Raw genomic sequence first — 144,179 nt, forward strand, 5'->3', positions numbered from 1 at the left:
GAAAATAAATAACTTCACGTGGGAAAGTTGCAGAAGAGAGTGCCAGGGGGCTGCAAATTAGGTCAGAGTTGGGGCGGGAAGGGTGGACAAAGCAGAGATTTCAGGCTCTTGTCCCTGAGATTGGAGTCTTCAAAGTGGGAAAGGAAGGGTAGACACTTTGCTCCTTTTGTCACAAGCTGAAAATCTATTCTGAAGGGATATAGGAGCATTTTCCTGTTGTATCTTGGGCTCGCTAAGATGCAGGATAATAGGACAATATTTCAAAAGGGTAGGAATGATTATGACAGCCAGAAGAACTGCTCCCCCAAACACCTGCAATGACTTTTTCAGAGACTCCTCCATCCACATCAATGGATGATTATTTTCCTGGAGCACAGCCTGTCCCCAAGGTGGGCAACTTGTGAGAAAGGGAAATAGGAAAGTAGATGGTCTTAATTTTCAACAGATTCTCAGAGAACTTTTTCCTTTTTCTATCCAGTCTCCCTAATCTCAAACTAAACTCTGTGACTCCTTTTATTTTATTTCACAATTTCTGCTACTTAAGGATGAATAGCTTCAATGCTGGAGTAGGGAAGCTTGTAAAATCCATGGTAACTAACAGGTCCATGGTGATCATTTCGAAGTACTTTCTAATTCCATTTGTGCTTAGTAATGACATGAACGTCTATTGACGACATATTAAGTGCCATGCTACTATAAATTTTATGTTTTATACATGTACTTTTTAGAAAAGTTTTAGTGCAAATGTTTATTGAATGAGTGATTGAACAATAATGGGTTGTCACCATTAGGTAACCGGAAACTGACAAACTATATGAATGGATCAGCTAGGGGATGAGTGAAAGAGGGTCCTACTAAGTTAAAAAACAACACAAAACCCTGATTGTGCACGTGTATCAGAGAATAAATCTGGCTGGAAAAAAAAGGGCAATAATCTTCTAATTAACTGTATTGAGAGATCTCTAAATTGGCTTGAACCCCTGAAAACTCAAGCATATTCTGGCTTGAGCCAGTTACTAATATATTTGATGGGATTGTCAATGAAAAGTTAAACAAACTAGCAGAGACTCCTGCATAAGCTCAGATCTCCTGTGAAAGAGATTGGTTTGAATGCATTTAATGGGAACTACCAGTTAAGAATCCTTTAATTGAATATGACCAGAGTTAGAAATGCTGAATAAACTATGGAAATCATGACCACAATGCGTAAGAAAGGACATGTATATGTATATGAATATTGTTGGAAATTGAAAATTCCATATCTAGCAGTACTTCAACCTAAGTCTTCCACTCTAATGTCTGATTTGGTATTTAAGATTCTTCATCACTGCCCCTTCTTAACTCCTTTTTTTTCCATTCATTGAACCCAAGGCTAGAAATTAAAGGAGAAAAAGCTGAGAAGCTGTAGAATGGTAATGAGATCAAAGCATATAGTAATCACCAGCATTTGGGATCTTTATTGTTCTATCAACCTGGGTCCCTGAGCAAAGACCCTCTGTTGAGGGTCATTTTCTTGCTTTAAAAAAATTAATCCATTTTATCATACATATATAGACCTAGGCAGTATATTGTTTTGGCTTTCGAACTTTATAAAAAGTATATCAAAAAAAAAAAGAAAAAGAAAGGGCTTCCCTTGTGGCACAGTGGTTAAGAATCCACCTGCCAATGCAGGGGACACGGGTTCGAGCCCTGGCCCGGGAAGATCCCACACGCCGTGGAGCAACTAGATCCGTGCGCTACAACTACTGAGCCTGTGCTCTAGAGCCCATGAGCCATAACTACTGAGCCCGCGTGCCTCGTGCCCGTGCTCCACAACAAGAGAAGCCACTGCAACAAGAAAGAGTAGCCCCAGCTAGCAGCAACTAGAGAAAGCCCGCGCACAGCAAGGAAGACCCAACGCAGCCAAAAATAAATACATTTTAAAAAAAAAAAGGTATATCATACTGTATACATTCTCCTGGAACTTGCTTTTTTTCAATCTAGTTCACCTATGTTCTTATTTATAGCAGTGATTATTTAATTACTGTATAATATTGTACTGTATAAACATCTCAATATTTTATCCATTCTACTGTCTGACATTTGAGTTGAGTTCAGGTTTTTTGCTGCTATGAATTATGCTGCTATAGTCATTCTTGCACAGGTCTACTAGCATACATTTGCAAGAATGATGAGAGAAATAAAAATGAAAACAATAAGATATCATTAGGTATGAAATTATTTGAAATGTCAAAAATGAAAAGGTCTATCAAGATCAAGGTTTGGAGTGATGAGCAGCAATTAAGATCTTGTTTACATTGCTGATAGGAGTATAAGTACCAACACCATTTAAAATAACTCCGCATTATTGTTAAAGCGGAACATTGGCATACCCTGTAGCACATCTCAATAAATGTTGAATGAATACCTGAATGGGTAAGTCATCACTCAGAGAGTTAAGATACTTTCAACCTCTTTTTTCATGTTTGTCCCTTTTCAGTCTCCTAGTGACTTTTCCATCATCATGGATTTTGATCCCTGGCCCACCATTTTCCTCTCTGCCTCATGTCCTGCACCATTTAGGTTACTTCAATTCCCAAATGGATGACCCATCCAACACGCTAGCCTTCTCTTTACATGACATCAGTTATGAGGACTAAACAAGCTAATAAGTCCAAAGTACTTAGAACAGTGCCTAGCACAGAGTGTTACATAAATGTTCATTATTGTTGTATTTCCTTCAGTGCTCTTCCAGAAAAATATGACAATGGTATATAATTCAGGTGTTCTTGGTTCCTTGGCCAAATATATTTGTATACCCATTTCCATTTCATTTTTTTCTGGGGCCAAGATATTTGTTTTCCTAGCATACTTTTCCAGATTTTCCAGTGGAAGTCCCCCAGAGTGAAAGATCAAATGTCCATGAGTTCTGGGTCTGCCCAAATCATCCATTATTCAAGTAAGTCACACCTCCTTTTCCATTCCTTTGGAGGGATGGTTCCACTCTGATGTTACCTGCTCATGGTCATTACAACACCTAATGAAATCTGGACTTCACCCCTTGGAGCCATGCCTGTACCTCCTTTAGTGAACTTCATCTCCCCTTAGAGTTCTGACTTTATAAATTGTCCAGGTGTTATCAGTCATTTCTACATTCTCCCCTTCAATCACACTGCCACCTTGAAACTTACTGACCAATGCTCAGAACAGCTTACTCTGATCTTGTTCTTTTCTTCCTCCAACCATCCAAAATTTCTCTACCGGCTTGTATAGCTGTCCCAGTCATCAAAGGCAAGTTCCACTATTGAATTTACTATTGATTCCCTTTCTATAGCTTTAAGAGAACCGCTGGAAACTTTCCTCCTTTGTCAGGATCAAACATGTGTTAGGCGTTGCTATTTTGGGATTGAAAGCATGTGTAATTGGCCCTGGAGTTTACCAACTAGATTCTCTCTAAACCAGGAAGGACTTGGAGAGCATAGCGAAGATTTAGATGAAGTGGCTTCCATACTGATTATGTGAGCCATCAAGCACAGTCTTTCATTGTTATCTCCACCAGGCAGAGGTCATCAAAACAAGTCAACTTCCAGGGTCTGTGAGAGGACTGTGCCCCAAGCAGCCTGGATATATTGTTTACAGGCTTCTGGGAAAAGGTTTGGAATGGGATACGGGGGGGGGTCTCATAACATTGCCAGGAGACAGCTTGCTCAGTCAGGAACTATAGCATAAACTGGTAAAAAGAGAACAGAAAGAAAGGTGGATGAGTAAGAAGAGTGGAAAAGAAGAATCAGATAACAAGGGTTGGAAAGGGGTCACACACTAGACCATGCACGCCTTAGAATTATTGAATTTCAGAACTGAAAGTGACCTTAGAACTTGTCTACTTTAACCAGCTCACTTTACAGTTAGGAAAATTTAGCTCATAGGGGTGAATGGATTTGTCCAAGGTCTTAGAGCTGTCAGCTGGATGGAAAATCCAGTTGTGGGAAATCAAATTTTTTGTTTATATCAAGAAGTTTATCATAAGATGCAAAAATGCTTCCTATATTGAAAGTTAAAATAATATGATAATGTACTATGATAAGATCATAATAAAATTAAATTAAATTAACCAAGAGTTAATGTCGTTCCCCTGATCGAGATCCCATGATTATTATACGTAGGTTTTAATCATTAGTGGCAGTTTTCTCTGGTACAAGGAATTAAAGGTATTTTTTTCCTTCTACTCTTCTGTATTTTCATTTTAATCACATATTCCTTTCACAGTCATTAAAAAAATGTTTTACCCATTTGATTTAGAGTTATTGGTCTCCATCGGGTTGTTCAGAAGGGAACAGTAAATTAGATAGTCTAACATCTCATTTTACGATATGGGAAACTTGGCAAATTTCTTTTGGTTGCTATTCTTAGGAAGGTACCATTTTAACATTTTGTTTCACAAAGATTCTCAGATACCTGTTCTGCTTTCCAGTTTCCAAAGCACTAATACACAGTAATCTAGGAGACAGAACAAATTCCCATGGGAAAAAATTCCTCTATATGTCAGTCATGTCAAAAACACAGACCTGGAGGGGAGGGATATATTGGGAATTTGGGATTAACAGATACACACTACTGTATGTAAAATAGATAAACAAGGATAGTACGGGGAACTATATTCAATATCTTGTAATAACCTATAATGGAAGAGAATCTGAAAAAGAGTTTTTATATGCATATGTATAACTGAATCACTTTGCTATACACCTGAAACTAACACAACATTGTAAATCAACTATACTTCAATTTAAAAAAATTTTTAAAAGACACAAACCTAGGAGGATTCTAGAAAGATGGTGTGTTCAGTTCCAGACCACCCCAACAGAGTGAGTTACATGAATGTTTTGGTCTCCCAGAGCATATAAAAAAGTTATGTTTATACTATGCTGTAGTCTATTAAGTGTACAATAGCATTATGTCTAAACAAAGTACATAGCTTAATTCAAAAATACTTTATTGATAAAAAACACTAACCATCATGTGAGCCTTCAGCAAGTCATAATCTTTTTGCAATAGTAACATCAGCGATCACTGATCTCAGATCACCATCGCAAGTATAATAATAATGAAAGAGTCTGAAATATTGAACGAATTACCAAAATGTGACACAGAGACATGAAGTGAGCAAATGCTTTTGGAAAAACAACACCAGTAGAGTTGCTTGAGGCAGGGTTGCCACAAATGTCCAATTTGTGTAAAACATGATATCTGTGAAGCACAATAAGAAAACGAGGTGCACCTGTAACAAAATATATATAGTCTATATAATATAGTACATAATACATAGAATTATATATAATACATTTTTCTAGTTTAATTGTGATATTGACACGTAACAACTTTCAAGTATGCCGTACAGTATTGTCAACTGTACACACTATGCTGTACATAACATCTCCAGGACTTACTTACCTTGTAACGAAGTTTGTAACTTCTGGCCACCTTCACTGATTTCCCCCACCACTCACCCCCCAACTCTGGCAACCACCAACCTGTCCTCTGTTTCCATGAGTTCGTTTTTTTTAGATTCCACATACAAGTGAGATCATATGGTATTGGTCCTCCTCTGTCCGACTTATTTCATTTAGCACGATGCTCTCAAGGGCAACAGCCATCACGATGCCCTTCCTCTCCCTTCCCTCTACCTGTTGCTAGAATTCCCATGGTCCTTTTGATCCATCCAGCTGAAGGGGAGCTCTAACCCCAGCTTTCAAGACAGCCATGAAGCCTGTGAATGGAGACTGTCTCCACACACTGACCCCAGGTTGCCCTCCTTACTCAGGTGTTGTCATGGTGATCCACCCTCTATTCCCCGCTAGAACCTTCCTTCTGTTCTGTGTTACCCGTCAACTCCTCCAGCATCAGGGTTAGACTCTCTTAACTTTCCGCAAACCCAAGTATTTCATACATCTTTCCCAGCGGGAAACCTCAGTACACCATTTTGCACCTCTCCACTCCAACCCGTGAGCATTTCCGTGACAACTTCCTGATAACAGTATTTTTGCTGTTGTTGTCCTTTCATCATTTGTTACACTGAGGCTCATGTTAACATGTCAGACAAAAACAGCCGTGATAAGTCACTAGAGACATTTAGGGGCAAATTACTCTGTTTAGCAGAGTAACCCTGGATGTCAGACCAGGGCATGGGCGAGGGGGCATGAGGGCAGCAGGACTTAATTTTCTGTTTTCCTCCATGTTCTTGCCGGAGGAGTGGGATGGCTCACTCCATGTGGCTCTTGGTTACACCTGCTTGGTAGGGAAGAAAGAGTTGAATCTGGAGGGAGACCTGAATTCATTGCTAACTCACTCTGTGGCCCTGGACTCAGTTCTTAATGCATCTACCTGGGCCTCGGTTTCCACATCTGCAAAATGGGGAAGTGAATATCTACTCCATGAGATTGTTGTCTAAAGCACCTGGCATACAATAGAGGCTCAGAAAATGGTTACTCACGACCAGCCTCCTTGTTCTAAGACTCCATCCTTGCTGCCCCCTTCTGAAGCGCGGGGGAGACGTGAGCACACATGTTTGGGAGGGCCTTGGACAGACTGGGCGCCGTGTCCACATTCAGAGAGACACCCTGGGGTGTGGCGAGCCTCTTGCTTTCCTTTCCCCAAGTTACTACCCCCACCGGCTTCCTACAGCTCACATGACTCTGGGGCCACCGCAAAGCTTCCTGCCAGCGTCCTCGCCCCTCCCTGAGTCCTCCCAGGGCAAACATGTCAGCACTTGGTGTTCAGAAACAAAGCTTTGAGGCCCATCCAGGTGCAGCCAATGGCCATAAAACTCACTTGGCCTGGATCCACATTTGGCAATCAGGGAGCATCAGAGGGTACGCTGCAGAGACATGCGATTCAGGGAAAGAAATCCCCTTTCTCCTTTTCCTTTTTAATTTGTTCTATTTGCAGAATGCCATCCATAATTGCTTAATAATTATATTCATGGACCAATCTCTTCCTGCCCCAGACCTCTCCACACTCATGCTTTCAACTTTTGATATTCCTGAGCAACAAAGATTTATGTCCCCACCGCATACATCAAAGTTAAGAAGACAAGCCCTCCGGGTTCCATCATGCCTCTGGGGTTATTCAAGCTGTTCATCTGGTTATATTCATGGACACAGGAAACCAGCCTCCCTACTGTTGTGAGGCCCAACACTGTGTCCAACTGAGTCTCCCTTGGCCTCCCTCATTCAATCCCCTTGTGTCCCTCGTCTGTTGTGGTCAGCCCAGCCTGCGTGGTACTCAGCTGACCCCTCAGGCTGACCGTGGGCCTCTACCACGCGGGTCAGCGAAGCTTTTCTGTAAAGGGCCAGATAGTGAATATTTTAGGCTTTAGGAACCAAGAGACAAAATCAAAGAAATCATGTAGGTACTTATGCAACCCTTTCAAACGTAATAATTTTTTACTTTTATTAATTTCAATTTTTGTTCCTGAAGGTTCTATTTGATTGTCCAGTTGACCCAGTCATTTTCAATAATCTCTTATTCTGTTTTTTTAATTTTTTTTAAATTTATTTATTTATTTATGGCTGTGTTAGGTCTTCATTTCTGTGTGAGGGCTTTCTCTGGTTGTGGCAAGTGGGGGCCACTCTTCATCGCGGTGCGCGGGCCTCTCACTATCGCGGCCTCTCTTGTTGCGGAGCACAGGCTCCAGACGCGCAGGCTCAGTAATTGCGGCTCACGGGCCCAGCTGCTCCGTGGCATGTGGGATCTTCCCAGACCAGGGCTCGAACCCGTGTCCCCTGCATTGGCAGGCAGACTCTCAACCACTGCGCCACCAGGGAAGCCCAATCTCTTATTCTTTACTCATCCATTTGATAGCATCTTTTCTTTGATAAGCATATTAAATATACTTCAATTTATTCCATAATCAATAACCGAATAGCTGAAGTGTCTGGCAGGCCGTACCTGTTGTCTGTTCTTTTTGCTGGTTCTCTCTCACGAGGCCTTGTTTCCTCAAGTGCCCTGTGATCCTTTTTTCAGTTGTGAACTCCAGTTCTGTGGAATTTTACATCTGGGCATCGGTAAGGTCTATGATAAAGGTGATTCCTTCAGTGTGGATTTGATTTGTTTCTAGACTGAGAAACTTGGCCCCATTAAAACAAACTATCAAGTAGGGTTTTTCAAACTACAGGGAAAGTGTGAAGTTGGCTGCAAGCCTGCAAAAGGTTAACCGGTAATCATAAATTCTCAGCTTGTTCCTCCTATTATCCAGAGCCTGTTAAGGCAGGCAAGTTTCCTTTCTATCCTCTTCAGTGGGGAAATGGAGTTGCAGGAATTCCTGGTTTCAACTGTCACCGAGGAGATATCCTTTGGGGTTAAAGTACTTTATAAGAGGGTCTCTGATCTGACTTCTCATGTTCTCTGGACTTTGTCTCACGTAGGCTGTGCAGATATTAAAACCAAGTCTCTGGGGGTCACTTGAGGGTAGAAAGATACCCACAGGGGAGCCGTCAGCTTCAACATTCACTTATGTCTCTGCTTCCTCATCTGTTCATTTATTTTGCCTCTTACTTTGCAATCAGCATAGTGATACATTTTGAAGGATTTAAAAAAAAATTTTTTTTTAAATTTTTTATTGAAGTATAAGATTTTTAAAAATATTTTAATTCAGAAATTGTAGGTATTTTAAAGAAGAAAACTTTTAGGATATCCAGCTCCCCCTATGACCTCTTGTATATTTTTGGAAAGCTCTAATCTCCCCAGAATATGAATTCAGTGGTACCAGCATTCCAGCTGCTCCGCAGCAATCCCACCTTCTGGTGTAATTCCCTTCCACGTTGCATCAAGGATGGTCTGTGTGACTGATAAAATACTGCAGAAGTGATGCTTTCGGCGACTCATAAAAGGCCACAAAAGGCACCGAGCTTCCTGTTCACGCCTTCTTTCTTCCATCACTTATTCTGAGGAAAGCCAGCTGCTGTGTTGTGAGAACACCCATGCGTGGAGAGACTCGTGAAGCTGAGGCCTCCTGCCAACAACCACGGCCCCAGTCAAGGCTTCAGAGGACACCACCCTGGCCAATATCTTGATGGCAACCTCATGAGAGACCTCCAGCCAGACCTACCCAGCTAAAGCAGCCCCTGAATTCCTGACCCTGAGGAACTCTGTGAGTTACATGTTTATTGTTTAAAGCTGCTAAGTTTGGGGAGAATTTACTGCCTAGTAATAGATACCAAACTTAAGCTCTGTCCTACCTGTGATTCCAAAAGTGTAGAAATGTTTTATAGCAATAGGTCCAGAAACGCTTCATTACAATGTAGCTCAGTTCTGTGGGTGGGTTTATACATTAATACCTAACCACAGCTTCTCTTACGTAACTACCGCTCTTCAGACGTGACATGCGTGAGATGTGGGATGGGGCGGTTCTGTAGAAGGGACCCTTGTGCTCTGGAGTGAAGACTGCGCTTCAGAGGGGCCTGCTGTGTTTGGGGAAGGAGCGTGGGTGATGCCACGGAGTGACTGGGGTCACTGAGGTGCAGCCTTTCCCCACAGCACCGCTCAAACTGTGTTCTCTGCTTGCAATCCTGCCTGGGCTTCTCTGGTTTTCCAAGCCCTGCCCATTCTTCACTCAACTCAAGTCTCACCTCGTGTAACCTTCTGTCACTGTACCAAAATAGAGTGATGGTCCATTCTCTAGGGAGCTCCTGTCGCTTCCGTGGTCCACAGCGCTCAGGCAGCACAGAGCCTGCACTGCCTACCTTCAAAGCTAGATTTGAAACATCTAGGCATCTATGTACCCCATACCCTAGAACCTGGCAGAGTACTTTGCATGTAGTAGGTGCTCTATACAATGATGAAGGCTGATGAAGGCCACTCTGGGAATGGTTTACCTCCCAAGAAAAGTCTATGATCATTTAGTTGGTAGCCTTCAATAAGATGTTTTATTCTCCTAGCTTCCTCACTGGTGAAAGAGGGATACAATTAGAGAGAAGTAGTTAAGAAGTTCCCATGGCCACTATGAACAGTTACAGAGTGTGTACCTCTACAAAGCTGAGGGGGAGCTGGAGGTTGAAATCCAGCAGCTACTCTCCCCCGCTCAAATCTTGTGTCAGCCCAGAGGAAGGGGCACATTTTTGTAATTCATCCACTCTGAAGGTGCCTTTTGTAACATACACAGGATGTTCACTGGCTAACAGGGCCCTGAGCACTTCACAGTATAGAGCGGCGTGGTCTTGCCAACTACAACCTACCCTAAAGCACAAGCCCATGGGCTCTACCCTTAGAAGTCCTGGATGGTCAAGGAGGCATCAAAGAACCCAGGCAGGAAGCTGGTTCTGTGTCTTGCCCAAATGGTAAAGAAGTGAGTGGTATTTTCTCTCTTCCCTATGTGACTGACTGTATCTGGCTATGACCTTGACTTGGGTACTTTTTTCCTGGCTAGGATTCCTGTAAGTTGTCACATTTCTCTCTCGACTCCTGTTCACTCTCTCTTTTTTCTGTTTTTAAATGCTCATCTGTTTCCCGGTTAAACCAGTTTTCAGTGTTGATATTTAATACATCTGCTCATAATAAACCCTTCAGGGTGTTTCTATCTGTGCAAACAGAAGGAAGTCAAATAAATGGGCCTCACAACTGCCACTTGAACGAGCTGCCTATGATCCCAGGGCCCTTTGCTTCCATAGCACGCGTGCTCCTTTCCACCTTCTTTTTAACGTCTTCCGGCACACCATCAGCAGCCTCCTATGGCCAAGAGAAGATACTCATATTCCCTTAAATTATCAGAGTAAGCTCTTGGTTATTTACATGTAAATGAATTGAATCAACTTTTTTGTTTTCTTCTTCTTGAGTAGAAACCCATTACAGGATGAAAACATATAGGGAGAGGCAAGTGGACAAACTTCTACTTCATTTATTTGCCTCACTGGAGCTGAATAGCTATTATTTTTTGAAGTTAGTAGCTCTTACATTTTGGAATATATTTCTGTCCCCCAATAATATTATCATGAAAATCACTATGTCTAAGTAACATCATCATCTTCATTAGCACTTACAAGGATATTCTGTGCCAGGCACTGAACTGATTTTCTTTATATGCACAGATCATTTAAACTTTACAACCACCATATGAGGTTTATCACTACTACTACTATTTTTATTATTTTACAAATGTAGAAATGAAGGTTCAGAGAAGTTAACTTGCTCAAGGTCACAAACATACAGCTTGTAAGTGGTGCAGCAGAAACTCAGAACCCAGCATGTCAGACTCCCAAGCCCACTCAATAGTCAACATTCCAGCAATATTTACAGAGCACCTGCTAAACCCCGCCATGATTCTAGGCACCAGGTACACAGTGGTAATCAAAACAGACTCGGTGCCTAGAAGAGCTTACAGTTGAGCAGAGGAGACATAGTAAACAAATAAACAGGCCAATTTTTTTTTTTAATAAATGTATTTATTTATTTTTGGCTGAGGTGGGTCTTCGTTGCTGCGCACGGGCTTTCTCTAGTTGCGGCGAGCAGGGGCTACTCTTTATTGCGGTGCACGGGCTTCTCATTGCGGTGGCTTCTCCTGTTGTGGAGCACGGGCTCTAGGCGCACAAGCTTCAGTAGTTGTGGCACACAGGCTCAGTAGTTGTGGCTTGTGGGCTCTAGAGCGCAGGCTCAGTAATTGTGGCGCACGGGCTTTGTTGCTCCGTGGCACGTGGGATCTTCCCCGACCAGGGCTCAAACCCCTGTCCCCTGCATTGGCAGGCGGATTCTTAACCACTGTGCCACCACTCTGCCAATTTTGTTTAGTGAATGCATTTTTCATGGAAATCATGAGTGCTAGATTTTGTTACGCCTCATTCAGCAATAAAAAAAAAAACCCCTGAAATTCCCCAAAATGAAATTGGTCAAAGGTCACAGTCCAAAGAAGTAGGCCAATGGTATTGAAACAAAGATCAACTTCAAATGTAGATCATTAATGGCACATGACAACTTTCTTGGCGGGGAAGACTTTCTAAGGTATCCTGAAGATGAGAGAATAGGGAAAAGGGAATACAATCAGCAAAATCCTTAAAAAGAAATGGAAACAAAAAAGAAGACAAAGTCAATTGAGCACATAAAATGAATTGCACAGCCTCAGCCTGCTCCCATCCTGGCCTGGAGAAAGATGACGCAGAGTGAAGATCAACAGAGAAGAAACAAGTCTCTGAAAACTGGGTAACTTGCTGCAAAAGATTTCCAAAGGAAGCAGTGTAAAATAAACTTGGGAGGGAAAAGTCACCGAAATACCTTCTTAAGAACTCTTTTCACACAGCAGAAGAGCAGAACATGCTGTTGCTTCCACCTCAGCACTTCTGAGCAGTTGTGTCCATATTTCCACAGTTACACAGAACGTGTTTATATCTAGGATTAATCCCAGCAACTGAGACAAATAATCCTTGACTACAAATCATAGGAAAGTTTTAGGGCCCAAGTTCCACAAGTGGGGACTATGGGGGATCAAAGTAGACTGTGTTTGATCTTTTTGTCTTATATCCTAGTAAACTGGACAAGAGGACAGCAATATAATTGCGATGATTGTCAAAAATAACTAAATCAGAATCCCTGACGACGGGGTCCGGACGTCAATACGTTGGATGTACTGGGTTGATTTTAAACGTGCAGCCAGGGTGAAGACCTCTTGGCTTCGGCGAAAGAGCCGGAGGGTTGGAGTCAAGAAACTGGGTTTGAATCGCAGCTAGAAGGTACCAGCCTTGAGGCCTTAGAGCGAGTTCCTCACCTCGCTCATTCTGTTTCCTCATCCACAAAATTGAGCACATCTACCTTATGAGCTCTTGTGAGTATTCGATGGGACTTTGTAAGCCAAGTATCTCATGGTGCCTGGTGGAGGGGTCATTAAATTCGGGGAGAGTGGGTTTTGCACATAGCCCAGTAACAATAAATACATGTCAGATTTGAGTGATTTTGCTAATGGCCACCCATTCAACTGTGCCTGGATAATTAGGAGATGCCAGAATGACTTATTTCTTCTCCCATCACACACACACACACACACACACACACACACACACACACACTCAACACATTACACACACACACACAAGGCAAAAGTATCTAAAGGAAGCTGCAAATAATTTCTAGTTGGGGAACAAAGCACCCAGGACCAGGGGAAAGGGAGAAGAGGGAAGTAAACTATGGTCGTGAAGGGCTGGATGAGGCGCTACAACATCTCAAGGTGCTGACAAGACAGGCTTAGAACAAGAGATGAAGAACTGACATCTTAGAAAGCCAGACAATACTTTAGCCTGAGAGTAGGACATACCTTTGGCTTGGGACACTGGAAAGAAAAACCAAATGAGTTAAGACATTTCTCCAAAGGAAGACGGGGATCCATCCTGCATTTTTATGTTTCCAAATGATATATAGCTGATTCCTTTATAGAGTCCTTATTGTCTGTAGCAAAGTGGTTGCTGCTAAACTCAAGCTATCTAGTCTGAATGTATTTCAGTGTTTCCAGTAGTAACAGCTAACAATTACTGAACATTTTCTATGGAGCAGACACTCTGCTAAGCCCTTAATGTGCGTTCAGAGGACAGAAGGTAGATAGTGACTACAGAATAGATACCCGTGTCTTCTTACCATTTTACAGATAAGCATGATTTGAGAGTGGGTGGTTTGCTAAGGCACACGTGGTTAAGCTAGTGACGGGAACACAACACGGTCTGGTCCTCTGATTCCAAAGCTACGGCTCTTAGGATCTGTGCTCATACCTGCTGGTGCGACAGTCCCTTTACTAATCAACAAGAATTTACCAAGCAACTTCTTTGAGGAAGAAACACTGGGGGATGCAAATGTGACAAGCTTGCTATCGTCACATCTTGTACCTTTCAGTGAAGGATCCAGAAAAGTGCACAGCTATCTGTTAAAAAGTTAAAACACACACACGCACACGCACACACACAATACAGGGTGCTCAGTTAAATTTTAATTTCAGATAACCGACAGAAAAATTTTACCATAAGTATTCCCCCTATTATATCTGGGCCATAATTATACTAAACCAATGTACTCATTGTTCATCTGAAATTCAAACTTCACTGAGTGTCCTGTATTTTATCTGGCAACCCTGCTGTGTGATAGGTTTCATGTCAGAGATTCAAAGTAGAAATTCAGAAGAGAGAGAGCTCTGGGAACAATGAAAGCCAAGATATAAAAAATGGTGAAGAGATAGAACACTGAGGTAACTCCAAAGAAAGATCACACCTAGTTGTGCAGTTAAGGAAGAATTGGGAATTCCCTGGCAGTCCAGTGGTTAGGACTCCACACTCTCGCTGCCGAGGGCCCGGGTTCAATCCCTGGTCAGGGAACTAAGATCCCACAAGTCGCGTGGAACGGCCAAAAAAAAAAATAGGAAGGGCTCACAGGTGGTATTTGCACTTGACCTTAGACGTGAATAAAGTTTGCCTTTATATGAAGGAGCAGAGATGGCATTTCAGGCCAAGGTAATGGTGTGAGCAAGGGCACGGAAGTGGGGAAAAGTCAAGTTATAGCTCCATCTAGTTAAGAACAGTGAATTGAGCTGGATTAGGAGCCAAGTTTTTCTGTTTCCAGAGCCCATGCCTAAAACATTCTACCACTGAGAGGAGACCCAGGTCACACAAGGTAGAAGCCAGGGACAACGGTTGGCTGGGAACAGACTGCCCAGGGATTAGAACGCCAGGCTGAATCCTGTGGGCTTAATTAAGAATAACTCAGTATGAGGAAAGATGCAACCATTCAAGGCCACTACGTGCCCAAGCCATAGCTAACAGAGGGATTCCAGGACCTTTGGGACTGAGGATCAGGAGAGAGGCAGGGTCACAAAGCTGTCTGTCCCCACCACCCCAAGCTCATACACTGCATGGACATCCTCAGGACCTGTAACTTGGTGTGACTGAAGACCAAGCAGTCCCATGGCATTTTATTGGCCAAAGATGCATTTGGCTTCAACTAAATATCAGTATTCCAGGCACCGCCTCCATTTTGCACTCATTTTTACCAGAAAAGCTACAACAGTGGGCTCTCCGTTGTAAGTCAGAGAAAAAGAAAAAAGCAGTTTAACAAGCTCGTCCATGATTGTGCTGACTCTGAAAATGCTTTTCTGATGAGTAGCTCGGTCATGACAACAGTCATTCTAACCTTATCTTGGCTACAGAAAAATGCATCTTTTCACCCAGTTGCTCTAGGGATTGAGATGCAGACATTATCCTGCTTCCCATACCCCTTTTAGAGATGAGGAAGCCAACCCTGAAAGATAATAGTTCTGCTCAAGTTCATGAAGCTGTCGTTGCGGAGGACGAACGTGAGCTAAGGCCAGGGCTCTGTCCACTGTGCTGCTTCTCGTTATAAACGTTTGTCCAACAGCTGGCCCAGGAGAGGGCACACTCTGGGACTTAGGTACAGCACATCTAAGGACAGAGCCTCTGGGGACTGAATTTAGGATTCTTAGAGCCCTCCCAGGCCCAATCTTCTGCGAACCAAACATTCTTAATTCTCCTTCCCAGCATCCCTGGGAGACTCGGGAGGTTGAGGTACAGTGACCTAAAGTCCCTGAGAGCTGGATTTTCTAAGTGTGGGTTGAGATATTACAGAGGATGTGTCAAGACACATGGAGACATTTCTTCCACCCACTCTTTAGCAATTCATCAGTCTGATTAACCCCTTTCCTTTCTGGGGTTTAGCCTCCAGCCTCATGACTCATCCATTAACCTCAACTCTCTCCTCTATGGAAACCATCACCTCCCTTAGTTATGAAATAGTGAGTAAATAAGGAAAACAACTAAGATATCAGAACACCATAGGGACATCTGTACCACTCAAACCGATTAGAAAGTGATGGCCTGGGAAATCCAAATTGAAGGAAAGCGTGGAGCCCTTGCCTGCTCCTAGCGCTCTATGGCAAGAGAAGGCAGATGCTGAATTAGGAAGCCTGTGTCCTCATTCACACTCCTCTTCCAATTCATTGTGTGATCTTGGGTGAGTCACTTCCGGTGAGCCTTTGTCTCCTCATCTGGACCAATGTACGAGGCAGCTCACTCTGTGAAGTTCTATAACATCAGGTGAGAGTGCCGGATCTGGCATCATACAGCCTGAATGCATAACGCTGGTTCCACCAATTGTTAGAGAGATGAATCTGGGCAAAATACTTAGCTTGTCTGGGTCTCATTTTTCTTATAAATAAAATAAGGATGCTAATAATGTCATCATCCTTAGATTTATTGTAAGGATTAAATGACATAATATGACTTATGCCCTTAGCACAGTGCCCGTCACATAATTAGCACTTAATTAATGTTAGTTATTGTTGTTACAGGTTAGTGATTCTCAAAGTGTGGTCCCTAAACAAGCAACATCAGTCTCAGCTGGGAACTTGTTAGAAATGCCAATGCTCAAACCCATCCTAGACATTGTGTACCAGAAACTCTAGGGGTCTGGAACACAGCAGTCTGTGTTTTAACAAACCTTCCAGAGGATTCTGATGCCACATGTTAACGTTTGAAGAACCACGGGTGTAGATGGTTCTAAGATCCCTTCCAGTTCTAGAATTCTATTATTTCCTTCAATTGTATCCATTTATCCAAGGCCCAAGGAAATCATTATTATTCACCCATGTTGTTCCACAAACATTTATTAAATCTCTCTTTATACTGGGACCTGGGGATAAAAAGAAAAACAAGACATAGCCTAAGGCCCGAAGTAGTTTACAGTTCATCTCATGACAATTTCTACATTTAAAATCGTTATATGTACAGTTTTCTGTATTTGTCCATGGATACTTGAGGTTCACTATAAGAAAATAATATCTTTCTTTTAAAAAGTAGTTTCTTGTAGTTACAATTTGAGGAAGATGTTAGCTAAGTGACCTTGAATCTCAGTTTCTTCAATTCTAGAACAGGATTAATAATATCTCACTAATTTGTTGTGAAGATTAATCTGATAAAATGTGATGACATGTATGAAATGACATAGTTGGTTACAGATGCCCAGTAATAATCAGTTAGATCTCAATTTGAATGTAGTTTATAACTAAGTATCGTTGATGAGCATTGACTTGGCTTTATGGTGTATATTATTGATACACAAAGTAGAGGAAAAATAGATCAATTCATGATATGTTGAAATCTAGCTCCTGAAAGTTATAAACAGTGTCATCACTTTCACTTTCTTTTTTCTAGAATTCAGGCAATTAAGACCCTCAGAAGAAACTTTGTACTTCAGAGATGTCAGAGAACTAGCTGGTGTTTATCCAAAAGGACTTCTGATTAACCAGACAGATGGCAGATTCCAGAAGAGTTTCACCCCTTTTGTTTAAAATCCAGAACCTACCCAGAGCTTGAACTGGAAATGAGGTTCCCTGCAGTTTCCAAAATTCAATTTGACAAATATCAAAGACCTGGATGGACTGCCTTTGAAGTCCACAGCTTCTTCGATGAAGAGGGCTCATTCAGAGCCTGAAAACTTTCTACCCATGGGGAGAAAGATAGCAACAATCAATCTGTTGATATGAAGCATTGTGCCTGCTTTTTGTTTATCCGCCAGAGCTACTAAAGAGTGTTTGTCTTGAAACGCTTCAGGTAGAGATTTGAAATGTGAACCAAGATTTCACTGCGCCAATAAGTCCCAGGCAGGGAGGAAAGGTCTGCTAAAAGACTAGTCTGTCACCTTATCTACAGATGGGGACATTCCTGCTATTTACTGAATCATCATTTCTCTGGGCACTAGAACTTCTGTCCTGTTCCTCACCCTTCCCCAGCCCAAATCTAAGTGGCTTCTCACTTGTCTCTGAATCAGGTAAGCCTTGGAGTTCTAACAAGGCAGTATAGTCCCAGGTCCTATGAGTGAGATAGCAAATCAAAATAAGAATGTCATGAGCACTTCGATGTTGAAAACTTCAGCTAAAGAAAAACGCACAACCTAAAAGTTGTGAGTTAAGTTTTATTCGGAGACCTTACTGAGCACTCAGCCCAGACTTCAACCTCTCAGTGACTGGCACATAGTAAGTGCTCAGTAATTTTCCTGGAATGAAAAAGAGTGAGGGTAGTATATGACAGGTGACAAGTAGGTTGTACAGAAAACAAGATAAGAAGAGTGACTGAAGAGTTTGAGAGAAGGAGGAGATCATAGTGGGCCGGAGCATCCAACAACATCCTCATTTTACGTAAGAGAAAACTGAGAAACAGGGAGGTTAAGTATGTTGCCCAAGGTCACACAGCTAGTAAGTAGTAGAGGTAAGATTTGAATCAAGTTGTCAGACCCCAGGCTCTACCTGTATAAACCTTTTGTATTTTAACTGTTATGTATTTAATTTACAGAATATAAAAATACAAATATGAGCCAGTGATTTCATGGATATTCTTGTTTAGAATGAGGATAAGAAAGCAATGAGTCCATTTAAAGAAAATAACAGAAGAAGAGTGGTTGTCTGAAAGGACAAAAATCAGGAAGGTGGAATGCTAATGACTTATTAATGATTATTTTTATAAAACACCTAATTAACTATGATAAAAGGTAACAGACCTGTAGTTTACATACCTGCACAGATAGCTGATGAGGTGTGCTCTATCTTCAGGTTGACTTGACTCAGTGAAAATGTATTGACTGGTTAAACCTTGTTACTGTAACCTTAGGACCTCTCATTCCACTGTCAGTAAATTCCTTTACACTTTGGACCTTGGCCTTAAACACTTTCACCTTTTCCTCTCCTTTCATTTCTCTGCACTACTGAACACCTACCTTTCTCTTTAACCTAGCTTTTCACACTCTCAAGTAAAGTTTGCTTCCTAATTTCTCCTATATCTCAGTCAAGGAAGGGCACATTCTCATTACCCTCTACTCCACTGTTGCTTCTGGATCACCTCTGCATAACTTTCTACCTTTTAAACTCAACAATCTCTCCTCTCTTGAAACTCATGTCAGATTATCACTTTCTCTCCATCTTTGCCCTGCTGTCCACCAACTTTCAAGTTACTTTTCCACACTCTGAAGACTCTGACCCCAACAATATTTGAGTGTGACTACCCTTCTTGAAAAATCTCTTCATCTTTTCTTTGCTGACTTTGTGTTTCTCCACTGAAAAGGAGAGATTTCTTCAAGGTCCCCCTCTTTTTCCTTTCTCCTCTCTCCCTGGTGACCTTCATGTCTTCAACCATTACTTCTTGTCAAATGGCTCTCAAATCCACATCTCTTGCTCAAACTTCCTCTGAGCTACAGTCTGGAATTTCCAAATGTCTCTTGGCAATATCTCCAAAATATCCTGGCAGCTCAAACCGTATATGAAAAAAAAAAAAGAATGAGTTCACTCTCTTCCTTCTAATCCTGGCTTTCCCTCTGTGCCCCTTGTCCCAGTGAATGGTAGTGGTATAGAAGAGAATAAATCCTCTCTTTCATCATCCCTCAACGTACCTTTGGTCACTATGCCTCTTCAGTGGATCATCGTCTTTCTCTTCTTACAGTTGCTCAACCAGGCTATCCTGTGTGCCTTACTTCTCAGGTCATACTGCACCAGTTAACAGAACAGACTACTAGACTAACGCTAGAACACGACATACTCTCTCTTAGGTCTCTTTCAAGTGTCTATTTTGTCTATAGCATGGAGTTAAAATTTTTTGATTTGAAAGCCAACAATCTCTCCCAACCTATTTGTCCCCTCCTCTCTTTCTGTATGCACCCTATTGTAACCAACCCAGAGTTCCTGATGTCACCTGAAGAAACCATTCATTCTTTCAAGAAGTATTTATTAAGTACTTGGTATTAGCCCACCTCTGTCCTAAGTGTTGGCAATATAATGGTGAACATGACCTCTGCGTTTAGATTTAGATGATACAAGCAATGAAAATACAGTGTTGTAAGCACCAATCTAGGAAGATAGCTGGGTACTATGGGCATTCATCTAGAGGCTCCTGACCACACAGGGGCAAGATCTGGGGAGCAGGAAGATACGGAAGACTTCCTGAGCTGAGACCTGAAACGTAAATAAGAATTATTCAGATATAATATGGGAAGGGAGTGTCTATTACAAGAGAAGAAAATGTATGCATAAAGAATTGGGGCAAGAAGGGATGGCCAGAGAAAGGGAACTGAGAATAGAGATTAGAGAAGAAGAAGGAAACACAAGATGTTGTAGAAACCAAAGGAGGAGTGAGAAGACAGGAGCAGACCACAGCATCCATGTTGCCAAGAGGTCAAATAAGATGAGGATTAAAGAGTGTCCATTGGATCTGGAACGGAGAAATCATTGATGACCTGACCAGAAGCCCTCTGAGCAAGTGATGTAGACAAAGGCTAGATCACAGTGGAGAGAGGAATGAATTAAAAGTGAGGCATTGGAATTACAGACAAATCTGAGGAAATTCAAAAACCACTACATCTTTATGCTGTATCCTCATTTACACCACTTTCCTCCTCTCCTGCTTCTTTCCCTATTTTACCTATACTGTCATCCCCAATTCTCTTCCTATTGAAAACCTAGTCATTCTTTTAAAGATCAAATCAAATACAATCTTTTTTGAAATTTTTTTCCATCTATTGTCTTATTTTATTTTATTTATTTATTTTTTAAATAACAGAACATACTTTATTTTTTTAAATTAATTAATTAATTTATTTATTTTTGGCTGCTTTGGGTTTTCGTCGCTGCACGTGGGCTTTCTCTAGTTGCCGTGAGCGGGGGCTACTCTCTGCTGCGGTGCGCGGGCTTCTCTTGTTGAGGAGCACAGGCTCTAGGTGTGCGGGCTTCAGTAGTTGTGGCTCGAGGGCTCAGTAGTTGTGGCTCATGGGCTCTAGAGAGCAGGCTCAGTAGTTGTGGCGCACGGGCTTAGTTGCTCCACGGCATGTGGGATCTTCCCAGACCAGGGCTCGAACCCGTGTCCCCTGCACTGGCAGGCGGATTCTTAACTGTGCCACCAGGGAAGTCCCCGGATACAATCTTATTTTGAGCTTCCCTGCACTCCTGGCAGTTAAAATGGATTACTCAGTACTGGCTACATAAATCTTTGCTGAATTAGCAAACTGTTCTCATCGCACTGATCATATGGAATTTCCTTTGTATGTCAGTTATAGCACTGACTTCTTATTACCTTGTAATCTATTTAGTCATACACACCTGTCTCCCTGACTGTACAACTTGATGATGAACTAGCTATGTATTAGTCACCTTTAAACCTCTCATAGTTTCTAAGTGTGTTGGGCAGTGGCATCATCCAAATTGAACTCTACCGACTGTTCTCTAGCTTGCATTGATGTAAGCACATGCTATGTATGCCATGATCTTTGTCCTTGGAGACAATGGTTTTTAATGGTATCTATAATCCTAGGATTTGCTAGAGTCATCTTTAACCTCTCAAAATCTTTCCATTATTATTCACATGCTTTACATATTCTAAATTCTATAAAATGTTATCAGATTGGATCTCTGTATGAATGAATACTCTACAAGCCAACTTTCTGATTGAAGGAAAACAACCCACTCAACTTTTAAGCTCAGAAGACTCAAGTAGCAACTCATTAATGAAATTAAGTTAATATTCACACATATCTCTCTTTCCAAAGAACAACCTAGGAAATGTTAAGCCAAGCCAAAATAGAAAAATGACATTGAACTTTTGGGTTTCTAAGGACTAAAACCAAAAGAATAAGTCATATTCTTAAATTCTAAGTACCTGATGATTATTTGGATTTGATTGATTTGAAGAGGGCAAGGACCATACAATGTTCGATGGATTTATTATGTTGTAGACTGAAAGACTTCCAAAAACTTTCAAAAATTTAGTAGTTGGGGAAATTAAGAGCAACTTAAACTCTGTTAAATTCATACAATTGATAAACTCCAGTTTTAAAATATTTTAGAATTTCTATTAGCATGTTACATAATTCTTCTGCAATGGAATCTGGAACTTTTGTCACCTCCCCCCTTTCAAAGCCCCACCTTTCACCGCATTTTAAACAAAAAGCACAGAAGTAGCCAACTCATCTCTGGGTCACTCAATAGAATTGGGATTAAAGTCCAAAACTCCATTTCTTTAGAAAACAAAATTCGGAAGCAACTATGGTTAAGTGTTAATATCTGACAAAACTGGGTAGTGGGGACCCAGGCAATAGTGATATTACTCTCTGTTCTTTTCTCTTGGTGGGAAATGTTTCATACCTTTAAAATGAGAGGGAAAATATTCATGTCATCCAAAATTACTGGAGAACTCAATAACTGAAAGAATTTCTTGTACTGATTCTTAGTTACCCAATTTCTGTACTTGCCCCATGAGCACTTAGGGCAGAGCTATTTCTTCAGTTTCCAGAGGAAGAAACAAAAGTAGTTAAGAGAAACCAAATGATTCTGGAGTAAGGGTAGGTGCAAGTTCAAGTCAGAGTTAAAATTCCTGGAGTATCAAAGGACAAGAGGCTGCCTCCAAATACTGAAAGGATAATAGACATTCAGTTAGCAGTGATTTGATTAATTGGTTGCTTGTTTAACAGGAGCAAGAGCTCAGCGCTTTGAGAAAGATGGCAGATGTCACCTTTCATTCATCACTGACCATGGCAGTGCTGGACCAGACTCAGGCGACCTTTGTGTGACTTCAGGAGCGGTGAGAGTTTAATGTGGAAGCAATCACACTCTCAAGGGGCCGTGAATTTATAAGGTGACTTACCTGGGGTTATGGGTACTGTTAATAGCCTCCGTGTGGAGCAAAGTTAATAAATCCAGTGATAGGAAGAACTACAGAACCTAAGGACAAGAAAGAGCAAAAATATCCGCAAGGAGATTAACATCCAATCTTCCTCATTTTGCAGCATTTCTGTTGCCGAAGAGGTGACTAGATGGTGCTGATTTTGTTGGTGGAAGAGTCCACCAAACAAGAGAGAGAATGCCTGGTGGTCCCAGTCCAGCTCTTTAAATCTTCTCTGTCCTTCAGTTTAATACAGCAGCATTTATTAAGCACGAGCTTTTACTGAGTGCCAACAGTAAGATACTACACCGTCTTTTCTCCCTCACCTTCTCAATGTGTTATCTCTCTATCAGTCCTTCTCAATCAGTCCCAATCTCTCTCTCTCTCTTTCTCTCTCCCTCTCTCTCTCTCTCCCTCTCACACACACACAGACTCACACACACACACACACACACACACACACATTCCCAATATTGCTAGCAATTTGTTCTGCCTACAAGAAACCCATGTTCAAAGTCTATGAGGCATCACTTTAAGCAGCTGTAGGGAGTTGAATGAGCCAAGGAAGGCCAACCTCAACTCTAAGGAAAGATATTGGCTGAAAAAACTAACTGAGCTCTTGTCAGTGCTCATTTCCTCGAGGCTGTCTTAGGACTCCTTAGCAGTGCTAACTCATAACTAAGTCGCTACAGTCAGCTGACCTTCCTCAGCAGCGACAAACACAACCTGGGCCCACCTTTCTAGGTGCCAGCTGTTCAGCTCATCCCCAGCGTCCTTGACTGATGCCTCCTTCTTCTCTCCAACATCGTCTCCCACTGCCCATGAAACCCTGCCTCAAACAGGCAAGTCCAGGCTCATCTTGGACCTCTTCTTTCTCGCATGCATCTCGGTTCATGTTCTCCTGGGAAATCTCCCTGTATCCACCCCACACAACAAATCCTCCCAGCCCTCACATCTCCACTGCAGGCATAACCTCTAGAAAACTTCCCTGGACCTATCAGCTCCTCAGCTGAAAGGAGGACCCTTGTGGCATTGACATCCTCTCCCCTCTCTGGGTAGTTACTACATAAGCCTCTCTGCAGGACTGCTCACCTGTCTCCCTTAACCAGACTGAAATCTTCCTTCAAGCTGAAACCCTGGCTTGCCCTGGTCTGGAACAGCACGGTGGGCCATGCCAGAGTCACCAGTACTCGACTTACCCATCCCCTGTTGACTATTGCTGCTGTGGGATGAGGATAGCAGGAAAGAGGGTCTGGCAATTCAAGGATGTGGGGCAGATCCGAGGATCCAGAGATGCTATGACTTAGGGACCACATGAGTCCATGAAACATATAGAATTTCCCTTAGCTTTGTCTTAACCAAGGGCCATTACACGGTGCAGGAGGATTCTAGTGACAAGGGCACAGTTGGTATGTTCACTGAAGCTTCTTGGGAGAAGTGTAGTTCAAATGCATCCTCTTAGAGAGCGGTCAGAGTCACAAGAAGCAAAGATGTGCGTGTGTCTATGTGCGTGAGCACGTGTGTGACTGCTGTTTGCAGGAGTGGTTCCTACATGGAGGTGGCATTCATGTGCCCTCCCTGGGCAGCCACAGCCCTGGTTGGAGCCAGGATTCCACCCCAGCCAGAGCTGAGGATGGGAAGGTCCTCAGGAAATCCTGAGGGCTGCAGCTGGAAAGGACTTAGCAAGAAGCCCAGGCCCCCCCCATTGCACAATGGAGAGGTAGGACCGGGAGATGATGCTGAGCTTGGACCAGACTCTGGGTGAGCGAGAATGTCAGCTCAGACTCTGTTCCTGACCTGACTGGGGTGGGGCACAAATGCCCGCCGGGAGCCTTCTTTGTCACCTATAAAACACCACCAATGACCGAGAGGAGGAATCATGGGCTCATGCTCTCATTAAGTCACCCTCCCAGGCTGGGCCATATACAGTGTCTTTCCAAACCTTGCCCCTGGGACTGGCAGTGGAATTTTTCCTCCACAGCTCCATGAGAAGGAGCCAGAGAAAGTTAGAGAAAGTTTCAAGAAGGGCAATGAATGAACAGGTGGGAGAAAGGGCTGCACAGAGGAGAGCGGGTATAAGACGAGCCAAAGGGAAACCAAGGTCAGCCCTGGACACGTGACGGCAAAGACCAAGTTGAGCAATGCTTTTCTCCTCTCTGCAAGGGAGGAGAGCCAGACTAGGCAAGTTCTGGGAGTTGCCTCTGAACACTCCAGTCTGCGGAGTCGTTTGGTTTCCGTGACCTGGAAATGGTGGGTGAGGGAATGGCATGGAGGCAAAGCTGGTAGTGGGATGAGTCCCAGACGCACACAGTCAGTGCCCCCGAGTGAGTCCATCCTTCCTAAGCAGGCTGCCATCACTGCACCTGGGGGACAAACGCTGGGCCAGACCTCAGAATAGGATACCTCCTTCAGGACTTCTCGTCAACCTTTGGTCTGAACTTGCCTAAGACCAAGACGTCCTATGCCTCAGCCAGCCTAATCCTCCTAAAAAATGCTTTCATCTCACCCCTCCCCGGATTAGATCACTCTCCTGGCTCCAGAGTGCCTCCTGCTTCAAGTCTCAACTTCTCTGCCCCCTTCCAGGCGCCCCTAGTTCAGCCCTGCCTCCTTCCCCATCCTCAGATCCCTCCCCTCGCTGCACACTCACTCTGTCTGCTCATTCATTGCCTTTCTCTCACTTCTCTTACCCAGGAAATCCTGTCTTCTCCCTCTGCCTAAAAATAATCGGCTTATCCATTCAAGCGTGGCTTGGGCTGACTTCTCCCATGAATCCTGCTTCTTTTCGAATTCACATGGATCTCTCCCTTCTCAAAATGTCATTGTAACAATCCAGAGCACACCCGGGAATGTAGACTCTGAGCTCCGGGGAAAGAGAGCTCCCGGGCAGCAAGATGAAGAAGAGTCAATGGTCTGACTCGCAAGTCTGCTGGGCAGGTTCACACAGGGCCTCTGATAGTCCGTATGACATCTTTGTGCCCATTAGAAAGAGGTGCCCCACCTGCACAGCGGTACACAGCAGCCCTGGTGCCAATCCCTTGTCTGCTGCCCACTAGCTGTGTGCCCTGAGGCAAGTCCTTAATTTCTATTAGCCTCAGTTCCTCATCTGTAAAATGGAGGTAATAGTGCCTACCCCACTGGGTTATTCTAAGAGTTAAGTATGAAAGCTGATATAAAGTGCTCAGCGTTTGAATCCATGGAGCAGTCACTAAATGTTAGCTGTTACTGTCATGAGCCTTCACTATCTCTTTGATGAGATGTCTCTAGAAAAAGGAAAGGTCTTCAGTAATTTTTTAAGACAGCCACTGATGCCTCTGCCTCCTTCTATTCTTTTTTCTTTGCCATCGTATCACCACATCCCATAATTGGCAATTTCAAAGACCCTGGAACCAAAAATAATATAGCTGTGGGGAAAAATTACATCTGAGGAGTAAGAGGAATCAGATTTAGCCTAAGACAATCCAGGCATCAGGAATACAAGAGAGAGAAGAAATTAACCTCTAAAATGGGAGAAAGGGAGTGAGAACATTGTCCCTGAAGCCAGTATTCGAGAGTGGGGAGGTATGAGCACAAATGAAATGGATGTGGAAGCCGAAGCATTATAGGGCTGACTTGGGCAGTTCTTAACGATTAAATGAATTGACTTTGGAGTTTGACACCATAGGGTTCAAATCTTCAGTTTGCTCCTTACTAGCAGTGTGATATTGGACAAGTTGCTTGACCCCTCTGTGCCTTAAATTTCCTTTCTAGGGATAGTAGGTGAGTGGAACCAATTAAGGGAGATAGCATGCTAAGTGTCCCCATATTTGATAGATATTTAATATGTAAGAGGCCCTCTGTGGCATCCACGGAGAGGAGAAAGCTCTGCCCATTTTTCAGCCATGGGACCATTAATAACCCTTACCATCTCCTCCAGAATAAATCATCCCTGAACTGAGTCAGGGTTCAGGACAACCAGGATTCACGTTGAGGAGGAAGCAGGAAACATAGGGACAGTTGCATTTATCACAGTAAATATGTGATGCCTTGTCAAGTATCCGACACATTAACTTTTGTTGAAGGCATGCATAAACAAGCAGTTAGTATATAATTTAGCCTGGAATATTACTTAACCAGAGCAGAATTCATAATCCTGATGAGGATTTATTTTGTATTTTTTATTATGAATAATTTATACAAAAGTAGAAAAGTTTCATAAACCTCAGCGTATTCATCACCCAGACGCAACAACAGTCAACTCATGGCCAGGCTTGTTCCACAGACATCCCACTCTCTCCCTGCCCAAAGCCAAATTATTTTGAGGCAAATCCAAAAGACCATAGTATTTCATGATGAGGATATATTTTTTGTAAAGGAAAGGGAGAAGGGACACATACCTTTTACATAAGTTTTACTTTTCCTAAAACAAGGCATGCACGGCAAAGAGGAGGCAGGATGAGCAGAAAGTGACTAATTTTAGTCCTTTTTAATTGCTTCTTCACTTTATATTTACACCATTTATTCTTTATCATTGCTGTTATGTATGTTGCCCTGTAATGTGTAGCTTTAGTCGTCTCACTTGGATTTGTTTCATCAACTCCAATGGAATCGAAAACACATGGCTAGCAAGAACCATGTTTTCCTCTCACTGAATTTAATGTACGGGCTAATGTTCTGTGTGACATCTGGTCTACCTTTCCACGTCCCTTTCCTCTTAACATCCTGCCTTCCACCATCACTAATCTCCTAACCTCTTAATAGCTTCCTAACTTCCTTCTATTAATCCCATCAACATTGACTGGGAGCAGATCCTGGCGTACAGTAGACAAAATGAAAATGAGATGGGAACACCTAGCAGACCACTGGAGGTTGAAAGCTGGCAGGAAGGTGGTGCATGCAGCTGAGTCTTAAAGGATAAGAAAGAATTAGCCAATAAAGGAGGAGGTGGAAGGCAGTGAGGGTGCAGGAAGATCATTTTAGGCAGAGGAAGCAGCCCTGACAAGGGTCTAGGAAGAAAATTTGGGGTCTCTTTGGGGAACTGCAAAATGTACCATGTAGCTGGACCAATAAATTTGAGTGGCTAAAGGGGGGAGAATAATAAGGGTTGAAAAGGTAGAATTAAACATAGTCCAGTCGTTGGAGAACAGTAGTGGTTGGTTAGGGTGGGGGCTTGTTGGAGTAGGGCTGGTGGGAGTGAGGACCCCTGATATGATGGAGACACAGCTAGGAGGCACTCTCCAAGTACCTGGAAGTCTTTTCAAGTCCTACAGCATCTCCTGGGAAAGCATAACCTCCCAAGACTAGCATATCTGTTTGCTAGTTTACTAAAAACTGGTTCCTCCCCCAGATATTTTTTTTCTTGATATAGAACCTACATGTCAAAGTAGGCATAATATCCAAAGCAGATACATTTATTTTGTTTGCAAACATTTGTTTTCCCTGAAAATATTCTCAAAACAGAAACTAGACCAGACCTTATTATTATTAAATACATTTTTAAAATTTATTTATTTATTTTTGGTTGAGTTGGGCCTTCACTGCTGCACATGGACTTTCTCCAGTTGCGGTGAGAGGCGACTACTTTTCGTTGCGGTGCACGGGCTTCTCATTGCGGTGGCTTCTCTTGTTGCGCAACATGGGCTCTAGGCACGCGGGCTTCAGTAGTTGTGGCTTGTGGGCTCTAGAGCACAGGCTCAGTAGTTGTGGTGCACGGGCTTAGTTTCTCCACGGCATGTGGGATCTTCCCAGACCAGGGCTCGAACCTGTGTCCCCTGCATTGGCAGGCGGATTCTTAGCCACTGCGCCACCAGGGAAGTCCCAGACCTTATTATTTTTATCTATTTCTTTTACTTGGTGCAGCAAAATGCTAATTAGGGTGGAAAGTTGGTGATGTAGACAAATCATTTTTATGGTGGTGGTTGTTTTTATTAGGTTGACTGTATCTGTAATGCACCTGTGGAAATATATTTGGAAATGTTCACTTCATAGCCCTTGAGCTGTTTAATCATGTAGCTGAGGCTCTGAGTTAGATTTGTAAAACTCAAAATGAAATCAATTGACCACTGAATTGGAGTGCGTAGATAATCATTGCCATGGAATTATCTATTCTTTTGTCACTTCCCCAGTTTGCTCGGCAGTTGAAAATTCCACACTTTGCACTTGAGTTGTTGCACTTGACTACTTTTAGAGCTCAAGGGCTGGAGGGTTGTTTTTAAGTTTCATGGGTCATGAATTTGAATTGCAGTGAAGTATGCAATAGAGCACCTTGGAGTGAGAAGTGTGATTAAATGACCTCTAAGCTTCCTTCCATTTACATAATATTCTAGTTCCTGGACCACAGAGATCTGGAGCTACAAAATTTAACTATCTATATCTATATATTAGTATTATCACTTTTAATGTTCTGTAAAAAGGGAAAGGCTATTTTCTACCTGAGCCCTAGTGTGATCAGGAAGAGACCGTGTACCATGGGATAGGCTCCTTTCTGATGGACCCCTCCCCTCCAGGGATGGGGGGCAGAGCCAGAAGTGGGCTGGAGTTAGAATTAAACTAAATTTCAGGAGCATGACTCAACAACAAGTTTGGATGGTGGAGGTAAGAGTTTGACCATGTTGAGATCTAGTTTCATATTTTATGATATTTACATTCAGGGACCACAAAGAATCTTGTTCCAGGACGATTCCAGTTCCCCTGCATCCAGAAGTGACTTGGTTTCCACTCACTTGCTCCCCCTTTGAATCAGGGGCACACTCACCTGTCTCCCTCAATTCCCATGGTTTTTTATGCCCCGATTGTATTGTCTTGCTTGATTGCCATCCGCCCACCTCTCATCCTCATCTATAACGGCAATTGTGCCCCCAACTCCAGGGATAGATCTGATCTTAGGGGAGGAAGGGCTCTTTGGGGAGAACTTGGAGCCTAAAATCCCTGTCTTTAAATCCCCCACTCTCAAACCATCATGAGTGGGTTTCCACCCCTATTTCCATCTTTGAGGGGCTGCTTGCCGAACCCATGCTGCTGGCCTTCTAAGTATTAACATCTCTGGGCTTTGGCTCATCTCCTACCCTACTCCTGCTTGGGGCCACCACTGATTTTAAACTGGGAGGCCTTGAAAATTGTCCTTGTGACCTACGAGTTCTAGATCCCTGGGACACACACCCTCTGGAACCCTCCTCCACCTGTCTCCCAGCTGGGCTCCCATGTGGACCTTCAGGTTCTGTCTTGACTCAAGCTAAGCTCATAATCCATAATCCATAATTCCCTAGTCTGTCCCAGCCCCTGCCAGGCCTATGACCCTGGACTTGGTTTCAGGCCAAGGAGAAAGTGAAGGTGAAATCTCTGGCTCTGCCAAAGCCTTGCCTCCGTTATCAGCTCCACACTATCACTTTCTAATTGCCTTTCCCTGTATCGATTTTATTTCTTATATGTCCAAATGCTGGTCTCTGACCCAGAGCTTGACCTGATGATCACGGTAACAGTGTCTGTCTTATGCTTCCTGCTTCCTTGGAACTCTCAGGGCCTCTTTAGCCACTGGGATATTACCTTACTCTGATAGATGGCTCAGATGTGCTCAAACCTCCCTAGTCTTAACCAACAGCAGCTGTGGGCTAAGGACTTCTGACCCCAAATCCAGTGCTCTTTCTAGGATGCCACAATGTTATGATTTATACCAGTGCCCTAACTTCCCACCTGAAAACCACAGGCTCCCTGGATGATGTCCAGTGTTCCCTACAAAGGTAAGGGCTACAGTTCTGGCTAAACAAAAGATCACATTTACTTTTCTCAAGTCAAAGGTCAAGATGGGACCTTGCTGCATCTACAGGACTATACAATGAGATGGAAGCCCCAGTGGCCCAGGTGTTGCAAAAGTCTGAGATTCTATGATATAGTCAGTGCAGGTTTATGACTCATGATATCTTATTTCACTTCTTTGAAGTTGGCAAACCTTCAATCAAATATACAGATAGAAACATAAATCAGGATAACATCACTTCCCAAGTGTTCTTGTTTAGTCATATGTTCATAACATCACTTCCCAAATATTCTTGATTAATCATACCTTATATTATGCTCAAAGCCATGAAGAACGGATCAGTTGCAGGTGGGTTCATCAGTGCAATTAAGCCATAAGATGTTGCCCCAACTGTGCTTGGTAGTGTATCGATTCCTAGCAGTTACATAACATTTTAAAAATTTAATTAATTAATTAATTAATTAATTTGTCTGCACTGGGTCTTTGTTGCTGCACTGGGCTTTTCTCTAGTTGAGGCGAGCGGGGGCTACTTTTTGCTGCGGTGCACGGGCTTCTCACTGTGGTGGCTTCTCTTGTTGCGGAGCACGGGCTCTAGACGCGTGGGCTCCAGAGCGCAGGCTCAGTAGGTGTGGCGCACGGGCTTAGTTGTTCCGCGGCATGTGGGATCTTCCCGGACCAGGGCTCGAACCCGTGTCCCCTGCATTGGCAGGCGGATTCTTAACCACTGCACCACCAAGGAAGCCCGCTAACAGTTACATAACATTTTACAGCAGGGTTATGTGTCCTAAAGCAAGTCTGCAGGGTTGCGTGGGACTGGCTATAGCAAAATGACAGTTGCAGATCCCCAGGTTACCCCCCTGTAAGATTTATCCATCAGATCTGGGGTGAGGCTCCAGAGGCACTCTCTTCACGAGCTCTTAAATCAGCAGTTGTGCAAGCTGACTACATTGGCATCTCCTGGGGAGCTTTAAAAAATGCTCATGTCGGGGTCCCATCCCTGAGAGGCTGACATAACTGGTCTGGAGTTTAGCTTGGGCATTGGATTTCTCAAAGCTCCTCTGGCTGATTCCAGTTGCTGTAGATTCTGACCAGGATTGGATTGCCTGACGGTGGAAATCTCTTTAGATCATCAGAGATTTTTCCCTTCTCTCCTGCGGAACTGGTGTAAGCTTCTCCCATATCAGTGCTACTCTTTGTAAGCCTCTTTGAAACCGAAGCTTAATCTCAGGCCCCTCAATGTGATCTGGGGGTCAGCAGCACCCATGCCAGCCAGGCACCCCCTCCTCTCCCCGGCCAACAACTGAAAAAGAATCTGTGCTGTAAAAAGATCCCCAAGTGTTTCATTGCTTATTAAAGTTTAAGAAGCACAGCAAAGTGGCCTCAAACTATGCATTTCTAAAAGCTCCCAGATGTAGTTCGGCTGGTCCCCAGTCCACAGTGGCAAGGATCTAAAGCACTTTTCTCAATGTGACCCGATGAGGGTTTCCAGAAAAACTGTGTGGGAAGCTCGATCTCCACGTCACCACGAATCTCCTGAATCGAACTTTCCGGGAATCTGCCTATTTAGCATTCCCAGACGAGGCTTACTTACATGAAAGGTTCAGAAGCACTGAGGCATGTCCAAGTTCTCCTCAGAGGAGGAATCATTCTCTTTGAAAACCAGCCTCACCTAGTTGTGTCAAAGCTCCTCTGTATTTAGCCTAAGTTGGTCTAGAGAAGACAGTATGACTCTCTAAAGAAAAGTAGTCTCTTGCTTAGCCTTTCAAATCACTGAAGGTAGTCTTTCCCTTGCCTCCATGGATCTTCCTCATCAAGTGTAGATTTCTCAGCCATTGCTCCCAATTCTGTTTCTTACTCTTCCCCCCAAACCCACAGTGGAGACCTTCCAGTTCAGCAGACCCCTCAAAGCAGGGCAGCTCCAATCAGAGAAAACCTCCAAAGTGAGCAAGATAGTATACAAATGAGATTATCATCAGCTCCAATCAAAACATTCTATTTTTTAATACTGCAGTTAAAGGCAACCTTTTTTTTTTTAAAGAAAAGCTATATATCATGTTAATTCAATATTCAGCTTCTGTTTAACCACAACTCCTATGTCCCTTTCCCCTGGGTCATCAAGATATGCCACCCCTTCCCTATATTTCCACAATTACTTATTGAACTTAAGCATAGGGCTTTCCTTCTAACCCAGAAAAATTTTATCACCATGATCTCTGTGTCCACTGTTTCAGCCTGACAAAAGAGTTCTGGATAAACAGTCCTGAATAAACAGTCTTGGATTCAGATTCAAGTCTGATCTCTACAACTCTGCTGTTGGCCCTTAAGCAAGTTCCTTAGCCTTTAAAATAAGCCTATTTTTCATCTATAAAATGGGCACAATTATAGTCCCTGTCTTATAGGATAGTTGTGAGGATTCAATAACATAATATGAAAAGTACTTTGTAAAGTATAAAGCTGTGTAAAAGATTAATAAAAGCATCTCCAAGCTATGAATAATTTATAAATTACCGTTAACGCTGATTCATTCACTTATGATGTTCTCAACTCCACATAAAATTAAGTGGCAGTCCTGAAATCCTCTGAAAAACAAAAAATCTGCCTCCTCCACTACCATCCAGGACCCATTCTGGCTTGTTTTCCTTTTGTGAAGAGTTTCTGTCTTCTGTTGACAAAGAGGAAAGGAAACTTGGCCCGAGAACCATGAAACCAAATCCCAGGATGGCACTCTAGAAACCAGTCACACGTAAGTGGACAAAACCAGAAAACCCCTTTCATGTCACTGACGTGGGTGTCAAAGTGTTCAGACAGGGTATCTACTTCCAATTTCTCACTGAAAGAGGAACTCAAAGTTGCTGAGGGTTCTGGCTGTGGGAATTCTGTAGAGCCAGGGTTCCCAAACTAAGGGAGATAAGCAATGAAATATAAAATATAACATAATAGATAAAATATAATGTAATATATCCCACCAACATAAGATGTTACCCTGCCATACTGCCAAGAAAGCCCCCTGAAGTTAATCAGGGGCAATAAGATTTCATATAGAAGCCTATGAGCTTGTGTAAATAGGCCCATGAACTTATATAGACCCACCCATGAGTATTAATTTCCAAGATGGAAATGAGTTAAGAAGAATATAATCCAAAACCTAGTCAGTATTTATACCTCTCCACCTCCAAATCCTCATTTCTTAAAGCAGAGACAATCTCAAAAGCAGGAGCCTCAGATTTACCCCCAATAAACTAGGAAATGCTTGTTCATCCTCAATGCTTGGAAGTCTTTCTCTATGAATCTCTAGGTACTTTTCCAAACACAAACCTTCGCTAATGTGCATGATTCACAGTTTAGAAACACTCAGGTTTTTAGAATACACTTTTCCAAGAGACTAATCAAAGAGTTATAACATGAGCACACAAACAAGGCAAGGATTAAATATACTCAACTACTCAAGTAACAAACACCTAATATTTATTAATAAATTAGTACACTTGAAGGCATTTTTCTGATATCAGTCCCTCACCACTACCCACAAACCCCACCCACACAAAGGGAGTCCACACCACCTTTGCATTAGAATTCAGCAACTAAGCATCAAAGAGCACGTTTATAAATGGGAGCAGAGTTGCAAATATATCAGACAAGAGTTCTTACAGCTGCAGCCATTTTTAACTAAAGTGATTGAATGAAGGAAACCCACCAAGACCAAGGCCTTGAGGGCAGACCGGACCTATTGACTATGTGTGTATAAAAAACAAGACATCTTGTAAAGCAAAGCTGGACAAATTCCCTTTGGAAAAGGTGCCATTTGTCACCAGCACTTCAATTGTGACTTTCCAAAGTGCAGCAATATGTTCCAGAACAGCTCAATCTCTAAAAGTTGACGTTCAAGTTCCTTGGTGGCCCAGTTGTCAAGCCACTCAAATAGCAAGTCATGATGGCTTGTGAGGATTTCATGTCTCCAGCCCAGAGCAGATTAGCATAAGGGGAGCACAAGTAATCAAGCATTCAACACGGTGTCCAGGTGAAAACCATACAATCAGCAACAGTGTGGTCAAGTTTCAGCCATAAATATGAACTATCCAACAAGGCATGTTAAAAAGATACCTCAAGATCTAATTGCATTACAGTAACTCAGTGGGGTCTTATGTTTCTTGAACCCTTAAGAAAATTCGTAAATGACAAATAATAAAATAGTAATAATAATAATAATAATAATAAAGCAGATGTGAATGTTGAGACATGAAGACAGCTTATAGCATTCACAAGATGCTATGACACTTTTAAGAAGTTAAGAGCCTCATAATCCAGTGTGTGGGAAAAGCCACACTGTATTTGTGATACATTAAGTGAATTTAAAGTGCACAGAACAATTTTGAGAATACATACGAAGGCAAAACAGAGAAAATATGGAACCTAAAAAAACTTCAGTGGTGGATATTCTGAAACAGTTGAAAAGGTTTATATGCTAACTTCCCAGGAGGGTTTTTAAAAAGAAAGAATGAACTCAAAACACTGGCCATATACTCTGTTAAACACACACACGTGCACACGCGCACGCACACACACACACACACACACACCAAAAAACAAAAATTAAAAAAAAATAAGAATAAAAACGCCACCCTGCCACTAAATTGAGTAATTTCCAGAGTGCAGTATTCCTCGTGTTCTACAACAGGTCGGGAAGATGGCTATAAACAGAGTCCAGGAGGGTCTGGCTGGCTTCCTGGCTCTTGACTCCGATGATCTCAAACAGCCGGTCCAGCTTGTCCTCAGCCTGAGGAATCTCTTCAATCACCCGCAGCTCCTCGGGATTCAGGATGTGGAGCATGTCATCAAAAATAGGCTGCAAGTCGCAGGGGTCCAGGCGCACCTGTCGCAGCACTGTGTCCTTCTTTTCTGCAGGGAAGAGAGGAGAGGGGACAGCTGTAACGGGACTGTATTGGGGGACGGAGGAGAGCTAAGGTGACAGCGACCCTCTCCCCAGGCTGTCCCCATCCCACCCCGCGAGGTGAGGGAGTGAAGCTCAGGCACATTTTTAAACACCACAGTGGTTTTTACCGACGTTGCACGTAAGATAACAAACAAGATGTGCCTGACAGAGATCAGACAAGGATCTGCTTATCTGCTTGAATGCGTTGTTGATGGAACATGACATTTGCCTAGACTCAAATGACGTCTCCGAAATTCTCCTAAAACTCAGGAGAATGCTGAAATACTTAAAGAAACTTTAAAAAAACAAAAACAAAAACAAAACTTCACTACTTTCCCCATCTGTAACTTGTTAGTAAGCAAAGATATGAGCCCAGCCTTTCCCCTCAAACATTCCAAGTCAATAATCGGCTTATCTGACTTCCTAATTACATTGCCGTATTTTAAAATTAAACTGCTAAGAGCAAAAGTACATAAATAAGAAAATATTGCTTCTTGGGTCATATCTTACAATGGAGTGAAGAACTATAACTTCTATTACCATTTATAAAATGTATTCTCTAAAATATAATATGTAACATAAATTATAGACTAAAATATAAATCTTTATATAAGTATAGAGATAAATGAATATATAAAGTATAAAATAGAATTATGTAAAATAGAATTATTTTATAAATATATAAAAAAACAACATAAAATATAACCCTTTCGGTAAAATATAACCAGTGTCACCCAAACTAGGAAATTTCTAACAAAAACCTGTCATCAGTATAGTGTACATGCTAATTCCCTACCCTGCTATTCAAAACTGCAAGTGGCAAATTATTTACCGAAAGTACCAACCCATGATGTTTAAAATAGTGTTATTTGCAACCAAGCCTAACAGAGCGAATTTTAACTTGAGTCACTAAAACCTCTACTCCAGACTCTCAAGATAAGTTATACTTTAAATCCCCGGATTCTGCAAGCCTAGTAAATAATTTGCACACACACACAAAAAAACCTGCCAGACTACATGTTATCGGACCTTCCCCGAAACACACACTCAATAGCAACATGAGGCTCAAGGGTGACCGATACTCCTGGACGTAGGCTCCCGGCCAGACGGTCCGGGCTGTAAAGATTTTCTAGACAGGTCCCGACTGGCTCATAACGTGGTTTCTCGCAGGTCAGCCTCACCTCGGAGTCCAGGGCAGGTCATTTAGATGACCCAGCCCCTACTGGAATGGGGAACTGATGGAGGGAGAGATCCCACGGGCTCTTTGAGGGGAGGCTGAAGAATGAATGTGGGTCCGAGCCATCCGTACCTTTGGTTATAAAGGATCCGGTCCTGCTCAGCGCCGAGGAGCCGCTGGACGTGGAGTCACAGCGAAGGAGGGGCTCGGACTCGTCCACGAAGAAGCCCTTGTTCTTATCCAGCGGGGAGGGCTCCACCGTCAGGAGTGTGGAATTCTCAAGTTTCGGGTTGGGGCTGGCAACCGGGCTCGTGCTAAGCGGGCTGGGGCTCCTCGGGAGAGCCAGCTTGTCAGTTTCCAGCTGTGGAAAGAAACAAACAATTTTGAATTATATACTTCAAAAATTACAGAAACTGGGACTTCCCTGGTGGCGCAGTGGTTAAGAATCCACCTGCCAATGCAGGGGACACGGGTTCGAGCCCTGGTCCGGGAAGATCCCACATGCCGAGGAGCAACTAAGCCCGTGTGCTACAACTACTGAACCTGAGTTCTAGAGCCCGTGAGCCACAACTACTGAGCCCGCGTGCCTAGAGCCCGTGCTCTGCAACAAGAGAAGCCACCGCAATGAGAAGCCCGTGCACTGCAACGAAGAGTAGCCCCGGCTCGCCGCAACTAGAGAAAGCCCGCGCGCAGCAACGAAGACCCAATGCAGCCAAAAAAATAAAAATAAAAATATAGAAACTAAATGGAAAAGCATCTGAAAAAGAATATACATATATGTGGATAACTGCATCACTTTGCTGTACATCAGAAACTAACACAAGATTCTAAATCAACTATACTTCAATTTTTAAAAAAACAAAATAAAAAATAAAGATAGAAATAATTTTTAAATTTAAAAAATTATAGAAAAATATGAAATTAAAAGCCCTTCTTGGATGCTTTTTTTTGGTTCCACTTAGTATTTTGTGGATAAATTCTCCCATTTTGAGAGTCCATAACTTACATTATTGCTAGATACACACACACACACACACACACACACACACACACACTTCAAAATGCACGAGAGGATATGTATGAACATTAAAAATTAGTAAGCATATGCACCAAGCTGTTACCTCACAGGAGTGAAACTGGGCAAGAAAGTGAGGAGGAAGATCTCCAACAAAAATATAATTTTGTACCGCTGGAAATGGTCTTAGATATTATCCAGCATATTCCCCTCTGTTTCGGGATGAATTATGTATGCGCCCCCAAAATTTGTATGTTGAACTCATAACTCCTTGTACCTCAGAACATGACTATATTTGGAGATAGGGCCTTTAAAGATGTAATTAAGGTACACCTGGGCCCTCATCCAATATGACTGATGTCCTTATAAGAATAGATCAGGACACAGACACACAGAGGGGAAGCCATGTTGAAGACACAGGGAGAAGATGGCCATCTTCGACACGCCTAGGAGAATCAACCCTGCTGACACCTTTATCTCAAACTTCTAGTCTCCAGAATTGTGAGAAAATACACTTCTGATGTTTAAGCTTCCCAGTCTGTGGTAGTTTATTATGGCAGCCTTTGCAAACGAACACACCCTCTCTTTACAAGTAAGGAAACAGGCCCAGAGAAGGTAAGTGACTGTCTTTAGGGCACCCAGCCAGGAAGTGGCAGAGCTAAAAACTAAACCTTCCGTTTCCTGATTCCCATTTCAAACTAGCTCAGGAAGTAAATAAAACTGCTTGAAAAAAATGAGAACAGGAGAACACCAGAGCAAAAGCAGCTGGAAGGAGAGAGGGAGAACCACCTCCGCTGGAGCCAGTGGATAGGCTCTTCAGGACGTAGGGGAGACCGTGAAGCTTGCATTCCAGGGCAGGGATCAGAGAGAAAATAACAAGAAAGCAAGCAAACAAGATGGTTTCGGGGGCTTCCCTGGTGGCGCAGTGGTTGAGAATCTGCCTGCCAATGCAGGGGACACGGGTTCGAGCCCTGGTCTGGGAAGATCCCACATGCCGCGGAGCAACTGGGCCCGTGAGCCACAGTTACTGAGCCTGCGCGTCTGGAGCCTGTGCTCCGCAACAAGAGAGGCCGCGATAATGAGAGGCCCGCGCATCGCGATGAAGAGTGGCCCCCGCTTGCCACAACTAGAGAAAGCCCTCACACAGAAACGAAGACCCAACACAGCCATAAATAAATAAATAAATAAATAAATAAACCCAAAAAGTTAAAAAAAAATAATAAAAAAATGCTTATAGGTTTCTGTTAAAAAAACAAAAAAAAACAAAAAAAAAAACCAAGATGGTTTCAGATGGAGACAGTGAGCAGCCAGTGGAGGCTGGATTTTAGGGAGGTAAGAATCAACACAGGAAGACACTGCCACAGGAGTGGGCAGGTGAGGTGTAATCATGGCTTGTACCAGGGTGCACAGTGGAGATGGGCGTAAGTGATGAGTGGTATCACCCCATTTTGCAGGTGAAATGACTATGGCCCAGAGAGGGCACACAGACCCAGGGAGAAAGTCAGTGCTCAACTCAGGCCAGCTGGACATCTCTAGTTGTCCCTGTCATTTGACACCATACCCTGGAAATCTGGAGACACTGGTGGCATCTCCTAGTCGGCTGACTTATATTTTTATTGGTTCTTCCAGCACAGAGGGAAATCTGGGAGCCAGGTGGCCAGATGACACGGGGCAGGTTGCAGACAGTGACGTACGCTCTTCCCGGAGCTGTTAATCACCGCTCATTAGAAACCTCATGACTCGACTCCCACTTGTCAAGGGAAACATTTTCAAGTTCCTCAATCAGGAAGACATTGACCCTTGTTTCAAAGGATGACGTTCACCAGTTGTAAAACGCACAAAGCAAAGCACAACTGCCTCTTTTACAAGCTTTACGGCCTGAGAAATTCTTGCAACTGTGCAGATTCTAAAGGCCTCTGACATGGCAAATCTAATGTTCCGACAGCATTTTCCCTGTACAACCACCCACATCCTGCTTCTGCAATCTTAAGGCTTGGATATCACGCATTCCCACCAGCCCGCTTCTGATCCACAGACAAGATTTATGGATACGCTTTTAAGATTTGAATTCATTAGGCCCTGGCATGCATGTGCCCCTCCTCCCTGAAAGTGCACATGGCCATTCATGCCAAAACATGTGTTTTATTCACTCAATTAGACAAAGAACACTTGTCTACACTCTGGTTCTCAGGGACAGTACATCGGATGACCCGGCCAGTCAATATAGTGCACTGTTCTTGCTTAAAAAAGAAATTCCTGCCCACAAATCACATGCCAACAGCCTGAGAAGTCCACCCACCTATTTCCTGAACTCAGTTCAAAACCTTCAATATTTAAAATATTCCCCCCAATTTTGCCAAAGGATATTATCAGCGGAAATTAAGTACATGACTTCTAACATAATTTGGAAGGCAGAATGCTGAATTGATGCTGTCCGATCATTAACAGTGAGTCAAGTGAATGGGAAAATGCCACTAGGAATGGTTTTAGCATCTCCACAATGGAGCTCACAACCACAGCTAAAGCCAGAGACCATCTGACAAGCATCTTTCTAGAAAATCTATTCCTCTACCAAGTATAGATATCTGTCACTATGTACAGGATAATACACAGTAGCTGGTTGCATTCCAGATTTCTCTAAAGTTACTTGCATTTTTTTCCTAGCAGGGAAAAAAAAAATTTGCCCCTAGAAACTTACTTCTTTCCTCCCTTTACCTTACTATTGACAATATCCATCAAAATTGTTTTTGCAGCACTGCAACTCAAGCATTGTGTTGTTACCTGTGATTTCTCTAATAAGAAATTGAAGCCTCAGGATGTGTGGAATAAATTAATTCTTTATTTTCTTAGTTCAGAAAGTTCATGGTTCAGTATTGAGTTTATAGCCAATAAAGAGCACTTATAATAAGATTCAGATACTAAAAAAGAAGACAAATGCTCTAAACAAGAAAGCTAGATGTCCACAGAAGTGGGTTGTATCCTCTTGGAAAAGATTTGAACATAAACTTATCAAAATAGTCACAAAAGAGATCCTGAGTATATTAATTTATTCCTTTTTCTCCTTTAAGCTTCCCAAATTCTCTACAGGACCATATTAACTTTTATAATTAGAAAAACAATAAATGTTATTTTTAAAAGCAGTCACCACTGATAAGTATATTTTCCCTCTGTTAACTGGAAAATGTGGCTGCAACAGCTCTTATTTATATTGGTAGCCAAGGAACAGGACAGTTGGAAAATCATCTACTTGGCTGAGCTCCTCTCTTTACTTTTTTTAAGCATTCACAGGCACAAAAGGACAACACTCCTCCCAACTTATTGTGGTGAAGCAAATATTAAGACTTAAAAGAAAGGCCTCTGGGAAAACTTGGCCAATGAAGGCAATGGATCCACCAGATATTTGAAGTCCCTTTGGAGAAACTTGAAAAGTAGAGTTCTTTTTGCTCTATAGCCATGTGGTAACCATGCTAATTTAGAAGACTCATTTGAGAAATCAGGGTGAGACAGTTAAGACAGACCAAAAAGGGGGAGAAGGCAGGGATCATGAGGGGAGAGGTCTCTAAGTAACCCAAATCAGTACGAGTCTATTGTATGAACTTCAAGACCATGAAATTTATTTTGGCCAAATGAGCCCCAAATGTCCTCCTGATTAGCTTCCATACAAATACACTTTGTCCTTCCAGATACTGTATTTATTGGTCTAAACTGATAAGAAAAGAGAGATAAGTGGTTCACCTTACTGGACAGCTGAGTCATACCTAAAACTCCATTGCTGACCTGACTATTTTCCTTTTGGATTCCCAGAACCACTGAGTATGAGGAACCATCCAAATGGATTAGGTAAACAAGCTATTGATTAAAATTTGTGGGCTTGAATGCCTCTGGGCTACAGAGGTTTGAGCAGTATCGGTGAGGACAATGATATAACTTGTCCTGGGTTGCCCTGGAAAGAGCCATTTCCAGCTGTGTCCTTGCAACCGTCCACTCCTCCCTCAGCCAGCTCCCCAAACTGACATGCTCGCTTTGGGTGTGCAATCAAATCACAACCTGGAACTGAACCTCAAAAATAACTCTCCTCTTAACAAATATACACTACTATAGATAAAATAGATAATCAACAAGGACCTACCATATAGCACAGGAAACTCTACTCAATATTCTGTAATAACTTATATGGGAAAAGAATCTGAAAAACAATGGATGTATGTATACGTATAACTGAATGACTTTGCTGTATACCTGAAACTAACCCAACATCATAAATCAACTATACTCCAATATAAAATAAAAATTAAAATAAAATAAATAACTCTCCTCTTTTAACATCAAACAAAATGCACTTCCCTGTTGATTGGCCTTTCCGAGGATGACACACTGTGGAAGGCTGAAATGTTTCTCCAGCCCTTGGGATGGTGGAGCCATGGATGCTGAAGCCATTGTCATGGCGAGGGTGGTATATAAGTGAAACGAGTTTGAGACTACTTTGCTTCTCTCCTGTGATGGAGCAGCATTTCTGAGGCTACTCTGCAAACAGGAAGGGGTGGAAGACTCCAGCCCCAGAAGCCTTCTTTTCAGCGTGTTTCATGATCTTCATAGTCAACTCCTAAATATCAAAGTCATGACAATCCTGGAACATCATGGCAAAGGAAGAAAGGAAATCTACCACTAACTAGCTGTGTGGTCTTAGAAAAACCGCACGCCTTTTCAGATCTGTTTCCTCATTTCTAAAAGAAAAAGGTTACTCTAGGTCATCTCTCTTCAAATGGTCTTATGGTTTGTCTCACTATGGCTCTTTCATTCTCCCCCCTCCCCACCTACAGACCCCAACTCCCTTTCTCCTTCCAAGTTACTTCCACTGGTTCCTCAACTAAGGTTTACCACTGAGTTATTTTCAATTACTACCTAATTACAATCTCCCTGTGGTTGTACAATTTGTTTTCATAAAACTAATTAACAACTTTGATGCATCAGTGATCCCCTGAAATGAAGCCTTAATTACCCAGCCCTGATGCCCCTTGCCAATCTGCTAAAATGGTTCAACTTAACCCCTTGGTTCCTGGCATCACCCAATCAGATTCCACAAGATCCTTTTCTCTCCCCTCTGTAGCCAGATATGTCTGATAGACTCAAGAAGAAAGCTCCTTACAATTAAAAATCACCTTCCTACTGAACTTTCCCTCCAGACCTCATCCAACGCTTAGAAAGAAGGAAGAATTCTTATGTTACATTTGTGAAAACTTCTGTCACTTTAATGATGGTTTTCAAAAACCCATTTGCTAAATTCAATGGAAAATAATTGCTATTCCATCTGAATTGACCAGCTTGTTACTCAGATCCAGTAAACAAAAAGGGACTTTAAAAAATAAGCCATCATCAATACTCTGCTAAACAACTCAGCATGAAATATATGGAATCCATTTGATGTTAAGGTAGCTCTTATTAGCTCCATTTTACAGATTAGAAAACTGTGGCTTTAAGAGGTTTAAGTAACCTGCCCAAGATCACAGAAGCCAGGACTCAAGATCAGGTCTGGTCTAGTTTCCAAGTAATCCTCTTTGCTGAGTCACGTCACTTCCCTGTCTGGACCCACTGCATTTACAGAAATTGACAAACCCTGTAAACTCAATACAAAGACATCACAGGACCACAAGGGGCTGCCCTGGCCCATCAGCCAGGGTGAAGGGGCCAGAGCCAGGGTCTGCAAGGACCTGTAACTCAATGGCAGATCTTGCAACCCAGCTGGATGACTGCCCTGAGATAAAGATGAGAGATTATGTAATGAAACTTAAAAGCTTTTGCACAGCAAAGGAGACCATAAACCAGACGAAAGGACAACCCTCAGAATGGGAGAAAACATTTGAAAATGAAGCAACTGACAAAGGATTAGTCTCCAAAACATACAAGCAGCTCAGGCAGCTCAATATCAAAAAAACAAACAACCCAATCCAAAAATGGGTGGAAGACCTAAATAGACATTTCTAAGACATACAGATTGCCAACAAACACATGAAAAGATGCTCAACCTCACTAATCATTAGAGAAATGCAAATCAAAACCACAATGAGGTATCACCTCACACTGGTCAGAATGGCCATCATCAAAAAATCTACAAACAATAGATGCTGGAAAGGGTGTGGAGAAAAGGGACCGCTCTTGCACTGCTGGTGGGAATGTAAACTGATACAGCCACTATGGAGAACAGTATGGAGGTTCCTTAAAAAACTAAAAATAGAACTACCATATGACCCAGCAATCCCACTACTGGGCATATACCTTGAGAAATCCATAATACAGAAAGACTCATGTACCACAATGTTCACTGCAGCTCTATTTACAATAGCCAGGACATGGAAGCAACCTAAATGTCCATCGACAGATGAATGGATAACGAATATGGGGCACATATATACAATGGAATATTACTCAGCCATAAAATGGAACAAAATTGAGATATTTGTAATGAGGTAGATGGACCTAGAGTCTGTCATACAGAGTGAAGTAAGTCAGAAAGAGAAAAACAAATACCGTATGCTAATGCACATAACATGGAATCTAAAAAAACGGTACTGATGAACCTAGTGGCAGGGCAGGAATAAAGACGCAGATGTAGAGAATGGACTTGAGGACACGGGTGGGGGGGAAGAGGAAGCTGGGACGAAGTGAGAAGGTAGCATTGACATACATACACTACCAAATATAAAATGGATGGCTAGTGGGAAGCTGCGCATAGCACAGGGAGATCAGCTCGATGCTTTGTGACCACCTAGGTGGCGGGATAGGGAGGGTGGGAGGGAGGCTCAAGAGGGAGGGGATATGGGGATATATGTATACATATAGCTGATTCACTTTGTTGTACAGCAGAAACTAACACAACATTGTAAAGCAATTATACTCCAATAAAGATATTAAAATTAAAAAAATAAATAAAGATGAGAGATTTATGTAAATAACCAGACACTTCAACTGTGGCCAATAACTGTTTTCTATTAGAAAATATTTCCGATCCCAACAGACCAGTGACTATTTTAAAAAAGCAAATTCAATGTCCACTAAAGGTTTATCTCAAAGGAATTACAGTCACAAATAAAGACATGACTACAGCTATTTAAGGATGATGATATTATCTGAAGCTTGTTTCCCCCATTCTCCCAGCTGCCCATGTAATCAAGATCAAGTTAGATTTCATGACCTCCCATAGGTCCATGTAGGTATGTAAGATTGGGCTCTGATAAAAACGAGCACTTTCCTCCTTGCTATACAAATATCTCTTGATATCTGAATCCATGTGGTTCCTACCTTGAGAGAACAGGAATTCGGATGATAAGAAATGCTTTGTCATCCAAAGCTATGTGGTTCCGGGACTTCAGATCTACATGAGGGTTCAGATAATGACGGTTACCAGCCCTATCACAAAACATGTACCTGAATCTATTCAATTCCTAAGTTCAGATGCTAAAGAATACCTGTATACGATGATTTCTCCCTAAAAAAAATAAAACAAATACACCGCCTCCAACAGACAAGAGGGAAAATAGGTAGGTTTCTTTAAAGTTCCAGCTGATAGGGGACGATGACTTTAATTATTCTTCTGAGGGTGAATTCTTGTTCAATCCAACCCAGAGAAAGGGGTCTTAAGAAGAACAACCCAAATTTACTCAGCAAAATTTTTTGCAAACAAAAAGAAAAAAATTAAGAGGAAATTGAGAAGACGCTGATTCCTAAGCCTTTAAAAGAAGGGCTATCAGTTATAAGAACTTTGGAGGGAAGTCTTAGAAAGAGGAATATGGGCTGGAAATATATACACACATATATAGATAAAGCAAAGATGTCAAAATATAATAGTTGAATCTAGGTGGTAGGTTCTGGGTAATTGTTGTACTGTGTTTTAACTTTTCTTTGTTTCCTAAGTCTTATTTTTAAAAGTTAGGACAATAAATAAATAAAAAAGAAGGGCTAAGGGCCAAATAACCCGAAGACAGAAATTCCCCAAACTTTTCCTAGGCTTTTGATTATTTAGTCTTTTGTTGACCTTCCTTCTTTCTTCTCCAGCCCAGCCCAGACCATAGGAAAGGGAAGCACCGAGGGGCTTCCATTGCATAAGTAGGGAATAGTGCTAACACTTAAACGTAAATCATCAGCGGGCAAGCGGACACTGCAGCGTTATGCTGTCTACATCTCCCTGGGTTCACTGGAGGTCACGGGATGGAAGCGGGAACAGGAGTACAATGCCAAGATGCCCTGTTCAGCTTCCCTGGGAACCCCTGCGCTAGACCACAGAGGCAACAGAGCTGAGTGAACACTGAGCTATATGCACTGCCCAGGTAAGCTGCAAGCCAACAGCAGAACCTGCAGAACAAACTCACCCACCCTCAGGAAGCTCACAGGATTAACGTGACCAAAAACTGCCCAAACCACTGGGGAATTATTTTAAAAGACACCCTGCACACCCCCTACATCTGTCCAAGCGTAGGATAATTAAAGAATTTTGTTTCAACTGCAACCTCACTTAAGATTCCATTTAAACATTAGCCCAGGCGAGCTGGCCATGGCTGGTTTCTCCTTTAAGTACGTCAAGCCCCAATCAAGGCAGTTGTCCGAGTCCTGTGTATACATGTCATCTGCTAATTCTGATCACGTCTAACAGTTCATTTCAAATCCACCCACATTTAAGCCAAGGTGCGGTTGGTGGCCAATCCTTGCCTAGCAAGAGAACTTAAAGAGAACTAGGTGCACGGCTGGGCGGGGTCGGGGGGCGGGGGCGTGCAGCCACAGGAAGCCACAAGCAGTGCTGTGCAAAGCTGCCAAAACTGGTAAGAACCAGCTGGCTCCGGAGGGAGGAGAGGAGGGCGTGGCCACCAGCTGCTGGCACATGTGTCTGCAAGCAGTTCAGGCTGCTGACATCAACCGTAATGTTGCAGCCCTGAGCTGACTCACCGACTAGCTTTCTCAAAAAAGGAAGTGAGGAGAGTAAGTCAGGGGGCTCCCTGGGTTCAGAGCCCGAGCCCGCTCACACTCAAATATACCGCCCAGCTTTAAAAGAGCACAGCCCCATCATGATAGGAGGAGATCCGGCTGTTGGAAATGCCTCGGGTTTTCATAAACTTCACTCGATGAGACCTATTAGGAAGCCTTTCCCACAAAAAAGCCTTTGGACAATTCTAATCATGAAAAAAGGTTGCAAGAATCATAAGCTTGCCTTAAGACAAGATAGAAGTATCCAACTATATAAAAGGAGGTCTTGTGCATTTCAAGTTTGCAAGGCACCTGTGTACTTAAGCTATGTACAGACACTTACTGTACAGTAGTTTTGACCCTTTATTTGGGCTACATTAATCTTACAGTATTTATCCACCCAACCCCAGACTGAGATACTGCTCCAAGGGGCCTTCAGTAGCTGCCAGTAAGTTATTTTAATGGCTGTCTTGAAGTTAACAACTGTTATAATGAAATAGTCTGCCTGGTGCTAAATAAAGCCTTTAGAATGTTTTTTTAAAAAGTGTGGAGGATAGAAAATAATTTCATGAAGGAAATGCATGACCTTGAAATAAGAAGGCTCAAGCCGATCTTTGTGACTCAAGTTTTCTAAACGTCCCAAATTAGATTAAATTAGTGTTGTTTAATAAAACCGTTAATTGGATTCATGCCATTAGAATTAGACTATACGTGGTACACAATGCCACAGGTACAAAAGGGGACCCTGAAGATACTTCCCCCTCACTAAACCCTGACTTTAGCTTCTCAGTACACAGCCCCCAGTGTTAACTGCTACCAATTCCCCGTGTATTCTTCCAGAAATGGTCTATACTTATACCAATTGGTAGGTACATATATTCTCCACCCCACTCCAGACCTTCTCTTTCATTTTTTACAATTTTTTTTTACAATATGGTGGCAACGTATACATACACACTGCCCTGTACCTTGCCCGTTTTTGTTTAAAAACACTTGAGGTTAGCACATAAAGAGCTGACTCACTGTTTTTGATAAGTGCATACTGTTACACTGTGTAGATGTTCTATAGCTTACATAACCAGTTTTCTATTGAAGGGCATTTGTGTTGCCTCCACTTTTTTGTTATTAATGAGGGATACTACAATGAATACTTATACTTGCATCATTCTGCACATATGTGGGATGTATATAAGGATATATGTAGGATGGGGTCGGGAAGGGATGGATTGGGAGTTCGGGGTTAGCAGATGCAAACTATTATATAGAGAATGGATAAACAACAAGGTCCTACTGTATAGCACAGAGAACTGTATTCAATATCCTGTGATAAACCATAATGGAAAAGAATATGAAAAATAATGTGTATATATATGTATAATTGAATTACTTTGCTGTACAGTAGAAATTAACACAACATTGTAAATCAGCTATGCTTCAATAAAATAATTTTTTTTTAAAAAAGAATATATGTAGGGCTTCCCTGGTGGCGCAGTGATTAAGAATCCGCCTGCCAATGCAGGGGGCACGGGTTCGATCCCTGGTCCGGGAAGATCCCACACGCCGTGGAGCAACTAAGCCCGTGTGCCACAACTACTGAGCCTGGGCTCTAGAGCCCACGAGCCACAACTACTGAGCCCGCACGCCTAGAGTCCGTGCTCCGCAACAAGAGAAGCCACCGCAATGAGAAGCCCGAGCACCGCAACGAAGAATAGGCCCCACTCGCTGCAACTAGAGGAAGCCCGCGTGCAGCAATGAAGACCCAACGCAGCCAAAAATAAAAATAAATAAAATAAATTTTAAAAAAAGAATATATGTAGGACGTATTCCTAAGAGTGGAATGTCCGTGGTCAATGGACATGTCCTTAGGTAGATGATGCCAGATGGCCAGATGGTCCTCTGAAGGGACAGGGCTGATGTACACACCCGATGGCAATGGATGCCATTCCTCTTTCCTTATTCCCTTCATAGTACAAGAATGGTGTCATACCTTTCCCTCTCTGCCAGTCTAAAAGGTTAAAGTTGTATCTCAGTGTAGGTTTCAATTTGAATTTTTCTTATTTGAGCAAGGTAAAAAAAAAAAAAAAAATCTGTATACCTTTAAGAACCTTCAGTATTTCTTTTCTGTGCACTGTCTTGTTCACAGACTGCCCATTTTGCTTTTGGATGGTTGGTTTCTTAATTACTTTGCAAAAGCTCTTCATTATTAAAGGAAATTAACCCTATATTGCAAACAACTTTCCCAGTTATTATTTTGTCTTTGATTTACATATGGTGTTTTCTGGCTTGTATATATATTGTTAAGTAGTTGAATCTTTCTTGTATGGCTTCTGTGTTTTATATCATTCTCAGAAGAGCCTTACTTATTGTTGTGATTATAAACATAAAAAATTTCCTCCATCTTTTTCCCTAGTACTTTTTTCCCTAAGCCATTTTAATGGTTGGTCATTCCAGCCTACCCCCTGACTCAGCCCAACTGTGGATAAATCAAAGTTCCTTCTGTAAAAAAAAAAAAAAAAATTAATGAGGAATTCAGTAGTGACAGCTGTCTCTCCTAAGGAAATGGTGAGGAATAAGCGATTAAAACGTTGAAATTAACTAGTGTACAATAAAACCTACTGCTGACTGAGATACAATTCCTTATCAGTAAGTGTACATACTTTTGGAACTTGGGTTATAACAGATGAACAGACAGTCTCACAAACATAGGATGGAGAAGCTAGGTCAAAACTGAAAGGTATTAAGCTTTGTCTGAATATAAGTTTTGGCTTTAAAATAAAAAGAAAATATGATATCCAGCACTGGTAATTGATTGGGAAAATAAGCTTCTTTTCACAATATTGATTCTGATTTCCCTCCAACGCACATTTTGAGAAAGCCAATAAGGGTGTGGATTAAAGGGGTAGAAAATGTCATCAACTGATAGACACAGACTTTTCTGAATGTTGAGACACTGTGTCTCAGGAAAAAAAGAAAAGCCCACTGCAAGTCCTCTATGAGGCAGTCTCACAGAATGTATTCTAAAGTTTGGCTCACATACGCATCCCTCCTATAAAACTGCCAGCATCTTGAGGGATGATTCCCTGTTTTTGTGTTTTGGGGTGTGTGTGTGTATGTTTTCTTTTTTATACTGTTTTGAAAGGTTACTTTCCATTTACTGTTATTACAAAATATTGGCTATATTCCCCATATTGTACAATGCATCCTTGAGCCTATCTTATACCCAATAGTTTGTACCTCCCATTTCCCCCCCTTATATTGCCCCCCCCACTGGTAACGACTAGTTGTGGTTTTTTTTTTAACATCTTTATTGGAGTATAATTGCTTTACAATGGTGTGTTAGTTTCTGCTGTATAATAAAGTGAATCAGCTATCATATACGTATATCCCCATATCCTCTCCCTCTTGCGTCTCCCTCCCACCCTCCCTATCCCACCCCTCTAGGTGGTCACAAAGCACCGAGCTGACCTCACTGTACTGTGTGGCTGCTTCCCACTAGCTATCTATTTTACATTTGGTAGTGTATATATGTCCATGCCACTCTCTCACTTTGTCCCAGCTTACCCTTCCCCCTCCCCATGTCCTCAAGTCCATTCTCTACGTCTGCATCTTTATTCCTGTCCTGCCCCTAGGTTCTTCAGAAACGTTTTTTTTTTTTTTTTTTAGATTCCATATATGTTAGCATACGTTATTTGTTTTTCTCTGACTTACTTCACTCTGTATGACAGTTTCTAGGTCCATCCACCTCACTACAGATAACTCAATTTCATTTCTTTTTATGGCTGAGTAATATTCCATTGTATATATGTGCCACATCTTCTTTTCCATTCATCTGTTGATGGACATTTAGGTTTCTTCCATGTCTTGGCTATTGTAAATAGAGCTGCAATGAACATTGTGGTACATGACTCTTTTTGAATTATGGTTTTCTCAGGGTGTATGCCCAGTAGTGGGATTGCTGGGTCGTATGGTAGTTCTATTTTTGGTGTTTTAAGGAACCTCCATACTGTTCTCCATAGTGGCTATATCAATTTACATTCCCACCAGCAGTGCAAGAGAGTTCCCTTTTCTCCACACCCTCTCCAGCATTTACTGTTTGTAGATTTTTTGATGATGGCCATTCTGACTGGTGTGAGGTGATACCTCATTGTAGTTTTGATTTGCAGTTCTCTAATGATTAGTGATGTTAAGCATCCTTTCATGTGGGTAACGACTAGTTTGTTCTCTATATCTGTGAGTTGCTTCTTTTTTGTTATATTCACTAGTTTGTTGTATTTTTTAGATTCCACATATAAGTGATATCATACAGTATTTGTCTTTCTCTGTCTAACTTATTTCACTAAGCATAATACTCTCCAAGTCTATCCATGTTGCTGCAAATGGCAAAAATTTGTTCTTTTTTATGGCTGAGTAGTATTCCAATGTATATAGTGTGTGTTTTCATTTAGTATAGCCGGTGCCTGGTACAGGGATTGAAACAAAATGGGTGTTCCATTAACGAATGCTAAATAAATTGCATGTCTTAAACTATCTCATCTTTAAAGGCTACTAAAAAAAACATAAAGCATGTGTAAGTCTGTGTGTGTTGGGGAGGGAGGGTATATCAATCCCAAGATCCCAAGAATCTGTTTCCCAGACTTTTCCCCCCCTATAACCTGTACTCTTCAAGCTCAACTACCATATTTCATTAATTCTATGGTGGATATTTCTTTTCACATTTTAACATCTCTGAAATAGGGATGTATCTAACAACTATAATTAGCAATGTTTTTATTGCTTTCTTAGTGGTACCTAAAATAACCGTACATACATGGTTGCCATGACATTCAATGAAATACAGAAATATATCTTAATTCTAATACTGACCTATATCTCACAGGGCCATGAAGCTTGCTAGATAAAAGCAGATGCAAAGCACCCAAGACAGTGTTTGGGACACAATAGATACTCAGCAAACACTGGTCCCCTTTCTCCTTAATCTCCTTTTACAGAAAGTAGAGTGGTATTGCTCTTGAGTCAAAAAAGGAGAGTGTAGAATTCAAATTCCAACATGGAAAACAGTAGCTAAGATTTACTGAGCCCCCCTAGTAGATGTCAAGTGCACTACAATCATTACCTCTACTATGTACACTCTATCTCACCAGATGCTTACAAGACGGCTACGAATTCAAGAAGTAGGGAATTCCCTGGCGGTCCAGCGGTTAGGACTCGGTGCTTTCACTGCTGTGGGCCCAGGTTCGATCCCTGGTCAGGGAACTAAGATCCTGCATGCCGCATATTGTGTCCAAAAAAAAAAAAGGAATTATATATATATCTGTTCTTATTTTCTAAGTATATTTTGGTGGGTCGCATACCCCTGCCTTCTGATGCTATCTTACAATTCCTCGTGCACACTTCTATTATACATTTGCTTATCCCACTGAATTGTCATTATTTGCACGTGTCTCCATCTCAGTGAGTGAGCTATTGAAAGGCACACACCTTTCTTCTTTACACAGTACCAGGAACACAGCTGGTGCTCGACAAAAGATTGTTGACTAACTGAATGAAACCTTGGAGTATGATAACAAGTAGAATGGCCTGAAATGTCATTAAAAGTCTAAAGGCTTCTTCATAGACATGGCTGCTTTGTACACAATGACCACCTTAAACACAAGCATCACTCAATGTACTTGGGCCTACTGTGTGTCAGCAATGCCTTTACAATGTCCCCTTCTCACCACCTCACAAGTTCCCCAGAGCCCACAGTCACACCCTGCAAATTAAGTAACTTGACCTGAAATGACCTTCCACGCAGTGGGCACTCAGCAGAAGTCAGGGGGGCTCGACACACGTGAGTTTAGCTAACATCTTAAGGCCTTAGGACGATAATCCCTGTTTTCTAAGAGATGATCAACTGGCAAGTTAAAGACAGATTTGAAAAGCCAAAAAGTCAACAGCTAAAGGTACAGCTGGTATTTGCCTCCACTCACCCCCGCTATATTAAATTTCTGAAAAGAGCTGGTCTCAGTCACACTGTAGATAAAGACAGCTGCATCCTGCAGCTGGTAAGCAAAAAAAAAAAAAAAAAAATCACGTAGTTCCCTTTGCAGCAAAAGCAGTGGTACCATCCTCGCAAATAGAATGCCCAGTACTCGCCTCACTGATAGATTCTCCCTGTTGATTATACAGAGCAAAACCACTCAGTCTCCAACACAGAGTCCACTATAGTTGAGAGAGAGGGAGAAAGAGAAAAAACTCTGTCCCTGGGATGTAGGTTTCTTATGCGGTTTCTGGAAAGGATTAAGAATCTCTAACAAAGAATCATTCTACTACATAGACGTTAACCACAGCAATACTGGCTTCAGAGCCACTGGTTGGTACATTACAGTGTAGTTTTAATCTAGTTAATCCTATGGAAGGAGGGCAGGGGGGGTTGAGCTACCCAAACCCCCTGCCTGATCAACACCAACTCTTTTCATTTATGAATCTCTGGTCAAAGCAGGCAGCTAAAGTAACACTTTATATTATTTTAAATGATTGTGGTTGTTTTTAATATGATCATTTCTTTTTATGGAAGTGTAGTTGATTTACAATGTTGTGTTAGTTTCTGGTGTACAGCAAAGTGATTCAGTTATACATAGGTATATTCTTTCTCACATTCTTTTCCATTATGGCTTATTACAATATAGTTCCCTGTGCTATACAGTAGAACCTTGTTGTTTATCATTTTTAAATGTACCTAAAATTCCTTTTTCCTCCCTTTCTCAAAATGAAACTATAAAGGAATGCTGGAAAATTCAAATCACCACGACTTCCAAACCTAGCCAGTAAGCATCACTTTCATTACCTCATTTTTTTTACATCCCACAGTTCAACAAGCCATTATCTGATTTAATTCTGAAAAGCACTTGAATTCCCATTTTAAATAGAAAACTCTGAGTCAGAGAAATCATTTGCCCAAGGTTTCCTAGAGAGAAAAAAACAAGTTCAAGGTGAGGGGAAAAAAAAAGAAAATGATAGCACTGGGTAAGCCTATTTGAATATACAAAGTCCCGAAAAAAAAAAAAATGAAAGGAAACCTAGAAATCCAGTTGCTCAATTTCATGTCCTTTTTCTGACAGCCCTTGAGAGCGTACTTGTCTACACACACACCATCACCTTTGCTTCTTCACTAGAGAAAACATCCCTGCCAGTCTAGGAACGCTCACTCAGGCAGTAAGGAATAAATATCTACAACTACTGGAATTTCCAGTTCTTGGGCACTGAATGCAGATGGCAAACCTCATGCTCAACCATCTACCCGTCAAGCAGTCTTGGACTTGGCTGTCCCTTCCCACCCGACACTGAGTAACCCTTGGCGTTCAGGATTTAAAGGATCCATCATGTGAGTTGGAGCCAGTCAGGAACATTCTTCCCCCTCTCTTGCCTCTAGAGCCTGGGAATAATTGCAGTGATTCATGGTAAACATTCACCAAGAACTTTCTGTGGGTCACACTCACCTAATTTCACAACAACTCAAAGGACAGGCACTAAGGGTGCTCCCATTTTCTCAGGATAAAACTCAGGCAGAGAGGTCAAGTAATTGACCGTTGAGTTCCCAGTGTGATATGCTGCCTAGACAGGAATTTAACCCGGCACACATCTCCACACTGACGTCCTGATTTGCAGCCTTAATGTTGATAAACTGTACATCCACCAATTCCCTCCTCTCTCCCTCCTGGGTTTACTCCCTTAGATTAAACATTGATATGAATACGTTTCTTCCCTTCAATGGTAAGCTTCCCTGACAGCAATGACTCTGTCTTCCTTGTCTTTGCATTGCCCAAAGTCCCTGGTGTAATATTGCACACGTAATTCGTTATGTAATATAGATTTAAAAATAAAATCACATCCCCTCCTTTGCTATTTATTTAGCAGGGGAAACTTAAACCCACGCAAGAAAGTACTGAAAGAAAAATAACTATCAAGCTGAAGTTCTATTTTCCAGCTCACCTTCAAAAACAAAGGGCAAATAATGCAATTTATTTTAGTCAGTGGGCATTTTCCAGATGAAGAAAAACAAGAGTTTATTGCTGGAAACCTACACTAAGTATTCTTTAGGCCAAAGAAAAATGATCTCAGGCAGAGATGGGGAATGAAGAACAACAGAAAATATCAGTAAGCAGGTAAATCTATGTGGGTCGTGACTGTGTAAAACCGTAATAATTATGCCTTTGGGAGGTTTAAGAAATGTGTAGTGTTAAAACGTATGACAACAAAAACACAATACAAGAGAAGGATAAACAGGATTAAAGTCTTTTAAGGCTGCTGTGTGGTCTGAAAAATAGTAGAAAGTACACATTTATAAAATGGCTCATAATTTAAGTAGGCGTGTTGTCACCTCTGGGGTATCCATTAAAAGTAAAGAAAAAATGTGTAACTAAGAAGTTAAGAGGAAAGGTAGAATAATAAAAAAATGCTTTATGAACAAGAAAGGAAAGGGGGGAAGAGAACAGATAGGACAAATACAAAACAAATAATAAGATGGCCAAATACATGGGTAATTACGTTAAAAATGTAACCACACTGAAATTCTCTAGTTAAATGACAAAAACTGTCAGAATAGATTTTTTAAAACCTTAAATATATGCTCCTTACAAAAGACTTTCTCGAAATAAAGCCACAGAAAAGAATCAAAGTAAAAGGACGGAAAAAAAGAGATAACATGAAATTTGGAAGGCTGTGTTAGGTTTTTGTTTTGTTTTGTTTTTTAAAGAGTTTCAGCAAAGTCCCAGTAACTTCCAAACTATTGTCCCACTGCTTTACTGCTTCTCCCAAAAGCTCATGACCAGGAAGGAAAGAATTCAGATGATTCTGGAAGGCTGGGTTCAGTTTTGATGTTGAACTTGAAAGAAGAGCGAACTGAAAAACCCAGCTCATACCTCAGAGAAGGAAAGAGTCAGGCAAGTGAATGAATACATAAACTGTGATAAATCCAGACAACTGAATATTATTTGGTGCTTAAAACAAATGAGCATTCAAGTCATAAACAGACACAGAGGAAGCTTAAATGCATATGACTGAGTGAAAAAAGCCAACCTGAAAAGGCTACACACTCTCTGATTCCAACTATATGACATTCTGAAAAAGGCGAAACTGTAAGAGACAAGGAAAAGGTTAGTGGTTGATGTGGGAGAGAGGTGGGTACTGGAGAAGAGAGAAATAGGCAAAGCATAGAGGATTTTTTGAGCAGTGAAAGTATTCTGTATGATAGTATAGTGATGGACATATGTCATTATACATTTGTCCAAATCCATAGCACATATACGACACCAAGAGTGAACCCTAAGGTGAACTATGATGGACTTTGGGTAATTATGATGTGTCAATGCAGGTTCACTCTTGGTAAAACTGTACTATTCTGGTGAGTGAGATTGATAACGGGTGAGCCTGTGCATGTGTGAGGGGAGGGAGTATACAGGAAACTCTGTAACCTCCCTCTCAACTTTGTTTTAAACCTAAACCTGCTCTAAAAACTTGTTTAAAAAAAAATGCAAAGGAACAGTACACCAAAAAGTAAATTTTACTGTACAATTTGTTATGCATAAATTTTTTTTTAAAGTAAGACTCTGGATGTGTTTAACTCAAAAATGGCTAATAGGCCACCATGGTTAATAATGGACCAGCTGTTCCTGACAGAGGTAACTAAAAGGAACACCAGGGCTAATCCTTTGAGTGGAACATAACATAGGTGTTCTCAGGCTCATGAATAGGAAAAAAACATTAACCATTTTAAACACACACACACGGAGTCATTTTTGCATATTAAGAGCCTATTAACTCCTGGGGCAAAGTCTCAAATTGTCAGCAGTACCACCGTACACACAGACTACAGATCCACTAGAAAATGGAAACTAGGTCTCAATTATGTCCCCTGCGTTTTGATTCTCGTTTGACTCCACAAATCTGAGATAAACTATGAACAAACTGTGCAATCAATAATAGCTGGCAGCCAGAAATCCATGCTCATTGGCTGTTAAAATTAGAGTAAGAGCAGGGTCCACAACACTGCCAGACAATGACGGACATGATTAAAACATGGAACAAGAAGCTTAATACTGCCTTCTCAGCCTCCATCTTAACATGTAGGCTACACTAGAACCAAGGAGAAAGCTACAAGATGTCTTGATGTCACTGTTTCTTACAAAATAAACAACAAAAAATAGATACTAGAATCTTTTGTATATGGAGGAGATAAGAGGAAGGAAAAAACTAAAAGGAACAAGAGCTCGGCACTCGGGGACTAAGGGTTTTGGTTTCTTATTCATTGACCCAGTGAATTTTGCTATAATCACTCTCCCTGACATGTAGTCTCCTAAATGGAGTCTGCACCTTTAGCCCTCTTTTCCCAGCACCTAGGACAGTGCCTGGAATAAAGTAGGTGCTCCATAAACATTGATGAAACTCAATGGAACTATAAGAGAAACATACCAACGTCATTTGGTATAGACAATACTCTACCACCATCATTACCATCATTAAGAAGTACCTTAAAGACTAGGCCCAAGGGGCTTCCCTGGTGGCGCAGTGGTTGAGAATATGCCTGCCGATGCAGCGGACACAGGTTCGAGCCCTGGTCCGGGAAGATCCCACATGCCGCGGAGCAACTAGGCCCGTGAGCCACAACTACTGAGCCTGCGCGTCTGGAGCCTGTGCTCCGCAACAAGAGGGGCCACGATAGTGAGGCCCGCGCACCGTGATGAAGAGTGGCCCCCGCTTGCCGCAACTAGAGAAAGCCCTCGCACAGAAACGAAGACCCAACACAGCCAAAAATAAATAAATAAATAAATAATAAAATTAAAAAAAAAAAAAAAGACTAGGCCCAAATTCTAAGTGATTGCTGAGTGTACACAGAGAGAGGAGACAGATCTGCAGAACCCGAAAGTAAAGTAAGTTTTAGGCAAATATGACCCAACATAGCAAACCTCAGCCAGTCCTCCCAAGGAAGAATGGATGGCACATAAACCACTGTCTGCTCTTCCTCAATTAAAATGAGGATGGTTCCGTCTTGCAATTCAGCACGGTAAAACAAAGCCCTACCTATCTTTCCTCATGGGCCCTTTCAGCTGTCATTTAAAAAAATGTTTTAAACCACAGAAGTAATGTTTTCATTACAGAAAATAATTTTTTAAAATCACTTCTAATTCAACCACCTAGATTTAATAAGATAGCATTAACATTTATGCATTTTCCTATGTTTATATTTGTTTTTTCTAATGAGAAACCTTCTTTTGAACCCTTAACAAGACATCATGATCATCCTTCCACCTTATTAAATACTCCATTGAAGCGACATCAATTACATTTTCTCTTTTTTGAGAAACATCGCATCAATTACATTTTCTCTTTTTTGGAGGCATTATCAAGGCGATCCCGTGGCTTATTCTCAAGCATCTAAATCCTTCTTCAAATCTACTGCTCGCCCTAGCAGTTCTTTCCTTAAAGCCAGCACTCCAAGTAAGCACAATAATGTTTTGCCTCTTGAGTCCCTTTGTTTGAACTGCAGCCATTTTACTCAATTGGGGGTCAAACATCTCCCTCTCCTTTCCCCAAATCCAGCTACTCAAAGCCTTGTTTTAGTTGTGAACCATACTTAATTGAGATCGTTTCGCAGAAAGTCACAAGACACTGGTGTGTGCCTTTGAATATTTACCCCCGAGTCTATTATTAAATCTTTTTTCTGAAATTCCACATTTCAAAAAAGTTAAAAATACACCAGGGGCTTTAAAGACTACCTTCAGAGTCAATTAGCACCGATGAACTTTTATCTAGTCACTTAGATAAAAGATCCACCTGATGAATGTTTATTTCAATAATGAAGAAACATTACACTGTTAGTATAGAAAGATAAAGGCACTTGGACTTCTTAAATATATAAAACTGAGTCCCTTGATATACAAATGTGGTACAGAATGATAGTAGATTAGAGTGGACAGGGGGAAAATCTCTCCCTTGCACTTTTAGGTAATGAGTTTGGACCACTGGAAAAGAACACAGGCAGAATTGCCTTTTAAATTTTAAATGGGTTTTATCAAGTCTCAGGGGCAGCGTTTTTCCTTTGGGAACACGTTACAAAACTTCAATTGAAGTCTAAGAAATATGATTCAATAGCCAAATTTGTATTTAATTCATGGCCTTTCAGGGAAGCACCTCATGATTAAGGAAAGGCTAAGTAAAATGAGTTACATCATGACCATAACTACGATTTGCAGAACACCTTCAATGTGTCAGGCATTTTATATACTTTATTTCCAGTTTTTATTAACCTTATAAACTTGGCTTACAAGGGAGGGAACAGAGGCAGAGAAAGTTGAAGTAACGTACCCTTGGTCACCCAGCTAGTAAGTGTCAGAGCCAGGATTCCTATCCAGTGCTGTCTGACTCCAAAGCCAGGGCTCATGGACCAACGATTATAAATAAATCACACTCTGGGGTCCCCTCAGTTTCATCTGAGGCACTGATTGGACAAGCCCAAGGAGAAATATCAATCCTGTTACTAAATACTGCCAGCGCCACCTGCATCCTTGGGGGTACTCAGGGGTAAGACTGAGCCTTCTTAAACCACATCACAGAAAATATCGTCTGGAAGGGGAAGGGAATAGAAAAAAGTCTTCCTTCTTGCTTTTGTTCAAAGTGTGTTATGCAAAATGAAACTGTCAATTGGGTAACAAGGAATAGATCTAGCCATACAGTCTGATGCCAGAATCCACTCCAAAGGCAAAGATTCTCAACTTTGCACATCAGAATCACTTGGAGAACTTTTAAAAATACTGATTCTTAAAAATACTGGTTCCTAGTCCTGTCCCTAGAGATTCTACAGTGACTGGTCTACAGTGGGGTCCAAATACCAAAATTTTTTAAAAGTTCTCTAGATGATTAATGGAAAACCATTGAGAAGTACTGCCCTAGAAGAGGGGTGTATGTGTGTGAGTGAGACAGAGAGAGAGAACCTAGACACCTACTATCAGTTCTTTCTCCTTATTACATATACCTGGTAAAATCTGGAGCACAGGGACCTAAAGGTTAGTGGGAAAGACACACAATCCGGGTTGCATTACCTGGGCTGTATCTTCCATCAGGCCACGGATCTTCTCCACGACATCGTTGCGCCGGTGCTGGCGCAGGGCGCTAATTAACTGGGCCAGGCTGGCCTCGGGGCCCCGGATGGTCCAGTGCTGCAGCGCTGCGTAGGCCCGCTCGTGGTCCGCCGTGTACCCGTTGGAGAAAGCGGCCACCTCCCTCTCGCTGGCATTGCACAGAAGCTGATAGATATCCTTCCACTGGCTTCCCACTTGGGCTGCTACAAGCTTCAGGATGTCAATACCTATACCAGACACAAAATAAAATAAAACACAAATACAGATATGTGAGGTCTTTACAGAAGGCCAATCTGTTTTAATGAACTTAAAGAAGCATGCTTTCCCATGGCTCTTGACCGTCAAAGGGATGCAGTGCCTCCTACTGCACACGCAGGCCATCCTGGAGACTAGTTAGGTGCCCTCCTGCAAATGTCACTTCCAGAACATGGAACCAGAAGAAGCAACCTGGAAGAAAAATAAATCGCCCCTAAACAATATTTTGAAAGTCAAACCCAAACAAAGTACTCAGAGTGATTCCTTTATCGCTGCTAAAAACTGGAACCAAATACATTAGAGACTCAGATGAAAAAAGTGGCGACTTTATAAAATCTAGAAAAGGTAAGCCACAGGTTCAAACTGCAGTGGAGTTTATCCAGCAGTGTCTGGGTAATGGGTGGTAAGAGTCTGGCTATGGTGTCCAGTATATCAAACTGATGAAATTCCCAACTGATCCAGCCCAATGGGGGCATTCCTTCAGAACTTCTAACTTCCCATGCTCTAAAATTCTATGCTCAAAAGGCAACTTTCTGATCTATTAGTCAGTCTCCTAAAGTTGACTTGCACAGTAATAATGAAGACAACAGCAAAATGACAATATACTAACAATAGCTATTATCTTCCAGGTATTATGTGAAGGCATTCGCTCATTAACATTCCAATTGCCCAGGTAAGAAAAAAAAAAAAAACAACAGAAAAGTCAAGCAACTTGCCCAATATCACAAAGGTAGGTGGGTTGGGTTTTGAACCCAACTCACTGGATAATATTATAAATGGAGTCATTCTGGCTCATCAGTTACTTATAAACTCAATCAGCATGGGTCTGCAATCCCCAGATCTGATAAACAGAGGGTGAAAATGCCAAAATCAAATCTTGGGATTTGACAACTCAGGATAAGCACCTGGCACCGACCCTCTGTGAGGTGGGTTTTTCCCTGAGTGGCACACTTTGGTGTCTTCCTCTTTAAGGCACCTTCTCTCTGCAATTACACATTGGCTTTTCCCAAATTTATCCATGGAGTGTATATATAACCCCACAGTAAGGGCTCTGGTAGGTATCACAACAGGTGAATGAGTCTTCTGAATCAATACCATATCTTTGAATGAGGCCATACTCACAAACCCAGGTACCAGATACCAGAGTTATTATAGTTAGCTACAGCTAACAAAGAGGATACACAATGGAATACTACTCAGCCATAAAAAAGAATGAAATAGGGACTTCCCTGGTGGTGCAGTGGATAAGACTCTGAGCTCCCAGTGGAGGGGGCCCGGGTTTGATCCCTGGTTAAGGAACTAGATCCCCCATGCATGCCGCAATTAAGAGATCACAAGCCACAACTAAGGAGCTGATGAGCTGTGACTAAGGAGCCCAAGAGCTGCAACTAAGGAGCCCGTCTGCCGCAACTAAGACCCGGTGCAGCCGAATAAAAAAAAAAAGAATGACATAGTGTTATTTGAGCAACATGGGTGGGCCTAGAGATTATCATACTAAGTGAAGTGAGACAGAGAAAGACAAATACCATGTGATACCACTTATATGTGGAATCTAAAATATGACACAAATGAACTTATTTACAAAACAGAAACAGACTCACAGATGTGGAAAACAAACTTATGGTTACCAAAGGGGAAAGGGAGTGAGGGAGGAATAAATTAGGAGTTTTGGATTAGCAGACACAAACTACTATATATAAAACAGATAAACAACAAGGTCCTACTGTATAGCACAGGGAACTATATTCAATACCTTATAATAAACTATAATGGAAAACAATCTGAAAAAGAATATATATGTGTATAACTGAATCACTTTGCTATACACCAGAAACTAACACAACACTGTAAATCAACTACACTTCAATTTAAAAGTTGAAAAAAAGTCTTTAAAACATTTACTACTCAAAAAAAGGGGGGGGGGGGCGGAATTCCCTGGCGGTCCAGTGGTTAGGACTCTGTGCTTCCACTGCAAGGGGTACGGGTTCGATCCCTGGTGAGGGAACTAAGATCCCACAGGCCACGGGGAGAGGCCAAAAAAAAAAAATGAAGTCAAGTTCCCAAGTGAAACTTGGGGAGGAAAGCAAAAGAAGAGAAGAGGAGCTTACGGTGGTGGTTAATTGAATTTTTCAGTTAACTAGAGGCTAGTCTGGAGGGAAAGAAAAAACGTTTTTTGCTCCAATCATTTGTTGGGGAAAATATTTATAAAATGAGCTATCAACTTTTGCCTGAGAAAAGAGCAATAAGAATTCCTGAAGTTTCCTCGTAAGTGGAGGAATTTGTGGTTCCTCCATGGAAACCCTTCCTCTGCCACGCAATCCCATTGAAGCAGATGACTTGGAAGACTTGCGTGTACATCCTGAACCAACCCTCTGAAAATGGTTTCGGAAAGTAAGTTCCTGGTAGCAGGCTGCTTTCTTGTCAACTGTAAAAGTAGAATGCCACAGATTGAGACCCGACTGTACTTCCCACACTATTTTCCCTGGCAGTGTGAAATACACTTGAACCCTCTGCTTTTCAGTTTTCATAGCAATGTTTAGCCAGATACAGAGCTTCTGATTTCAAGCAAACAGACACCTCAAAAAAAAAAACATGTCTTATTTAAAACCCCGCAGGTAACTTTCAGGAGCAAGCCAGCTCTTTGCGGTTGGTGTGGTCGATTCTTCCAAACACCAAAAGGCTTCTTAGCCCCTGAATCTTAATTTAGGTCAAGTTAACGAAGGCCCACAGTGTCTTACATGGAAACATGACTGTGTTTTCTTGTATGTGGGCCCTTTGCTTAAATCTTCGTAGCGCCAGTGACAGTGTGGCTTTGGGCAGACCACTAACTGTCATGTTCATTTCCTCATTTGTACAATGGAGATACTCAGTATGGTCCCTGGGAATGAGCTGATTAACATTTTCTATAGAGTGGATTTATTTTTGGAAGTACCCCATCATTATAAATGTTCCATACACTGGGCACTACAACTTCAGACTAAATGCATTTCTGATGGAAACACACAGGCTTTATAGAGTAATTACAGAGTTTAAAAGGCTTACGCTTAACAACAGCTCCTTCTTCCAAAAGCCAGTATTTATACTTTTTTTCTGCCACAAAATTTTTTTTAAAAAAGGAAAACATGAAGAATGGGTGCAATGAGATTTTCCTTCAACTACAATTGACTGGAAGCTAAATTTTAGGTCCACAAATCAGATTTCACCTTATTCTTTTGCTATGTAAACATGGAGTCAACTTATGTGAGCCAGCCTGGATCAACAAGGTTCCTCACCACGAGCCCCTCCCACTTCGGAGCTGATAAATACAAAGATGTCAGAGACAACCACTACCTCCGGAGATCCCAGCCTCTCAGCCTAGCACAGTATCACAAACCACAGCAGCAGGAGGGAAGACCAGTCTGAACTAGCCCACGACTTTGGTGTACCCTGCCCCGATCCCACTATCGCCACCAAAGGGAAAAGAAAAACCTGCAGAATATTTCAAGAGTATTTGTGGGTCAGCCACTGTGTGTTAACTTTGTTTTGCTGGACTGAAAGCCCTTGGGAGATTTTCAGACAAAGAGTTTAGCACCAAGAAAATGAAGTCACACTGATGAAGCACAAAATTTGATGGGATCTGAAAGTGCTCTTCCTTTAGAAAACAAGTTTCAGGCCAAACTAAACAATACAACTAAAGGGAAAAGCAGTAGAATGATTAAACTAAATTGAGATAGCTACCACTGGGGAGGGAGGGGGGTATGTTAGCTGTCCACTACTGGACAGGGGCACAGAGGGGACTTCAAAGGTATTCCCGAGGTTCAATTTCCTAAGCTGGATGGTGGGGCAATGGGTCTTCTTTTTATTTTATTATTGTATTTGATATTTATGTTATTATTCCTTTTAAAACTACATACATATATATAATACACATATATAGACATATATTTACATATACTTTATACCTATACATACTATGATGTGGGATACATAATTTTTTAAATGTTTAATTTTATTGGTGAGGAATCTCATGTAGAAAGGTTAGTGACTAATTCAAGGTTGCCCAGCTAGTTAGTGGTACCTCTGTTGTGGTTAATAGGGAATATGGTATCGCAGAGGAACATTGCTATTCGCTGGAATTATGCTCCTAGGGCATAGTCCACATATGAATGCACTCGGCATAGACGATGGTGTGTGTGCTTCTTCCTGGCCTGTTATTACTGACCAAGCAGATGCTTGGAAAGTTTTTCTTTAGGGCTAGCAAGTGTAGTTTTTTCCTTTAAAACTATGGTACCCTTTTTTTAAAAAAAAGGAAGTTTCAGCAAGCTTTTTCTATACAGGGCAAGAATAAATATTTTAGGCTTTGAGAACCATACAGTCTCTGTTGCAAGTTCTCAACTCTGTTGTTAGGTGACAGCAGCCATAAGCAGTACAAATGAACCCATGTGCTGTAGTTCTTCAACCCCTGAAACCGTAGCAAATTAGAGAGACCATAGCTAGACTGTCAAATGGCAAAAAGATTTAGAAAAGCATTGTGTTAAAAGAAACACAAACACACACAAAGCTCCCAAAATGAAAGTTCCTACCCCAATGATTAATCTCAATGTGAAATGATAGTAAAATAGAGACCAAATCTCTGCGTGGCTGGGTGCCCTGGTCATCTGTCCATCAGCGTTCCGGTAATTTTGATCTAGAATGGAGATAGTCACCATGTGTTGAATTAATCTAACTTGTTTAGCATGATGCCAAATCTCTTTTTTCTTAGGTTGAAAAGTAATACAACCGTCAACCCACGGAAGTGCTGATTGATAGGCAACGAGCTTAACTTCGCTTTTCTTGTGATGGCAGGTCCTGGAGCTCTGGAAAATGGCTGAAGTTTCCAAAGAAGTCATGAAGCAGCCAAGCCCTATAAACCAGGGGCTGTACTTGCCAGGGGCTGTGTCTGAGAAGGTGGTCCTGGCACCAGGGAAATGGCTTGTGACTTTTAAGGTGCAGGTAATAGAAAGATCATAAACTTGCTAATCCCAAGATACAGTTTCAAACTCCATGACTTGTTAGTTGTGTGACCTTGGGCAAATGACCTCTACGATTTCAGTGTCCTCATCAGTAAAATGAAAATACCACCTCTTATCTCATAGGCTGGGTAAGGAGATGTATGGGGTCAGGTATTAAACCCGTAAAGCACCTTGCTTCTCCTTCCTCTGTCCCCTCCAGTTCTGGACAAGAGTCACTGGGGCAACGAAGCTGACAGGCGGGAGGAGTTCTGCATAGACATGAGTTCTGCATAGACATGGGTTTTAGCACCAGGACCACAGGCGCTGAACAATGAAGCCGGGCACCAGCATCCTCGCCTCCTGGGTTTTTCAGAACCTCATCAGTATATGTCCGAGGGGGCACCACTGCACAAGAGGGGCACCACCCACAGAAAGGCACACGTGAGAGGTCAACGCTGCCCCCCCTGCCACACACAGGGCATCACAACAGGACTCGGGGGGTTCTTCCAAATGAGCGAACTCTGCCCAGCTCTGATGTGAGGGAGCTCAAGGAAGAGGCACGAGGTGAGCAGTTGGGTTATCGTGGAAGACATGGCATTTTCCCATGCGTTATAAAACCCTGAATCAGATATAATCTGGGTGACAACCCTCATCGGAGGCTCAAGGTCAACGTCAGTATGCAAAAAAAGTTCCTCCTCTTTTAATACGAACCTGAATTGACCTTTATAAGAGAAGGTATTAACGCTCCTTCCTTTTGGAGATAAATATCTGAAATGAGTGCCATCATTAAGAAGCCATGGTAAAGCCTTCCCTGGAAGAGGTATGAAGGACAGTGACGACAGAACTGGAGGAAACAAAGGCCGTCTGGACCCCATGACACAGCCCTCTGGATTTCATGCTGTACAACCATATTTCGTACAGAATGGGTACATCGAAGAGGCGAATGTGTTTATAAGCTTTTTGCTGGTACCACATTCTCATCATTTAAAAGATTCAGGTATTCCCACTGCATCTCCCATCCTTGTTAAATGTCATGGCAGTTATCATTATTCTGCGAGGAAAAGAAATGGCGGGGGTGGGGGGGGTGAGAACAAATAATGAGAAAACTCCCATGGAGGCAATTAGTACACAAACTCCTCCCGCGACAGATGACTCCACAGCTATCCCTGTGCTGGTCTGCTGGTTTACACACACACACACACACACACACACACACACACACACACACACACAGAGTCTCCTGAGACACACATGTCGAAAACAGGCCATATGAGCTCAAAACGACTTCCCTGCTACCAACAGCCTGACCCCAAACATGCCCTTCATCGGCAAGTGCTGTGACCCCAGGCTTGCCAACTGCGGACACAAGGGCAAAGATGGACACGACACATAAAACATTTGTACAGAACAACAACTTGTAAGTCAAGTTCACAAATGTGAATAAAAGTCTGGCTTTAGCATGCCATGATGGTCTTCCCTGTACAATGGTCATGTCCTCAGAGATGCCTTTTCTGGCCACCTTCTGCCCGAGCCCCACGTCTGCTTCGAACACCATTATCCCCAGCTACTCCCGGAGCCTAGCACATAACAAAAGTACAATGAATATCTCTGACTGAATGAGTGAATGAATGAATGAATGAGAGCCTTTTTACATCCCTCCCCTCTTGCCTGAAACTCCTCCCCACCATCTGTTATCCCATTAGCCCTGTAACTTAAGTCCCTGAGAATGAGAGGGACCAAATGCTATCACATCCTCGCTGTGTAGCCCTGCCAGATCTACAGTCTCTATGATGACAAGAAGGAAGGCCCACGTGTGGCTGCCAATGGGGGAAACGCGGGCTTCCTGGCACAGGAACCCAGCTGTTGTGCAATAACCTCTCCCTCTGCTAGCGCCCTCTTCCCATTGAGGGCGGTCCACTGAATCCATGTCAGGGCCCAGAGCTCACGGTCTGTCTGGCCTGATAACATAGTAAATGCTCCTAAAAGTAACAACCCCACATGTGCATGGCTTTTTTGCAGTAACCAGCATGTCATAGGATGGTTAAAACATGCTATATCAGGACTTCCCTGGCGGTCCAGTGTTTAAGACTCTGCAATTCCACTGTAGGGGGCACGGGTTCGATCCCTGGTCAAGGAACTAAGATCCCGCGTGACCAAAAACAAAAGACAAAAAACACACTATATCGAAAGTGATCACTCCCAAAGCATCACACAGGAAACTGCTTCATCCACGCCAGGAACTTGGTTTGCCCCAGGTTAAAAATACTCCTTCCCTATGGGGGTAAAAAGTTGGAGGAACTGTTTAGATTTCATTTGAAACCCCAAAAGTGATTTCCAAAGCTGAATTCATCAGTATCTTGTTGAAGGTTCAATGGACAATCATTACAAGCTCAGATGAATCTCGGAAGCCGCTAAAAACCACCGTGCAAAGGTCTCGCGGTTAATGGAAGAACTGTTTACCAAGGGCAAACTCTATCAAAGCAGTCGGAATGGAAGATATAAATTTCCATTTCCAGATGGAAGATATACATTTCACTGAGGCTGTGAGGACAAAACTAATAACCTTTTCTTTCATTCCAGGAGGAATACAAAACAACACAAAACAAAAAATGCCCTCTTCCTCCCTGTCTTAGCCTCTGTATGAAGCCGTTCGTTTATTCATGTAATGAAAATGTACTGAGCCCTTACTGAGCACCAGACACGATTCTGGGCACTGGGGACATGGCAGCGAACGAGGCAACACAAAATCCTTTTTCCTGGTGAAGTCTGCATTCTGTTGGGGAACGCGGGAAGTAATAAAATATTACATACACTGCACAGCCAGGAGTGCGAAGGAGTAAAACACGGCAGGGGAAGGGGACCGAGCTGCAATTTTAGATATGGGGCCTTCTCCCTGATATCTCAAAGAAGGTTCTACTGAGCTAACGTTGGAATCAAGCCCTAATGGAGGTGAGGGAGCAAGTCCTGCGGAGGGAACAGCGGGTACAAAGGGAGGGAGGGTGCGGGCATGTACGAGGAGGGCAGCAAGGCCAGTGTGGCTGCAACAATGAGCGATGGGGAGGGTGGCGGGCGTCAGAGGCCGGATACGGATGGCCAGGAGGGGAGTACAGGTTGCACTGGGTCTTCAGGCTGCGGCTCCGCGTGCAGTGAAAAGTCACTGGGGATTTTGACTTTTCGAGGACAGGACCACGGCGATGTGACTTACATTGGACAGGATCACTCTGGCCGTTGTGAAAAGAATAAACTCAAAGGGGCCCATGCAGAAGTGGAGCAACCAGTCCAGAGGCCATGGCAATGATCCAGGAGGGAGGTGACAGTGCCTTGGGCCAGGGTGGTGGCTGTGGAAATGAGGGCAAATGGTCGCCTTCTGCATCTGTTTTGAAGGTACTGCTGATTGGATTGGCTAATGGCTTGAGCATGGGGTGAGAAAGCAGGAAAGGAGTTAAGGACGCTGCTAAGGTTTTGCTCGGAGCAGCGGGAAGGCCAGAGGAGCCGTTTTCTGCGCTGGGTAACTGATGCGGGATTCAGGTTTTCACATCTTAAGTGGGAGGTGCCTGTTGGACATCTGGGTCCATCAGGCAGGTGGGAGGCTATCTGTATGTTGAGTTCAGGTACAAGATCCAGGCTGGGTCGATGCACTTGGGAATTAGCAGCAGATAGATGGCATTTAAAGCCATGGGTCACCCAGGGAAGGGGTGTGTGAGGGTAGAAAAGAGGGGTGAATCCTGAGCCCTGGGGCTCTCCATTATTCAGAGGTGGGGTCCAAGAGGAGGAACTAGCCAAGGAGCTGGAGAAGGAACAGCTGGAGAGGTGGAAGGAGAGCAAGAGAGGGTGGAGTCCAGGAAGCCAAAGGAAGGAAGTGTTTCAGGAAGAAGGGAACCAGGGGACCCAATAGGCCGTAGAGGAAAACTCAGAATTGAACAATGCAGTTAGAATCGTGCTGTCAGACTACGTGAAAAAGAGGCAAGACTGGGGCTAAAACATTGCTACCATATTTTAGAGGTGCTAAAACATCTAAATGCACTTTTTAAAAACTGAAGTATAGTTGATTTACAGTGTTCCAGGTATACAGCAAAGTGATTCAGATATAGATAGATGGATAGATAGATAGATAGGTATCCTTTTTCAGATTCTTTTCTCTTATAGGTTATTACAAGATATTGAATATAGTTCCCTGTGCTATACAGTAGTAGGTCCTTGTTGGTTATCTATTTTATATACAGTAGTGTGTACCTGTTAATCCCAAATTCCCAGTTCGCCCCTCCCCAACTCCCTCCCCCTTTGGTAACCACAAGTTTGTTCTCCAAATCTGTGAGTCTAATTCTATTTTGTAGATAAGTTCATTTGTATCAGTGTTTTAGATTCCACGTGTAAGTGATATATATGTTTTTAACCAATGCCTTTCCGTAGCTTGGTGGCAGTGTGCTTTTTTCCTTAGTGGTATATAAAATAACGGTGCGTCTCACAATCAGTGGTGTCTTAGATTTGACGAAATATAGTAAGAACTATTATTTTTTTAATTTATAAACCTGAACCCACCTAATTTTTACAACCTGACATACCATCAACAACCTAGTACGTCAAATTCTGTTCATACGCTGCAAGGGTAATGACCAATTACTCGTGAAGAACAATCAACAGAATTAGAGAAATTTCTCCTTCTCTGCAAAATCTGCTTACATAATACCTGACCAGGTTGATTCAAGGACACTCATTTGTAAGGATTTTCTTTTCTACTTGTATTTTAGCCCTACATGGGGAAGATGCTTATGTGTTTTTCAGTGTCCCAAACAGCTTAAATTCAAAAGCTGTTCAATAAATTAGAGAATAAAATATACATTTAAAACATAAATACCTGTCCTCTAAAGCCTAGAGGAAGAAGCCATTGGTGGGTGGGCCTGGGGAGGACAACAGCCTTCCAAGGGCAAAGGCCACACCTTCCTTGACTCTGTGCATGAGATAATGCTTTTGAGGCTGTCGCAATAAGAGGCTTTTCTCCTGCAGTGGTTGTGTGTGCTTTATAATTCTCAAACATCCTAGAGGTTCAACCGAAAGGTGCCATCCGGCTGGAAGTAGCATTACGGGAAGCAAAGGTGGCAAAGACCGGGGTTGGGGAGCGGGGGATGGAGAACAGCCTGCCTGTTCCTGCCTGCTCCCCGAAAATGACTACGGCCCTGGGGGCAGAGCAAGGGCACAGCAACCTCTTAAATGGAATAATCTGCTCCCTTCAGCCCAGCTTCCCGGTGTTTATACTTCAAGTCTACTTCCCGTAGGAAATTTGGGCTGACAGACAGGATGACTGTCTGGAATTTGGAGTCCAGGAGCCTTCTGGCAAAGGAAGGAGAGTTTCTTTGGTTGCAGCTGCTGCTGTCTGGGGCTGAGAAAACTACCCCCTAGTTCAACAGATGTGAGTTCCGATTAGCACGACTCCATCACCTCTGACTTATCTGAAACAGTCTTTATGTTTTCAAACAGCTCTCAGAGCCTTCAGCCATTGGGTATCTGGCTTTAGAATTTTTCCATTTCAAGCAATCCAAGAAAACAGTGAAAAGGAGGAAATCGGGGTGACTTCTATGGAGGAAAACTCATTATTGGTGACAATTTTTCAGTTGTTTTATTTCAGAACAAGCTGGGTTTTGCTAAGGGAAATAAATTTTTCTTGATTGAGCACAATTTTAAAAAATCAACCATAGAAACTAGAGATTTCTAACATTGGAAAAATTAAAATCCAGATTCCAAGAACCAGAAAAATAAATTCAGATTCTAAGAATCAAGGGGCAGTGTCCAGAGTCAGATCAGTGCCTGAGTTTAAAGCCTAGCACTGCCCCTTTGTAGCTGTGTGACCTCGGGCAAGCGATTCTCTGTACCTCAGTTTTCCCACCTGCAAAATGGTGATGATAGTTGTCTACCTCATATGGTCAAGAAAATTAAGTTAATATTTATAAAACATGCTTAGAACAGGATATGGCACTCAGTAAGCATGATACAAGTCTTTGTTAAAGAAAAGCAGACAATGAAAACTTAATGGTTGGGCTTCCCTGGTGGCGCAGTGGTTGAGAATCTGCCTGCCAATGCAGGGGACACGGGTTCGAGCCCTGGTCTGGGAAGATCCCACATGCCGCGGAGCAACTAGGCCCGTGAGCCACAATTACTGAGCCTGTGCGTCTGGAGCCTGTGCTCCGCAACAAGAGAGGCCGCGATAGTGAGAGGCCCGCGCACCGCGATAAGGAGTGGCCCCCGCTCGCCACAACTAGAGAAAGCCCTCGCACAGAAACGAAGACCCAACATAGCAATCAATCAATCAATAAATCTTTAAAAAAAAAAAAAGAAAAACTTAATGGTAGCAGAAACCTTTCTCATAAGGTTAGAAAATTATATTAGTAAGTCACAGTTTATTCCATCTTTTGCACCCCAAAATCACCTCAAGATCTTGCCTATGTGGGTGGTAGCAAACACTCCCTAATCTCACTTTAGAAAAATGTAAAGTGGAAAAGTACTTATTATTGAATTCCTAATGCACTTCATTCGTTCTTCATTTCTCAACACTGCTTATGGTGGTTTTAATAATTCAGGCGAAATGTTATGTCATTCCTGAAACCTGATTGAAGAGTATATTGATGTTGTTCAAATACATCCAAGGCACAGATTTCAGTTACTCAGCATCTGTCCCTAACCAACCCCTGCAACTTCGGGGAAATATTTATAAGAGAAACACAATCACAATTCCACTCTTACAATTCAATTGCATCTTACTGCTTCCCCTCGGAAGAGGATGAAGTCTGCAGAGTTGCGAAACTGGGGGATGGTTTTGCTTCATAAGCCCCAATAAAAACCACTTCTCCCACACTGGGCTAATCCTAAAGAAGGAAGCATTTATTCACAGCCTATTGTTGGAATTTGTAAGGACCCAGAACTGAGAACGTGGTCGTTACTGAGTAAAACCTAAAGACAACAGAGATGGGAGGGGATGTGTTTCTGCTTGTTTGCTGGGTAAGGCACGATGATGTCGGGTTTTGCTTTGCTTGAGCAGTGAGTTGTGGATGGGGGAAAGGATGGAAGAAATTAAAAAATATATTACCAGAAACTCAAGATCTAAAATAGAGCTCAGTGCCAGGACAATATCTGAACCTTTTAAGTAAGTGCACTAAGCCAATTCTGTCCTGTTCCTTAAGCAGCACTGTTTTCCCTAAGAACAGTCTTTAGGTACAGATTGGGACGTCAAAGTTATGCAAAAACATGGATGGACCTAGAGATGATCATACTAAGTGAAGCAAGTCACACAGAGAAAGACAAATACCATATAATATCACTTATATGTGAAATCTAAAAAAATGATACAAATGAACTAATGAACTTATTTACAAAACAGAAACAGACTCACAGACATAGGGAACAAAGTTATGGTTACCAAAGGGGAAAGGGTGAGGGAGGGATAAACTAGGATTTTGGGTTTAACAGATACAGACTACTACAGGACCTAATGTATAGCACAGGGAACTATATTCAATACCTTATAATAACCTATAATGGAAAAGAATCTAAGAAAGAATATAGATAGATAGATAGATAGATAGATATAACCGAATCACTTTGCTGTACCAGAAACTAACACAACATTGTAAATCAACTATACTCCAATTTAAATTTTTTTTAAATTTAAAAATTAAAAAAAAAAGAAATAGCATCTTAGTATCTCGTTCTACAGAATGAGCCCTTTGCCTTTTTGCTGCTGCAGGTACAAAACGGTCTGCTTGAGAAAACATCCGCCAGCTGCCTTCACAATCCCTTTTGCAGTCCACTGAAAGGAGATTCTGTCTTTATATAACACGTGCTTTAAGAAACTACACAGGGAAGGATTACTGTCCCTGTCAAATGCTTCCGATCTCCCTAAGATCCAGGACTACGAATGTGCTCATGGGAACTAAGTGCAGTTTAAACAACATAAATCCAATTCCTTTGCCTCTCACCCTTTTCTCCCCTCATGTTTCTTCATAGCCTGAAGTCTGAAAGAAAAAGGGAATGCGATTGACGAGAGACACTGCCCGTTTTTTGCTCCCTTTCTCACTATCCAGAAGCTCCTCCACAAGTATTTCAGGGCAATTTCCACGCCTCACCTGCTTTCCAAACTTCCCCTCAAAATCCCAAGGGCAACTGGGAACCCAGCTTCATACTTATCACAAATAGTTACAGGTCACAAATAGGAAGAGAGAGAAGTGGGGAAGGCAGAAGGGAGGAGAGGAACAAAGCAAGGAAAGTCAACAGCAAGGACCCATATTAGAAACGGCAACGAGAGAATGGCACTGGCTCCCGTTCTCAAGCCATCTCTGTCCTTAACTGGGACAGGACCACTGTTCTGTATGATCCATAATCCTAACAACGTGAATGAGGTGACTGTTTTAAGATCATTTGAGACTTTCTCAGTGCAATGGATGGCCAGTGTGTACACGCTAAGTGTCACTCTCCTTACTTTGGTGCTTTTTGTTTCCAAACCGATCAGACAAGAAATATTGTTTTCCGTGTAACTTCCCAAATAGCATGAACCCACATTAATCTTTAAGTTGAACATTTTGGGCCCCCACTTACCCCATTATGCTTGGGTTATGTTATCAAAAGAATTAAAGTTTTAAAAAATGACAAAAAGTGACTTCCCTGGTGGCAAAACGGTTAGGAGCCCTCCTGCCAATGCAGGGGACATGGGTTCGAGCCCTGGTCTGGGAAGATCTTACATGCCGCGGAGCAACTAAGCCTGTGCGCCACAACTACTGAGCCTGCGCTCTAGAGCCTGCAAGCCACAATTACAGAGCCCACGAGCCACAACTGCTGAGCCCGCGGGCCACGACTACTGAAGCCCGCACGCCTACAGCCCGTGCTTCCAACAAGAGAAGCCACCGCAATGAGAAGCCCGCGCACTGCAACAAAGAGTAGCCCCTGCTCGCCACAACTAAAGAAAGCCTGTGCACAGCAACAAAGACCCAACACAGCCAAAAAAAAAAAAAAGACAAAAACATGGCACATTAAGCATTAACAATAGACTTACATCTTGATGTTACTTGGACCTGGTAATAAACTCTTAAATAAATTCTGAATGGACATTCAATTCCTGCTGCTGAAAAGGACATATTACAGGAAACCACAGTACAGTCCCAATCTACCAACAGAAAACTGCTATGACTCCAGAAAGGAAGGAAACATACAAAATGCCACAGCCCCTCAGTCTCCCATCCTCCTGGCCACATAAGGTCTCGTCCTGTGTTTCCAACACTAGGATTCCATGGAAGTAGGGTAGCAGTTTTGTGGAGTTCAACTTTAAAACCATAAACCCATGGAAGGCAGAGAGGGGTGAGTGGAACCAAAAGAAGAGGCTCTTGTTGGTGAGAAAGATGGGAACCACTGGCCTGGCTTCACAGTGCTGGGGGTCTACATGGCATTCAGGAGCACGGCACCACCTGCTTAAGGTGGGTAAGGGTCAAGTGAGGTCCTACACGACCTCTTATACAGAATACACAGGACTAGGCGATTTTATCCCCACCCTCATCCTCTTGAACAATTCAGCGTGAAATGGACAAGGACCAGAAAACGATCTTATTATACAAGATTATCTGCTGCCCAGAACTCACTGCAATCAGATCAACAAGGTATTGTTTCCAGAGGCCTCTCTGAGCACCTGGAATGGTTTTTCTGAAACAGAACCTCTCTTTGTTATGGGATTTTACCTGGGTGTACCTTTGAGAATAGCAATTTGGAAACAGACCTTCCTTAAAAAAACACCTTAAACATAAACTTCCCAATGCACGATCCCGGGGAAAAAGGTTAAACTACTGGAAGAGATAATAGCATCTGAGTGAGAGGACTGTGATTTAGTTGGAAAAGTGTATTGCTGAAATACTGCTTTCTCGGAACGTAGGGTCAGGTTTTGTTTGATTTGGCACTTCCATTCTTTCTACAAAATAAGATTGTTTCAAGGACACAGACATAGTAGTTTACAAGGTTACAGTGGCCATAAGAATGCCTAAGATCATTGTATTAAATTGCTTTCTGCTGCTGGACCAGATTTACTTCTACAACTCCCTGTGTTCTCAAGAATTCTGAAAACTGCACTGCAAGAGAGTTTAGAACTATAGCTGACCATAATCTAATCTATAAATCCAGCTACTAAAGGAATGGAGTCGCTTCTTTAACAAAGTGAGGGCTTCCCTGGTGGCGCAGTGGTTGAGAATCTGCCTGCCAATGCAGGGGACACGGGTTCGATCCCTGGTCTGGGAAGATCCCACATGCCCCGAGGCAACTAAGCCCGTGTGCCACAGCTACTGAGCCTGTGGTCTAGAGCCCTCGAGCTACAACTACTGAGCCCGTGTGCTGCAAATACTGAAGCCTGCGTGCCTAGAGCCCATGCTCGGCAACAGGAGAAGACACCACAGTGAGAAGCCCGCGCACCGCAACGAAGAGTAGCCTCCGCTCGCCACAACTAGAGAAAGCCCGCGCGCAGCAACGAAGACTCACGCAGCCAAAAATAAAATAAATAAATAAATAAATTTATTAAAAAATAAAATGAAATAAGAGGAGAATTCCAAATATTTACATAATTAAGCACGATGTGAACCCTGTTTTCTGCTAATTAGATATATTAGAACAAGTGTTCTGCCTGGCCACCTTAAAGGACAATTTAATGAAATATTGGATCCTAGGCAGGATCCAGAGGAAAAAGTATGCTGTCTATCAAGGGCCTTACTGGGTCAACTGACAACTATGGAATACGGACAGCAAATTAAAATATTGTATCCATGTTAAATTTACTGAAGTTGAAAACTGTGCTGGTTTTTTAAGAGAATATCCTTATTGTTAGGAAATACATACTGAAGAATCTAGGCATAAATGGTCATAAAATGGTTCAGAAAAATTATTTTATGTCTGTATATATGTGCATATACATGCTATATATTGTGTACTATGTAACGTTATATTATATAACATTATATATAACATAGATTATTCTACATGGCACATTTTATAATATAAAATTTATATTTTTATAGAAAGAGAGCAAATGATAATGCAAAAGGGCAAAATGTTAACAATAGGTCAATCTGGGCACAGGTATATAGATATTCTTTGTACTATTTTTGTAATTTTTCCATACGTTTGAGATTATATCCAAATTAAAATTTTTTATTAAAAAGGAGGAAGAATTGGAGCCTCCCTTGCCCAGCTGGTTGCCTGCAAAGGGTTGTTTTATTCAAGTCTGTGTAGGTTCATCCCAAGTCAGGGGTTCACCCCAGTCTGACTTTCACTTGGTTTGATCGTTCATATAAATTAGCAAAAAGAAGCAAAATGAGTTGTTTTTTTAAACTTTCTCTACATTTCTGATTATAAAAGTAACATGTACTTATTATAGAAAATTTGGGAAAAAGACAGAAAACTAATAAAGAAGGAAAAAAAATCCACATAAATCTCACCAAATCCCACCAAACTGGAAGAAACATCATCGTCATTTTGGCATATTTCCTTCAGTTTTTATTCCCAAATTTTAAGAGAACTAGGATAATATTCTATAAAGTGTGTAGTGTTGAGCTTTTTTCCCCCCATTCTTTAGCCTAGTATAAACATTTTCCTATGTCATGGATAAAAAAATAAAAAAATTCATAATAAAATCTTCAATGTCAACATAATATTCTACTATATAGATATGCCATAATTTACATAGCCATTTCCCTAAAACCAGCCCTTTGAGTATTTCCAGTTTTTATTTATTATAAATAATGCTGAATTAAAAGCTCAAGATCTTTGTGCTTAAATTTTTTTTTAGTATTCCTGGTTTATATCTTTATGATAGATTCACAAAAATAGAATTGCTGGGCCAAAGAGTATAAACATTTTTAAGACTCAATACAAAAGGTCAAACCACCTTTTAGGAAGTTAAGCTTACCCCTTTATCTTTAAGGAAAACGATCCCAAATGGGATTATCAAAACTTTGAGCTGAAATATCATTTAATATTAAAGAAAGGGACGTTACTGCCATAGTCTGAAAACTGTAGTCTTCAGATCACACTTAGCTGCTAGGACAAGTTCTATAAGCTATTTTTTGCCCTCAAAAGAGGAAGAACCGAAATAGTCCAGCCTGTATCCACACACACTGACAACTAGGTAAAAGATATAGGGCCCAGCCTCAGATGATAACCGATATACTAAGCTTTGAATGTCTAAAACCCAAAAGACCTTTCTATCTTCCTGATAGAAATGAGATCCTAAAAATATAAGGGGGAAAAAGTACATGTGAGAAAAGTGATAGGAACCTAAAAGCAAGGTTCAAATTCAAAAAGGCAAATTTAAGACAAGTTGTTTTTTTTCCTCCCTCAATTTTCTGAGCAGTCTCCTGTGAAGAAGCAAGGGCTCCAAAGTCAGGAGACATGGATTCAGTCCCATCTGTCCCAAACAAAAGACTCCCCTGGGTCAACGCAGCCAAACCTCTCTGAACTTGATTCCCTCACTTGTCAAATGACAAGGTTGAACAAAGTCCCTAAAGGTCACTCTCACGTCTCTGATGCCAAAACACTGTCCTCTAAATGTGCCATGGGAACAGGTGGCAGAGGAGTTATTCTCTCTGAACATATTATGTCGAATGCTGACCACACGACGAGAGATCAAACAGCACTTGGTATTCAAAGATTCCAGAAACTTTGCATTTCCCATTCCTTCCGCCCACAGGGACTAGGGAGGGAGAGGCGGGGGATCTGGTAGCGAGGGGAAAAGATGGGAGGCTCACCGTGGCCATTGCAGTAGTAGATCCACTTCTCCCGGTTCTGGGTGGGGGTCATGGATTTCTTGAGCCCCGCCTTTTCCACAATGGTGCTGGGATCCTGCCGGGGCCCCTTCTTCAGAGTCCTCGAGCTTTTCCGGATACTGCACACCACTATCACCACGAGCACCAGCAGCAGGAAAAGCACGATCATCCACGGCAGATGCTCATTGATGTCGAAATGCTTGTGCGGGTTCTGCCTGGGATGGCCCCTCTTGAGGCCTTTGATGGGCGTGCTGGACTTCTCGCCCCCAGTGGCCTCCATGGATGGCAGCAGCTTCAGGATGTGTCTGTGGTGGGGGCCTTGCTGGTGGTTGACTACCTGGAGGTTTGGGAGGGTCTTGTTCATGCCTTCCTCCCCCTTCGCTGAGCTTGTGTTCCCAGGGACTGTCCCTTCCTGGATGCCACTTGGCACCTTTGGTCTAACAGAGGCAGAAGAGTTGGATTCTGTTGAGTTCATGCCTAGAAAAAAAGAGTAAGGAGGGGGGAAGAGCTTTTCTATATGTGGGGCTCTATACATTCCCTCCTCTTCCTAGTCATCTCCAAACCAGGCCAGATAATCCAAGAAAAGATGACCTTTGGAGCTTAAGAATAAATGGCATTGTACATTTTCATAAAGACCCTGACAGCACCTTTATGTAGAAGGTAAAAACTCAGCTTAACAGCTAAACTCACTTCCTCATGTCAAAACCAAGGGCATCCTCAGGGATCCAGTGTCTGAGCTTCACAGCAGCTTCTCCTGTGCTGCACGTACTGGGTCAACCCTTAATTGTTTTGATTATTCAGAAAACTAGTTCCAATTGAATTCCTTTGTCCTTTAGTTTCTTTAGTGCTACTCTCCCACCAGTTGGCTATTTCATGATGCAGTGGTAAAATGGAGAATATGACTAAAATAAAGAAAAGAGCTCGAACTCCAATCTAAGTTTGACTAGTGAAAAGTTTGGTAAGACAGGTCAGTGAATAAAATAAGGCAGGACTTGCTTAATATGTGCTAGTGATAAGAGGAACAAGATTTGGGCAGGCAGCTTAGTGGAATGCTTTCAGAGAAGCTTCCACAAGCATTCTCTATTAAGGAGTGAAAGCCTGGGAATTTGAGTCCCAAGAGACGGGACCTGGCCTGAATCAACCCCTGAGGAAACCTGGACAGGTCACGGGATCTCTCTGAGGCTGTTTCTTCATTTCAACTGGCGTTTGTGAAAAGGCCCTCCTTATGGAGTCATCAGGAAGGTCAAACGTAACCACACGTGAGAGTCTGCTGGAAGGCGCAGCTCACATTGGCTGTCATCTCATGAAAATTAAATTTAATCAAAAAGGATTTGAAAATAAAAACAATGTTATTCTTGCCTGAGGTTCAAAATGAATTCTGAGGAAAACTGGGATATACTTAATGGAGGATATAAAGTCCTTTGAAAAAAAGAAATTCTTTTCTAGATGTGAATGCTAGTTACCTTCAACGTGACACGGATGTACTTGTTTCCTGAAGCTTCTGCCTTACTTTCCTTTTCTGGCCCACCTCAGATCCAACATTCATCCCTCCCTTCCAGATGTCATGGTATTTTTCTCCCCTTCTCCTTCTGACCTTCAGGCTGTGTCTCCCCCGAGGATTGACTGGGTGTTGGAAAACTTTTAATCTAGAAGGGACCTTAAAACAGCTAAATCACTCATTTATGGTGTCATATGATTGACAAGTTTGTAACCAAGGCCTGGAGAAGTTCAGTGACTTCCATAAGGCCACACGCTGACCTTGTTTCTCTCAGTTTTTATTTTCTAGCTTGATGTCACCTAGTTCTCAGATACTTGCTCCCCCCGACAGATAACTTCTGAGTCTCAATGTTTCTAACAGGTCCAAAGAAGCTAGACTTTAAATAGCCACAAAACGCAAGCCCTTTCTTCAAGGGGTGACTCTGGAATAGACCAGATGGAGAAAACATCCTGGGTCCAAGCCCATTCTCGGTACCTCCACGGGGCACAAAGCCTTCCTCACATACATAACTCATGAGGTTAAGTTACCTTTGGGAACATAAGTGGAGGAAGGGACTTCGTGGGATTCCACGTGCTCAGGGCGGGAAAGGCTGATTGTGCCAGGGGAAGGAGGGGTGGTGCTGGAGAGGGGTGGGAGCGTGCCACAGACGTTGTCTGCCTCCTTGGTCCCCAGCCTGATCACCACCAGGTTCTGACTCAGACAGTCTGTGTATGATCTGCATCTCATCACCCTGGAAGGCACATCAGAGAAGGTCCCCCGAGCACACTGCTTACACCGTACGTCCTCCATCTCTGTCCCCTTCTTCCGCACCCCCCAACCCACAGGGCACGCCGTGTGGGGGGCGCAGGTACCATTTGACTGGAACATGCCAGGTGGGCAAGTGCATTCTCGGTCAGTCAAGGCAGCACAAGGTAATTTCTCAATCATCGGCCAGGGGCACGGCTGACTACACCCGTGGCATTTCTCAATACCATTCTCGTGTCTGGTAAAGGTCCCCATGGGGCAGCTGCTGCAGACACGCAGGCTTGTGTTGGTGCAGTGCTCAGACACATAGGTTCCTGCCGGACACTTGTCACAGGTAAGCACCTGGCCGGTGACACGGTCGACATGGTGGTATTTGCCAATGAGACTTGGGGCCTTCTGTTCCGGCTGAGCCCTGGTGGTACTGAGGAATCCAAGCTGAAAGAAAGAAAAAGCAGGTGGGGGGACAAAAACCAAGAAGGTGTTACACGGAAAGAGGAGGAGAAAGGATGGAAGAGTCCCAACCCCACCATCATCATTCCCATGAAAGGTCTGAGCCGTTCTGTACCCTTTTAACACTGCGGCTGCAACATAACAGAGAGAGAAACAGACCCCAGTTCCGTATGGGGGCCTGACCTCCTGGCTCTGAAGCTTTGGTTTTGTTGCCTGACCTTTGCCTCAGCTTCCTTTTTTTTCCATCTGTAAAATGAAGCTGACAGTACCTCTCGAACTGATTGTAAAATCAATGGAGAATATGAATGTGAAAGCACTTTGGGACTCGTATTAAAAATGCTACACAGAAGTCAAAATCCTAATGCACGAGGAAAATAACTTGCTGAATAGTGTCCTCCTTCTATGACCCAAATGTTGCGTGGCCATTTCTTGATACCAGGACAAGTCAGCTGAGAAGCAGGATGGCAAATATTTGAGCTGCTACTTCCATAACAGGGGACCTGGTTGGAGTTAACCAATAGACAAAGGTAAATGTTTTTTGCTTGTATTTTGTAAAACAGAGGCAGGCCCTTGGCATTCTTAACGAGCTTTAAATAATAGAATTAATGCTTTTAGATGCACATCCTGTTTGTTGAGCCTCCGAAGGCCACAGTCAACCTGCAGCCACCTAGGAGCCCAAGCACAAAGCTTGGGGAGGAGGGCAGTCAAGTTCAAAAACAGTATTTAAGAATGTTCCCTATGAAATGTAAAGACAAATTTAGATGATACCGAAAATCTGATGTTAGGGAAAACACCTGAATCGAGAGACACAGTCACTGAGAAAAGTTCAGGAGAACAGGAGCCAGAAAACCTGAGGCTGGTTCTCCCTGATCGAGATCCTTACTTCTCTCCTTGACACAGAGGCAGGGAAACTAAATCAGAGCTTCAAACAAAGACTCGGGCCTCAAACTCAGCATCAGAATTACCTGAGAAGTTTTTTAAAAATCCACATCCCCAGCCCATCACCTGAGATCATGTGGCTCTGCAGTGTGGCCAGGAATCTGTTTTGGTTTGGTTTGGTTTGCTTGTTAAGCTTTCCAAGTGATTCTCATCCCCAACTAAGTTTTAGACCCCCTGAACCACGACGGGCCTCCTCGGGCTCTAATCACCTATGATTCTGAGACAGCCCAGGTCCACGGTCAGAGCCCTTCCCTCTGCCTCTCACCCAACCTGGCACTTTTTACTGTTTTAATATTGCTCTTTTTTTAATTATTATTTTTATAACAAAAATAAACATTCTTGTAACAATTTTAATAATTATGAAACAGAGTGAAATGTTTAAGTCTCTGCTCAAATCCACCCATCCCCAGAGAAGCGCACTGTTCATTTTGGCGTGCACCGTTCCAGACCATTTTCTGAGCATTTACACATAAAACACACATACACGCTTTCAGTTGGCCAGTTCAGCTACTTTGGGTTTGGTTTTGGTTTACGTATATAAAGGGGACAGGCCATACCCACCATTCTGTGACTTGCTTTTGTTCACCTTCTAATACTGCATCACTGAAATCGTTCCATGTTTGAACACATAGGTACTTCCTTCTTTATAATGGTCAAGTTCTCTTCAACAGTATGGATATGCCTTTGAACATGCGCATGGCAAAGAATTTAGAGATTCTTCCTACTGAGGACATGTAGATTGCTTCTCTGTCCATGTGTCAGTGTACACATGCGTCATTCTATAACCCGTATTCGCCTCCTTCCCTTCCCACTCCACGCCCCAGTTTCCCTTTTCTTTCCTTCTCATCCCAAATGACAGCTACAACCATGCTGCTCTCAGTCTTTTGAGAACCCCTGTCTTCAAGGACCAAAGAAGTCTCCATAAAACCCATAACTAGGAACCTCTCACTCCTTCTCCTCTTTATTACTATGAATCTACTAGATACGTATTTTCAGCCTACGAGAGCACCAGACCTGAAATACAAAGAATACCTGGGCAAAGATTTAGAGAACAGAGGACTTGTGTTCTTGTCCGGACTCTGCCTTAAGATCCATTGGACCTGGTTTTACACGCTTGCAAAATTATCAGGTTGGACTAGGTTGTATTCACCTCTAACCTTCAAGGTGTCTGTGATTGTTTACCAAGTTCCACCTTCTCTACGAAGCCTTTACAACCATTCCTAGACACCCAGATTCCAAGCCGATGAGCAAACTCTTCATCACATTTCCTGTTTCTTCTGTTCATCATGTTGGTGCCTAATGACACATTGCCCTGTAATGTTAGTTGATGGCTTCCTCAGTGTATATATTTATCTTCCCATAATGATTATAAGCAGCTCGAGGCCAGGGTCAACCACGTAGATTGCATTTCCTCCCTTGCTCAACCACCTCAGTGATGAAGATCATGGAAATGATAAACAAAGCATCCTCTGAGCCAAGGGTCAGCAAACTACCTGCCCCCTGTTCCTGTAAATAAGTGTTATGGGAACCTAGGCATTCGTTCAGCTATTGTCTATGGCTGCTTTCATGCTATAACAGCAGAGTTGGATAGTTGCAAGAGAGACCATATGGCTGCAACCTTAAAGTATTTACTATCTGGCTCTTTACAGGAAAGAAAAAAAAAAAAAAGCCTGCCAATACCTGTGTTCAGCAGTCAAAAGAAATGTCAAAAAATTCAGGGACCAGGAGCTCACTCACAGAAACACTCATACCTCCTCGGAGAGTCTAGCAAAGAGTATGGAGTTCGTGGCTTCCTTTCTTGACACCCATTCCAACTGACACGCCAAATCTGATCCTTCCATCCTCTGCTTAAAATTCTCAATGGCTCCCCCCACATGACTTACGATGGAATGCAAAATCTTTACCAGAGTTAGGACTTCCTCCGAGATGCCGTCCCTGCCCTCCCCTCCCCAACTTAAAACTGGTCTCATATTCTCCCCTCATATACATTTTTTTAGGCTAATAAATGTTTTATTTTTTTTTAATTTATTTTATTGAAGTATAGTTGACTTACAGTGTTGTGTTAATTTCTGCTGTCCAGCAAAGTGACTCAGTTATACATATATATACATCCTTTTTCATATTCTTTTCCAGCATGGTTTATCACAGGATATTGAATACAGTTCCCTGTGCTATGCAGTAAGACCTTGTTGTTTATCCATCCCCTCATTCCTGTTTTTCCTATACGACTACCCTCATTTTGTAGTTACACATTCATCTGCTTAGTGTGTCTTCCCCTCTGGACCACAAGCTCCATGAGGATAAGAATAGACTCTCTGTTACATTCTGATGCTCTCCAAGTCCTTGAGGATAGTACCCAATGTGTGGTATAACTGGCAAGGGTTTGTTGGCTAAATGAATGAATGGCTTTGTAGACCATAAGTAATTAGAAGCAGCAAAGTAAAGGGTGGGGATGGAAGAGGTTGCTGGGCCTGAGCATGGATATAAAGGCAAGTGAGAGAAAACCAAAATGCCTCCACCATGTAGCCGTCATCACTCAAAAGAGATAAAGCAGGCTGGCACCCTTTGGTGGAAGGGCAAATAGTTAGTTTCACCTCCAAAGCCCCTGAGGATATCACTCTGTTTTAACAGAACCAAAACTGGTTTATAAGAATTATGCTCTGTGTGGTGCTTAAGAGGACAAGCAAACGTAATGAAGAATTTCAAATATCTCCCCTTCATTTCATAAAAAGATTACACTAACTTGGTGCTTGGAATTATAAGCAGTATAATGAGATTATTCTCCAGAAGTCACCTATGTCCCATCTTAGTTTCAACTTTAGTTATCTGAAAAATTTCATGTACTTAGGACACTTATTTCACCACCAATCATGGTTAAATGAGCAAATATCAGTGTACCACCCCAAACTGTACAGGATATGGGAGCACTATAAATACTTATGAAGTGATTAAAAGGGAAAACCCAAGACAAAGCAAATTTCAAAGGAGGGAAGAGGTAGCTCTAAAATGACCAGCTATAAAGGCCTCCACACTCACCTTGGTGATACACGTCACACCTGTCCTGTTATATCACTTCTACTCTAGGGGCACAGAGATGGAACCAAGAAGCACCAGATGTGCTGATACATGTCAGAATACTGATGCCTATTTCTCTTTAACAATTCTTATCGCATGACGTCATCCTTCAAACAAATGGGGAAAAAATTCCATGCAGTTTATAAGTACAACGTGTTTATGTCATTCTTGTTCCCTATCAAATTCCAATCACTTTTCATGGAAAATGAGCAATTGTTTAACGCTGCCTAAAGCTAGTACATCAGAAGGAATCTCAGCTACTGTGGATACGATAACAAAGAAAAGGGAACCAAGTTATTCCTGAGATGGTGACTATAAGACATACTAATAGATGCTCAAACAGCAAAAGCCTGGCAGGGTAGAGACACCCCCAGAAGTTCTGACCATTTTATTTTCAGCATCACATTAAATTTGTAATCGCAAGACACCGACTGCTGGGAATTCTCTAGACTTGAAGAAAGAAAAAGAATGTACAAAGAGAAAGGCACCAGGGATAAAGCTTCTACAAAGCACGGACAGACCTGTTCTCAGTTGTGTTATATAAATTTGGTTGGCTCTGGCACTGCCTGCTATCCTCTCTGATATAAAAAAGCCTTCTGTTGCTAGGGCAAAAGCAGGGACTGCTGTTAAAGCTGGCAAATCTAGAGAATGCTGAGGCTAGAATGTGCTGACAACAGGACCGGAAGGAGGCAAGCTCAGGGGACACAGGGGAAAAGGGAAAAAAATGGGCAAGACTGAACTAACCCAGATGCTGTCTTCCCTGGAACCTACAATGCAGAAGGGTGTGTACTCAGCCTTCAGGCCTTGGACCACAGAAACGCATCTCCCTCCATCCATCACGATGGCTAGTTCTATAGGCTAAGACCCCACCTACATGGAGAAGCCAAGTTATAAATAAGACAGTGGTAAAGGTGTAGGGGAAACATGCCTCTGGGCTCACTAAGAATTTATAGAATCCTCATATAAACCAAGGCAAAACTAACACCACCAGCCAGGCCAGCAACTCCAGCCTGAAAGTATAAACAAAACCTAATTTAGCCTGAAGCATCTGAGCAAGCCCAGCTCTACCAGATCCTGATTTGGAGCTGGGGGGGGAGGGGGGAGGGGGGAGGGGGGGTAGGGTATGGAAGTGGTTTGACCTGTGTCTCCATTTCCTCATTAACATAATGGAGATAGGGCTTCCCTGGTGGCGTAGTGGTTGAGAATCTGCCTGCCAATGCAAGGCACACGGGTTCGAGCCCTGGTCTGGGAAGATCCCACATCACGGAGCGGCTAGGCCCGTGAGCCACAATTGCTGAGCCTGTGCATCTGGAGCCTGTGCTCTGCAATGAGAGGCCGCGATAATGAGAGGCCCACGCACCGCGATGAAGAGTGGCCCCCGCTTGCCGCAACTAGAGAAAGCCCTCGCACAGAAACGAAGACCCAACACAGCCATAAGTAAATAAATAAATAAATAAAAATTAATTTTAATAATAATGCAATAAAAATAATACATAGGGTAACAATCCTAGGGTTGTTTTCACAATTAATTGTTACTACACATAAAGCAGGTAGAACACGCATGACCCAAGGACGTTCTCCATGAATGTTAGTTATTTTAATCATCACTCCTATTATCATTTTACTCTAGTTGAGCTTCAGTCCCTTGGGATTAGACAACTTTTTAAAACACCCCAATTAAAACACAAATATCCAATAGAGAACAAACTAGTGGTTACCAGTGGAAAGAGGGAAGGGGGAGAAGCAATATGGGGATGGGGAAAAAGGGTCACTATGGGATCATACGAATACGAATCATGTGTATGAAACTTTTGAAAATTGTAAAGCACTACAGAATTTAAAGAATCTTTCATTCAATAAAAAAATAATAATAATGAATAATACCTGTTTTTTTACAACACTAACTAAAGAATAAACGTGTAGCCTCCTTTTTATTAAAAAACAAAACAAAACACGGGAGTTCCCTGGAGGTCCAGTGGTTAGGACTACATGCTTTCACTGCAGAGGGCATGGGTTCCATCACCCCTAGGTGGGGAACTAAGATCCCACAAGCTGTGTGGTGCGGCCAAAAAAAAAAAAAAAAAAAACACGAAAATATCCGATTCTGGATAAGTGTGTCAAAGACTCTAGATTAAAAAAAGAAAAACTGTAATCCTAAAACACACCCTACTAGGCTAGGAGCCCACACAAAACAAAACATACAGACTGCATGGCAAGGAGGTAAAAGACAAGCAAGGACCAACCGGCGTTTCCAAACAGATTTAGAATATAAACTTACTATACCGCAAATGAGAAAACACAAGAGGAGAAAGGATTTGTTACTAGTAGGTACACTGGAGACAAAGGGAGAAGAAGTTAAGTCAGCACTTTGCAGAGTGAAATTCCCTGATCTTGTCCCACAAGATGTTCACGATTCTAGGGTCTACAACACCGGTGAACAAACTCCGGCTTTTACATTTTCAATAGTTGGGGAAAAAATATCAAAAGAAGAATAAAATTTTGTGACACATGAAAAAAATGATTTGAAATTCAAATTTCAGTGTCCACAAATCAAGCTTACTTGGAACCCAGCCACACCCATTCTTCTGGGCATTGCCTAGGTCCGCTTTCAAAGTACAGAGGCAGAGTTGAGTAGTTTCCATAGAGGTCACATGGTCTACATGGCCGAAAATACTATCTAGCTCTTTATAGATAAAGTTCACCAACCCCTGGTCTAAAAGTTTAGGAAATGCGCTCCTGATTGGAGCCCTCTCTTGCAGAGGCACAATTAATGGCAGCCTGATGATGGCTCCAAGAGGCCCAGCGGGAGGGCTGCAGAAAATGGTGAAACTTATTTGACCATGAAATCCTTTACTCACACTAGGAGTATGAACATTCTGCAGAACACACTGATGTAGTTCTCACCACCAACATGATGCTGAATTCCAGAAAGGTTAATAAACCCAACATTAAAAAGATCAAATATAAAATTTAAAGTAATAGCAATAGTTGATTTAGCCCATCTGTAAAGAGATCGATGTCTAGAAATAAAGACACAGACGTAGAGAATGGACTTGAGGACACAGGGATGGGGAAGGGTAAGCTGGGACGAAGTGAGAGAGTGGCATGGACTTATATATACTACCAAATGTAAAATAGATAGCTAGTGGGAAGCAGCCAAATAGCACAGGGAGATCAGCTCGGTGCTTTGCGACCACCTAGAAGGGTGGGATAGGGAGGGTGGGAGGGAGACGCAAGAGGGAGGAGATATGGGGATATATGTTTATGTATAGCTGATTCACTTTGTTATAAAGCAGAAACTAACACACCATTGTAAAGCAATTATATTCCAATAAAGATGTTAAAAAAAAAAAAAGGAGATCAATGTCTGACTGTGAAAACAAAAATCAACAACAAAAAAGAAGATACTCTCAGACACAAAAGACAGTACTCTCATTTTCTGATACTCTCAGAAAATAGGTTTAAGAAATTAACTGAGGGAACTCCCTGGCAGTCCAGTGGTTAGGACTCCACACTTTCAATGCCATGGCCTGGGTTCAATCCCTGGTCGGAGAACTAAGATCCTGCAAGCCGCATGGCATGGCTGGAAAAAAAAAAAAGAAAGAAAAAGAAAAAAGAAAAGAAATTAACAGAAATGTTTGCATTATGAAATATAAAAACATTAAAAGCAGACTGGAAAAATATATGCCATATACAGCTAATAAAAGCTTATAACTGAAAATGTAAAGAATTAATGCAAAGGAGGTTAACACAAATTCCACTCAATAGTTGAGACAGAATAATTACAAGGGAAATTATCCCATGGATAAATTGATGATATCCCTAGCAACTACTGAAATGTAAATTTGCACAGCCAAGGACCTTTACATGTCTATATTAAAGCAGCATAAATAAATTAAAATGAGAAACTTCAATGTTGGCAGGCTTGTGGGGTAGAAGGTACATTTATAGGTTCCTGGTGATGCTCTTAATGAATTTAGTCTTTCTAAAGACAATCTGGCAACACGCAGCACGAGCCATAAAATGGTTCATTCATTTCCTGCGACCCAGCAATTCCACTTTGGGGAATACACTTCAAATGTACCTCACTTTTGGGAACAACCCAAAAGGAAAAAGAGCAACTCGTCTGTACAGAGACAGCTCTATCAGTGCTGCTCGCCTGCAGTAGGAAAACAATGACAATAACCCAAGTGTCCAACAACAGGGGGATGACTCAACACACTGCCAACCAGAGAAGAGGTGGGCTTAAAAACTGGCGGGCATGAAGATTGCACTGACATAAATCACAGCACCTCAAACTCACATCCAAACTTTGGGTGTCCCAATCCCACCCACTCCTTCCCCAGCCTCCCCTTCAAAGGAATCAGACCATCAAAGACTCAACTCAAGAACCGGAGAGTCATGGGATTTCCCTGGCGGTCCAGTGGTTAGGATTCCGAGCTTCCACTGCGGAGGTCACAATTTCGACCCCTGTGCCCCCCGGGGAACTAAGATCCCACAAGCCACACGGGGCCAGGGAGCCAGCCTTGATGACTGCTTCCTTTTCACTGCACCTGCCTGCTCGTATTTCACCATCAGGAAACTCTCTTCAAACTCTTGCAAACCTAACTGGTAACCCCGCATCTTCACTGCCACCACCCCAGAACCATCATCTTTCCCCTGAACTATGGCAAAAGGTTCCAACTGGCCTCCTGCATCTACGTTCCTCCTTTCCAACCCATTTTCCACAGAACCGCCAGAGTGATCTATTAAAAAAAAAAATCTAATTAAAGCCATATTATATATAACCCTGCTTCCCACTGTACTCTGAGTGATATCCTGACATATTCGTATCTTTAAAGATCTTGTACAATTTGGCCTCCGCCCACCTCTTCGACCTCAGTCCGTGCTCCCTCTGCCTCTATTCGCTGAGCACCAACCACAATGGGCTTCTTTCCAGTCTCTGGACATGTAGGCCCTTTCCTACCTCTGGGCCCTTCCACGTGCTGCTCCCTCTTACTGGAATATTCACGCTTCTGCTCTTTCAGAAGATTAGTCCTTAAATATCAACCCTTCTGTCTTCCCTGATAAACTATAACCTTCAAGAGGGAGGACCCATTAATAGCCTTTTACTATCACATACCCAAAGTCTAGCAATGCCTGATGTTTAACAGATGAACCATCAATATTTATTAAATGAATGAGAAATATATCCCTGTAAGATCACAGAAAAGTAGCTACATAAAGAAACACAGAGCACAAGCATGTACATATTAGTTTTAGCTGTACATGAATGGTTGTGTAACATCCAAGAATAAGAATGAATTGGGAAGACACATAAAGAGACGTCCACGTCCACTAGGCTCTTCTAGTCTGCCAACTTGCTTAATGTTTACAATGTTCTTTGTTGGGAATTCCCTGGCGGTCCAGTGGTTAGGACTCCGTACTTTCACTGCCGAGGGCCCAGGTTCAATCCCTGGTCACAGAACTAAGATCCCACAAGCGGTGCAACGCGGCTAAAATAAATAAATAAATAAATAAATAAATAAATAAATAAAATGTTCCTTGTTAATAACTCAAATACCCTTGAGATGTAGCTCAAAGTATTGAGAGATAGATCAAGCTCCCACTACCCTCTAACTTGTCTAGAATGAATGAACAGTTAGTTTACAGCAAAATCCTTCTGGAATTCATTCAACAATCATTTATTGCTTAACTACTATGTGTCAGGGCATTGAGCCAGAAACACAAAGATGAATAGCACATTGTCTGTTGTCAGTAAGAAGCTGAAATGGAGTAACGCTGGCCCTGAGCATTCCATATGGGGAGGGAAGCATACCCAAATCTCATCCGATTTGATATTTCTCCTGGACCAGGTACACAAGATTTCAACCAAAGAGAGAAGAGCCATAGACTTCCAGAAGTAAAGGAAGAGCAAGGAGTGACTAACGACCAGTTAGATTATTCTGGGAACCTGTCACCATTTGCCTTTGAGTATTTTTCCCCCTTCCCATCCTCCTGCCTCTCTTAATCCTGGTTATGCTGAACTGGCCATACCTAAGTTGATAACAGATTATGGTCTTGTCTCTAAAGGGTTCTTTGGGAAACCAGAATGCTAACCTCTTTCCTGGAACCAACGATAACATTTCTTCTCACCTTATGCCTTTCTCTAGTCTACTCGGCACCTACAATCTATGAAAACCTTGCTTAGGAGAGCACTACAAGCGTGATAAACCACACACAAACGCATCACATACAAGACCATGCAAATCATGGAGCCCAACCAGTTTCTAAGAGACCTGAAATGAAAAGTTAACAAAGAAAATACTAATAACAGATGAGGCAAACCCATGCACTGATCCTATACAAATAATCAGGCTGGCAGCAGAGAAAACACCCCAAGAGGTCCTCAAGTTCTCAGGATGAGTTGAAACTGCCGCGCTAAGCAGAGCCCATGTCATACTGTTACTCACTAAGCAAATATTTTTCAAAATGACCCAAGGAGCAGGAAAGCAAAGCGTCTATTCCCTATTTATAACATTTCAATTTGCAAGAGTATCTTTCCATCTTAACCATGGCACCATTCTTCGTCAGAATCACACCATAGGAAAATGCTTGCCAATAGCTCCATGCCCTCCCCTTTCAATACACACACACACACACAGGTTGCTCTTACTTTATAATCAGCCCTTTAGGCTAAACTTCCAAATGCCATCGTGGAGCAGAACTGTTCCCCCAGTGGAAAGAGAATGTTCGACTCTCAGGTAAAAGCATTCCTTTAACGGGAAACAAAATTCCAGTAAATTAAGGTTACTTGTGCCCTACCCACATCTTGGCAGAAAGAGCAGTGTGTAGGAAGCCAGGTTGGCCTAGATCTGAATTCTCTCTCTGGCAGTTGACAATTGCTTGACCATAACTTCTCCTAAGCCTCATTTCCTATAAAATGGGGCTAATGCTACTACTACCTCATGGACTTGAAGGTCTTATTGAGATCATTTGTAGAAGGTATTCAACACAATGTCAATGGTACATGCTCAATAAATAGAAGTTTAACAATACCAACATCGATGATTCATATTAAGAGCCATTACTATTCCTTCCCTCCGGGCTGTCAGGGCCAAAGCCCTCTTGAAGCCGCCGCTGCTCATTTGATTCCAGAACCCATGAACTCACTCCTTTCCTTTCTCCTATTTAGGATGAATTTCCATTCAACTCAGGCTCCTTCTCCCAAAACAGATTAGCAAATGGCTCCAAGAACTAGAGCCACCAAGCAGTCCTGGTGGCAAAAGAGCAAATGGAAAATTGTATCGGGACTTCCCTGGTGGCTCAGTGGTTAAGAATCCGCCTGCCAATGCAGGGGACACAGGTTCGAGTCCTGGTCCGGGAAAATCCCACATGCTGCGGAGCAACTAAGCCCGCGTGCCACAACTACTGAGCCTACACTCTAGAGTCCATGAGCCACAACTACTGAGCCCACGTGCCACAACTACTGAAGCCCATGTGCCTAGAGCCCGTGCTCCGCAAGAAGAGAAGCCACCGCAATGAGAAGCCCGCACACCACAACAAAGAGTAGCCCCAACTCACCGCAACTAGAGAAAGCCCACGCACAGCAACGAAGACCCAACGCAGCCAAAAATAAATAAAATAAATAAATTAAAAAAAAATTATATCAAGATCAGCTCGAGCCTTGCTGTGACTTTGTTTATGAAGCCCCCTCTTTTTTATTTTTATTTTATTTTTTTTTTTTTTTAACTTTTTGGCCACGTCTTGTGGCATGCAGGATCTTAGTTCCCTGACCAGGGATCAAACCCATGCCCCCTGCAACGGAAGTGCAGAGTCTTAATCACTGGACCACCAGGGAAGTCCCAGAAGCCCCCTCTTTTTTAAATTTGGTTTTGTTTTTTTCGTTTAGAACAAAGCCTTGGACAAAATTTTCAGATATTCTCAAGAGAAGATGGGGCTAGAGCACACTGCCCTGACTCCCCACCCATGTCCTGCCCAATCCCACCCCTGCTTGAGGACCCCCTGAGCACAACTGTCCCACCACTGCAAGCATCCATCATCTCCAAGGCCAGGATGCTGACATGTGGAAAAACTCCAGAGAGCCAGAATCCAGGAGAATGGACCGTTCCTGGAGGCCTTCAGCAGCTCTTACGAAGAGTGAGATCACCACTGCTTTCAAGCAACGGCCTAAACATCCATGGGCGCCAGGTTTCTACAGCTCTCGTGAGCATTCAGCAGACACTTAAACATCTGCCAGGTTCCTCCCTACTTATAATCCCTGCCTGGCTCCTCTCCGCTTGGACTCAGGCTGGAAATGGGAGGTGGCAGAGTAGCCAGGTGGCAGCACACAAGCCAATTTAGGATGCCTGTTTACTTTTTGGTATTTGACAAATACAAACACTGGGGCAAGGCCAGTATTTATTCACGATCTCACCCCGCTCCTAAAGAATCGAAGCTCAGCAGCTGCTATCCCAGCAACAATAATGCCCAGTGTCCCGCTAACGCTAAATGGGGATTCAATTTGGGGACCACGTTAACTCCTATTACGGCTTCCGTTTTCATTCTGTCAAACACACATATCTGCGCCTAATGCTCCAGACTGCATCCGCTCCAAATGGTCATCGGGCACATGCCCAAAGACGATGATGAGAGACTCTTGCCACCGAAGAGAAGCACCTGAGTTTTCCAGGAAGTTGCCGGATGACCTGGCATGACCGGAGTTTGCCAGGCCTGCTTGGGGGAAGAGGGCCAGCAGAGTTAGTGCTTACTGGAAAAAAAGGCATGGCAGTTGACAGAAAGAAAAGTCACTCAATTCACACTGGCCCCTGAATAATCTGATGATGCATCTGACCATTTCCCATCACGCGCACACACACACACACACACACACACACACACACACACACACACACACACACAATTAATAAAGTTTACTTGAGCCAATTATAGTTTGAATGCTTTATAAAGGGCCGGCTGAGTACAAAACCAATTTGCAACTTCTCTATGGAATCTCCGAAGAGACGTTACCTCTCATCCTCACAGATGGAGTCAAGTGTAAGGTGAAATGTGATGTCTTCTGATCTACAAGCAGACTGAGCCTACGCTCGGTAGGGGTACACAGAGCACCTGCTGGAGCCAGCGCAAGCCCACGCCCACTCACCCCATCCACCTGGAGAAAGGGGCCTTCTGCAAACGGTGCTGGAAAAGACAGCCTTAACTGTGCTAACCACAGCCAGCTTGAAAGACTCTGTCCAAACTTAGCCACACTAAAATATGTAATCTAGCCGGTTGGTGGACCTATGCCGATTTAGTCCCGTGTACTTTCTCAACTTAAGGTAGCATGCATTCCATGACAAGGAATCGTTTTCTTGCTGATTTGGTGCACCTGTGTATTTTCTTTACACGGTAGGTTAGTTTATTTGTTTCACACTGGGCCTGAGACAGATTCAGCCATATGCCTTTAGAAACAGTTGAGATGAGAATTCAGATGAGAAAGCTCGATCTCATTCTATACATTTTGACAACAGGGATGGGAGATTCACGGGGTACATGAGAAACCCTGCCTTCCGGGACAGGTCTGCATTCCCTACTCTTCTGAGTCATAAGTCACTTTCCCTACCAAGGCTAGTAGATATGATTCTGAGAGTAGGAAGACGTTTCTTCTTCTGACTTTCAGACTAAAAGCCAAAATTATTTCAAGTAGTTTAAAGACGTTAACATCTATCACATTTTGTGTATTACTTTGAGTATAGTACATTCATCCACTGATTCTTTCTGAACGCGTGAAACCCAACCAGCACTGTTGATAGCCATGTACGTTTATACACCATATAAATTGCGCCTGAGGGGCAAGATCCAAATCCTAATTCATCCCCGGGCTCCCACAGTGCCTCTCACAGTAAGCGCTCAATGTAGGTTTGTCAACATGAAAAAATAATTTGCTTTCCCAATCCAGGCTCTTTTTACCCCTCCAGTTTTCTCTTCCGGTTTTCACACTCTAGGATTGTGGAGTTCAAGTACATAAAAAAGAGAAAATCTTTTGGATATAACATCAGCTCTAATTTAAAGTTCTCCTTGAACTTGTCACTAAGTCCATCCAGGACTTCAGCTCCAGCCAGCTACTCCACACCGACCTAGTCAAATAGCCAAAGTCAAATGCCAAGATACGAGATAATTAACTTTGATAAGCAAAGGTCAGGAGATGGCATTAAGCTAGACATCTAGTCTCAAAGACAGTGACAAACACCATACTTGGAACTTTCTAGACTAGCACAGCCGAAGGATCTTACAGCAACTGTCCTATCTGGAATTCATAATCTGTGCAGATTAGTGGTTTCTAAAATGTCAGACCTCATTCCCTTATCAATTACGGCTCCCTTCTTCTGACTGTCCCACTGCCAATATTCTATATGTCCAGTCAAAGCAACTCCCTGAGGGCAAGAGACATCTTTGAGTGTGTTGTGTCATACTGGGCAAGCCCTTCTAGGGCATTCCTTAACATTGGCACAAACCTTAGGTCTCATTTATCTGCTCTCCAGACTTTTTGCCTGAAACACGCAATATTGTTTTTTTGTCTTTTGGTTTTTTTAAAATATATTTTATTTATTTATTTTTGGCTGCATTGGGTCTTCGTTGCTGCGCGTGGGCTCTCTCCAGCTGCGGCGAGCGGGAGCCACTCTTCGCTGAGGTGCAGGGGCCCCTCATCGCGGTGGCCTCTCCTGTTGCGGAGCATGGGCTCCAGGTGTGTGGGCTTCAGCAGTTGTGGCACACAGGCTCAGTAATTGTGGCGCACGGGCTTAGTTGCTCCGTGGCATGTGGGATCTTCCTGGACCAGGGCTCGAACCCATGTCCCCTGCATTGGCAGGCGGATTCTCAACCACTGTGCCACAAGGGAAGCCCGGAAACACGCAATATTTTGCCTTTCAGTGTGTGGTTCAGTTTCCAATATCACACAGACATCTCAACGCATCAGAAACAGGGGCTTTCAGACTTCCCTGGTGGTGTGGCCATGTGGTGTGGCCAAAAAAAAGCCACGTGGTGTGGCCAAAAAAAAACCAACAACAAAAATAAACGCATCAGAAACAGAAGTGCAAGCAGTGAAAATACTCTCCTCCAAAGGCACTCATGTAATTCTCATCAATGTCCTGCAACAACCCAAACCACCAGCCTCAACTCTCCCCCAGTGAGCCTTCTCTCTTATTACGTTTCATCATCAGGCAATCTGGAGTTGTGAAACCCGCAGAGTGGCACAGGAGGGAGGCGTGAGGCGGGAGAGGGAGTCAGGTTGTCCTGGGTCCCAGCCCCAGTGCCATCAACCCTTGGGAGCTGGGTGGCCCAGGACAATCAGTGAAGTTTTTGCAGCCTCCATTTTCCCAACTGTAAAATGGAAATCATCCCACCTGCTTCAGAGATGTTGGGAGTAAGAGAGATACTCTCTCTAAAGCACCTGACACATACGATAATAACAATCATATTATATGTTATATATATACATATTATATATTATATAAAGATTTTTTTAAAGCTTATAGTAAGTTCTCTTTCAGTTAGCCTGTCATCACAAGAAAGAAATAGTCAAAAATGATGACAATAACAAATACTGTCACCCAAAAAAGGAGATATTTGAAAGAAGAGGAGTGATGGAAAGCCCTAATAAAAAGACATTTTATTGGGTTTATTATTTTTGAAGCTCACGGCAATGAATGGGTAGGGCATTATCTCCCCACTGGCCCCGGTAGTGTTCTGAGCGTGCTTCCGTGTCTACCTGAGCTCCAGTACCTGGAGTCTGTCACTTTCACATGGCCAAGAATCCCAGTGGGATAAAGAATCCTTATAACAATGTCATGAGGTCATCATTTTTTTTTTTTTTTTGGCTGTGACTTGCAGCATGCGAGATCTTAGTTCCCTGACCAGGGATTGAACCCGTGCCCCCTGTATTGGGAGCGTGGAGTCTTAACCACTAGACAGCCAGGGAAGTCCCATGAGATCACCATTTTATACACTAACAATGCCTAGGCTGAGGACTGGAGCTTGCAGAGCGGGAATGGGAAAAATAAAAGACATTGCCTCTCCACCCTGGTGACCCCTGGTCCACCCTGTCAGTTTCCCTTCAGGACAAAGGGGTCAACTCTAGGCCACTCCATGAACTGAAGTGGAACCTTTCTATCATAATTAGCAGAAGAATAAGGACTCTTTATTTTAGTTAATATCTCGAGATTGCTTCTAAACTCCACTGTAAATTTCATTTTTTTTTTTAAAGACAGCCAAACTTACATTCTCAAGTCTTCAGTTGCAAACCCAGAGCACAATTTTTAGGTCAACCGGACTTAATGATTTCGGAAAAGGAGCTGGGCTCTTTCTCCGGAGGTTAAAGCAAGCTGCACTTTGATTACATTCTGACCTTACTTTAAGCATCTCATGCAGAAATGGAAAGTCAATGAAATAGTGCACTGACTTAAGACTTAATCCAGAAATGGACTCTATGGGGAGCATGATGATCAGATGTGTTGGAGGGATTGGAGAGGCATGTAGTGGGGTGGCACGTAGCAGGGTACAGTAGTAGATCTAAGGCTGACAAGGAGGCAGCTGAAGGATGGACCTACTTCACCTTAGGGTCAACGTTCCCTGGGCCTTCGATGGGTTTCTCTCCACACCAAGACTGTCCAATCCAGGTTCACTGCTTTACGAGACCCTCCCCCTCTACTACTCATCATCCACCACCCTTGTGTCAAGGATAAAAATCTTGACTTCACCATTTCTATAAAATGGGCAGAAAAGGGTCTTTGAAGGAAGACTGGGACTTGCCTCATTATAAATGCTAACAGCACCAAACTTTTCTTTAGTCTCTCTCTTCCCCTTTAAAACACACCCTCACACAGGGAACCAGAGTGTCTGTAGGATGAATTCCCAGGCCATAGCAACTGCAATGCCCTGGGATCTAAGAGATCTTGGCTGGCCAGGCATTAAGCCCTTTTCGGGAAGGAGACAGCAAGCCTGCCTTTCCCTGACACAGCCCTGCCATGAAAATAGGCTCTTGTTTTTTGTTTTTGTTCGGTCTTTAGCTAAGAATCTCCATCCTCCTTGCGGAGACAAAAAGATATGCACAGGAAGCTTACGGTGGCTTGGGTTTGATCTTAAATCAATGTTCTTCCCCCTAACTCATCCCATCCCCCTTAACATTTGCAAAGAAGGGGAAGGCTTCTGGGGAAGTTGGGGATAAGTTTTGGGTCAAAGGTGCTTTCAGGCTCTGACCAGATTACTGATGGAGAGGACTACCTACAGGGCACGCCCTGGAGCTGAAAGCAGACCGAGTGCAGAAGGAGGAAGCTGCCTCACCCTGCAGGCTCACCTGCCCGGCCACAGGTAAGCGAGGGATAGGAAAGACTGGAGAAAATTCAGCTTCCTTTATGGAGAGCTCTCTCCCCCTCCCCCCACACAAGTGCCAACGCGCTGGCTGCCTGGCTGCGAGCCGGCGCTTTGGAGGCGCCTGAGAGCGGGTCTCAGGGTTCTTCTTTGGGCGTGCCGAAACCGGGACCCACCCAGCCAAGGCGGGGAGGTGGGGGAGGGGCGAGGCGCCCGCGCGGAAGGCTAGGCGCGGATGCACGCGGCGGTCTCGGGAGCCGGCGCGCACAGGTCCCGCGCTCTCCCACTGCGGTAGCATCCCGACATGACACTGCAGCTGCAACAAAGCGGCGGCCGCCGCCAGCCTCGGCGCCCACCCCGCGGCCCCAGCCCCACTCCACGCGGCGGGGACAGCGGCCGGTGGCCGTGGGGGTGCGTGGAGGGGGTGGAGGACCCCGGAGGGGCAGAGGAGGGGGAGAAGCCCTGAAATGCGCAGGAAGCCCGGTGGCCACCTCCCGCACCTCGCCCGGAGCAGCCAGACTGCAAGGAAAACAATTCGCCTTCATGCCGGAGTCCCGGCTGAGCCCTACTGCTCCCCCAAATGACCCGATCCGAGCCCTCCGCTGTGTTGCCTTCCCTCGGTCGCAAACCTCCCGACCCAGCCGGCCGGACCCCAGCCCCCCCGCAGCCCCGGCCCGGGGACCCGCCCGGCTCCCGGAGCGCGGTGCCTTCTGCTCCCGCGCGGCCGCCGCCCCCGGCTCCCCCCCAACCCCCTCCGCCCCCAGCAACCCCGACGTCTCACCAGGAAAAGGGAGCCCGCGATCATCGTGGCTCCGGCGATGCGGCTGCAGGAGGCCGGGGCGGTGCTGCTGCTCGCGGAGATCCCCATGGCTGAGCCCGGGGCTCGCAGGGCGCCCGGGGCGCGTGGCCCCCCGGCAGCTGGAATCAGCGGCTGCTTCTGCCCAGCGCCGCATCCACCGCCGCCTCCCGAGCCGGGAGCCCATCTACCTCCAACACCCCATGTGCACTGCGGCAGCCGGACAGCCCGACAGAGGAGGGAGGCGGCGAGGGAGGCTCCGGGGGCGCTCAGCACCTGCCCAGCTGCGCGGCTGCCCGGGCGGGGAGAAGCAGCCGCGGCTGCAACCCGCGCCTCCCCGTGCTCTCCTCCGACAGCGGCTGCGGAGAACCAGGGAGGAGGGCTGGGCGCGAGAGAGCGAAGGAACAACTTCCCATAGCGAAGCCTCCAGCCGCTGCCAACCACCCTCCTCCGCTGCCCAGACCGGCCGGCGAGGGAATGAGTCGGGTGGCCGCCGGGCGCGGGGACACACGTGGTGGTGCTGAAGGGGCGGGGAATCGGCCCTTTGTGATGTCACCGCGAAGGAGGCCGGCTCTTTGTGCGATCAGAAGTGGGAAGGCGGTCCAGGAGGAGCGAGGAGGGAGAAGATGCCGCCTGGCGTTCGCCGAAGAAATTGCAGCTGCTTATTGACCCGGGGAAAACTTTGCGAAGGTATGCACACCTTTGACCCAAATTTACTTCCTTTTTCTAAGATGATTCTCAGTAAATTATTTTCCGCGACAGACGCCTTTCTGTTGCTTCTGGCTCAATGATTAAGGACAGCAAACGACCATAAAGCATTAGATCAACTGTATGCCATAAAGAGACCAGCAACTTGGTTCTCAAACGTAGCTGCGCTTTAGAATCAGCTGGAGAGTTTAAAACATACGCGTTGATGCCTGGTCCTACCCCAGAGATTCTGCTTTATTTGGAACAGGATGTGGCCTGGGCATTGGGATTTTTTTCAGTTCTCCAGGTGATATGAGGAGATTATGGGGCAAAGTTTGAAATCCTCTGGACTAATGAATGCAGTTAAGGAAATCCAGACTAAAGAATTCCAAACCCGGAGTCCGCGGAAGCTGGGTCCGTGGATGGTCTTCCAGAGAGAGGTCTTGGAAATCCTTGAAATACGTGGGCCGGTGCATTTTCCTAAATAAAGGATCCAAAGTTTTGAATCAGACTATCACAGAGATAAGAAACACCCTTCCCCTCAAAAAAAGTGTTAAAAAATTTTGAGTTGAGTTCCAAATGCCTTTGTGGGATGTGAGTGGGTACAGAGGGAGGTAATATTCTGCCTCAGAAGTAAGAGCAACCGGAGCATTCCCTTGGTTGGTTGGCATCTCCTGCGTTTCTCAGTGTGAGAGAGGACCTGGCCTCCCTTTCTTTGTCTCTCCTGGGGGGAGGCAGAGTCTCCTGAGAGTGGCCACCATTTCTGGTACAGTGTCCATCCTCTAGGTTCTGCCAGCACAGGGCACACTATATTGAAATTACCTCTTTGGCCATCTGGCTCATACCACTCATTTGTGAACCCTATGGTGCTGGGCTTCTTCTAGCTTTCCCTGACCCCTTCTACTTCAAGATAACACACTTTCTCAATTATCTGCTTCAAGACTCAATACAGTACTCCTGAAGGTAACTTACCAAGGCAGAGGTGCCAGCTATTTATTTTCTTATTAAAATATTGTGCTTTGGCCTTTGTCCTATGCACACTTGGAAGATGCTAAAAATTAATCTAAGGATTAATTCCAATCTGTTCTTTCAAACATCTGTCAGTAAAGAAAAGGGTTGTCCATAAATATTGGAGCAGGCAGAGCCAAAATATGTAACCTCTGGTGAAAGTCAAAGTTCTAGAAAACATTACTACTAAATATGGAGTTTGGGGGAAAGGATTATGTTTGGACTTGAATTTCTGTAGCTAGTTCCAGAAGTTCAAAAGAGGGAGGGACATGCATTGTGCCTCCATAGATAACAGCTTCAATTATTTCTTCAAAAATTCAAATGACTGGTCAGTACCATCATAAGTCTTGTTTGGGAAATTCCCTGGCAGTCCAATGGTTAGGACTTGGTGCTTTCACTGCAGGGGCCCGGGTTCGATCCCTGGTCGGGGAACTAAGATCCTCCCCAAAAAGTCTTATTTAAAAGAAGTTGCATAGGTGTAAAAAAAAAAAAAAATAAGAGAGCAGTTGTTTGTTAGTCCATTTAACTCCTTCCATCCAAACTTACATTTCTCAAAGTAGATTCTGATTGATTCACTCCATGAAGTCCAGCAAATTTAGAGTTTAGAGTTTGGGTTCCTATGTTGAAGTCCTTTCTCAACTGTCTGTCTTCCTGAAATCTGAAAGAAATCTGAATTGTGCTTCCAGTGCTTTCAAATTTCATCATTTCACATAAATTTGAAATCGAACATCCACTTTGAGAGATGAAAAATTCCCTCAATCCTGTTTACTACTAACATTTAAATAATTGTCCCCCTATATGAGTGATAGATTGTGAATAGTTAGAATCTCAATAGAGTGTGAAACTTTTATTACTTTGAATTAAAATATATAAATGCTTTTCATTTCACTTTGTAAAACTTCTTCAACAACTGTTGATTAACTCATTGCCACATTTTCAGAATGGTCACTTAGTCATGTGTATTTTCTGGGAAAGGATAGAAATTCAATAACGCATAAGGATTACCTTTGCCCTATCTTTGCCGTAAAATCACCCTTCAACCCCCATCTCCTCGCACACATAGCGGCTTGGCTTCGGGATTTTTCTATTTTTGTCAATGCTGCCCAGTTCTCCTTGTTTCCCAGCCTCAAAGTCATTGTTAATTCCTTCCTCTCCCTTAGTCCATTTCCAGTCAATCTGCTTTTTCTATCCTCTTGTTTCCATTTTCAGTCTTTCCATTTCTCTGATTATATATCTGGACACCAGAGAAATCACCAAAATTCCATCTTGCCTTGAGTTTTGCCTTATTTTTTAATTTATCCTGCACATGTTTGACAATTCTAGTAAAATTTCAATTGTTAAGAATGTAAGTACGAAGTGCGTGCGGCGAGGACGGCGCAGCGGGGCCCATGTGTGGTTGGTGACTTTCTCCCCAGAAGCTGAGGTGCCTGGATTCCTGACGCAGGCAGTTACTGAGCTGCAGCTGGACGACACTGTGTCTTCTGAAGCACTCTCTGTTTACGATGAAGTTGCAGTCTCCAGAATTCCAGTCACTTGTCACAGAAGGCTTGAAGAGTCTGACAGAATTATTCGTCAAAGAAAATCATGAACTAAGAATAGCAGGAAGAGCAGTGAGGGATTTATTAAGTGGAGTAAAGCCGCAGGATGTGGGTTTTGTAACCCTTGCTCAAATGAAGGAGCTGTTTCAGTCGGTTGACATTCAGCATTCGTATGATCAACAACAAAGGGAAAAAGCACGGGACGATCACCGTCAGGCTTCATGAAGAAAATTTTAAGTTACTACAGATTGACGTTGCCGCTGAGGGAAGACGTGCTGAGGTCGAATTCACAACTGGCAGAAAGATGCCGAACGCAGAGATCTCACTATAAATTCTATGTTTTTAGGTTTTGATGGTACTTTATTTGACTACTTTAATGGTTATGAAGATTTAAAAAATAAGAAAGTTAGATTTGTTGGACAAGCTAGAGGATAAAAAAAAAAGATTATCTTTGATTTAAGATATTTCAGGTTTTATGGGAAAATTGTAGACACACCTGGTGACCACGATCCTGAGACTTTGGAAGCAATTGTAGAAAATGCAAAAGGCTTGGCTGGAATATCAGGAGAGAGGATTTGGGTGGACCTGAAAAAAATTTTTACTGGTAAGCATGTAAATCATTTGATTCACCTCATCTGTGATCTTGGTGTGGCTCCTTTCATAGGCTTATCTGCTAGTGCAAGTTTAGAAGAATTTAACAAAGTCAGTAAAAGTGTTGAAGGTTTTTCACCAAAGCCAATGACTCTCTTGACCTCATTGTTCAAAGTACAGGATGACGTCACAAAATTGGATCGGAGTTTGAAGGTTTCAAAAAAAGAGAAGAATCTTGGTTTATTTATAGTTAAAAACAGGAAAGATTTAATTAAAGCAACAGATAGTTCAGAACCATTGAAACCCTATCAAGACTTCATTATAGATTCTAGAGAATCTGATGCAACTGCTCGTGTGTGTGAACTCCTCAAGCACCAAGGAGAGCACGGTCTTCTGAAGGAGATGCAGCAGTGTCCATCCCTCCATTTCCTATCAGTGGCCATGACATCAGAAAAGTGGGCATTTCTTCCGGAAAAGAAATTGGAGCTCTCTTACAGCAGTTGCGAGAACAGTGGAAGAAAAATGGTTACCAAATGGAAAAAGATGAACTGCTAAGTTACATAAGGAAGACCTAAGATTGATGAGAGCTGGCTACTAAAAAGCAGAAAATTTTTGCCAGTCATAGCATCTTTGTGTGCTACGGGCAAATAGCAATTTTGGACCTTGATAAAACAGTTTTGAAAAGCGTATTTCTATTAAAGCCCTGCTAAGAGGAAGTGTGACAAACAAACCCTCAGTATATTAACAGAGGCTATGTTGCAAGAAAAGGAGCCTCAGAAACGACTGCACACAGGTCAGTAATTAAATGTATTATAAAATAATCCACTGAAATATTTAAGTACTATTAAGATATATATTTGGACCCAACACTGTAGAATTCCTACTCTGCTATATAGGAAGTATGCAGATTTAGCTATTTGAGGTCTGGTTTTGTCATGTATAAAGAGACTTTAAAATAGAAAAAAAAAAAAAAGATGGTAAGTGCCCACTTTTTACAATGAAAATAACAGTTCACATTCTTAGTAGTGCCTGCTTTATGGTCAACATCCTGAGCTGATCCATGAAGGAATGAATGACAGGAATTTGATGGGAAGAGGTGTGAGCATACAAAAGGTACAAGAATCAGCTTAAAGCCACGCTCAAAGGGAAAAAGAGCATGAAATTCATCTAAGCAACAACAAGATTGTTTCATTTCAACACTTACTGAGTAACTCCTATGTGTCCGACACTGTTGGGTACAGCAGAAACAATATTAAGAACTGATCTTGTCTTTGAGGAATTCACAGTCTCAGGAAGGAGAAAGGTTAAAAGATAACTAAAATAGTACAGCAGGTCTGGGTGTTAGAGATGGCTATTGTGCCCCATTATAGGTGTATACTTATTTCAACCAATCATGTGGCTGCCCAGAATAAAAGACTACTTTTCCCAGCCTCCAGTGCTCCTAGGTATGGCCATGTGACTAAAATTCGGGCCAAGTAGAATTGCCAAGTGTGTCTTCTGGGAAGCATTCCCATTGGCTAGACCTTAGTTATTCATCATCCCTCTCCTCCAAGGTCATGAAGACCTGCTAATTCTATCTCAGTTAATTCTAATCTAATTCTATCTCTGTCATTTTTCCCCCCTTGCTCCTCCTCTAGATCCCTTCTGCTCTGGTCAAGGCCTCTTGTCTAGACGATTACACAAATCTCATGATTGGCATCCCTGCCTCTAGTTTTGCCTGGACCTCTCAGTCCTGCAATAAATGTCTTCTTCACACCCTAAGGATAATGAACATTTTAGAACCTAAATCTGGTCATGTTCTTTCCTCGCCAAAACCCCAACAAAGTTTCCTCACTATTCTCAATTTGAAGTTCAAAATCCTAACAAAACAATTCATTCTGATCTCTGTTCAAACCTCCCCACTGCTACAAGGTTGAGTAAACATGTACAAATACAGCACATAGAGCCTTTACTTCCTACATCCGGCTTAGTTTCATCCCCACTACATGCCAATCCCTACAAACCCCAGGTTCTACACACTAATCCCATTAGATCATTGTGTTTCTTAACTACCTTGTCCTTGTCATACTTCTGACCCTTTGTGAGGTGTTGTTTTCTTTTCAATTCCCCTCCTCTGCTTATTGAATCCCTATGAATCTACCCTTTAAGACCAACCTCAAGTGGTACCTCATCTCAGAAGCCTTTCCTAATGTCCTCTCCTCACCTTCTCTACCCTCGTATGGAAAGACAGTTGTTCCTCTAGTTTTATCCTACATGTCTCTGTTACAGCATGTATGACATTATACTATAGTTAGTTTACCTCTCTGTGTCGCTGGCCAGATCTTGAGCTCTTTGGGTCCAAAGTTTATGTCTTAATCATCTTCTATCTCCGTAGTCAAGATTCAAGATATTGACCTGGCTCAATAAATATTTGTTGAGTGAAACAAACTTGGAAAGTTTAACAAACCATGGAACAGTTAACACACCTGATGTACCTTTTCCTTTTCCAAGCCTTAAATCAAACATCCTGAGTTGTGTTATACAAATAATAACGGGTTTAATCTTGTGTTTTGCCAAAGTGCCGTGTCCTGGACTTGGGTTAAGTGTTTTCTCCACAGCTTTGTTTCTTTAAACTAGTTCATTTAAGAACTTGCCGTTCTCTGGCCTAAGAAGGAGTATCAGCCATTCCACAACAGATTGCAAGATTAAGTGCATGGGCATGGTTTGATCAAGTCTCCATGATGACATTCTACAAAGAAGGCATTCTTGGATAAGATCAAATGGGAATAGGATTGCAAGGCAGGCACGGTTCTGGAAGCTTCCTTCTCTCTTGGATGGTAAAAGAGGGATGATTTGAAAAAATAAAATAGCCGATCATTTGAAGGTATGACATCTTTGTCTCGCTCCCAGGAACAGTGAGGTGATTAAATTAGTTCCTTTTTCTTTTTCACCTGCAGCGCTGTGAAAAGTGGCCCTGACCTTGAATTGCCCATCATCCATGTACCTTAGGAGTTCATACCTGTAATGTTCTCATTATGCCATAATCTCTTCCATGCAGGGGAATGGACAGAGAAACAACTTCATTAGCAAGAGAAAATTGGACCCAGAATCTTTAAAGCAATGGAAATTTAGGCAGTATAATCACATACCCCTCAACTCACCATCCCACACACACCCTGCCTCACCCCTTCAAGGGCCTTTAGGGTTTTTTTGGATGATTGGTCTTTGGTTCCCTGCCTACATCAACTGATCTAAGGAAAAAGGGATTTTTTTTCTTTAGAGGGAATTTTCCCTTCTGATTCGATCTTTTTCACTTTTATTCTCCACAGCACTTACTATGTATAGTATATGACAAAAGAGGTCCCAAAGGTCTTAGTGCAATTTTAAATGTTCATACTTTCAGAAGTATATACGTTACAAACTTTAAAAACCATTTGAAAGTTCAGTTTTTTTACTTCTTCGTGCAATTACTACATTTTTTAATGTTTTAGAATAATTCATATTTAATTTTAATTTTTGTCCCTCTAATTGAAGTTAACAAACATTGACCAAAACAAACAAACAAACAAAAATGAAAACGTTAGTCATTCAAGGGAATTCCCTGGCGGTCCAGTGGTTAGGACTTGGCGCTTTCACTCCCGTGGCCCAGGTTCAACCCCTGGTCCGGGAACTAAGATCCCACAAGCCACCTGCAAGCCACGTGGTACAGCCAAAAAAACAAAAAACAAAAAAACAAACAAAAAACAAAGTCATTCAAAATACACCAAAATGCATAAAGGTAAAGAAATTGAAATACTAACACTTTCAAATGATTTTTTTGTTGTTTGTAACATATATACTGTTGAAGTAATGAAAGCTTGAAACCACTTTAAGATTTTGGGGACATTCTGCACACACTGTGCCTTAGGCTCAATTGACGTAACTTGCTTGTATCTGAAGTCACTTTTAAAGCAGCATGAACTTTGCTTGGAAAATAATCATTTTATGGAAATATCTGAAATATTCAAAAGCCTTAGAGTAATCAACAATGTGGTTGTCACTTTGTGAGATTTTCAGCCATCTGTCTTCACAGCACTAAAACTAATATTAAATAAAAGATTCATAATGATGAACACAATGGATATTTGTATCTTAATGTAGTCTTTTCTAGAACTTATTTATGAACAGGGTTGTTTAAAAACCCATCCTCCTCTTATGTCTTTTCCCAAATCAGTTAGACCCTGTTTTTAATATAGAAACATTTACTGCTTTTAAAATTAAGAATTGTAAATGAGTTGATTGGCTGCTAAAATGGTATTTTATGCAATTTTTCTCTTAGAAGTAATTGTAAAAATGAGTTTCATTTTAAGGCATTAAATTCCTGTTTCCCTAATAAAATAAGTATATCTGTTTACAAGCAATTTTTAAAAATAACTGCACCCTAATTCCTATTGCTTTTTTTTTTGGCCGTGCCACACGGCTTGTGGGATCTTAGTTCCCCAACCAGAAATTGAACCCGAGCCCTTGGCAGTGAAAGCGCCAAGTCCTAACCACTGGACCACTAGGGAATTCCCTATTGCTTCTTTTTCCAAATTCTCCTGTCAAGTGGGCTGAAGACAGAGGGATTTGCAAGGCAGAGAACAAAATTTAAGGATGGGGAAGGCAGGGGTAGAAGGTTGAGTGTTATCTCTGTGGAACTCAGAGAAAAGTATAACTTGAAATTTCACAGGTCATAAACTCTTAGTTTGAGTGATTACTATATGCCAGACATTTTCACAAATATCATCCTACATTAATCTTATGAGGCAAGAATCCTTAATCATATTTTACAGATGAAGAGACAGGTTTTCAGAGAGGCAAGCGACTGGTCCAAGCTCACACAGCCAAGCAGTAAAGCTAGAATCCTACCCAGCTGCTTGGCGATGACTCCTGCTGGTGGCAGAAGCTAAGACCCAGTTTGAGAAATGCAACTTTATTCAGCTCAGATCAGGAAAGAACCTGAGATCCATCCTCCCTTTACCTCCGACCCTCGCTGAAGACAGATCTCTAAATTCACTATGTACACTGCCCCCAGCCATTATATATCCACACTGTTGAAAGTTTTTCAAATTTGTTTGTTTGGCTTTTTTCTACCTTTTGACCCCATTCACCCATTTCTCCCATCTCTACCCTCCACCTCTGGCAATCACCAATCTGTCCTCTGTATCTATGTGCTTGTCTTTTGGGAGTTTTGTTTTGTTTTGTTTTGTTTTTTAATTTATTTTTGGCTGCGTTGGGTCTTTGTTGCTGTGCGCAGGCTTTCTCTAGTTGCAGTGAGTGGGGGCTACTCTTTGTTGCAGTGAGCGGGCTTCTCATTGCAGTGGCTTCTCTTATTGTGGAGCACGGGCTCTAGGCACGTGGGCTTCAGTAGTTGTGGCATGCGGGCTCAGTAGTTATGGTGCGCAGGCTCAGTAGTTGTGGCCCACAGAGCTTAGTTGATCTGCAGCATGTGGGATCTTCCAGACCAGGGCTTGAACCCGTGTCCCTTGTATTGGCAGACGGATTCTTAACCACTGTGCCACCAGGGAAGTCCCTGTTTTGTTTTTTTAGATTCCACGTGTAAGAGAGTCATACGGTATTTGTCTTTTTCTGTCTGACTTATTTCACTTAGCATAATGCCCTCGAGTTCCATCCATGTTATTATATTGCAAATGGCAAGATTTCCTTCTTTTTTATGGTCCATCCATGTTGCTGCAAATGGCAAGCTTTACTTCGTTTTTACACACATACTAGAATTTCTTTATCCATTCATCCATTGATGGACACTTAGGCTGTTTCCATACTTTGGCTATTGTAAATAGTACTGCAGTGAACATGGGGGTGCAGATATCTTTTTGGATTAGTGTTTTCATTTTCTTTGGATAAATACCCAGAAGTGGGATTGCTGGTAGTTCTTATTTCTTATTCGTGTTTGTATTACCTCACAGCACTTGGAACAATACTCTTCAAACAGGGGCTTGAGAAACATTTGCCTGCTTAATTCAAGATTAGCAGTAAATCCAAACTTTTTTCTGGGATACATTGACTTGAGCTGATATAAAAACAAGAATATGTTTGGGAAACTTACCCCCCAGGAATTTATATTCCAAGAGAGAAAGGAAGGGGAGAAAGAGAATTATGTAGTCTTTTCCTTCCTTCCTTTTTTCCTTCCTTCTTACTTTCCTCTCTTCTTTTTCTCCGTCTCTCTCTCCTTAATGTTTTTGGTTTGGTATGACACCTGTTATACACACTGAAACTTTTTCTTAGAAACATGTCAACATGTTTATTAAAATCTTTTTGGTATATCTGTACTTTCTAAATATCTTTAGACTGTCATACCACTCTAAAAAATCAGAAAGAAGGGGTGAAGGGAGGGACCGAGGGAGGGAAAGCTAGAAAGGAAAGAGAAAGAGCACTAACTACAGGCTAGGCAACTTGCTAGGTAGATCTCATTTCTTAATTTGTGCATTTGTGAGCTGGATAATTTTATCCACATTTACACGCAAGAAAAACTCAAGTGTGAAGAAATGTAACTTCTTACATTGTAAGAAGTAAATCTTCTTTCCCCATATAGGTCATTACACCAACTCCTCTTTCTAAAATAACAATCCTTGTTATTTTCCGTACTCTTCCATGTTTTATTTTTATCAGCATTTTTCTTTACCTGGCATTGTATTTTATCTTTATGTGTTTACCTTATCGTGTTCTGTCTCCCTGATAAGAATTTAAGCCCTGTACTTACATCTTACAATGTACTTAGATACCTAAGTTACACAGGTGTGAAGTTTCAGAATCCAGACTTGAACCCAGGCTTGCCTAGCTGGCCTACTCTTTGGATTATTTTGTACAATAAACCAGAGTAGTGAGATTTGTCTCAAAAGTTACATTCGGGGAGTTCCCTGGTGGTCCAGTAGTTAGGTCTCCGTGCTTTCACCACCAGTGCCCAGGTTCAATCCCTGGTTGGAGAACTAAGATCCCACAAGCTGCGCAGCACAGCCAAAAAAAAAAAAAAAACAAGTTACATTTGGTTTTTGTAATTATGTTGTTGTTAATATTGGGTTTTGCCTTTTCAGTCCTCAATTTTTTTTTTTTTTTAAAGAATACTACAACCCAAATATCGTTTGTGTGGAGGAAGTAAGGTGTTTCCCCCATTCTTTTTTTTTTTTCCCCTTTAATTTTTATTTATTTATTTATTTATTTATGGCTGTGTTGGGTCTTCGCTTCTGTGCGAGGGCTTTCTCTAGTTGCGGCGAGCGGGGGCCACTCTTCATCGCGGTGCACGGGCCTCTCACTGTCGCGGCCTCTCTTGTTGCGGAGCACAGGCTCCAGATGCGCAGGCTCAGTAGTTGTGGCTCACGGGCCTAGCTGCTCCGCAGCATGTGGGATCTTCCCAGACCAGGGCTCGAACCCGTGTTCCCTGCACTGGCAGGCAGATTCTCAACCACTGCGCCACCAGGGAAGCCCTCAGTCCTCAATTGTGACCAGTGTAATGAGCAGATTTAAAACCCTGTGGCCCATTTTTCATCCTCCACATCCTCAAAGATGAGCTCCCCAACCCTCTGGCATGTCAGCTGCAGGAGCAGGCGGGGCTGAGCCACCTGGTGAGGACAGGCAAGGACGTCCCCTCTGGCCCCTGGACCAGGCAGAAGGTGCGAGCAGCAGTGGTGTGGAAGCTGATTCCCAGGGGTGTCGGACTCTCCTTCTTTGCTCTGTTTTGTTTCTTTACCCTTCCTTGAATCACATGTTCTCAGCTTCACCTTCCCAGCTTTCTCCCACCTCCCCCTGACCCCACTTACACTTTTGAGTCCTCCTTCATCCCCTGTGTCCAAGATGCTAATCATGGAACAAAATCAACAATAGGAGAAGTAAAGCAAACCAGACAATGGAGAAGAAAGCCAAATATCTTTCCAAATATAAGAGGAAGAAGCAAATCCTCTGCAAGACGCTGTCATGGGGTGATGACTTGGGTATCAGGGCTTGGGAAGGGAGGGTTCCTTTCGACTCTCGCAGGAAGATTGAGCTGGTCCGATGCAGAGGCTGGGATCTTGAGAAATAAAGACTTGCCCGAGGTGGGGACTCTCAGGGCCACGGAAGGATGCAAGTGGCTATGATCAGTTACACCTTCAGGGGATACAGGAGGGCTTCTCAGCAGAGATGACACATGAGGAGGGCTTTCCTGAAGGCAGCTTAGCTGTGCCGTTGAGACGGGGAGAGGGGCATCTGTCTCCCGCACCAGAGGAGCAGTCAAGCAAAGACAGAAGGTCCCCTAAGACCCTCCGGGGTACAACCCCTGGAAACCTGTACACTTCCACCTAGCAGTCCTTTCCATGCTCACTCCTCTCCAGCCACACCCACTTCCCGGCAGGTTCTCAAACTCACTACCCAGATCCTGCCGCAGGGCTTTTGCACTTCCTCCCCTCCTTCCCTGCCTATCTCTTTCCTCCTCCCTCACTGCTCACGTGCCACTCCTCAGAGAAGCCCTCTCCAACTCCTCTTTCTTTTTTTTTTTTTAATTTTTATTGGAGTATAGGTGATTTACAATGTTGTGTAGTTTCTGTTGTACAGCAAAGTGAATCAGTTACATGTATACATATATCCCCTCTTTTTTTAGCTTCTTTGCCTGTATAGGTCATTACTCCAACTCCTCTTTCTAAAATAACAATCCTTGTTATTTTCCGTACTCTTCCCTGTTTTATTTTTATCAGCATTTTTCTCTACCTGGCATTGTATTTTATCTTTATGTGTTTACCTTATCATGTTCTGTCTCCCTGATAAGAATTTAAGCCCTGTACTTACACGACCTTTTCCTCTAGCTTCTTAGCAGACCTGGAAAGATTCCCCTTTTCTGCATTGGCCACATAACTTTCCCTCTGCCTTAGAATTCCATCACCCAGAGGGCTTTGCATAAAAACTCTTCCCACTCAGGGCAAATGGTCCTCACAATTCATTTGTGAATCCAAATGAGATTGCCTTATCCCCATTTAACCTTTGCTATCTTTTTTTCCTTGGACTTTATTATCTCAAAATGAATCATTCTACCTCTCCCTTACCTGTCCGTGCCCTGGTCTGTGTCAAGCTGTCTGCTGTAATGCTGAGGGCCTGCTTCAGATCTGGGCCAAAAAACGTAAGGTGGGACCCGCTGGCACGGTTGTGTTTTTCTCCAGACTGGTCGAGCTGCTTGGATGCAAGCACCTGGAGGACTGGGTAAAGTTGAAGCTTACAGCAGAAGGGAGAGGCAAGGTGTGAAGGGTGCCTGCAATGGGGGCCTCACAGAGATGGGTCCTGGAATCTACGCTGAGGAAGTGAGGACGTGGGGACAGATGGCAGGTGATCGGGGGAGGTGGAGGAACCTTCTCTGCCCCACCCAAAGCCACGTCCTAATTCCCAGAACCTGTGACGGTTACCTCAGAAGGCAAAAGAAACTCTGCAGATGTGATGAAGTTAAGGATCTTGAGATGCGGGGAGATTACTCGGGGTTGTCTGGTGGGTCATAAATGTGGTCACAACGGTTTTGTTTTGTTTTGTTTTTCTTTTAAAGGTGTAGGCTTATTTATTTATTTATTTTTGGCTGTGTTGGGTCTTCGTTTCTGTGCGAGGGCTTTCTCTAGTTGCGGCAAGCGGGGGCCACTCTTCATCGCGGTGCGCGGGCCTCTCCCTATCGCGGCCTCTCTTGTTGCGGAGCACAGGCTCCAGACGCGCAGGCTCAGTAATTGTGGCTCACGGGCCCAGTTGCTCTGCGGCATGTGGGATCTTCCCAGACCAGGGCTCGAACCCGTGTCCCCTGCATTGGCAGGCAGATTCTCAACCACTGCACCACCAGGGAAGCCCCACAAGGGTTTTTATAAGAGGGAGGTAAGAAGGTCAAAGGATCAAGGAGGAAGTGTGATGGCAGAAGCAGAGGTTAGAGTGATGCGCTTTGAAGATGGACGAAGGCCATGAGCGCAGGAGTGTAGGTGGCTTCTAGATGCTAAAAAACACAAGGAAATGGATTCTCCTCTGGAGCTTCTAGGAGGAACCAACCGTGCTGACACCTTGACTTTAGCTCAGTGAGACTGATTTAACAATTCTGACTGCACCATTGTAACAGAATAAATTTGTGTCGTTTTAAACATCGTCCCTCCAAAAAGAGTTCTGCCCTAAGGCTGTGTGAGAACTGTCAACTCCCAGGGTGTCCCCTGGATTTAATCAGGAAGCCACTTTCATTGCACCCTCATCCTCATCCCTCTCACCATCCTCACCGTTAGCATCTTCAGGCTTACCTTCACTGCCACCAGCCTCAGCAACAGTTAGTATTTACTGAGCTCTTGCCATATACTGGGTTCCTTGATGAGTGTTTTATATGCATTATTTAAATTTCCTATCTATAATAACCCTCCATGGAAGATACTATTATTACCCTTATTTGAGAGATGAAGAAAATGAGATTGAAAGTTAACTTATTGGACAGAGGTTTCATAGGCTGTCTACCAGGTAGAGAAATGCACATATTTCCTGTTTCATGGTTTGCCAAATTGTGCCAAACAGGGTTCAAGATTGGAAGTAGGGGAGCCGGTGGGGAAAAGGATCTGATCCCTTAGTATATCCCTTTCTTATATCTGCCTCCCTTTTGGGGATTTGGGGTGGGGGAACAGACACCCCATCCGTTAGAACCAAGCTAAGATAGAGCCCTAGTCCCTGATCCATGACTCTTGGCCATGGGTCCCTGGAAGACACTCGAGTAATAATAATAATCACCATTTGCAAACCTACTATGTCCTGGGCACGCCATAAATGGAATTTCTAATCTTCACAACTATCCTGTATAGTAGGTGTTATGACTGACATTTTATCGATGAGAAAACGAAATCTCAGCTAGGTTAAAGGACTGCCCAAGGTTGCCTAGCTGTTATACTTAGGAAGTGGCTAAGTCAAGATTCAAACCAAAGTGTAATATTGCAGTCCACGTTGTTTCAAGTACATACTTTCTGTACTCAACTCCCACAAACAGGGTATATCTTGAGGTCCATTCAGGCTTACACTCACCTTTGGCTTCAGTATCTGGTCTTGTCTTGGTTTAACTGGGGCCTCAGTGGGTGCCGTGACTACTGTAGTTCAGATTTCTGCTGAGTTGGACTCTTCATAGGTGGTGTTCTAGCTTTTGAACCCAGATCATAACTACCCCAGCCTTGGGGTTGGTTGCTTGGCTGGCTGCTTGGCCAAGCAAACCTCAGTATTTCATTCTGAGATAGTCACAGGTTCCAGGAATGCGGACATGGACATCTTTTATTAATTATTCAACTACCACCAAGGGGGGAAGGTGGGGGGGGGTGATGAATTGGGAGATTGGGATTGACATATATACACTAATATGCATAAAACGGATAACTAATAAGAACCTGCTGTATAGCACAGGGAACTCCACTTCGCTGTACAGTAGAAACTAACACAACATTGTAACACAACTATACCCCAATTAAAAAAAAAAAAAGGAAAAAAGAAAAACAAAATTATTCAGCTACCACGGCAGGTAACGCAGATCAACTCAACCTTGGACCTGGCGCCCAGGTCCCTGCTGTCCAAATGTGGCTCTGGAGTCCACATCTCATCTTACTGTACACTTTGTCCCCCTGTCACAACCGGCCAAACTCTCCAGAAATTCAACAGTAACTAGTTATAGAATGCATAATACGTGCCAGTCACTGCGAGAGGCTCCAGGGATTCCAGAGAACCTACTCTCCCATCACGGATGGGAAGCAGAGGGTAAAAAACAAGTAAAAAGAGAATTAAGTAAAATAATTAGAAGTTTTAATAAGTTCTACAAAGTAGCAACATTCTGAGTGACATGGGCAGGAACTCTCTGAGGAGGTGTGCTTAAAACTGGGTCCCAAAGGAAGAAAAAGACCAAGAGCACATAAAGGGTGTGGGGAAGAATATTCCAGAGAGAGAGAAAAGGCTGGACTAAAGCCTTTAAGGAACTTGGCCCCTTCAAGGCACTGAAGGAAGGTGAGAATGCCGAAGATGGCCAATGGGGTGGTCGGGGGCCAGATTCTGTGAGCTTCGACAGTCCTCTGGATGTTATTCTCAGCAAAGTCCACTGAAAGGAGAGTACGATTTAAGCTGAGAGAGGTCGTCATTGATATTAAAGGACTTACTTGCCCTCCAAACTCGGGTTGTACAATTCTCCAACAGAAAAATGGAGGACAAAATGCAAGCCACACCTCAAAGAAGCAGGCTCCCTTCCCTCGATGGAGGAAACTGAATGTTCACTCAAAGATGTTTCTCTGTACTTGGAAAGGGGTTCCTGGCCTTGTTCCCATGTCTGACACTGAAGCTTCTTTACAACTCAGCCTCAAAGATAGCTTTTTTTGCCTTAAATATCATCATGCTCTTTCACTATTTCCCAATCTGGGAATCTATCCTAAGGAATAATCATCAATGCAAACAAGAATGTATGTAGGAGACTTATAGCCTCATTGCAATAGTGAAAATTGGAAAACAACCTAAATATCCACCAGGAGGGAAATATTTAAATTATACTATATATTGAAATAATGGAATATTATGTAGTTATTACAATAATATATTTTGAGAATAATGTCTTTCCATATGTTTAGTTATGTAAAAATCTTTGTAATATAACATGAAATTAATATAAATATTAGTTAAGAATATTATACATATATGCATGTACATACACACATTCTCAATTTTATTTGAGGCATTGAAACCAAGCAAGACCCTGTGGAGCCCTCCTGGGTACAAAAGCCTTTCCATGTCCCCCAATTCTTGTTTCTGGAAAAAGGCTTTATTCCCCTAGGCCTTCCTGGGTTCCAAAGAGCAAATTCAAGCAATTGCTAATTACAGAAGTGAGTGAATGCAGAAACTGAGGAAAAGCAGTCAAGAAACAATAGTGTAACACAAAACTGATAAAACCTGAGTCCTAGTTCCTCCTCAAGGGATATCCATAACAATCTGATACTATATCTTTGAGTTGTTCTGCAGGAACTAAGGCCCCCACCCAGGTGAAGGAGCTAACTACCTGCAAAGATCCCAGACTGTTTGGAACCAGAAGGTTGATGATTGCAGATTCCCGGTAACCACCGTTACCTCCCACCAACCAATCAGAAGAAAGTCATGCCCCCTGCAGCCTTCACCCCAAATGTTTCCTTTAAAAACTATTCCCAGGGCTTCCTTGGTGGTGCAGTGGTTAAGAATCCGCCTGCCAGTGCAGGGGACACGGGTTCGAGCCCTGGTCTGGGAAGATCCCACATGCCGCGGAGCAACTAGGCCCGTGAGCCACAACTACTGAGCCTGCGCGTCTGGAGCCTGTGCTCCACAACAAGAGAGGCCGCGATAGTGAGAAGCCCACGCACCACGATGAAGAGTGGCCCCCGCTTGCCACAACTAGAGAAAGCCCACGCACAGAAACGAAGACCCAACACAGCCATAAATAAATTAAAAAAATAAAAAAAAGAAGAATCCGCCTGCCGATGCAGGGGACACGGGTTCCATCCCTGGTCCGGGAAGATCGCATATGCTGTGGAGCAACTAAGCCCGTGCGCCGCAACTACTGAGCCTCCGCTCTAGAGCCCGCAAGCCACAACTACTGAGCCCTTGTGCCACAACTACGGAAGCCCGCATGCCTAGAGCCCGTGCTCCGCAACAAGAGAAGCCACCGCAATGAGAAGCCTGCACACCACAACGAAGAGTAGCCCCCGCTCGCCACAACTAGAGAAAGCCTGTGCACAGCAACGAAGACTCAACATAGCCAAAAATAAAGGAAGGGAGGGAGGGGGGGAGGGAGGAAGGAAGGAAGGAAGGAGAGAAGGGAGGAGGAAACTAAAAGAATCAATCAGCCCCTCTCTTGGGAACTTTTTTTTTTTTTGGCAGCGCCATGCAGCTTACAGGATCTCAGTTCCTGACCAGGGACTGAACCCAGGCCACGGTAGTGAAAGCCCTGAATCCTAACCACTAGGCCACCAGGGAACTCCCTCTTGGGAACTTTAAAGGCTAGGCTGAGAGAAGGACTTAGCAATGGGCACAAGCCGATGATTCACAGAGACCCAGCAAGCAGAAACCACAAGCAGGAGAGGCCAAGAGTCAGCATGAGCCATAAAGAAGACAGACGAGTTGGTTTTTTTCTTCTCAAGGTATTAACCTGTGGCAGCAGAAGTAGCAGGAATAGCAGAGGCAGAGATAAGAGGAGTGAGGCTGTCACCAGGCGTAACCCTTGGGTGGGACTAAGAATTCCCTAATTCTGGGTATGTGGCCGGATGCCTGTTTTCTGTGCTGTATCAACCCCTGCAGAACCTTAGAATCTTCCAACATCCATAAAGCCTGGCTGTATGGCTGCTGGGATTGTGTCTTACATTTTCCACCTGCCTGCATGGACCAGGGTGTCCTACCACACACTCTTCTCCAACACACACACATACATACACACACACACGCACACACATGCCTATCCCCCAACAGAGTAGAGAACCAAGATGTACCTCTGTTGCTTTCAGCTCCAGAGTCTTGTTAGCTTGAGATAAATTCCCCTGATCTGTTTTTTTTGAAAATGAAGGAGCTAGATTTCACTAGACAGTCTCTAAGGTCCCATCTGGACCTTGCCTTTAGAATTGCATGAATCCAACAAAGATGTGAAGAGATTAGGATTGAACCATGTTTTTATTATAGTACCTTCGCCCACATTAAGGGAGACGGGGTCTAAGAATTTACCTCTTCCTTGCTGTGGAAATCCAGTGACTGTCATGGCTTGCCATGACAAGAGTTAAGACAACAGGAGAGAGCCTGAGATGACTGAAGTGTGTGTGTGTGTGTGTGTGTGTTGGGGAAAAGGAGCTGACGAATGGAGAGATGGAGAAGTAGAAATTAGTTCGGAAGACAGGCTGAGAAGCAGAGTGGGCTGAAGCAGTCAGGACTGAATTAAGAAAGCTTGAGGTTTGCTGCTTTCAAACTAGTCCTAATTACATGACTTGGGCGTATATAATGGGTCTGGTGCCTTTTCTCCAAATGATGTTGACACATGTCTGCTCAAATAAGTCAGTGCTCCTATCTCTATGGACTCATTTGGTGGGAATGACAAGCACATATGCTGGCTGGAATAGCGATGAGGAGAGGGCACAGCAGCAGGAAAAAGAAAGACAGCGACGTCGTACAATTGATCAGACCTTCCCTTTGCCACAGGATAATATCCAGACTCCCAGCTATATGCGTGCCTGGCCCTGCCTCCATCTTTGCCTTCCCACTGCATGTCCTATGAGCCAAGCATATTAAGTTTCCTAGTGCTTTCATTATATTTCATTTTCTTTCTTGCCTTTATGGCTTTATGTATCCTGTTCTCTCTGCTGGAAAAGTCTTGACTCCCTTACCTATGCAGTGAATGCTTCTTCTTCCTGCAAAACATGAATCAAAATTCATAGCCCCCAACTAGAATATAAACCCTGATAGGGCAGAGCCCTTGCTGTCTTGTTCATGACTATGTCTCCAATGGCTAGAGCAGTATCTGGCACTTAAGCTGGCACTCAGTCAATGTTAGATGTGTGGATGGATGGATGGATGGATGGATGGATGGATGGATGGGAGGATGGATGGGAGGATGGATGGATACATGCATGGACTATTCGTAAAGCTTTCCCTTAATCCCCACAAGTCCCTTTGCATGCAAGTCTTTCCTTTCCTGATGTCCTTTCAGCACTTTGTACATAGCTTTATTAGGTGTTATTCCCAAGAGACTAAAATCTCCTAAAGGGAAGATAACATGCCGTAGTAGAGGCAGAGAGTAATGGGAGTAGGGGGAGGAGGAAACCTGCTATTTACAACCACAAATTTCCATTTACCAAGGCTGGATTCTGTTAAGTAGAGATCCCCTACTGTGCTGTTGAGCTCTCAAATACCCCATTAGCCTGGGGCCTGGGACCTGGGTACCTTCTCAGAAAGCAAAGAGAAGAATTTTAAGAGACATGAGGAAGAGAGCAGGAAGGTGGCGTCACTGGGTGTCTGTGCTGGGACAGTGGAAAGTCACTGTTAGTGATAAGGCTGGATGACAGTAGATTTGAAGATACCGCCTTACTGCATTGTAAACCCTCCCTCTGTCCCCTTAAGTCTTCAGGAAGTCCTATATCACATGCTTGGAGTGAAAGTTTCAGCAGGAAGAAGGGGCAGCACCTAGAATTTTGCCAGGTGATTCATCAACCTGTGAACTCAGGAAAAACAGGAGCTCAGGTCAGAACAAACTGTAAGCTTCCTGGGAACGTGGTTATCTCAGGGTGGGCTTTGCACTCCCATGGGGCATAGAATGGGGTTCAAGACAATCATGTCTAGGTATTTGGGACCAGGGAAGGTCCAGCTGATGGCTAACTCCTAGAAGGCTCTGAACAAATTTGTTGGGGAGAAAAAAAAGCAGGGATGAGAGGAAATGAGTGTAGAGGAAAGGGAAAGATGTGAATATGTATGCCTCGTTTTAAGAACGGAATCCCTTTTTTAGAGTCAGATCTTTATTTTAAAATCCGATCTAAAAAATAATAATTAATTAATTTAAAAAATCTGATCTGGCAATTTGACATTTTCCACCAACTCAGGGAGCAGAAACCTTCACTTCACAATTTGACAATTTCCACCAACTCAGGGAGCAGAAACCTTCACGGGCTTCACAATATTTTTCTTACGTGCTGCCTTTGAGGGAGGTTTAGCAGCAGCCTTTGCTGTATTTTTAGATGCTTTCTTAGCCCTCTTTTGCTTCCTTGGCAGCCCTGTTAGGTTGTTCTAGTTGAGCCTTTCTGATTCCTCTTAGCCCTTATATCAGCAAGGGCTATACCCGTGATGGCCTCTGGAATTTGACTATACCGTGGGTTCTTTTTAAAATTTCTTCAGCTCTCCCTTTTTGTGCTTTCTTCTGGAGAGAACAGTCCAGTTTACCTGCCAAGGATTCCTCTTGGAAAGGAATGCCAACTTGCAATTTGCATTACAAAGTTGGAAAACCTTCCAGTAGGTCCTGGTGTAGAGCCTCCGGTGTCCAGGGTAGATTGTATACCCACCAAAACTGCAGAGCTCGACCCTCTTGTCTGCGGCTGCCAGGGAAGAGGAAAGATGGCAAAGAGAAGAACTGGGTCTTGATTATTTAGTGCAGATATGGAAATGAAGATAGTACCCTTGTAATAATAAGAGCTACTCAAAATTAGAATTTTCTCTCACAAACTGTCAGCAGAGTCTTTAGCAAAATTAAAAATGGGAGAAAATTTGTCTTACCCTCGCATCCATTTCATCCCAGATGTCAGGTGCTCTCCCAAAAGCATTTGCACTGCCAGAGGACAACTTTCTAACCCCAAAAGACCTCTAAAGGAAGGAATTGCATGTGTGGGAAAGGGAGGGAAGGTTTTATGCATGAGAACTTTAGGATTCTCTTCCTTTTCTCTGGGTCAACAAAATTCCCCAGAATTTTGAATTTTGAATCAAGGAGTAATTAGAGGTTCCACCTTGAGCCCTCATGCCCTTTCCCTCTATAAGTCCTCCTGCCCAGTGTTGAACACATTGATGGACTTAATAACTAACTGACCACTGATCATCTCTTTGGGCTTCCCCTCCAAAGGACCTTTTTCTGCACTGGAAGCCTCCACACCTACAGATCTTTGTGCCACATGGGAATTTTTTTTTTTTTAAGAAAAATCTGTATGTGAAAAATTACTAGTGAAACTGTGTACGTGTATGTGCGTGCAACATGAAAGTATAGCAGAACCTAAGGAGCTCAAATCTTGGTTCCTGTAAAACTGCAAATTGATGTGGTATTACTACAAAAAGAACACAGTGGAAAAAACGTAACTGTTTGCTGTGTACAGATTCTCTGCCATCTGTCCCCACCTTCCCTTCTCTGTGTTCACGGCTCTAACTTAGGATCCCTAGTATCTCCCATCTTGTTCCTGATTGACCTAACAAATTATCTCCTCTCCATCAATTTCCATCCTCCATCAACTAGTATCAAAATGCTGTTCTGATTCTGCTGTCACCTGTGCCCTATTATGAAGAATTAAGAATAGACTCTCTCATCAGCATGTCTCCTGGGCTGCTGCTTCAAGTTCCTGCTTTCTTGGGTGAAATTTAGTCCTTCCTATTCTCCAAACAGAGTACTTTTTACAGGTTCCTACTGTTAGAATTCATTGTTTTTGTGTCTGTTTCCACACAAGATTGTGATCCCCCCAGGATCCAACCATGCCTTAGTTCTCTGTAGCTCTGTGGCTCTGGCCCAGTTCACTCACTCCATGACTGTTTGTTGAGTGAGTAATGGGCATGAAAGAAACATTTTTAAAGTAATTGGGAAGCTACAGTATTCAAAGCTCCCCACAATTTGGAGTGAGACCAATGTAATGTAGTAAAAAAGTAAAGATGTGGGAATAGACAAACTCAAAGTTTCAATTTAATCCCTGTGACTGAGTAGCTGTGTTGGACAAGTTCTATAGCTCCCTGAGCCTCAGGTACTTCCATCTGGTTGTTATGAGGATGGGATGCAGGCTGTCAGGTTTCACATCCTGACTTGACCTCTTGCCAGCTATGAGATATTAGGCAAGTTACTTCACCTCTTTGTACTGTACTTCACTTTTATGGGTATGCAAAGTAAACCTCAACAAAGCTGTTTTTATTTATTTTTTATTTTTTATTTTTTAAAATTAATTTATTTATTTTTTGGCTGCATTGGGTCTTCATTGCTGTGCATGGGCTTTCTCTAGTAGCAGGGGCCACTCTTCGTTGCAGTGTGCGAGCTTCTCATTGTGGTGGCTTCTCTTGTTGCAGAGCATGGGCTCTAGGTGCACGGGCTTCAGTAGTTGTGGCACACGGGCCCAGCTGCTCCGCAGCATGTGGGATCTTCCCGGACCAGGGCTCGAACCCGTGTCCCCTGCATTGGCAGGCAGATTCCCAACGACTGCTCCACCAGGGAAGCCCAACAAAGCTGTTTTTTAAAAAAGGAAGGGAAAGCTACCCAGGTCTTCTTGTATTCCCTCCACGGGTGAGAATTGCTATTCTGAAGCATTCACGTAGTGCTTTGTTCATCATGACCGCTTGGCACGATGTGTGCATCAAAATGTAACTGGATTGATTTAAATGTATGGAACAAATGGCCTCTGTGTTAAAGCCAGGTTATAATTACTTTAAGTTCCTTTGAAGGCTATAGCCCTTCATAGAAATTTGTGTTACATTAAAAGGCGTAGAGTCCTTTGGCCCAGGTGCCTTGGCAGTCACCCTGGAGCTGGCTGAGTGATTGGCTTCCTGGGGACGACCATGGCATGGAAACTAGAAGGGCACTCCCTGTGCACTCCCACCATGCAGGACACACAGCTCCCTGCACCCCCAAAAATAGGAAGCACCCCTTTTCCCAGTGAATCTTGGGGAAATGGGCTGGTAATATAGCCATGAAAGTGTCCATTTGGCTTAAGGATTTGAGATGAACTTCTGCTTTCAGTACCCTCCCTTACCAGCTAACCTGTATTTTCTCTGCCTGGGAACAGTAGGATGAAACTGAACTATTTCTGTGGTTTGGTGTATCATTACGGGCCTATGTGAAATTATGAGTTTAAATGAACTAGAAAGAGAGAATCCTTTTTGACTGTGGGTGTTGCCTAGTTATCTAGAGAAAAGAGTGATTACCTACTTTAGATTTGTCATAGGAAAAATAAAGTGTCCAGCTCCCTTTGTGACAGCAGAATGAGGAGCGATTGAGTCACTGCTGTATTTGTGGAGGGCGAAACAAAGGATCTGGTTTCCCCCTGCTGACACCCCGTTTAAAAACGTAAAGATAAATGAGTGTAGCTTCTCTGTGGCTGAAAATACTGCATTCAATTTTGTTTTACCTAAAACACCATTTTCTGATGAGAATTTTCAGACTTTTTTTCTATAACTGATGGCCAGTGGGGTATTTTAAGAGAAATGCAGGGGCCCCTCCATCCTTTATCTGTTCATGGTACTTTGGTAATATGCAGCCAAGCTCCTGTTCTAATGAGTGTTCTTTGTGGGGAAGGTCAGAAGAAGGAAAAGAAAGTTCATGCTAAGCTCTTCCGGGTGAGATAAAAGTTACGCTAGGAAGTGAGATTACAATCAAGATAGGAAGTCACTGAGTTGCACCTGCAGGTGCTGGGGAAGTTCCGAGAAAGGAGAGATCAACTGAGACAAGAGGAGTCAAAGGAATGAGAAGGAGAGAGAATGTGTAAATATTGATTTGAGTGTCTGCTCTAGTTTTTTCATTCTCACAACAACTTGAAAGTTAGGTATTGTTTTCCCCATTTTGTTCAGGAAATTGCAGCACAATGAGATTTCATCTTCTGCCCAAGCTCATACAGCTAACGAGCAGTTGAGTTTAGATTGGAGCCCAGGTTTGTCTGTATCCAAAGCGCTTATTCATCCCATTCTCTCTTGGACTTGAGATGAGACTTGAAGAATGATTATGAATCAGATGGGTACTGGTAATAAAGTAGGGGCGCTCCAGGGTTAGCTAAGTAGAAGGAAGTATAATTTGGATTGGTACTTTATAAGGGCAAATCCTCTTTTTTTTTTTTAACTTTGGGAATTGCTGTGCAGAAGTAAGCCAAGGAGAGTGAAAGCATCCCAGTGACCTTCTTCCCTTGGAAGCTCTCCTGATGCTCTGGTGCCTCAGATTTTTGCCTTGACAGCTTTGTGGAGACAGTCCATTCCAGTGCTGGAAAGTTCCATAACTTTATGAGCAGATGGCAGTGTTTGGACCGTATTTCAGGACTTACAGATTTTGTCCAGGAATTTTTAATTTTCATTTTCTGGTATAATTCATATGATCCTTGACAGCTTGCCTTGCTGAAATATTTTCTTTTTAAGCTCTACCCTCCCAGTTAGTCTCTACCTGACTGAGCCACTGGCCAATTTAAACAAATAAATAGTCATTTTTATAGTAGCAATTCATACCTAGTTTTTACAAAAGTAATTCAAACTATCATTTCTGTGGAAATTTTCAAAGCCCATCTCAAATGTTCATCTCCCTAATTCTGGTGCTATCTCTGTAAGGTAGTCAGAAAGGAAAGGAGAATTAGCAAAGATGGTTGAACTGCTAGTCACTTACATATACCTTATCTTATTGTATCATCATCATTAATGGGTTTTTGGGAGCACAGAATAGGACTGATAGGAACAACCATACTCCTTAGTTTGTGGTGCATTATTGATGCCACCACCGACATAGTCCCTTTTAAATTTAATTTTATGCATTTTTTTTGTCTTCTTCATCTTCCATGCTCAAAGCCGTTTGCCACCTCCTTGCCACCATTCACATTCATGCTCCTGTATTTAATGTATATCATTCCATCATCCATGCCTTTATTCACAAATTTGTGTAACAATGAACAACAGAAAGCATTATTTTATGTTTTACATCAATTGCATTGTGCTAAGCATTTCATTGTGTTTTTTACTTTTTAAGCTCAATACTATATTTGTGAACTATCCTTATTGATATATATGGATCTAGTTCCTTCTTTCTGATTGATAAACTGTATTTGATAACATGCATGTACCCCACCATGCTCATCCTTTCTCTGTTCAGTTTTTAGGTTGCTTCCAAATCTTTGCACTGACAAACATTAACAACAATGCTGTCATGAATCTTCCTCCCCTTGTTTCTTTGTGAAAGATTTTCTAAGGTACCCAAGCATGGAATTTTCCTGGGTCATAGGCTATATGTGCACTTAATTTTACTAAATAACACCAAATTGTTCTCCAAAAGCTTATAGTCTCACCAACAGTACGTGAGTCTTTCTGTTTCCCCGCTTTCATCAGCATTTGATAGCTTATAACTCAATTTTTGCTTACTGTTGAGAGTAAAATGGAATCTTATTTTAATTGCATTTTTATGACTGTTAATGATGTTAAGTCGCTCCTCATGAATTCAACTAGCTGCAAGAGTTTCTTCCTCTGTGACCTGCTTAGTCATCCATTGCCCATTTTTCTATGAGGTTGCCCATCATTTTCTTGCAGATTTATAGAAATTCCTATATATTCTAGATGTATATCCATTAACAATATACAATATTTTATTATCAATCTACTTTGTAAATGTTTTATTTCAGTTGCCCACCTGGAAGTCATCAGTTGACTTTCTATCTACCACCCATCCTTGAACAAAAACTTTTTATTTTAATGTAGTAAAAACAACAAATTTCCCCCTTTATGATTTTGGAGTTTTGTTTAAAAAATCACTACTACTTCTACTTTCAGAATGGCAGCATGAGGAGCTCTGTGGATCACTTCACAGGATACAACTATAAATGGTGAAAATTATATAAAACAACCATTTATATATCTGAAGAAAATGAAGACACTAATTTCAAAAAGATCCATACACCCCAATGTTCATAGCAGCACTATGTTCACAGCAGTTTATCTATGTATAAAATAGATAAACTACAAGGATATATTGTACAACACAGGGAATAGAGACAATATTTTATAATAACGGTAAATGGAGTGTAATCTGTAAAAATTTTGAATTACTATGTTGTATAAATGAAACTAATGTAACATTATGAATCAAGTCAACTTCAATAAATAAATAGATATGGAAATTGTCCTAAGAGCAGAGAGTCATTGAAGAAATATTTACTCAAGAAAAGCTACTAGGGGGACTTCCCTGGTGGCACAGTGGTTAAGAATCCACCTGCCAATGCAGGGGACATGGGTTCGATGCCTGGCCCGGGAAGATCCCACATGCCGCGGAGCAACTAAGCCTGTGTGCCACAACTACTGAGCCTGCGCTCTAGACCCCGCGAGCCACAACTACTGAGCCCGTGTGCCGCAACTACTGAAGCCCGCGCGCCTGGCGCCCATGCTCCACAACAAGAGAAGCCACTGCAATGAGAAGCCCGCACACTGCAATGAAGAGCAGCCCCCACTCGCCGGAACTAGAGAAAAACCTGCGCGCAGCAACGCAGACCCAAAGCAGCCAAAAATAAATAAATTAATTTTTTTAAAAAAAGGAAAAAAAAGAAAAGCAACTAGGGAATTCTCTGGCGGTCCAGTGGTTAGGCCTCGGCACTTTCACTCATGGGATCCAGGATCAATCCCTGGTTGGGGAACTAAGATCCCGCAAGCCCCGGGGTGCAGCCAAAAAAAAAACCAAAGCTACTAAGTCTCAGTAATAACAACATGGATCTACAGCATTTGAGCCACCACCTCCTTCCCTCATCCACGTCTCTTAAATGACTGAAGCTCCAATCCAAGAAAACAAGGCTCCCTTTCCTCTCAGCTTCCAGTCATGGACCAGAGTACCTCACCAGGAGTGGCAGACCTCCAGCATTGCTCTCTCTTCCCTGGAAGAAATGCTATTAGCACCTTCTCTAGCTCACACAAATCTTAATCATTACTACTCTCAGTCATTTTGTTTTTCATTGTTATTGGACACCAAATCCCTGTGAGATGGGCAGACTGTGTTTCTTCTCCCTCATTTAAAGGTGAGGAAAGCAAGGCTCAAAGATGTTAAAGTAGCCATCAATACCCAGTGATGTGATGGTAAATGTTTAACAACAAGTTTTGAGGGTTGTGGATGAAGGAGCCCTGACTGACAGCATTTGCCAATTTCCATGGTGTAAATACTCCCACCACAGCAAATTTCAAGCTACCAACATGATGTCCCTGAACTCGAAACAGGGCAGAAATTGACCCTAAATCCAGCGTGAGCCAACTCCAACACACCACTATATGAGAAAGAGAACTCGTGGAAAGGAGGCGGAAACTGATTTCTGAGTACCTGGTAAGTACTGGGTAATCTCCAAGGTGCTTCACCAACAGTATCTTCCCTCATCATGATAATAAACGTTTGTGGTAGGTATTCATTATCCCCATTTTAAAGCTGTGGAAAATAAGACTTCGATTAGGTAACATGCCCAAGGTTGTTTGCTAATATATGGGATGATATTTGGCTAAGCCAATGGAAAACCCTCCCTCCTCCTTTACTTTTCAAATCTCCTGTATATTTGGGTTCTCCATCACTGGTCTTTGTAAAAGTCCTATTTTTGCCTGGACTGATTTCTATGCCAGCTCCCTCAAGGCTCTTCCCAAGACCAAGGTGACACCAGCTTGACTCACCAAAGATGCCTACAGCTGCATTTCCTGCTCCATTGAATGTTACGAGTTCTTCTAAAAATATTTTAGGGTTTCCACAGAACAGAAGGGTCATGGAGCCTGGGGTGGAGAGCTTTCAAGGGGGGCAAATACAAGTGTTCATGTGGTCACTGTGGCCCTAGGACATCCCTCTCCAGGCTTGGATCCACGGTCAGCGTGTATGTGATCATGAAACGTAGAATAAGACAGCATCAGCAGTGTGCATGGGATAGGAAAAGAAGCCCATCAGGATGACAGAAATTTATATTTCATTTTAAACTCATTTCAAGTAACCTCAGCTACAACGAAGAATGAGTTTATAAGCAAGATGGGTACAAAACAAAACAAATGGGTAAGGGAGGCAAGGGACTACTTTTTGAAGCAAAATTTCATCTTCAAAATCTATTTATTGGTCTAACTGGTAGACAGTAGTTTCTTTTAGCATGTAAGGGAAGAGTTGGCTACTTTCTCCCACCTGAATATACAACAGACATTATCAAACTTGACCTTGTCTCTCCCTAGTGTCAAAAACAATGACACATACTCATGATTGAGTGCTGCGATGTATCATATGGTTTACATACATGTCTCTAATTCTTACCACAAATCTAGACATTTAATAACATAGCCCTATTTTAATCTTGGCAGTAGGGCTCAGATATTTAAGTAACTTGCAAAGACCCTCAGCTGGGATTTGAATCTGCGTCTGCCTAACCTCCAAGCACACGATGTCTCCATCACCCCATCCTGAAACGTAGGACCCAGACCAAAGCTCTGCTTCCTCAGCTGCCTCTCTGGGGCCCCTGTGCTGCCTTCTGTTTCTGTTGTTTCCCGTTTCCTTGCGTGGCTGCTCTATTTGATGCCAATCTCAGTTCTGAAAGCTGGGTTAGTGGCACCTGGCACGTGGGCAGACAGATAATTAAAAGACACTTTCCACCTGTCCTGTGTTCTCTTTGGTGAGGCAAACAGCAGCTAATGAAGCTTGCTGACATCCAAGTTACAGTCCTGGGGGAAGGCATGGTACGCACACACCCATTTCATAGATCAGGCAAACAGAGGACTAGGGAAAGAACCAGACCTACTCAAAACAAATGGGTGGGAAGAAAAGCCTAACACTTTGTCCTGTTGCCTCATCATTAGTACCTGCTCATCTAGATTACCTTTGAGGTCATGTTATTATTCTAAAACTTGATATCTAGAGGTCTATTTCAGAACTTTTCCAGAGGGACAAATTACCTGAGCCAGATGAATACTTTTTTTTTAAAATTAATTTATTTATTTTTGGCTGTGTTGGGTCTTCGTTTCTGTGCGAGGGCTTTCTCTAGTTGTGGCAAGCGGGGGCCACTCTTCATCGCAGTGCACGGGCCTCTCACTATCGCGGCCTCTCTTGTTGCGTAGCACAGGCTCCAGACGCGCAGGCTCAGTAGTTGTGGCGCATGGGCCTAGTTGCTCCGCGGCATGTGGGATCTTCCCAGACCAGGGCTCGAACCCATGTCCCCTGCATTGGCAGGCAGATTCTCAACCACTGTGCCACCAGAGAAGCCCCAGATGAATACTTTTTGAGCAGACCATCCAAGATCTAGCTAATACAATTCCATGCTCCATTTCATGGCAGAGAATACACTATGTACCCATGAAGGGGACTTCGGATATGTATTTTTTTTTTTTGCAAAGAAACCTGAACTATGGCAGCAGACTGTGGCACTGGGAAACTTCTAAAGGTAAGTGAGGGAACCCTTCCTGGTGAAAGAAACATTCACAAAACACCCAGGGATCCATGGGGATGTACGGTTTAGTTTCAAAGATGTAGTGGTGACACGGCCTGTGATATAAAGAACGGTGTGAAATCAAAGTATGGGCTGTTCTCTGATGCGTATCACAGAGCCCAAAGATGTATGTTTTTACCCATCTGTGGTGACTCTGAGCCTCTTTGATTTCAGCGTCCTTGGGAATACAAAGTGATGCATGATTCACTGATTCATTGATTCAACACACGTTTGTTGAGCACGTGCTATGTACAATGTACTGTATTACAATCTGAGGATTCAACAGAGGACAGGACAGATGGTCCATGCCTTTGTGGAGCTTACAATCCAAGTGAGAAATGGGTATCATTCAAGTAATTACAGGAATACTAACTTTGTTAAAGATAGCCACACCGGATCTAATCGGGGGAGGGGGAGTTGTAATCATTTTAGAGATTGAAAACCAAGACTCTAGAATGTTGTCACAAATCTAGAAAATCTAATTGACCCCGACTTAATCCAGATTTTCAGACTCTTGCATCCAAATTTGGGAAAATAAGGTTTAATTTGTGTCATCTTAATTGACAGGCTGTACTAGGAATGTAGCTATCAAATAAATGGGGAATTCACTGGTGGTCCAGTGGTTAGGACTTGGAGCTCTTGCTGCTGGGAGCCTGGGTTCGATCCCTGGTCAGGGAACTAAGGTCCCACAAGCCCTGAGGTGTGGCAAAAAATAATAATAATAAAATAAAATAAATAAAATAAAATAAAATAGCCGTGCTATTCATTTGTTATGTTGGGTCAAGATTCCAGGGCCCGCTCCGAGCACAGCTGAGATCAGTAGGTGGAGAAACCAGAACATGCCATGTAGGCTGACTGCAAGTCAAAACCGTGTTTGTCCTTCTCACTTGTTATCTAGTTAGGAAACCAAGTGGCCCTAACCTTCCCCCTCCCCATCAGCAGTATTCCTTCTTTCATTCAGTGATTCATTCAAAACATTATAAACTTAATAAACTTCAGTTTATTCAGTTAATTATTCAGTTAATAAACTTCAGTTATTTATTCAGTTAATAAACTTCAGCTATATACCAGACATTGTTCTAGGTCCTGAAGATACAGAGGTGAGCAAGACAGAAAAGATCTCTACCCTCCTGGATTTATAGACAATAGTCTAGTAATCAATAATTACATTAGGGTAACCAGTAACCACTTTTTTTCCCAATATAGCATAAGTAAACAATTCAGGGAGTTCATGTTCCCATCATCTGCTGTAAATCCCCTTACCATGTTCTATTAATCTTGCTCATAGTCAGTGGTCTGTGGTGGCAATGTTTACATAATGAATTAGCTGAGCCATGTTTGGAAGACTTCAAATCCCAGCATACCTCCGTAGTCAAACTTCTAACTAGTCCTTTAAGCCAGGACTAACAAATTGCTCAGATGGAAATAATAAAAGCTGATCAGACAAGGGTATTTATTAATTATCAAAAGGAAATTCGAAAAGGGAAACAAAAATGGAAGGCAAAGCTCTTGTCCCTGAAAAAGTGCGTCATTCAAATCACAAAGCAGGCAGAAGTAACCCATGAATGAGTATCAACCTGGAACTCTAGATCTGATGACAAAGTTAAGAAAGAGTGAAATGCATTCAGTCAACAGATATTTACTGGGAGCTCATTAGATGCTATTTACTGGGAGCTCATTAGATGCCAGTTTCTGTTCTAGGCATGGAGGGTAAAGCAATGCAGTAGGCAGTACCCCTGCCCTTGTGGGTCACATATTCCAGTGGGAGCCAGAGGCCATAAACAAATTATTGAATAAAATTATAAAATGATGTCAGCTGTTTGGATGAATATAAAGTAGGGTAAAGGAATATGATTGATTAGGGATGCTGTTTTGTATAAGGAAGTCAGAAAAGGAGGAGGCATGATGTATGAGACATGAGAACTTATGGGGGGAGAGAGTTCCTAGGGGAGACATAGGCCATGAAGTGTAGTTGGCTGGCATTTCAAGGACCGGGATAAAGACAATGAACATGGAGGGGAGTACTGCAGCTGCATTTTTCAGGCCTTGGTGCCCTTGCATTCCTCCTCCATTTCTTTCAAATGATAATTGCTTTGACATTCCATCTGAGAGCAGGAGAACAGAAGTTAAAAACATGGGTCACCGTCTACCATTAATGGAGTTGATTATAGGAGCACCACGGGAGAGTCTGGTTTTGGAGCGTGCATTACTATCCTCCCCTGCTTTCTTATCTCCAAACGCCTGCACTGGGAAGCAGTGGAAAAGAAAAAGACATCAGCCTTGGTGAGATTTACTTCTGTTCAGAGGGTTCCTACTTCTCAATATCCAATTAGTATTTAGGTATACTCTCATAATTTTTTTATTTGGAGACTTAGATTAGTTTTTAGATAACAGTGACTTGGTATATGACATTCCTATTTGAAAGATAAGAAAATTAAGTTTCAGAGAGGCTGGTCACCACATCCATCCACCACCAAACAGGACTGTGGGAAAGAAGGTCTCACTACACAGTATATTGGTTCCCACCCCAGAAGCTCTAGACTATTCCGCAAGACACAGCCATGAGCTACGGTAGATCTAAGTATGCATCACTCAGGGAGATTGGAATTACATTAGGAAATTCTGATAAAATACTACCAACTAGAAAATTCACTTAAAGGAGATCTGTGAAAAACACCTTAGGAGGGGGACTTTTTCTCCTGTGAGTTTCCTCCCATCAGACTCAACAACCCCCTCTTGGGAATTCCCTGATGGTCCAGGGGTTAGGACTCCATGCTTTCACTAGGTTCAATCCCTAGTTGGGGAACTAAGATCCTGCAAGCCGCACGGCATAGCAAAAAACAAAACAAAACAAAAACCCTCTTATAATAAATATTTTGTAATATCCTTTTCCTTACTCTGAAATGCAATTCACAGATGATATAACCTCCTGGTTATTTGTCAAATGGAGATATGTTCTAGACCCAGATAAGTATAAACAGGTTCTTCACCTACATCAATGTCCGAGGGGACGTATGCAAGTGGGGTAGGACTGAAAAGTTGTTATAGATCATGGGTCAGTTATTTATGTGGACGTGTCCCACACAATGAACATCCCTGGTCCTTGCCCACTCTGCGTCAGTCCTTATAACTCCCAAATTTCCAAAATTCTCTCTAGGTGGCATTACGTTTCACATCAATTTCTTTCCTTTTGAACGTCAGCATATTTGACCTACAGAAGAAAGCTGGGACACTCACCTTTAGCCATGTGTAGTGGGTTGCGTGGTGGCCCCTGCAAAAGGTATGTCAATATCCTAACCCCTCAAACCTGTGTATGTGAGCTTATTTGGAAAAGGGAATCTCTGCTGAAGCAATTAAGTTAAGGGCCTCGAAATAAGATCATTCTGGATTATCCAAGTGGGGCCCTAAATCCAATGACAAGCGTCCTTATGAGAGAAAGAAGAGAAGACACAGATAAGAAGTGAAGGCTACGTGATGACAGAGATTGGAGTTATGCTGCCACAAGTCAAGGAATGCCAAGAGACAACAAAAGAGTCCATCTTAGAGATTTGGAAGGAAACACAGCCTTGCTGACACCTTGATTTTGAACTTCTACCTTGCAGAACTGTGAGAGAATTTTTGTTGTTTTAAACCATAGAGCTCATGGTATTTGTTAGAGCAGCTCTAGGAAATGAATATGCTATGGATACCTCTTCTTTGGAGATACGCCCTCAAAAAATTTTAGGAAGTTGGATCCTGAGACTGGACACTGAATTAACATTCTACATTCTCCACAAAGAGCTCTTGTACCACTTTAGCCATGAATCATTTCTCCTGTAGAATTACGTAGCAATGGGAAAGGTTGCGAAGTGCTCTTGTCTCAGTTCGCAGGTGAGGAACCTGAGGCCCAGACGGCAAAGAGACTGGCCCAAGGTCATGCAGCTAGTTGGTGGCTAAGCAATGAACAAAACCAAGGTCTTCTGATTTGCAGAACACGGCTCCATCCACAGCACCAGTGCGCCTTCTCTGCTGACAGCTTGCTGCTGTCGATGTCAACTACTAGGCATTTAGCCCTGTTATCTCACAGCCTGTGCTCAGAAGCCCTGCCCTGTAACTCTAATGCGGTCTCACTGAGGGCAAGCATCCTTCTTTTGTGTCTCCTTTGCCATCACAATAGTCTGAAAGTGCTATCAGTAAGAGCCATCACTTTGCCATCACAATAAGTCTGGAAGTGCTATCAGTAAAACTCCTCACTTTGATGGAAGGCTTTTTCTTCCCTTTGGTCCCATCTTTCCAGCCTCATCTTCCACCACTTCCTTTCTCACACCTTGTGCTCTAACAACACCAGCCTTCTCTTTATTCCTCTAATGTACCACCTTTATCCTTTCCTCTGAGCCGTCATGTGAACGGATGTATCAGTTCCTTTCCCAAGTGGAGGCTTCAATAAGCAGCCCAGAAGAAATATGGCAGGAACCAGGGAAAGGAAAACAGAGAGGGGAGAAAACAGTAATTCCCAGAACTAATATCCTAGAGCCCTGGCTACTCAAGCTTCATTCGTATTAACTCAAGCTTATCCTCACGTGGTCCAAGGATGTAGATACGTTATTTCCCCTGTTTTAAAGATAAGAAAACTGAGGCAGAAAGGTTAACTAACACGTGCAGAGTCAATAGTTAGGAGGAGAAGTTCTCAGTATTAAAATGCATGTGGCCCAGCCTGTTCTTAGTGTCCATTATAATTTACCCTCAGCTGACCTCTGCCATAAAAAGAACAACCTATCATATTTTGTATTTTAAATATTTCCCTTGCATTAGGGATTTTATATTCATAATCTCAAATTCTCAAAACCTGTGTAAAAATAAGTGTTATTTTCCTTCTACAGATAAGGAAACTGAGGGGTCAAAATGGCTTGCCTTAGGCTACTTCACTGGTAAATGGTAGAATTAGCATTCCCAAGCTGGCCCCTTTTTGCTGCCATAATTTTGCTGGTCAAGCCAAGCATATTGATAAATCATTAAGGAGAGAACAGAGAATTTCGTCAGAGCAGTTTGGAAAGGCTGCCAGCAAGGGCTGTCCTCACACTGGTCCATGTGTGGCACTCAGGTCCAGCAACCAGGAATACAGCATGCCATGTAGATGGTGTTGGGGCCACAGGTTGGGGGGTGGGCAAATAAAAACTCAGATACACTGTGACCTCCTTACAGAATCACCTGGATAATATAAGACAAAGTTTCATCCTCTCTAATTTATCCTTTAAAGTCTGAGTGTCCCTTTTTAAAGCCAGAACCATGGAGGAGGCTGGCAGCCTCAATGGTGATGAAAATGGTAATGATGATGGTGATGATAATGGTAATGATGATGGTGATGATGATAATGATGACGAGAATGGTGGTGATGATGGTGATGATGATGGTGATAATGACGATGACAAGGACAACAATGCCAATAACTTTAAGAATCTCATTTGGAAAAATCTTTCACACTAAGCCAGTTGGCACAAAGCTGTCTGGAATTGGCAGCTGCAAAAATAAATTGGAAGAAATTAATCCAGAATTAATCCTACTGAATTTCTCCATCAACTTGAACTCCAAAAGGCACTTGATTGAATAAAAAGGAATTATTGGGGGGGGGGGGGGAAGAAACCTTAACAAAGAGTTTGAGAGTGAATTTTTTGTTCATATTTTTGAAGTACGCTGAAACAACCTTTTATCATTTAAAAACAATCTGAACTATCATTTAAAAATTATTGCACTTAAATGAACTCTAGAAAAATGAAAAGTTCTCCTTGTTTCTACTTCAAAAATGAATGCTATAGAACAACTGACTCAGCAGAAATACAAAAGATCATGAGAGATTACTACAAGCAACTATATGCCAATAAAATGGACAACCTGGAAGAAATGGACAAATTCTTAGAAAAGCACAACCTTCCGAAACTGAACCAGGAAGAAATAGAAAATATAAGCGGACCAATCACAAGCACTGAAATTGAAACTGTGATTTAAAATCTTCCAACAAACAAAAGCCCAGGACACAATGGCTTCACAGGCGAATTCTATCAAACATTTAGAGAAGAGCTAACACCTATCCTTCTCAAACTCTTCCAACATATAGCAGAGGGAGGAACACTCCCAAACTCATTCTATGAGGCCACCATCACCCTGATACCAAAACCAGAGAAAGATGTCACCAAAAAAAGAAAACTACAGACCAATATCAATGATGAACATAGATGCAAAAATCCTCAACAAAATACTAGCAAACAGAATCCAACAGCACATTAAAGGGATCATACACCATGATCAAGTGGGGTTTATCCCAGGAATGCAAGTATTCTTCAATATACGCAAATCAATCAATGTGATACACCATATTTACAAACTGAAGGATAAAAATCATATGATCATTTCAGTAGATGAAGAAAAAGCATTTGACAAATTCAACACCCATTTATGATAAAAACCCTCCAGAAAGTAGGCATAGAGGCAACTTACCTCAAAATAATAAAGGCCATATATGACAAACCCACAGCCAGCATCGTTCTCAATGGTGAAAAACTGAAACCGCTTCCACTAAGATCAGGAACAAGACAAGGTTGCCTATTCTCACCACTATTATTCAACATAGTTTTGGAAGTTTTAGCCGCAGCAATCAGAGAAGAAAAAGAAATAAAAGGAATCCAAATCAGAAAAAAAGTAAAGCTGTCACTGTTTGCAGATGACATGATACTATACACAGAGAATCCTAAAGATGCTACCAGAAAACTACTAGAGCTAATCAATGAATTTGGTAAAGTAGCAAAATACAAAATTTATGCACACAAATCTCTTGCATTCCTATACACTAATGATGAAAAATCCGAAAGAAAAATTAAGGAAACACTCCCACTTACTATTGCAACAAAAGGAATAAAATACCTAGGAATAAACCTACCTAAGGAGACAAAACACCTGTATGCAGAAAACCATAAGACACTGATGAAAGAAATTAAAGATGATACAAATAGATGGAGAGATATACCATGTTCTTGGATTGGAAGAATCAACATTGTGAAAATGACTATACTAACGAAAGCAATCTACTGATTCAGTGCAATTCCTATCAAACTACCAATGGCATTTTACACAGAACTAGAACAAAAAATTTCACAATTTGTAGGGAAACACAAAAGACCCTGAATAGCCAAAGCAATCTTGAGAAAGAAAAACGGAGCTGGAGGAATCAGGTGCCCAGACTTCAGACTATATTACAAAGCTACAGTAATCAAGACAGAATGGTACTGGCACGAAAACAGAAATATAGGTCAGTGGAACAGGATAGAAAGCCCAGTGAAAAACCCACACACATATGGTCACCTATGTTTGATAAAGGAGGCAAGAATATACAATGGAGAAAAGACAGCCTCTTCAATAAGTGGTGCTGGGAAAACTGGACAGCTACATGTAAAAGAATGAAATGAGAACACTCCCTAATACCATACACAAAAATAAACTCAAAATGGATTAAAGACCTAAATGTAAGTCCAGACACTATAAAACTCTTAGAGGAAAACATAGGCAGAACACTCTATGACATAAATCACAGCAAGATCCTTTTTGACCCACCTCCTAGAGAAATGGAAATAAAAACAAAAATAAACAAATGGGACCTAATGAAACTTAAAAGCTTTTGCACAGCAAAGGAAACTATAAACAAGATGAAAAGACAACCCTCACAATGGGAGAAAATATTTGCAAATGAAGCAACTGACAAAGGATTAATCTCCAAAATTTACAAACAGCTCATGCAGCTCAATATCAAAAAAACAAACAACCCAATCCAAAAACGGGCAGAAGACCTAAACAGACATTTCTCCAAAGAAGATATACAGATTGCCAACAAACATTGGTTCAGATTATCTTAGCTGCCCCTTTGGAAAAAGGGGAGCAGAGGCTGAGAAAGGGCACCAGAAGAGACAGGGTCGGGACTTCCTTGGCAGTCCAGTGGTTAAGACCCTATGCTTCCACTGCAGGGGACATGAGTTTGATCCCTGGTTGGGGAACTAAGATCCTGCATGCCACACAGCACGGCCAAAAAAAAAAAGAGAGAGAGACAGGGTCGATTTTGGAAGGTTGGAAGGATTGGAAGAGAGTGATATAGAATTATCTGAAAATTAAACTCTTCACAGAAAAGATAGGCAATGATGAGGCAGCTCAGTAAGGGATGACTTTATTAGCTGAGGCTCTTTAGGTCACAAGAAACAGACACCCAAATCAAAATAGTTTAAGAGGGGAAATAAAAATGTAATGTATTGGCTCACTTATCTGGGAAGGATACTGGGGCAATTCACATGACTGAGAAGGGAGCTACAGGAATCAGCTCTTAGGACAGAGGGACTCCCAGACGCCAGGACTCATTATCTCTCCTTCCATCACCCATCACCCATCCCTGCTTGTTTCTCCTTGGTTTCATCCCACAGACAGGCTTGCTCCACTTAGTAGAGAAGCTGGCTTAGGGGACCCCTAACCTCGGGCCCAGACACATAAAAGGACTTCTTTTCCATGCCCCTTATATGAATTTTAAATAGGACTCTGATTGGCCCTGCGTGGGTCACGTGACCATTACTGCATCTGGGGGGAGGGGAGCCCCACCAGAATAACAAGAAAAAAAGAGAACAATTACTCAAAGAAAAAGAATGCTGTAACCTAAAGAAAAGGGATGAGGAAGTATGATAAGCAGATAATCAATAGCTGTCGTCAGCCTCCCAAGGGGCCCTAGATGTCCTGAGAGCAGGAGGTACCCAGGAAGAGGGAGTGCTGACAGTGTTGCAGGGAAGGATGTGCCCAAATCTTCGTGCACAGCTCTCTTTGGCTACAGATAATACTAAAAATTTCTGAGAACATAAAGCAACCACTAAAAACAGATGATATCAGGCAGAGAGCAACAGAAGCTCCTAAGGAGAGGGATAAGCAGATTATGTAACCTAAAAGAGAGATGTCACTTAGACCAGAGGGATGTGGTGTCTCAGTTCATCTTGGAATCTTTCAACTGCCTCAATGAAGGCACTCAATAGACAATTTTTGAATACGTGGATGACGTCATATTTAATATTTTCACATGTAGCTCTCAAAGATGGATTACCCCAACCACTTCTGCCAGGAATGTGAACTAAGAGATATGACTTGGAAAAGCCAATCCTTGTCTCACTGCAGATTTGTGCCTCTGTATACCTACCCAACTAACAACGAAACTTCAAATATTAATACTGTATTTTCTGAATTTTTAAAAATTACAAAACACAGGAAAAAATTATCTTTTAAAGCAATCTAATTTTTCATTATTTTAATCATGCCATAGATAGATAGCTCTCTTTCTCTTTTCTTTTTATGACTATTCTCAAGCCCCAAATCATTCCAAGCTAAAATTGCAGGAAAATGCACTGGCTCCAAGAACCTTGTGAAAAAGTCTCCTAGAAACTCACTGGGGACTTCCCTGGTGGCGCAGTGGTTAAGAATCCGCCTGCCAATGCAGGGGACCTGGGTTCGAGCCCTGGTCCAGGAAGATCCCACATGCCGCAGAGCAACTAAGCCCGTGCTCCTCAACTACTGAGCCTGCGCTCTAGAGCCCGCGAGCCACAACTACTGAAGTCCACATGCCCTAGAGCCCGTGTGCTGCAACTACTAAGCCCACGAGCCACAACTACTGAAGCCTGCACACCTAGAGCCCGAGCTCTGCCACAAGAGAAGCCACCGCAATGAGAAGCTTGCACACCACAACGCAAGAGTAGTCCCCACTCGCCGCAACTAGAGAAAGCCCACACGCAGCAACAAAGACCCAACGCTGCCAAAAATAAAAATAAATAGATAAAGAAATAAATTTATTTTTTTAAAAAAGAAACTCAATGGTATGGAAAGGACAGATATTGAATGCCATGAAAGGAGTCACTTTGTGAAGTCCCAGGGGATATAAATGCATAAACATAAGCCTTCTGATATGTTTGGGAACCACAACAGCCAGTATAAACAAATCATCTTTAAAACTGTAACTTGAGGGCTTCCCTGGTGGCGCAGTGGTTGGGAGTCCGCCTGCCAATGCAGGGGACACGGGTTCGTGCCCCGGTCCGGGAAGATCCCACATGCCGCGGAGCGGCTAGGCCCGTGAGCCACAATTACTGAGCCTGCGCATCCGGAGCCTGTGCTCCGCAACAAGAGAGGCCGCGATAGTGAGAGGCCCGCGCACCGCGATGAAGAGTGGCCCCCGCTCGCCGCAACTGGAGAAAGCCCTTGCACAGAAACGAAGACCCAACACAGCCAAAAATAAATAAATAAATAAATTTAAAAAAAAACAAAACAAAACAAAACTCTAACTTGAAAAAAAAATACAAAAGGAGATAGGAAAATGAAGAAATTACTTTTGCCAAAATGCCTCTCAAACAGTAAGAGGGAGGACGAGGGGATAAATAATAGATTGGATGGTTTTAAGAGACCTTAGTAACCATTTAAGTACATTATTGGAAATTTCTGAATATTTACCACAGAAAGCCTGTGGTAAACACAATCCATGTTGATTATTTGCCTGCCATTAAAATTCACACACACACACACACACACACACACAATTTTTTCAGGCCAGGTCTTTTTAAAATACCCTCTTGAAAAGACTTACTCAATGGAAAACAATATTAATTATTGGATTACTTCATCCAAGCAACGGAAACCATGCAAAACGCTCAACTTTTTGGTGCAGACATATTTCTGGAGTCATGCCCTCAACTTTGGATGCAATGGCATTGGTGCAGTTCTGTACACAAAATCTGAAACGCAGCCTAGGTGATAGTATTTAACGAGCTGACTGCCTTTAACAGCAGCCTCAGAAATGGAGTAACATGGATATCATATCTATGATTTAAAAGTGAGATCATTGCCGTGTTTTCCAGTTTGGGAGAGAAATAGAAAAGTAGGAACCTGAATGCAGGAGAGGAGTATCCACGGAAGCTAAGAGGACCATATTAACTTCTGGTTCTAAAGGGGTACAGGTCAAATGACGTTTTCTTCCTTCTTTCCTTCCTTCCTGTCTTCCCTCCTCCTTCCTCCCCTTCTCCTTCTTTCCATCTCACAAATTCCCTGTTTGTAAAGTTCAGACAATCTTTTAATTTTTTTCATGTAAAGTACCAGGAAGTTCCCCATCTTTGAAACCTAGAGCAATTAACCAATTTGAGGGAAGAATGGAATTCAACTTATTCCAAAGCCATCTGGAAAATCAGCAGTGTCCTTACACTGCTGTTCATACTGCTTTATGAGAAAATGAGACATGGTAACCAAATGGCCTTTTATTAAGCAGTCTATCCGTTTCCAAAATATTATCCTAATAGCTCAAGAAACCACTGAGAATAAGAAATAAGTCTTGCTTGAATCAAATGTAAGGAATATGAAAGCCGCGTGCATCCTTCTCCTCTGGGATTGGTCCATGTGGCACATTAGAAGGGTATATTTTTTCTTGCCCTTTTAACGCATGTAGAGCTGCAGTGTCAGAACTGGTTGTAAGGGGTGTAATCCTGAAGAATCCATGCAGAAGAACAAGATGCTGAAGGGTCCGAAGGGTCAGACATTGTCTGGGCTGTCCAGAGATGCTTTTCTTTCCCTGTGATTCCCTTAGCTCTCAAAGTCAGTTTTTTTAAACCAGTTTTAATCCAATTCCTTCTTTCCTTGTTCAGATTTACTCTTTTTTTTTTCTTTTTTTCTTTTTTTTTTTGGCTATTGGGTCTTCGTTGCTGAGCGCTGGCTTTCTCTAGTTGTGGCGAGCGGGGGCTACTCTTCATTGCGGTGCGTGAGTTTCTCGTCGCGGTGGCTTCCCTTGCTGTGGAGCACGGGCTCTAGGCACGCGGGCTTCAGTAGTTGTGGCACGCGGGCTCAGTAGTTATGGCGCATAGGCTTAGTTGCTTCGCAGCATGTGGGAGCTTAGTTCCCTGACCAGGGATCGAACCCGTGTCCCCTGCATTGGCAGGCGGATTCTTAACCACTGAGCCACCAGGGACGTCCCCAGATTTACTCTTGACTAGGGTAGCCAGGAGCTTTAATTTCTTTCTAAAATTACCTCATGCTTTAAGAGTGTCTTTAAAATCTCAATGTCTTTAAAAGATCTGCATGAACATCGAAATGTCTCTATTTCTATTTTGCAAATCTAGTAACAATGAGTCTCGATCAATGGCTCCGATCTTACAATGATCAATGTGGTCAGCAGAAGCAAAACCCAAATGCTTGACTAAGTGTTCCTAATAACATGAAATGTCACAGGACAGTGAGTCAGCGTGTAAAGTCGCTCATACTTTGCACTTGGAAAGTATACTTAGTATCCTCAGTGCCTGCTTTTATTAACTAGATTTTTAATTACAAATGTGCTCTCGTTTTAACAAGTAGAAGCATAGTGAAAGTATGCTATAAAAGTATAGTAAATGTTAATCATCTCTCCCCTCATTACCTCTTCCCCACTCCCCAAACTACACTCCCCACTTTCAAGTCAACACTTTGAATGCCAATCAAGTCAAGGGCTCATGAGTATCTGCAAGCATCCTTTAGTGCAGGCTGCAACTCAGGGAAGAAAGGAAGCAATCACAGGGGTCCCTTCTCTTCTGTGGATGGAAAGATTGGGCTATAGATGCCACCAGACATACCATGGGGCTGTGCTCCAGAAGAAGGATCCCACCTCTCTGTGACTCTTCCTTTTTATGGGGCACGTATTGGGATGCGCTTGCAAGTAGGGAAAAAGAGCTTTGCGCTTGAGTACCAAAAGGGTGAGCGTGGGTGCCAGCTGTTCCCAGGCTTCTAGGACCATTATCTGCTAGCACCTGATAGCCTTGTGAGAAACTGAGTTGGAGTCTCACCTCCCCAACCCCAGGGAGGAGCGGTCCCTGACCCAGCCCACTTACTGCTACTGACACTAAATGAGACTCAGGGGCCAAATATCCAAGCATTCTGCTTGTCTCTTTAGAATAACTTATGTTAAAAGCTTTCTTTGTGTTTACCCATGTGTGCATATCTGTATCTCTATGTAGATGTAGACATATATATTGTATGTATCAATGTATGTATATATATATGCATCCTCCGTATATATCTATACAGTATATGTATGTTATGTATGTGACACATAACACATATATAAAGGGGTTTTTTTTTGGTTGGGTTTTTTTTGTTTGTTTTTTGGCCGCATCGTGCAGCTTGTGGGATCTTAGTTCCCTGAGCAGGGATTGAACCCGGGCCACTGCAGTGAAAGAACTGATTCCTAACTACTGGACCACCAGGGAATTCCTGTAAAGGGTTTTTTAGTATCAAAACAAAAAAGGAAATGAAATCTTACTAGACACATTATTCTGCGACTTGTTTTTTTTTTTTTTTAATTTAATTCCGTGATTAAAGTTGAGGAAATTGAGGGCCAGAAAGGTTAAATGATTACAGTCCAGGACTAGGAACCATTTAGTGACTGAACAGAATTGAAATCTTTATGTCTTCATCCCCTACACTGCCTGGTCTTGATGCTACCCTCAAAGCAACACAGACCTTGCCTGAGATGGGATTGGTAGATGCAAGACCCTTTGCTGGTGCAAAGCTGCACAATTTCTGCTCCTCTACAGAAGTGCAATTCATTCCAGATCTTGCAGAGCTGAAGCATCTGACTAGGCCAGTCTTCCTTTTTGTTCCTGTCTAACAAAGAGACAACAAGTCCCAGGGAGGGTCCCCTGGGCCTGAAAGTGGCAGATGCCCTAGAGGCAGAGTAAATAAGTGACACAGAGAGATCAACTCTAAAAATTCTGTCCTCCCTAATCCTTGTCACAAAGTCTGTTTGTATCTAATATATATTTATCTTGGTAGAAGATGGCAGCTTTGTTTCATTATGAGGACAATAAATTTGTCTCTTCTTGGCACAACGCCGTTTCTCAGTTTAGGGGAGTGTTTTCTAAGTGTCTTTGTCTTGTTATTCTGTATTATTTAGATGAAAAATTCCGGGGACAATTGTCAGATATTACACTGTATTTTTCGGGATTGTTTAAGAATAGGGAATGTGTATACCCGTCACAAACTCCAGGTACATAACAGTAAATGGATAAATGATATTAATGTGTATACAAGCTCTTCTAAATGAACTGTCAAATATTATACTGTAACAATTGAGACGGTATTCATGGCACTACACCATTTGATATAAGGGACTTGAGCATCCTCGGATTTTGGTACCCACAGGGTCTCCAATCCCCCAGGGGATACTGAGGACATCTGTATAATGCTGGTAATGTTAAGTACTTTGAAGAAAAAGAAAACTAGGATGGGGACAAGAGAGCAGTGGGAGGTGGCATTTCAGGTAGAATCGTCAAAGAAGGCCTCGCTGGTAGATGACATTGGAACTAAGCCTGAATCAAGTGAGGGAGTGAGATGGTGGATATATTAGGGGCAGAAGGAAAGGCAAGATTTGAATACATAGCAGATAAATATCACTACCTCAGTGACCTACTTATAGAAATGTTCTTCTACGTAAATGAGCACAAAGTATTTTCATTTCCTAGACACTTAGCTATACCACTGTACCCTTCCTATCTGCTCATCAAATTTTTTTTTAAATAAAAGTGCCTATATAACAGATGCCATTGACCCTCCATCTCCTTTAGAGTTAAGTGTCAAAGTATCGTCAATGGCCCCAAAGTTCTACCTACTCTGCCCTGCCTGTAACCTTCTCCTTCCCCTCTCCAATTCCCTTTCTGACCCTATTTCCTACTACTGTGCCTCTCCCTCACTCAATTCAGCCACTCTGGCCTCCTTCGTGGCCTTTCCAGTCATACTTCAGCTTCAGGACCTTGGTACTTGCTTTTTCATTTGGCCAGGATGCTCTCCACCCACGTGGCTTTTATGAATCACTCCCTCACCGCTCCCTGGTCCTGACTCACATGCTGCCTCCTCGTGCATCCTTTCTTGACTAGCCTTTCTACAATTGCAGCCTCACCCCACAAACAAATTCCTTATCCCTCTTCCCTGCCTTATTTTCTCCTTAGGGTTTAACATCAGCTAGCACACTATAGTCTAAGGTCTTATCTAATTTTCTTGTGTGTCCATGAGGTCAAGGATTTGCAGGGGGTTGATTGTGGGGGAGGGGTTTTTGGGTGGTGTTGCTCACTGTTGTATTGCCAGCACCCAGGACAGAGCCAAGCAACCTGGTAGGCACTCAATAAATACTTGTTGAATGAATGAATGATCAACAACTTACTTGACAAAATGATCAGCTATTTCACACTGTTTAGCATTTCAACAGATCACATCAGAGCCATAAAGACATAGTTAAACCTGGGCTTAATCTAGGACAGGTCAAACTCACTGTGCATTTCACTGTATCAGGGATAGTCAGGATCCAGGATTGAGATATGAAGCAAGCCAAATACTACCAGGGGAGCCAAAGTCAGAATAGACAAAGCCCTTGCACTGGGAGCTGTCTAGATGAAGGGCTGTTGTGATGCTGTGATTTATAAGAAGAAATATATATAATAAGAATATGTATATATATTCAAACTTCTTTCCGGCACAGAGCTCCTAAAACCCTTGGAATTTCCCAAGTGAAGAGAGCAACAAAGGTGTCTTGTTATGTTGATGGGTGACTTTTGGAAGGAACCTAAGGAGGCTAACTTGCCAGGAGAACCAACCATTTAATTAGAGGGTTGGAACATTCCGTCCCAATTCACACCCCCCTCCAACCTCTGGAAGGGGAGAGGGGCTGGAAGTTTAATCAATGGCCAATGGCCAATGATTTAATCAGTCATGCCTGTGTAATGAAGCCTCCATAAAACCCTAAAAAGACAGGGTTTGGGGAACTTCCAGGCTGGTGAACATGTGGAGATTCAGGGAAAATGGTGTACTTGGGAACCATTGGTGCCCATGGAAGCTCTGTGCCCTTTCCCCATATCTGGCCCTATGCATCTCTTCCACCTGGTTGTTCTTGAGTTATATCATTTTTTTCAAAAATTGGTAATCTAGTAAGGAAAACGTTCTGAGTTCTGTGAGCTGGCAAATTAATCAAACCCCCAAGTAGGGGGTTGTGGGAATCTCTGATCTATAGCCTGTTGGTCAGAACCCCAAGTGACTGCCTGGACTTGTAATTGGCGTCTGAAGTAGGA

At 42.7% G+C, this 144,179-nt stretch overlaps 1 protein-coding gene and 1 pseudogene across 2 annotated transcripts; one reads left to right on the forward strand and one right to left on the reverse strand.

Annotated features, from left to right (window-relative positions):
- Nucleotides 1-33,823: 33,823 nt before the first annotated feature.
- TNFRSF21 (TNF receptor superfamily member 21) lies at nucleotides 33,824-98,890 on the reverse strand. The gene is made up of 6 exons (XM_082347618.1): nucleotides 98,400-98,890; nucleotides 79,594-80,245; nucleotides 77,551-78,045; nucleotides 59,526-59,791; nucleotides 36,615-36,843; nucleotides 33,824-35,271 (listed from the first exon to the last, which is right to left on the reverse strand). Exons 1-6 carry the CDS (start codon nucleotides 98,484-98,486, stop codon nucleotides 35,042-35,044), a joined length of 1,959 nt encoding a protein of 652 aa, XP_082203744.1. The 5' UTR covers nucleotides 98,487-98,890; the 3' UTR covers nucleotides 33,824-35,041.
- Nucleotides 98,891-98,948: 58 nt separating this feature from the next.
- LOC309608168 (CCA tRNA nucleotidyltransferase 1, mitochondrial pseudogene) lies at nucleotides 98,949-109,306 on the forward strand (annotated as a pseudogene). The gene is made up of 2 exons (XR_014249673.1): nucleotides 98,949-99,104; nucleotides 101,525-109,306. The product of XR_014249673.1 is annotated as a CCA tRNA nucleotidyltransferase 1, mitochondrial pseudogene (transcript).
- Nucleotides 109,307-144,179: the final 34,873 nt, after the last annotated feature.

The sequence above is a fragment of the Balaenoptera borealis genome (assembly GCF_965194805.1).
Source record: "Balaenoptera borealis genome assembly, chromosome: 12".
NCBI classification, from domain to species: Eukaryota; Metazoa; Chordata; class Mammalia; order Artiodactyla; family Balaenopteridae; genus Balaenoptera; species Balaenoptera borealis.

Coding starts and splice junctions, on each gene's coding strand:
- TNFRSF21 (XM_082347618.1), bottom strand. CDS start 98,486: ATGGGGATCTCCGCGAGCAGCAGCACCGCCCCGGCCTCCTGCAGCCGC. Junction 80,246..98,399: donor TCGCGGGCTCCCTTTTCCTG/GTGAGACGTCGG, acceptor TCTTTCTTTCAG/CTTGGATTCCTCAGTACCAC. Junction 59,792..77,550: donor CTACTACTGCAATGGCCACG/GTGAGCCTCCCA, acceptor TGTCTGGTATAG/GTATTGACATCCTGAAGCTT.